The sequence below is a fragment of the Sturnira hondurensis genome, unplaced genomic scaffold (assembly GCF_014824575.4).
Source record: "Sturnira hondurensis isolate 20B ecotype Veracruz unplaced genomic scaffold, ASM1482457v3 Scaffold0022215, whole genome shotgun sequence".
Classification (NCBI taxonomy): Eukaryota; Metazoa; Chordata; class Mammalia; order Chiroptera; family Phyllostomidae; genus Sturnira; species Sturnira hondurensis.
In genome coordinates this window covers 717,618-854,909 of record NW_028094846.1, presented here as the reverse complement: position 1 = coordinate 854,909, position 137,292 = coordinate 717,618, and the positions used below count along the sequence as shown (strand labels likewise).

Genomic DNA, 137,292 nt, shown 5'->3' with positions numbered 1-137,292 from the left:
CCATTCCAGATCCGCCCCTTGGCACCTCCAGACCCTCCACCTGCCCTCTCCTAGCAGATGACCCAGGGTGACCTCGACCCTCACAGACCCAGGGAGCACCCGCAGGCGAACCAGCGAGTCTCCAAGCCGAGGTGCCCGGCTCTGTGACCAGAGGGAGCCGCATGGCGGCAAGCACGCAGAACACACACTGTGTGCATTTTTTGCTTCGTTCCCAGAGCTGGCACGGGGTGGAGGAAAAAGAGTCTACAGGCTCTTTCCGGCTGTCACCCCTGCCTTCACAACGTCTCTGCAGGTCATCATCACATCCACAAGCAGACAGTGCGCACGAGCACGTGTTCCCTGGGCAGCACCCACCCCCGGCCCCCTCGGAGGACACAGACGGGCGGCTCGGCCCTCGGGCCAGGACTGATGCCAACGGAATAATGAGACACAACCGAAAAGCACACGGGGAAACATGCTCCGTAAAACCGTTTACTTCCCACTCAGCAGGACCCATGGAGCAGCCGGGGAGGCAGCGTGGCCGCACCTGCACGTCCTGGCGGTTTTCACAGCACCGCCCGCTGGGATCCCGGTGCCCTCTAGGGAGAGAACAGTGGACGGGCGTGTGTGTTGTCGTGCAAGGGGCCCCGGGACAGGAGAGCTCGGCTGCCGGACACACCGAGGGCACAACCCAGGTCCTGCAGCTTTACTACAGTGGGACTCCTGTGAGCGCACGCTGGTGACTTCACGTCGCAGCCCAGTCTCTTGGCTTTGAAGCGCACAGGGGTCACCTGTGTGACAGGCGTGGAAAGACTGGGCACATGGGTGCTTCACGGGCAGTGGATTTGAGAGAAGGACGAGACTTCCTGCCACTCGTGAACCGCTCAGGGGGTCGCAGTGCGCCTCCATTTATAAAACATCGCAATAAGAAAAACGTGTACAAAACAGCATCATAAAGAACACAACTGAGGAGTCTTCAAGTATTTCGTGTGCCTCGGAAAGTTCCAGACGGTAGTTGCAGCAGTCCACACCCTGGTCGGCCCTCCTCCCTCATTCTCTTCTCGGAGCCCGGAACGCGGCCCGTCAGCCCAGTGTGTGGGATGTGCCAACAGGCGCAGTGCGTGGGCGCCACTCAGAACAGCGAGGACAGTGACTCCCGGGGCTCTCGGGTGGCAGAGGGTGTCCCGTAGACAAGGCCACCGTCCCCACGGGCAGTGTGGGCCTAGGCTGCATCCTAGGGCCCACGGGACACAAACACACCACCGGGAAGCCAGCAGCCTCGTCGGACGGCTGCGTTCCCGGGGACACACAGAGTGGCAGCCCCCCCTCGGTCAGCAGAGGCAGCAGGTGAAGGGGAGACCAGGCCCTTGTGTCCCGAGCTCTCCCTGGGCCCACGAGCCTGTGTTCCTCACGCCGTCCAGCCCCTCGTCCACCCAGCTGCTGGCCACCATGCCTCAGGTGGACAGGGGGACCAGAGTGACCACAGCCCGGGACAGCCCTGCAAGTCAAGGACAAGACTCTCTATGACCTTTGCTCTTTGGAATACAGCTCAGCGGGGTGGCAGTCACAGTTGAATCAGGTATGACACCCCCTGGAGGTTGGCAGCAGGCCTGCAGGTGAGCCAGCAGGAGCGGGCCCAGCGCTGACACTGCCCCAGGAGGGAGACCGGACACCAGGGGTGCAGGCAAGTGTGCGTGCACGGGGGCTGAGTGCCTGGGGCCTCTCTGTCCATTCCTGGCGGGGGGGGGGGGGGGGGCCCGNCTGCCTTGGGGGGGGGGGGGGTGCACGTGGATTCACGTGCACACACACACGGGAACACGCTACTGATCCGCCTCACCTAAATACCAGTTCCCAGAAGGTCCTAACCAACGTTACCCATGCGCCTGTGGGTGTCACGTGACATGGACCCACCGACTGACCCAGCTGAGGCCGCGCTGCTGGGCAGACAGCGGCCAACAATCTCTAAAAGCCCAGGCCTATCCACGGCACCCTAAAAAAACGGGGGGCGGGGCAGGGCGTCAGACTGGAATGAGGGGCTGGCCCAATGGATGCGGAAACACAGACACAAAATCTAGCGAGTGACACGGGGCAGGCAGCGTGGAACTAGGCTACGGTGCAGACACACGCCTGCCGCCCGCAGACCGAAGCCGGCCTCCAGGTCCCTGGCACAAGTCTCGGCCTTTCGGCCCTCGGCCGCCCAGTGGGACTAGGCGCACTGGGGCACCAGGGAAGGACAGTCTGCTGTGCGCTTGGCCCCTTTCTGCTTCCCGGACCCGCAGGCGGAAGGGCGGGCCAGCTCCAGGTAGAAGCGGGACTTGAGGAAGCGGCGGTAGGAGTCCTTCTCCATCAGATGGAAGATCCTCCGCTGGGCCTCGTCGAAGCAGGCGGCCGTGGGCGCCCGCACGTTCCGGCTGGTCTCCTCCCGGGTGCAGGCGTCCAGGTTGACCTGAGGGGCGGGGGGCCAGGCAGGTGAGACGCCGCCCCCCGGGGAGCACAGGCCCCCGTGTGGGCTCGGGCGCCTCTGCTGCTGTTTCCCACAGACGGGGGACTCCTCAGAGGACCCACCCAGGTCGTCTGGGCAAGCGAGCTTTTTCCTGGGCTGACTCTCGGGGGTGTCAGGGTTAGAGTGGGTGGGTCCCCTGCACTATCTTTCTCTTTGACCCAGTGACACCCTCCAGGCCCCGAAACCTCGCCATGGCCCCACGTCTGTGCCTGGAGGACCCACCTCCTTGGTGGCCTGGACCGAGATGAACTCCTCGTAGATCTCCTTGGCCTTGGGACCCAGTTCGGAGGGTGACGCGATCCTCTTGTACTCCTCGCAGCTGACCCAGAAGTCGATGTTCTCCTCGCTGTACTCGGACTGCAGGAAGGCCCTGAACGCCGCCAGCCCGCCTGACACAGAGGAGACGGGCGGCCGTCACCACGAGGGGGCCCTGCCCTGTGTCTCGGACACACCCCTGGGGCTGGAGGGAACAGGGCAGGGCGCACCCCCTCACCCTTCTTTTGTGGGGTCAGCTGGGGGGAGGTGCCCGTAACCTATGTCTATATGTGCTGGGTCCAGCAGGTTTGGGGGGACGGGAAACTGAGGTTGATTCTGCCAGGAATCTCAACGTGGAAGTTTTTCCTCTGCCCTTCCCCCTCCCCCGTTTCTGCATGAGCCTCCCATCGTAGAGGGACAGAGCTCAGTGGCCGGTCACAGGTCCGACAGGCTGACCCTCAGGTCTGCTGTGAGGCAGCACGAGTCCTATGCACCTGAACCCCATCCCGGGGGCATGTGGGGGTGGGGGCGGACTTACATTCATGGCTAATCAGGTTTTCCAGAGACTCGGCCCACTTTTTGACTTCCTCTTGGCTCACCCTGAAGGAAACGAACAATGTGAATGCCATGGTCCAATGCCAGGGGAATAAAGTAAAGATCTCAAGTACGACCCAGAGACCTCGTTCTCTGCCGTTAGGACCAGGCCCGGCCCTGACTCGGGTGCCCCTCCCCCGCGTGCTCGGTCATTTCACTGGGCTTTCGGACCCCTTGCCCCAGCCCCCCAGCCCTCACCTCTGGCAGACGACCAGCCGGTCCCTCCTGCCGTGCGAAGAGCCCTGTTCGCAGGAGCCCGGCTTCTGCAGGAGCGCCCCGAGCCGGTGCTTCACATCCTTTGCGCTGCACAGAAAAGGGGGGACACAGAGTCAGGACCACCGGCTCTCACTGGAGACGCCCCGGCTGCTGCGGGTGCAGCTCTCCCAGGGCAGCAGGGCCCCTTTCCTGGCTGGGCCACCAGCCACCCCGCAGCCTCTCCTGTGAACCTGTCACTGTCACCAGCATCACATGGTTGGGGGAGGGGATCTCCAGCAGAAGCTCAAGGAACCTGGCTGACCTTGGAGCAACCCTTGGACTGAGGGCAGCAGGCGCTGAGGCAGGGCCCCTTCCTGGGACGCCACCTCCTGGACAGTGGTCGCTACTGCCACTCTGGTGGCTAGGTGCCGCCCCCGGGGGCATAGGGATCCCAGCCTCGTGGGAGGTGGGCCAGCGACCTGGGCCAGGTGTGTGGCCGCCACAGAGGGCCGGACAGTGAGGAGTGGAGCCCGCAGCCCGAGCTCCCCTCGTGCCACCGGCCCGTAGGGACATTTACACCCGCAGCACCGGACGGGAGAAGCAGAGTCCTCACCTCGGCTCTGACTGGGGGATGGGACCTAGACACCAGGACCCTTGCTTAAGCCCCTCACCCGCGTCCACCGCTCCTTCACTCGGATCCCCTTCCTTAACGAAGGCCCCCCCCCCCCCCCCGTCGCTTCAGAAGAGAAGCGGCCATTTACACAAAGTGAACCACCAGGCGTCCCTCCCAGAGAGACGACAAGCCCCGGTTTGGGGATGGCCGCGCTGTGATGGTGGCCTGCGTCCCCCAGAAAGCATGGGCTTCCACCTGTCGGGCTGCCCCCCAGACTAGGGCCCTTGCCTCCCCTGCGCCCCCTCCTGGTCGGGGCCGCAAGCTGCTCCTCGCCCACAGGAGCCGTCACCCTGAAGGGTGCAGTGACTGAGCCAGGGGGCGGTGCTGTGGGCTGTGCTCTGTCAGAACAGAAACCGGCTCCCACCTCCGTGCACTGGCCGCCCAGCCACAGTGGGTGCTGCTCAACACAGCGCCACCGCACGCACAGACCCCTGTCCTCGTGAAACCACCCGCCCTCGAGGAGAAAGACCCCAGGGGCCCCCATGAGGGCCAGGACGCCTGGGTGGGCTCATCGCTCTGCACCCCCCCCCCCACAATGTGAGCTTCAGTCACAGACGTGGGATGGAAGGGGCTGGACCAGGTGCTTGCGGCTCCCCAGGTGGGACAGAGGCCAGCAGCGCTCCCCATGGCGTGGGGTCACCCCCAGGCTGGCTTCGGGTGGGCAGAGCTCCGGGGTTTTGTCCGCCTGCCCAGCTGCTCACTGAGCACAGCCCCTCCCCACGCCTGTGTCCTGCACAATGGATTTTCCGTGAGAGTCGACCGGGACGTGCGGGGCTCATTCTGCCAGGCCCTCCGAGGGCTTCGTGTCAGAGCCACCAGGCGAGAGGGTTGGCAGGGCCATTCTTCCTGCTCCCCAGTGACCTGGGGCATGAGCCACGCGTCCCGGGAATGCCCCAGACGGCGCTTCCTGGGAAATTCCCAACTTGGAACCTAAGGTGGTCTCTCTCTGCAGGGTTTTTAAATGGAGACGCAGCCCAGGACCAAATGGTGTGTTCGGGTAAGACCTCCCACAGAGCCCTTAGCCGACTGATGTGTGAGGAGCACTGCTTCCAACCGCCACCCGCACAAGACACCCCGAGACCTGGCGGAGGGGCGGAGGGGTGGGGGACCAGTTCTGCAGTCACATGTGACTGTGACATCGGCCCAGAAGAACACAGACCACAACCGACACAGCTCCACCCAGGAGCATAGCGCCCTTCTGGGGGGTCGGGGCAGAGCTCCCACCGTCTGGGTGTCTCCCTGAACGAGACTTCGTATCTACAGACCGAGAGCCCTGAATGTGAGCCTTGTACCCCAGTGACACCCCCACGGCGCCGGTCCCAGCCGCGATGCGACAGACCGCCGTGTCCCATGCAAACCCTTGCCTCTCTGCCAACTGGGGGCCGTCTTGGCCAGAGGAGGGTCACACAGTGCTCAAAGCCAAGGTCAGTCACAGCCACTCCACAGTGGCCAAGCTGGGGGAGCTCTCACGTCCTTGTCACAGCCGCACGGGGGACTGGAGCCCCAAGGCACTGGGTGGGACGCAGGCTCGGTTCAAGGTCACCTTACCTCCTCAGGCAGGAAGCCGGCAGCCCAGCCAGGCCCTTGCACATCTTTGCAGCGGGGGTGCAAGTCCACGGGGAGGAAGAAGGAGGCAGCGGAGCTGGTGGCCTGCTCTGGCCTCTTCTGCTCTGAGATGCTGTCGAGACTGCGGCTTCGTCCCAGCCGGCAGGTCCCTTTTAAAGCCCAGCCGGCACTGCTGGGCAGCCAATCAGCAGCGCCCGCCCGACAACCCCCCTCCGGTGGCTGCAGCCTCCGCAGAGATGGGGGGGGCGGGACGGGGCATGCACAGTGTGTGGCAGACACTCGGAAAACAATTTCCTCCACGTCCCTACAGTCCTGCGAGGCTTCGGGTTTCTAGAAAAGGGGAAAGGGCTCACGGTGCTGCACACTGTGGGGTCTGCTCACTGTTCTGTATAAACTGTGTCGTGAGTTTCCCGGGGATGCCGGCTTAGCTGGGGGGGCTCCCCCCCTCCTTGCTTCTTTCTGATTAGAGACAGAGGGTCACAGGGCCACAGCTCTCACCCCCACTGTTCCCAGGCCAGCACCTGCAGACAGGGCCCTTCGGGGTCAAGGTCATGGCCACACGTGGCCGGGAGGGGCCGCTGGAGCGCAGGCCCGGGAGGACGTTTCTGGAACTCACTCAGGGCAGACTTGGCGCAGCCGTGACACCCTCTCTGCCTCATGCAAAGAGCCTCAGCCCCCACAGCCCCCGGGACGGGGCGGGGAAATGCGTGGAGACAGATGCCCGTTCTTATTTGCAAAAGGACTCGCATCCTATCATGTCTCACGGCTCCTAAGTCCCCAGATGGGATACCAAAAGATAGAGAGAGAGAGAGACAGGCAGCTTGCTCTGCGTACTGGTCATCCGGCTTCAGGGGGAACGGAAGACGGTTGGACCCTGCAGGTGCTCCGAGCACCTGGACGACGACACCGTGTGACGCGCTGATTACTTCAAAGACCCGGCAGGTGTCCCAACACCCGCCGCTCAGGGGCCCCCAGCACAGTGCAGGTGGCCAAGCCTGTGCAGCTGAGCCGGGGGTGGGGGGAGGCCGTGTGTCCATCCCATCCCAGCAGCTTTCGTTTGGAAAGTGGACAGGCACCCAGGCAGGTGTGGCTCAGGGGTCGGGGGTATCGTCCCACAAACTGGAATGTCCCGTGTTGGGTTCTCAGTCGGGGCACATGCCTGGGTTTCGGGTTCGATCCCCAGTCAGGGTGCATGTGGGAGGCAACCAGTTGAAGTTTTTCTCTCCCTTCCCCTCTCTCTAAAAAGCCCGTAAACATATCCTCAGGTGAGGGCTTTTTAAAACAGGAGCAAAGACATCGAGCAGTTAGGTAAAGAAGGCAGAAAATGGAAGGCACCTGAGGATACAGAAGGCGCAGGGGTAAGACTCCTCCCCCACATCCGATACCTGAGCACCTGGCACGGGCTGCCTCACCCAGCCACGCGAGGAGACGGCCGAGGCCACGATCGCCGGAAGAGGCATCTACACTGTCACTGCGAGGCACACGCCTGTCTCCTGTGCACCAGGGGACGCACGCCAGTCTCTGGTGGCAGCGTAGCAAGGACAACGAGGGCGCAGTGCAGAGTGACAGACACCGTCAAGCCAAGGGGCGGGAGAGCTAGGGAGAGGAGCCCCGGAAACCGCATCTCACCCCCCGGAGGCCCCACAGGGAAGAGCTGGACGAGAGAAACCATGCCGATCGCGGGCTATTGCAGCGGTCCGTGTGGATGGTGGCTGTGGGGCAAATACCCCTGCTGAGACTGTACGGGGGCCGAGCGCCCCCCGCGTGAGTGCTGAACCCACAGAGGCTGCACCGGGGGTGCCCCGCCGGGGCCCACAGGGCCACACCCGAGGGACGCGAGCAGCCTGTGGTAGGTAAACGTGCCGTTCCCCGCCCTCGCTCAGCAAGGACAAAAGAGAATGTGGCTCCAGCCCTGAGGGGACCGGATGCAAGGAAATCAGCTGCTGCGGCCAGACTGGGCTCTCCTGCCAGGGTCCCGAGGGCACCGGTCTCTGCTGGGCAGGGTGCGGGAGGCTCGGCCACCGGCGGCATCCTTGCCGTCTCCGACGACGACTTCCTCTCGGGCCAGGGGCCGCCCTCCCCGCCGACCGTCCGCTACAGGAGCCTGTTGTCAGGGTCGGTCCCCAACTATGGATTGTCCAGGTTAAGGAGCAAACAGGTCGACGGGAGAGCGCAGAGCACCAGGGGAGTGGGAGGGGCCTTCCCAGCACGTCTCACCTGGGCACAGGTGGCCAAGGTTGCGGGAACTGGCTGCAAATCAGAGCACAGCCCTGCCCCGACACTAGATTGCACAGGTGACAGTCACGCTGAATGAGCAGAGTGGGGGATGGGACCTTTCCCAAGAAGGAAACACCAGAATACCCTGCCCCCAAAGATTCCGTCTCTCACAAGCAGACCTCAGTCGGAAGCTCACAGTGACATCTGACCAGAGTGCCTGTCACTGAGCTAGTGGGACAGACGGCAGTGTCACACATGCCCCGAACTTCGCAGTGGGGCAGACTCAGAACCTCGGGCTGGCTGCCCTGTGCGTGGCCAGGGGTCCTGCCTGCAGCCGCCTGTGGGTAACCGGGGTCACGGCCGCCAGTGAGTGGCAGGGCTCGGGAGGGTTTGCTGAACGCGTGCCGTGAGGATGGTGAGATGTGACGTGTGCCCAAGTCACCGGGAAGACTGGGCCACTCAGGACAGACAACTACTGCGAAGGGGAGACGGGGCCAGTGTTTACATCAAGCCGCACCATCATCACTATTTACCTCTTTAAAACCGACCCTGGGAGCCCGGGCTGGCGTGGTACAGTGGGTTGGAGTATCATCCCGTAACACGAAGGTTGCAGGTTTGATTCCCAGTCAGGGCGCGGACCCAGGTTGCAGGTTCAGTCCTCGGTCTGGGCGCAGGGGGGAGGCAGCCAATCCATGCTTCTCTCTCCCATCGATGTTTCTCACTCTAAAGCAACAGAGTCGGATGAGGACTAAAAAAATCAGCCATGGACGTCCACGTGCCCTCAGATGTAAACACGAACACTGGTGTCCAGGCTGCTGAGCCCCTGACGCCGACCTGAGTGCAGTGCCCACTCAGTGCCTCGGTCACGGCTTGGCCCCCACCCACATCCTCGCCACTCTGTGGAAGAAGGCAGGGACACGATGGGGGACAGGAAGGAGACGCCAGGGGTGCATGGTCTGCGTGGCCAGGTGGGGGGTTTTCTCCCCTCCCCGAGGAGAGAGAGGCCCAGAGAAGAAGTGGGCAGATGGACAGATGGCTGAGCGGTGTGTCTCTCCAGAGCAAGGTCCACAGGTCACCACTCACAGCGGCTCTGGGCTCCTGAAAGCAAAGCACGTGGCTTGTTTTTAACAGGTTGTGAAAATAGCCCGAACAGGGAAAGGGCCACAGCAGAGCCTGCAGGGTCCCAGGGGCTGGGGGACCTGCTACCTGGTCCTCACAGAGAAGCCTGCAGGCGCAGGGCGGCCGTGATGGGGAACGGTATTAGATCAGAGAAATAGGTTGGAGGTAAAGTGAATAAAAAGTTTCCATCAGTTGGATTTAGAAGGGAAAAAAAGTCCAGAATGTAACCTGCGTTTCCCCCGGGGGCGTCAGGATGACGGAGGTGCCATTTCCCGGCAGGGGTGGGGAGGAAGGACTCGGGGAGCCCATGAGCCCGTACAGAGCCAAGGAACTAACTGCTCACTCTCACGAAAGCCAGCGCCGCGGCTGGGACATGGAGACTTCTCCACGTCCTTCAAGGCACCTTCCAGTCCCATCAGAGGGAGATTATAAAGGCGGAGCTAAACCTGGTTTGGGATGAAACAGATGGGGGTTACAGGAGAGGAGCGGGGTGCTGTGGGGGTGCAGAGGAGGAGACAGGCCATGCCGACGCCACAGATGAGGAGGGGTGTCACTGCAGAGGTGCGTGTCCAGAGGTGTCTCTGCTCGGGGCAGAAGAGCCCTGTCGCTCGGACGCGAGAGGAATGACGGAGCTGGACGAGGAAGGGGGCAGGCGGCACCTGCCCGCCCCCGTGCTCTGCTGCACTGCTGAGGCTGTGTTCAGCTCCTAGGAGGAAAACTCAAGTTCTCCGGGGGGACGTTCGCGTCAGAAACCTCTTTCTGAGAACCTTCCGGAGCAGGATCTGAAGTCCGAGCCCCATCTCCAGGCTCTGCCCCTGCCCAGGGACCCCACTGCACCCACATACGAGAACCGATGCGGCCGCCGAGCCAGCTGATGGTAGGCGCACCCTTGCCCGCTCCCCCCCCCTCGGCAAGGGTCTAATGTGCTTTGGGAGACTTCTGGTCCCAGACAAGTCCCGGGCTGAGGTGCCTTCAGGCTCCGTTTCGGGTAATTGGGAAATGAGGTCATGATGGCAGGCCCCTGTGTTTCTGTCCCGTTCTGAGGGAGAATCGCAGCGTGAGGACAGGGAAGTCAGCGTTGCCGGCCGCAGAGATCAGTCCAGAGATGGGTTATCGGGGGGGGGGGGGCAAAGGGGGGAGCGCTGTGGGGACTCGCGTGGGCCTCCTTTCCAACCCTGGTGCCGCCTGAGTCTTGCGTTGAGTCCTCCCCAAGCGGGGGGTGGAAACTGTCACTTCTGCTCAGGCCTGGGAGGAAAGCCCCCGTGCACACTCCCGCTCCCATCCCCCATTCCTCTCGGCTCCCTGGACCCCTGCCCTGTCTCGTCCCCAGGCACGGCCTCCCTCCCACGGGACAGGCGTCTGTGGGCAGCCAGTGCATTCCGGCCCTGTTGGACCCATGGAGGCAGAGGCCGCTGGGCACCAAGGCCAGGGGTGGTGGCCTCGGGGGACCTGTTTTCTCAGTTCCCAGGTTGTCTCATGTTTCCACTGGGAACCCTGTCTTGTTCTTTCCGGGTGGAGAGAGCGGAGATGACTGCGCCGGTGAAGATCCTTGACAAGGAAGCTCATTACTGTGCGATTCGTCATCCGAGAAAGCCACCTGGGGTCTTTGTATCCCACAGGGAACTGGGCTTTGCAGGTCAGAAGACCCCCGGCTCACGGACGGGGAAGGGAGTGAGCGGCCCCTGCAAGAAGCCCATGCCCGTCACCCTCCAGATCGGGAGGCCCCCTCCCACGTCCTTGCTGCCCAGCACCTGCCTCCCACCCACCTGGTCCCAGGCAGCCCCTGGGGGTGGGGGTGGGGGGTAAGCAATAGTCAGCCTGTTGTTGTTCACATAAGAAAAACACACTTTAGAATTATCGGAGATAATGTTAGTGAGTCATTACCAGTAAGAAATTCTGGTTCTGACTCCAACCCCAGTCCTCCAATAGCCCCCCAAACCTCTGCCTCCGAGCAGCCAGGCTGGGGACTCGCACAGGGATGGCTGTGGCCCCGTGGCCTCCGCCACCCGTTGGCCATGCTTCCCCGGGACCGAGCGGGAAGGGCTCTTGGCAGGTGGAAGTGACGCGGCTCGAGCTCCGTCGATGGGCCCAGCGGGCAATTTCATCCACTCGAGGATGCCAAACAACATTCCCGCAGCAGGTTGCCGTGGCAACACTCCGCTCCTCTGACTGGCTTCAAATAAAAATATCTCAAGGGCAGAGTAATTAGGTAAGTAGAGCAGCCTGGCGGCGAGCCGTCATTCCCGGTGATTACCGCACCGTGGCCTCTTGGGCACACAGGGCCTGCCAGACACAGCGACTCCCCCGTGGGGACCAGCATCCGTGCAGGGCTGTGCGTGTGTGTTGTGTGTGCGTTGTGTGGGGTGTGTACTGTGTGTTGTGTGCGGTGTGTGTGGTATGTGTGCTGTGTGGCGTGTGGCATGTGTGTGGTGTGTGGCATGTGTGTGTGGCGTGTGTGCTGTGTGTGCTGTGTGTGGCATGTGTGGTGTGTGGAGCATATGGTGTGTGTTGTGTGCTGTATGGCGTGTGTGGTGCGTGGCATGTGTGGTGTGTGGCATGTGTGGTATGTGGTATGTGGTGTGTGGTGTGTGTGCTGTGTGTGGCATGTGTGCTGTGTGTGGTGTGTGCCGTGTGCTGTGTGTGCTGTGTGTGCTGTGTGTGGTATGTGGCATGTGTGCTATGTGTGGTATGTGTGCGGTGTGGCATGTGTGCGGTGTGTGGCATGTGTGTGTGGTGTGTGCGGTNGTGGAAGTGACGCGGCTCGAGCTCCGTCGATGGGCCCGGCGGGCGATTTCATCCACTCGAGGATGCCAAACAACATTCCCGCAGCAGGTTGCCGTGGCAACACTCCGCTCCTCTGACTGGCTTCAAATAAAAATATCTCAAGGGCAGAGTAATTAGGTAAGTAGAGCAGCCTGGCGGCGAGCCGTCATTCCCGGTGATTACCGCACCGTGGCCTCTTGGGCACACAGGGCCTGCCAGACACTGTGACTCCCCCGTGGGGACCAGCATCCGTGCAGGGCTGTGCGTGTGTGTTGTGTGTGCGTTGTGTGGGGTGTGTACTGTGTGTTGTGTGCGGTGTGTGTGGTATGTGTGGTGTGTGGCATGTGTGGTGTGTGGCATGTGTGTGGTGTGTGGCATGTGTGTGTGGCGTGTGTGCTGTGTGTGGCATGTGTGGTGTGTGGAGCATATGGTGTGTGTTGTGTGCTGTATGGCGTGTGTGGTGTGTGTGCTATGTGGCATGTGTGGTGTGTGGCATGTGTGGTGTGTGTGCATGGTGTGTGGCATGTGTGGTATGTGGTATGTGGTGTGTGTGCTGTGTGTGGCATGTGTGTTGTGTGCTGTGTGTGCTGTGTGCCGTGTGCTGTGTGCCGTGTGGCGTGTGTGGTGTGTGCTGTGTATGGTGTGTGTGCTGTGTATGGTGTGTGTGCTGTGTGTGCTGTGTGCCGTGTGCTGTGTGTGGCATGTGTGGTGTGTGTTGTGTATGGTGTGTGTGCTGTGTGTGCTGTGTGTGGCTCTCTGAGGAGCACCGGCCCCGAAACCCTGTCAGCCAGCGGCACCTGCTGACAGGTGAAGCTGTGGGACCGCAAGGCCCACTCGGCCCCCACGCGCCTGGGAACAGCCCACGCCTCCATCTCCTCACAGTGAAGCTCCTGAGTGTCTCAGGCGGCTGGTTCATCCCTCTGACTCAGATCCTCCCTCCCCCTCGAACCTCTTCTCCTGTTTCCAAAGCCTGGCCTCCCTCCGGCCTCCCCCACCCCTCCGAGAACCACTCATTCACGGGGGAGACGGGCTTTCCTTCCGTGGCACCCCCTCCCAGCGCCACGGAAACGGTCAAAGGAACTGAGGATTCTCACGGATGAGCCCCCACAGGCCCGGCCTGGTGTTGTCCAGCACTTCGGATGTTTTCTCCGGTGGCGCCTCGTCCCCTGATAAACCCAGATGACAGATGAAGGAATGAAGACAAAACCCAGCCTCACTGAGACATGGCTGGGCCACCCTGTCCTGGGCTCTCCAGGCCCAGCTGCCTCTGTCGGAGCCTCACGGAGCCAGGAGGGGGCTCCCACTCGGCCTGCCCCTCGCTCTGCGGCCACTGCCTCCACCCACGTGGACGAGCTCCCCTCTGCCAGGGTGGTTGTTGCCCCACCCCCCGGACATGGGACAGGGTCTGGAGCCATGCAGGTGTCCCTCAGGTCAGGGGCTGGGGGGACTCTGCTGGTACATCTGCTCGTCACCCCGCCCCTCCCACAAACAGCCACAACCTGGGATTGCCTCGTCTGGCTACAGATGCGCCGAGGCCGAGGGCCCTGATTGAGAGAGACCTTCTGGTTGCCCGAGTTGGTAAAGTTGTGTATGGAAGCAACCAGAGGAGTCCTTTCTTTTAAGTCAGGCCATACAGGGGGGTTGTAAATAAATGTATAAACCCATATTTTAAAATATCCTCCCTCATTGTTTTGCTCTGAAAAATATAGTAGTTTGCATTAAAATGGTGTGGGCTCTTCGTTGTTATTTTGAAATGTTTTTAAAAGCTTTTTGTTTTAATTTCTAAAATGATACCTATAAATCTATATTCTCTTCATGAAACAAAAGCCCTTGGTTGTTCTCTGATTATTTTTAAGAGTGTGAAGGGGTCCTGAGACCAAGTGCCCTTGGCCGCAGTGGTGCCAACACCCACAGGGGTGCCAACACCCACAGCCAGGGCCACACTGGGAGGGGGACATTCCACGGGAACCGTGCAGGCCCGGGAGCCAGGCTGTGGGCCGGTGGCAGGCACGTGTGGTCTGGTCTGGCAAGGAGGCGATGGGGCCCGGTTGCAGGTGGCCACGTCCCCGCAGCCCATTGTCCCTGAGAGGAGGGACTCTGCCTCCGATCTGCACGTCCCCCTCCTCGTGCGCGATGTCTGGTTTCTGAGCTGCCACCTCGGTACCCAGTGGAAGGGGACCTGCCGCCGTGAGTGCTGAGTGATGCGTGCTGGCTTCGACGCTGAAGTTCTCTCCCCAAACTCGTTTCAAACTCTGGAAAGACCACACCATTACTCGTGGTGCTCTGCACTTGTTAGAATTCGTTCCGGCTGCGTAGTTAACGGCAGTGGCTTCGACAGGACGGCTGGCCGTCTTCTCACGCAGGGGGCTCTGGAGACGTGGTCCAGCACCGGGTCCCAGGCACACTGGTTTGCTGTGTTTCCGGCTCATGGCCTCCGGCTCGACACGGCCTCCGAGTCCCCAAGTGTGGCTTCAGCTCCGGCTGCCGAGGCTGAACTCCAGGCAGAAAGAAACAGGTGGACGGATGTGGGAAGGGCCGGGCCGGAAGAGCCCCTGACTTTGAGGACAGTCCCGGGGCTCCAGCAGGGGCTGAGCCCCTTTGCAGGAGCCTGGGGTGGACAAGGGCATGGTGCCACCCTGAGTAAAAATGAAACCCTGCCGGGCAGCACACAGGAGGGATGGGCGCTGGGTGGGCGGTGAGCAGTGGGCCTCGGGACGGGCGAGTCGCACTCACGGTCGCTGTGAGGAGTGGGCACTTGTAAAGGAAGCACAAGGGGGCAGGGGTGGCCCGGGGTGGCCCGCCCTCCCTGTGGCTGTTTCTCTCTTGGAAAGCGACCGAGAGGCGCCCCAGGTGCTTAGAACTAGAGGAGCGGGTGGCGGCCTCTCCAGGCCCAGGCCAGTCTCCGTGTGTTAGTTTTCAGCTGTGCGGGTGGAAACAGGGCAGGCTCCCCACATCCCAGAAGGTGCGTTCGGCAAGTTGCAAACAACAGGTCTGCTCTTCGCTGCCAGTGCCTCCGTCTGCTGGGCGGGACTGCGGCTCACAGCCTCTTTAAAACAAGAGGGGGCGCCGGCTGCCTGCCACCCGAGATGGCCGTCCTGTCTCCCCACCCACGAGGCCTGGAACCCAGCCACAGGGAGGGGAGGTCTGCGTTCTGAGGTGTGAGGCTTTCTCTTGGTCATTCACGCCCTAAAAATGGAAACGTGTGAATGTCTTTGAAGAGTTTCAAAGTTAAACACTCACGAAACAATGTCAGTGCGTATAATTAGCAGGACTGCAAGGAAAGAGGGACTCCCTTTCTGTGGAACGAGACAGCGCCTCTCACGGACTCTGGACAAGGAGGATGGGCAGAGGCCTGGGCGTCGCTGCCTTCCCCAGGAAAGCACGGGTGCACGCGGGGGCGTCAGACACCGCGGCGACGCCGTACCCCGTGTCTTCCGCGCGGTTTCCTGTTCAGCTTCGCTGCCAGCCATTCCAACTTGGCTGCGCATCCACCTTACGGCAGTTCCTGTGAACGTTTCTGCAGCCGAGAACAGCCGGCCCCTGGGAAAGTCTCAGGGTAACGACGGCGCAGAGGCCCCTTATCCTGCACCCTCGCGGGGGCTGCTGTCATGCCGCCAGCCTTTGGAAAGAGGCCCGAAGCAGGAGCCGTTGGCGGATGCAGTCACGTAACACAAGCCTCTCGCACCTCCTGCTCCACGAATTACCAGTCGAGTCCAGGTGCATGTGTAGTAACTGACCTCCAATTTCATACTAAAAAGCAATTTGCTAGAATGAGTCTCATCAAGGAACGAGAGAAATGAGACTGAGCTTTTGTCCGAGCCAACGGTGACTTTGTGTCTCTCGCGGAATTAATTCCTGGTCGCCGTGCAGCCTGCCCGGTTGGGGGGACACCGAGGAGTGTCCGTCGGCCTTTCCCAAATGGCCTCTATGCGAATGACTTCCCGCCCGGTGTGGGGCGGGCCCGGTCCTGCCCCGTTTTGTCTCCAACACTCGGGCTGTTTCACCCACGACCGACCGCGCACTCCCACCGCCTCCATCCCACAGCGGCTGAGCCGCCACCGGGACCATCGCGGGCACGTCTCACACCACTTCACGCCCTTCGTGGGAGAGAGCCTGGTGGGAGAAGCGAGTCTGACCTCTCGGCGCCGGGCCCTCCCTGCAGGCGGGGACCAGTCCGAGGCCGTGCCCCGTAGCCTTTCCAGCGTCATGCACCGGCGCGGCCCTCCCTCCACCCGCCCCGGTCCCCCAGTGTGCCCTGCCCGCAATTCCCGCTCGGTGGGTGGGGGTCTCCGGGGCAACAGAAGCAAAGCACAGTGTAGATGTACAGGTGTGGGAGTAACACAGGCACAGGCGTGGACCTCTCACACCCCCAGGGCCCGTTCGTTACAATGAAGGAACTGTGTCGACGTACATGCTAAGATCAAGATGGGTTCTCACGTCCCCAGCTCTAACCCCTGATGCCTTTGCCCTTGGCCGGGCCCCGGGGGAGGCTGCCCCAAACACCCGTTCACGGCCAGACCGCACGCCACGAGGCACCTGCCCCCCACCCCGGTCATCAACCCCGTGAAATCGTCTACCGTGTGCCCACAAAGGTTCGCTCTTCAGGCTGCCCCCCACCACACGTGCCTCCAGGGAGCAGGGGCCATGGGGCTTCCCGGACAGTGCCCGCTGTCCCAGAGCAGCTGCCCCGGGCTGGGAGCTGCACGGGGGCCTCGGCAGGTGGACCCGGGCTCTGCGCACTGTTTCTCAGGGGGGTCCTGAATCCCTTCTCGGCGACACCTGGCGTCTCTGAGCCTGGGGGGCCCTCAGCCACTCTGTGTCACTTCTCCCGCTCACAGCACCGCCACGGCCACCAAGGACGATGACCCACTTGTCAGTGGGCTGGTGGCACGGACTTCCAGGTGGCGGGGACCCACAGCTACCTCCCGCACCCTGGGCCTCCTGTCAGATCGACACACCGTTGGGACCCCACACTGCGCCAAGCGGCAGCAAGTCCCGGGGAGCCCCACAGCCCCCCCAAAGTTGCCTCGGCCCTGGTCTGTCAGCAGGCGCGGTGGCCCTGACTGCATGGGGAGGTGGGGGGAGAAGGCCGTGTTTGTGTCCCCAAGGGCAGAGGCGAGGGAGAATCAATCGATGGAGGTAGCCATTGGCTGTGCTCTCTGTGGCTTAGCAACCGGCCCGTGCACGCGAGGACAGGCAGTCCTGCGGGGACCGCGTGCCTCTGGGGGGTGGGGCTCCGGCGCACGGAGACGCGCAGCCGTGTGGGCACCGCTCGGGTGCGCACGATGAAATTTGGTTTTAATGGCTCCGTTTCTAGGAAGCACGTTCTTGTTTGGCAAAACAGCAGGGACCCAATTTGCTTCTCTGAAGCGAATTAACGAGCTGAAAGGATGTCTTCCTGCCGCAGAAGGAAGAGGAAAGGGACAAACAACAACCCCCCCACCCCCACCCCCGCCAAGGACAGGACAGATAGTCTTTAGCAAAGAGGTAAATAAAATGTTTATGCTGCAAGGAGGTGCAGGGACTAGACGGAATTCTGCAAAACCCAACAGCGCTGTTCCAGAACACAGCCCCTGGGTCTCCACACCAAATAAAATGTGTTTTTATTTCTCAGAGCAAACAGAGTGCAGGGCAGGCCCTGCACTGAAATGCCTTCCCCCCCCTCTTCCCACACTCCACTGTCACTTCCCCAGTTCCAATGCCACCTCCTCCAGGAAGTCCTCCTTAAATCTTCCCGGTACTACAAGGCACATGCTCCTCTTTGCCCCCATACAACGTGTGTGGCACTGGCTGCGCTTGGCCCCCGGGCCAGGGCCAGCATATTTATCAGTCTCTCGTGTATCACTAGGCAATTTTTACCTTCCTCATAGCTCCCACACAGTGTCTGGGACACAGTCAGGTGCTGAGCTAACTTGAATCAGGTTTATCCAAGGAAAAGAGGGGGATTTATGATATGAGGCTGATTATCGTGCAGAACCCCTTTGGGGCTAAAACGGGAAGAAATGTCTCGTCTCTTGGACATGACAGTGACTTTCTGTCATGCGGCCGCAAGGTTCCACCCGAGCGGTGCTGTCCTCCACCCGTCTCTCTCTAGCTCTCCCCAAGATCCGAGATGGCCTCGCACCCCGATGTCGGGAGGAGTAGCCCCCCAGCGGAGGCAGCGGAAGTCCTCGTGTGGCCCTCCACCCTCGCCAGCACCTGACGCACGGAGGGGGAACAATGGAGTGCGTTTCGATGACATTCAGATTGCTTTTGTCCTGACTGACCCCTGGAGGAACGAGGTTTCCATTTCTATCAAGTAACGACTGTCCCAACAGCTGCCAAGGCCCAGCCGGCGAGTGCGGAGAGACACACAGGGAGGGGCCAGGCCCGACTCTCCGCCCATCCCGGGGGCAGGCCAGGCGCCCGACCCCCCACAGCCTCAGCGTGTTCTGCCTGACCCCACAGAAGGGTTAAGGTGGCAGCCAAAATTTCCACTGCGTCTGGACCAGGAACACGGAGAGAGAATTTCGGGATCGGACTGATCGAGGGTCCATTTCCAACAAAGTGTGATTTGTTCCCGGCTTCCCTCGCCCTGCTCCTGGTGGGGCCGCCACCCCATGTTGCTAAAAGTGTTGATTTATTGATTTGTGGAACAATTATTTATCTATAGGCCTGTGGTCTTATCTACCAAATACTCTGCTTCTCTGTCAAGTGGCACCGCCACGCTGGCCTGCAGCTCAGCCCGCTGGAGCCTGGCCCGCACACCAAAGGGCCAGGGTCCGGTTTCTAGCCCTGCGGTCTGGGCCGCAGGTGGGCCACAGTGTCAGCTCCAAGAAGGGCTCTGCAGCCGTGAGTCACAGGTTTTCACATTCTCGTCATCAGCCTCCTGAAGGACACAGTCACCACGTTCTCCGGGCCACTTAACTTGCTAATGGATGGCAGCTGTTCGTGACCTAGTTTTCTGAGTACCACGAACTCCATGAGGCTGCAGGGGGTGGGGAATGGGAGAAGGCGAGGTGGGGCTGGGCCTGTGCACTGTGCCCAGGGGGCTACCAATGACAGGAAGGACCGGGCCCAGGGGAGCCCTAGGGACGCCGGGCTTTGCTCTGGCTTCCGAGGCAGAGGTCACCCGGCTTCCATCCTCCTGCCCGGACCCTTGTTAGGAGGCAGGCAGTTAACCACGGACCCCAAAGAGAGGGTGACAGAGAAATTGCTGCCATTGGCCCTGGCTGGTGTGGCTCAGTGGTTGAGCGCCAGCCTGTGAACCAAAGGATCGCCGGTTCAATTGCCATTCAGGGCACATGCCTGGGGCGCATGTCAGGTCCCCAACAGAAGGCGTGTGAGAGGCAACTCACATTCATGTTTCTCTCCCTCTCTCTCTCCCTTCCTCCCCCCTCTCTAGAACTAAATAAATAAAATATTTTAAAGAAAGAAATTGCTTCCATTGAAGATGTGGGGGGGTGGGCACCTGGCTCCTCATGGACACAGTCGAACTTGAACCTGGATGAGCTGTCAGCAAGCCCAGAGATGGGGTCCCCTGCACCCGTCAGGGCCCCCAAGCCACAGTCACCTCTGACAACCAGTTCCTCGAAAACTTACATGCCACGGGGCATTTGATCCAGGTCCCCCAGGCCCCCCGAGTCCAGGAGCTCTGAGCCACACACACCCCCACACCCTTCCTGTCAGTGGGGTCAGCTTCTGCTGCGAGACGTGGCGTCCAGCTGAGTGAGGGGAAGACATCCAGTCAGAGGCAAAGGGCAGGGTGACGGCAGCAGGGACAGACAGGGTGGCCTGGCACCCTCACCCACATGTCGCCTCCATCTCAGCTGCTGGCCCTGTGCCACAGTCGGGGCAGGGCTCCTGTGAGGGCACCTGGCAGGGTCTGCCCTCACCTCCCCATGGCCGGAGGGTCGAGGGGAAGGAGAAACCAGCCAGGTCACTCAGCGGCCCTGGCAGAGCCCTCAGACCCAGCTGGGAGTGACCACAGCACCTGCCTCCCAGGTTCCCTCCCACCAGGATCGCCAGGGGGCAGGGGAAGGGCAGGGACCCCCTCCAGCTGCAAAGAGTGGGAATCAGGCAGCTGGGCATTCGGAAAGTGGCGGAACAGAGCAGACTCCCGTGTCCTAGCGACAGACACACATCAGCGGCTTCGTCGAGTGCTCGCCATGCGGCCGAGCCCCTCAGAGGCTGCTCCCATGCCGCCCTCCCCTCCGCCCCTCAGCGTGGGTGCTGTGGAGCTGCATGGGTAGGGGGAGGCGTGCGCAGCACTCCCGCGTGTGCAGTGGGAAGGCCCCTTGCTTTCAGGCCCTGCTCCGGCGGGCAGGAAGGCAGGCGGGCCCCAGCCCCCGAGAGGGAAACTATCAATCTGACTGTGCAGTGAGAGATGTGTGTTTTCAGAAAACTCTGGCTTTATGTGGCCTGAACTAGAAAATGGCATTTTGACCCACTGCCCCCATATTCTAGAAAATTCCACACTGGCAGGGGGTGAGAGTGGAGGAGGAATGAGAGATAGGACAGCCTTCCGCCTCGCTCTCCTGCTGAGCAGGGGGAAGCTGATCGCCTCTGAGTTGCCATGGGAACGGAGAGAGGAGTTCCTGGAAGCGGAGTCAGTGCCAGCTGCCTCCCCTGTCACCGTCAGCGGTGTTAGCAAATGGGTGTCACCAGGCCCCAGTGGGCCACCTGCTAGGAGGGCAACTTTGCATTGCTGAGCTGATTCACTGCAGGGCAATTTTTCCATCGTTTCTGGGCCTGAAATCTCTCCGCCCTCCTGTAGGAGGCACTGCTGGGAGGGGGTCCGGATGTGCACTCTCAGCCAACACAAACCTCAGGGTCCCAGCCAGTGTCAGGGTGGGGGGATGGGGTACAGCGTGGCTCTATAGGATGGACAGACAGCCAACAAACACGGCAGACTCCATGAGCCCCTTCACCCCGTGAGACATGCATGTGTCTCGGGAGAGCTGGCGTCGACTGAGATGGTGTCAGCCCTGCCCACTAAGGAGCCCAGAGAATCGGGACCACAAAGCTGATACATGGGCCCGGCATCCGCGGATCCTGGGCTGTGCGGCCTGGCGGGTGGTGGGAGATGCGGAGCCCCGGGCCCGGCCCGACCGTTGGAACCAGCGCCCACTTTCTAACAGGATCCCAGGGAGCCCGCACACTGGAGTTGGAGAAGCACAGGTACGAGCCCCCCCTACCTTCGCAGACTGAGAGGACAAGGGATGCCCCCGCCCCCCGCCCCCAGGCATCGGGAAGCCTCAGCAGGCCCTGTGTCTCCCAAGGCACCGGGAGGGGGCACTGTCACACATTGCTCACCCTGCAGGCGACCACCAAAGAACAGAAGATTATCTCCCAAGTTTTCTGTGGACTGAACACATGCCCCGCAATTCTGTACAGTGAAGCCCTGGGCGCCCTCTCCCCACCGCCCCTCCCCCGCCTCCGCCTCCGCCTCCCCTCCCCCTCACAGCACACGGCCTTCGTTGGAAACCGGCGTGTGGCCGGCGAGGGATCTCATCTGGACGAGATCCCTGCGGAGCTACGTGGGTCCCTGACCCAACAGGACGACTGCGTGGGAGATGGAGGCAGAGGCGGGGGCCAGGCCCCTCCAGGTTGAGCCCAAGGCACCCCCAAGTCTGTTCGCAGACACTAGGAGCTGGGGGGAGAGGCTGGAGCCAACTTCCTCAGGAGGGACCACTGCTGACCTTGACCTCAGATCTGTGCCTCCATGACCAGGAGACTGTCAACCCTGGTTGTTTAAGCCACTGGGTTTGGGGCCCCTCATCCCCGAAGCCGAAGAAACTGACACAGGCCCACAACTTAGTGACCGCGGAACAGCACCTACCTGGGGAAGAGTGGGCACCACGGCCCGGGCTCTGGCGCAGCGCCCCGGCTGCCTGGGGACAGAGCCCAGGTCTGTCCCTGGAAAAGCTACAGAGTCACAGAACTTGGCTCGACATGGGGCTCCTCCGCTTCCTCAACTGTGATGCAGGTGTAAATAGTCCCTCTTCGTCGGGCAACAGAATAGCTCTGGGCACAGGGCCTGGCCGGTGACGACACCCGACGTGTGGGAGACAGGTCTTTATAAATGACAAAGCCTCTCCTCGTCACCTCACCGTCCCCCAGACCCACAAGGGGGAGTGCTGGAGGCACCACAGGGTGGGTTTGGGATGGGGGGGCGGAGATCTGGGCCGGAATCCCAGCCCCACCCCCTCCTGGCTCTGAGGCATGGTGGGTGTTCCCCACCCTCCTCCCAACCTGCTCCCCAGATTTCAAGTGAAGACGCGTGCAGAGGTGGATGGGCAGCGTCTGGCTTACGCTGGGCCGTGCACCGATTGCCGACACCATTCCATGGTCAGGGCCTAAGAAGCTTCGTGTTTTTCCACTGCGCCCCCCTGAGATGGTAGGTGGCGAACATCACAACCGCAAAAGGTGTCACAGTCTGGGACCAGTGCCCCACGGGAGAGAAGGACAAGAGGCAGCCCGGGCGGCGGTGGAGCCCGGAGTGGAGTGAGGAGGGTGGAGGGAGTCCCTGGGGATCCACGAGCCCTCAGGGCCTCAGGGGCCCCCTGCACCCTGGTGTTCAGGTCCTGCCTTACGCTCAGTTCTTTCTATAACAAACCAGATCCTCGCGGTGCACAGTTCACTTCAAATTTGTGACACGCTCCCCTCAGCCTTTCATTCCCTTTCCCCAGTGGGTGGCAGACAGTAGCCGATAGCCGTCCAGTCCACGGTCTGGCAACCTCCCCCCACAAACGCCCTGGGCTCTGCTCAGGGCCTCGGTCCCCACAAATGTCCTGGTCACACCCAGCCTCCTGGGCCAGGCTGGCTCAGCCCCCACAGTCCAGATTTTCCCACATCCTGTACTTAATTACTCAACACTTTGTAAGCTTTCCAAGGCTTTTTTTTAATTGTAAGCTTTCCAAGGCTTTTTTTAAATCCTCACCCAAGGATATATTTATTTACTGGATATATTTACTGATTTGAGAGAGTGAGAGAGAGAGAGAGAAAGAGAAACATGGATGTTAGAAAGAAACACCAGTCCGTTGCCTTCCATATGCACCCCAACCAGGGATCGAACCTGCAACCTTAGAATATGCCCTGACCGGGAATTGAACCCACAGACTTCCAGTGCATCGAGACAATGCTCCAACCAACTGAGCCACCCAGCCACGGTTCCTAGTACCTTCGTGTTGCGGGTCTGAAGTACCTAGTCTGCTGTTAACAAAAGCAGAAATCTCATTTTTCCACTTTTTAAAAATATTGCCTCTCTTTTCTTAATGATTAGATGGTTTCTTTGTAAATGAAGTATTTCAGTCAACCATCACATCTGCTACAGAAATATCCTCTCCATTTTTGGTTTCACTTTTAAGATTATTTGAGGCATTTCTTCTTGCCAAACAGATTTTTTTTGAAGTTCCTTATGTAATCAAATGTATCCAACTTTTTTTGTGTGGGGATTTTGGCTTTTCCCTCTTGCTTAAAGCTGTGCTCATTCCGAGACTATCAGGACATCAACCAACGCTTTCCTGTGGAAGTTTTGCTATTTTTAGTGTTTAAATCTCCAAACCATCTGTGATGCCAGTTTCATTTTTCACAGGAAGGATAAGGGGAACTTAAGCACAAAATTCCTGAAATATTTTGCATTTCATTAACTCAGACAGTTCCAGACATCCTTTCTCCCTCATAATCTGCTGTTTTCTAATTAAATAGTGAATTCACCTCTTACAGTAGAGAATGTGGAACAAAAAATATATAAGGAAGAAAACAAACAACAAATGCAAAATCGACAATAAGCCCAGCAGCCAGGGACTATCTCTGTTGGCATTTCAGTTTATTTATTTTAGGCACAGCTGTAGTTTTTATAAAATTGGGATTGTGCATCTCAATAGATTTGACTCCTGATTTTTTAGTTTAATATTGAAGTGTTAGACTTTGCTTGATATCATTACAGGTGTAGAGGGTCTTCAAAACCATGATATTGAAGGGCTGCATTATATTGTACTGTGTTATATATAGTCTATGTTACATTATTCGTGTGTTATATTATATTGTATTTTAATATTTTATATTGTGTTATATTATATTTTGCTATATGCTATCATATATTTTATATCATATATATTCTTATATTTATATATTATTTTATATTTATATCTTTATATGTTATAATAGTATAGTTTATTACAGTATATTATACTATACGAGATTGTATTATATTGTATTTTTATATATTTTATATTGCATTATATTATACTATATTAGATTGTATTATATTTTATATTATATATATTTTTAAAGATTTTATTTATTTATCTTTAGACAGGAAGGGAAGGAGAGGGGGAGAGAAATATCAATGTATGGTTGCCTCTTCCTGGGACACACAATGTATCGTGTGCCCCCTGCCAGGAACTGGCCTGCAACCCAGGCATGTGCCCTGACTGGGAATCGAACTATGATCTTCTGGTTCGCAGGCCTGAGCTCAATCCACTGAGCTACACCAGCCAGGTTATATGTTATATTTTATATCTTTATAGATTATGTTCTATCATATTGTATTATCATGTTATATTATTGTATGTTATATCATTATATCACATTGTATCACTATATTTATTATATCACACTATACTATACTATATTGACCCCCACAGTTTGGGAATGGGTCCATGAAAGGTAAATTATGGAGCCAGCCGCTCGCCCGCGGTAAAGTGTTTTCCAACGACCCTTCTGATCAGCAAGGCCAGTTCCCCCTTTGGCCGCCGAGTGGGAGTGGGCGTAGCCCCCCGCGGGGCAACCCCTCTTTGTCCCTCCAGCCTGGAAGGGACACGGCCCTTTCCAGCCTCACCTCCCGCCACCTTCCCTGGAGGGGCGCCCCAGCACCAGGTAACCAAGGACCTGGAGGCCTCAGGTCCCCATCTGCTCCAGTCCCAGGAAAACACAGAATTTCTCCCCAGATTCCCCTCTGCACCAGCGAGCCCAGGCCCCAAAGCAGGACGCGCCTGTCCCGACCCCTCGCCCAGCGGCCTGGCCCAGAGCGGTTCCCTCCCGAAGCCCGGCCCTCTCGAGTCGACGGAGCAGCGGGCCCCGGGCAGGTGCAGGGGTTTCCAAACCTGGCCACCGGGCTGCTGCCGGGCACAACCCAGGACAGCCTGTGACTCAGCATTTCACTGCTGACAACCAGTCGCAGCCAGTGGGTCTACACCAGGAAATAGTGAACTCTCGGTTCAAAACATCATAAAGTGAATTAACTGCCCGAGCATGCTCGCATTTCCGTCAATGCCCGGCACTCCAAGAGCCCCACGCGCCCCACTCAAACCAAGGAGGCACCCGCCGCTGACCTGTCTCGAGGGAGGAGGCCGCCGACTGGGGACCCCGTCTTGGCTCTTGGGCCTCTCTCCTCCCGGCTTCCTTTCTCCGCCCCACGGACCGCGCTCGCCAGAGGACGGACAGCAGGTGCTGGCGATGAGGGCGAATTTCCTGCTGGGCTTCTGGGTATTTAAATGGACTCGGGGCAGGTGTCCCGGAGAGGAAGGGATGGAAGGGCGGGGGAGGCGGAGGAGCTGGGTTCTCTCCGGGATGCTGGCTGTGATGTTACTGTCCAGCCCGTCCTGGCTCCAAGGGAGACTGAGGGAGAGACACAGGGTTTCCTTTCTCTGATAGGAACATGGTGGCTGCCCTGGCCGGGCAGTTCAGTGGGTTGGAGCATTGCCCCCGATCCACCAGGGTTGCAGGTTCAATCCCCGGTCAGGACACGTACAAGTCCATGAATGCTTGACTAAGTGGAACGACAAATCAGTGTTTCTCTCTGTCTGTCTGTCTGTCTGTCTCTCTCTCTAAAACCCATCAGTTAAAAAACAGTGTGGGCAGAGACCGGGGTGAGGTAGGAAACACCAGCACTGGACTCTGGAGCAGTTCCGGCCCCGAGCTCCGAAAGCAGACAGTCCCCTCTTCTGGAACATGACATCAGTCCTTGTGTGCCAAGGCCGAACTGTCCTCGACTCTTCACCCCAGCGCCTGCCTCTCAGGACACCTCGTTCCCACCGCAATTTGGGGCACCTCCCCTGCCCTCAGGCCGCACCCTCACCCTGCCCACCTCCCCCACCCCCACCCCCATCTGTGAAATCAGACTTCTGCCTGTTGCCAGGTGCTCCCCGTGAAGCTGGGCTGCGGGACGAGGGGACGATGGCACGTGGCACAGGACGTGGGGGCTGAATGGAGCTCACAGGCAAAAGCCGCCCAGGCAGCAAAGGCCCTGCCGCGGGGCCGGCGCGGTGAGGAGGACACAGAAGAAGACACGCCACAGGGCCTTTCCTCTCCTTTTCCACACTCGGTCTCGGCGAAGGGCACCCGTTCCCCAATCTGTTCCGCACACAGAGCGCTGTCCCCACCCTTTGTGAACTTTGTCCCCTCCACCATCGGAGGTGAGCAAACACCTTTGTGTACAAGTGTGGAGGCCACGTGACTTCACTCGTTGAGATAAAAGTCACATTTGCCGTGTTGGTTCCACGACAGACACGTCATCTCTACACGAAAAGGCCCGGTGTGTGGGGAGGCGGCCGGGTGCTGCGCTGGGGTGAGCCCGACCCGGCCCCACGTGGCACAGAACCTCGGTCCTCCCACCTGGGGAGGCTGCACGTCTGTCACTTAACCAGCCCACACCGACCTTGGAGAATCCCCCGTTTTTCCCCCCAATTACCACCGCTGGAGACCAAGACGGCAGGTGCCGCCAGGGCTCCTCCTGGCTCACACCCCCACACCACCCTCCAGGTCGGTGCTGCCTCAGAAGCCCAAGCCACCCAGGTCACGACAGAGTCACCACCTGAGTCCCTGCCTGGGCCCCCTGCCTCCCCGGTCCCATCTCCTCCTGCCCACACGCCCGGCTGTTGGGCGGGGCCCGCGCTCTGGTCCCAAAGCAAACAATTAGGGAAGCATTAAGGTGTCTAATGGGCAGAGCGACGTGAAGCAGACGGAGCCCAGACCCGGCCACTCTGCAGAGCTGTGCTGCCGATGGCAGCCAGGGCCTGTGTGTGACCGCCCATCGAAACTTAAGTGGCCATTAAGAGGGCTCATCTGATTAAAAACAGCGGTAATTAAGCACGGAGCCGGAAAACCTGCCTGCGTCTGGGGCTTGGAGAAAGCGGAGAGCGTTTGCCGTGGTCGGTAAACCGGGCTGAAGAGCATATTAAGTGGCCCCTGTCCCCTATCAGGAGATGCGCCCCCCACACGCGCCCGGATAGTGTCCCCACGGCCTGGCCACTGCTCCCCAGGACAGGGACAGTGGCAACCCTGAGTGTCCCCATGGTGGGGCAGGAGCAGAGAGGAAAACCTGGGGAAACACAGCATGTCCCCCGTGGGCCCCTGGCTGACCGGGGTAGCTGAGCTAAGAACAGAGGTTCATGAACTTACTTTTTCTGCGTTTCAAAATGAAAATGGAACCGACCTGCAAGGAGGAGGCAAAGTTCAGGAGACGGGTCGCAGAGAGGTCGCGTGGCTGCTGCAAGCGGGGCCAGGCTTCACGGCGACCCTGCGTCCCCTCCCTGAGGACAGTCGGGGGGTCCACAGGCCCAGCCTTGCCCTGGGGGATCAGACAATGACATCCCCAACCCGAACACGACAGCCCAGCCCCTAACAGCACAGTGCCTGTGAGACACCCACTCTGGGCCCTGTGACGTTGAAGAGAGACTACAGCCCGCATCCCCACCCCACGAAGAGCTCAGACCCCCCAGCGTCAGCCTGTCTGACCCCTCAGCCCCCGGCCCCACCCAGGGACCACCCACCGCAAACCCTCCGGGAGAGGAGCCCCGTCGCACTTCCCAGAGACACGGTGAAGGCACCTCGTGTCAGGAAAACGAGCGTTTTCTCAGTGCAGACGGGTCATCGTCGGCCATGGGCCAGCACCCTGGGTATTGGGACACCGTCAGGTGCCCTCGCTGGACAGTCGTCTCCGCTGCAGGGGATAAGGCGGGGGGGAGGGCAGGGAATTCAGTTCAAGTTTTGAATGTGGTGTTTTCTCTTCACTGGGCGTGGGTGTCTCTACCTGCCTCACGGACAGAGGACACATAGGACGTGATGACCGATCCCCTTGCAAACCCACCCGGCGCGGACAGGGCATAGGAACAGATGTTGTTGCAAGGAGGGTTCGTGCGTCACCTTCTGCCGGCACCAGGGCAGCACAGGAGAAGGGCCCCTCCTGAGGTCCTCAAAGCACAGTCCCACATCAAGAGCCCCAGGGACATGTGGGGACACACACATCCAGGCCTCACGCCAAAGCTGCCGCCTCGGAAACTCGGGGGAGACCAGCGGCCCGTGTAGGTGAGCCCTGCAGGTGACTCAGATTCCAGAGTGCCCAAGGAAGGGTGACGTCCAGGCCTGTCCCCACCCCCAGGGACATTCGGGGCTCTGGGCTGTGAGCAGGATTGCGTAAGCTCCCTCGGGTTCCCACTCGCGGCACAGCGGGAACCCCGAGCGAACAGTCCAGAGTGGGGCCCCCGACCCGTCTCTGACTGGCCCCGGCCCAGCCGAGCAGCGACTTCGACCTGGCAGAACGGACTCCAGAGGCGTCCCCTGCCTTTCCGGAAGTCAGTACGAACTTTTGACAGACAGGCCGCCCCTGCGGGACAAGGGTGGGGGAGGGGCTTCCCTGTGGTCTCACATTGAATGACACCTTCCCACCCACAGAGTCCAAGCGACCCTGTGCTCAAACGCAAAATCCATTTGACCTTGAATTTGCTACTCCTTTCTGAAAAAATAATAATAATAAAAAGCATGCTTCATCAGGCCACGTAAATGTCAATGAGTATTAATTAAACAGCCCTTACTTTAAAAAGCGTTGCTTCGGAGCAGCAAGGACGTGTACAGTAACCCTCTCACTAATATCTAACTCCCCTCCCGCCAACTCTACCTCCTTCCTGTTTCCGAACCAAAAACACCCTCCAGGTGATTTCACCTGCAGCCCGGACATGGCCCTGGGCAGCTCATTTCTGGGCTGCACCTGTAACGGCAACCTGGGTTCCACTCCTCAAGGAAGGAACTCACGGCTGTGTCAGGGCGGCAGAAAGGTGGGACATCCTGAGACACGCTGGGCTAGGGGATGGGGACGCAGGGACGGGCCTCCGCGCAGCCAAGGAGGGTGTGGAGGCCGAGTACCTGGTCTGGGCGCGTGGCAGGAAGGACACTCCCGACCAAGGAAGACAGGGTGAGACAGGGCGGGAAAGGAGGCAGCAGCCAGCGGGCACACGGGCCGACCACGGCCAGCGTTACATGTGACATTACAGAAAATGTAACAGCAGCCCCAGCTGGTGTCGCTCAGCGGATTGAGCACCCGCCGCCCGAGCACCACAGGGTGGCCAATTCGATTCCCAGTCAAGGCCCAGGCCTGGGTTGCGGGCCAGATCCCCAGTAGGGGGCACACGAGAGGCAACCACACAGTGATGTTTCACTCCCTCCCTCTTTTCCACCTTTCCGCTGTATCTTAAAGCAAATAAAGAAAATATTTAAAAAAGAAAACGTAACCATGAAGGGACACAGTAACAGGCGTCAACATGGAAACACTGTGACAGCTGAGGTGCTGACAACAGTGTCCGCACCCTGGCCGGCTCCTCCCGGGCCAGGAGCCCCCAGAGAGCCCAGGTGCAGAGCCCAGGACCCGGCAGGGGAGGCCCTGCTCAGAACAGGCAGGTTAGAAGAACCAATAGCTGTCCACGTTTATTTCTGGTTTTACTCCGTTTTTCTGCATTGGCGACCACCCGCCATGGATCACGCTTGGTGAGAAACGAGTCTGTCACGGCTGCCGAGTGCTGAGTGGCAGTGAGGGCACCGTGGGTAAAATTCCAGGCTGTGGGCCACACAGTCCGGGATCCTGCCCCCCACCCAGGGGCTCCGGGAAGGTGTGTTCATCCACCGGCACCCCGGACCCCCGGAAACGGAGGCAGCAGGTGTAAGGGCTGGGTGGTCTCTAGACTGCGTCTCGCTCTAAAGCCAGCGTGGCTTCCCCCAGCAGCCCGTCCCTAATGTCCACGTCAGAGATGCCTGCGTGTCAGACTCCAGGCCACAGCTTCCCGGGGCTGCTGACTGCCCAGGCTTTCTCAAGGGCAAAGGGCAAAGAAGCCACAGGGGTGTTCAGTTTCGGCTGTGGCCTTTGTGCCCAGGGGTCAGAGGCAGGGTCGGGGGTCAGAAAAGGGCCCTGGACACGTGGAGAGAGCAGCACAGACAGTCCCTTCAACCTCCCTCTTTGCCTCCCGAGGGCCTGGCCGCCTGGCTACGTGCTGCCCTGCACCCAGCAGAGGTAAGGAGGCCCGGGGGCCGCCATCTGGCTCGGAGGGCCCATTAGAGCTGTACCAGGCAGCCGCCGGCTCAGGCTTGAAGTCACACACTTAGCAAGCACATGTTGGGACCCGCCCCCCCCCTTGGGGACACAGAGAGGAGAAAGCAGGGACGTGAGCAATAGCACAGGCAGCTGCCAGCACTCTGGCTCCGGGCCCCGACCCTGCGCCCTGTCCACACGTCCACACGGCTTTCTCCCAGGGACACGGCCGGAAACGCAGCCCACTTAAGGCAGGGACAGAGGAGGGACACTAGGATGTCACGCAGAAAGCCATCTGCACTGGTAACTGTCACCTCAGCAGACAGCCCAGCCTGAGACGGGGGGGGGGCTTCCAGGAGTCCTGGGGGGCAGCTGCGGAGAAACACAGTCCTCACTGCTGCCCAGCCCTGCACCCGCCAGCCCGCGGCGGGGGGCATGGCCACAAAGGGCGAGGCCCCACTCGGCTCCCGCGGTTCCTGCCCAAATGATCCCCCTTCCCCGGCATGGGCTGCCATGCCCTGGATCAGGCCAGCCGAGTGGCACACAGGGGGTTACGGTGAGAGACGTCCCGAGAAGCCCTGCGCATCCCGCCCCTCGCATGACCGAGGTCGGCCACACACGCAAGGGGCTCCTGTGAAGACCCCTGGGCTGTGCTCCCAGGACAGCAGGTCTGTGACCCACCTCCCAGGAGGCCACTCTGAGGGCTGGGCCTCCTCAGCAGCTGCTCCACACCCCGTCCCCTCGTCTCCTGTCCTGTAATCTGCGGGCGAGGGGACAGCAGCGTCCACACAGCTGTCCTCAGAATGAAATGGTCGGTGTGGGTGTGAAACAGGGTGGATGTGAGTCACAGCTCAGGGGGGCGCCGACCCCTCCTCCCGCAACTCGGGGGGCTACGCTGCCCTCCAGGGGCGAGGCTCTGGCCTCTGGGCTTCCCGGGGCTGGAGGCTGACTTCGGCTGTCCGGGCTCTGGCACCAAGGCCCGGCACCGGCAGGCCTTCAAAAATCCGTGCGTTGGATTAACCCGGATGGGAAATGAACCTGCTACCTTGATGGGTGGTCATTCCGCCGGGCGTGTGGCCAAGGCGCTTGTTCATGCTAATAAGAAGTTTCTCTAAACTCCATCTCATGTATTCTGGGTCTCNTCGGGGGGCTACGCTGCCCTCCAGGGGCGAGGCTCTGGCCTCTGGGCTTCCCGGGGCTGGAGGCTGACTTCGGCTGTCCGGGCTCTGGCACCAAGGCCCGGCACCGGCAGGCCTTCAAAAATCCGTGCGTTGGATTAACCCGGATGGGAAACGAACCTGCTACCTTGATGGGTGGTCATTCCGCCGGGCGTGTGGCCAAGGCGCTTGTTCATGCTAATAAGAAGTTTCTCTAAACTCCATCTCATGTGTTCCGGGTCTCATGGCTCAGGAGTCTCGCTCCCAGAGCAGAAAGACTTAACCAGAGAAGAGGCCACTGGAGATGGGAGCCCAGCGTGGTCCTCGCCAGAGAGACGCTGGACTGGTCTCACCCTGGAGGGAGAACTCCGGACGCAGAGAAAAGTCCAGAAAAGAGAATAAACAACTGGGAGATGCGTCTGGAAAAGTGGGGAGCCCCTCAAAGTAACAGAAAAATAAGGAGTGAAGGCGGTCAGTGCGGAGCAAACCAGTGTGGAGGGGAGGACAGCTCTGTATTCACATCCGTGCTTATAGCTCCATCGATGTACAAACTAAGGCCGAAACTATGGAGGCTGGGTCCGCACCCTCGACGGCTGGGACGGCGAGGCCAGGTGTCAGGCAGGTCTCCGGGCCGGAGGTGACATCCCACATTCAAATGAGCAGGGAGCACCTGCTGTCGGTCATGAGGGGACTGAGGGACATCGTCCCAGCAGATGGTTTGCCCTGCAGTCTGTTCCCACCTGTCCCTCAGGTGACTAGGAAGTGGAAACAAGCCTGACAAGAGGGAGCGGACGGCCGAGACAGCAACATGAGGTGACAAACGTCCAGCAGTTTCAAAAGACCGCAACCTCCCTCGAAAATCTCACAACGGCAGCATCTCAGCTCACGTCTGCTGGGGGCATTTTTTTTTTCTTCAAGCCTTTCGCTCTGTTACCTTATTTTGTGAATTCCACCACAAAAAGGTTTTGGAGGTTCAGAATAACCCATTGGCGTGAGCTTGTAGGATTTCTTTTGAATTGCCAGAAATGTCTTTATTCCACCTGAACGTGAAAGAGAGAGAATGATGTCATGCGGCAGTTTTATCCCTTAAAAACATTTCCTTACTTGTACCGTTAAAAAAAATAGCCTCTGCTTACATGGCAGTAGAAAAAAAGAAAAGGAAAAAAATAGCAAGGAGAAGGAAAGGGAAAGAAAAAAGGAAGAAAAGAAAAGAGAAGAGAAGAGAAAGAAAAGAGAAAAGAAAAAAAGGAAAGAAAAGAAAACCCAGTTCCACAGAACAGGCCTGGGGACTCCAGGCCCAGCCAGAACTGGACGTAAGAGGCAGGGGCCTTGGAGGGGCGCTGCCCGAGGCCCCACTTCCCGGGGCCAGGCCCTCTGGGTGGCCCCGCCCAGGCCCAGCGCGGTGCGCGGTTTAGGAGCGCCACCCGGTGTCACACGCAGGAACTACACGTCGCCCCCGCCGGAAGCACGGAACGGGAAGAGCCCAACTGAACGCGGAGGAGACCGAGTCCCAGGCCTGTGCGAATTCCGCTGCCCACGCCGCGTCTTTGCAACACAAGTGCCACGGTTCTGCGTCGGTGGTTCCAGAAACCGTCTGAAGCAAAACAGAATCAGGCGATGGATGCCGCATCGTCACTGCTGTCCTTCCGGGGCTTCTGGTGACAGTGTGTCCGCCTTGACCACGCAGGGGGGGTCTGAAGAGCCTGGTGGTTCAGAGTGAACACCCCTCACCCGCTAAGTCACTGTCCTTAATCCTCGTCTCCCACCCGAGTCCCCGACCCTCTTTGTGTGACAACCGCCACCTCAGGTGTCAGTGAATCCCCGCGAGCTTTGCTGAACTATAGTCAGAGCTCTGGTCCTGGAGGAGGGGCGCTGCTGTCCAAAGGGGGGCCGAGGCAGACATGCAGGAGCTTCAGAGCAGGGTGCCTCTCCTCCCCTAAAATGCCCCCTAAAATGCCCCCTCCGCTGCCCGAGGACTGGGTTTCTTCCAGTGACCGGCTGGACGACCCTGTGCCTTCCTTGTAGACACCGNAAGGAAAGAAAAGAAAACCCAGTTCCACAGAACAGGCCTGGGGACTCCAGGCCCAGCCAGAACTGGACGTAAGAGGCAGGGGCCTTGGAGGGGCGCTGCCCGAGGCCCCACTTCCCGGGGCCAGGCCCTCTGGGTGGCCCCGCCCAGGCCCAGCGCGGTGCGCGGTTTAGGAGCGCCACCCGGTGTCACACGCAGGAACTCCACGTCGCCCCTGCCAGAAGCACGGGAACGGGAAGAGCCCAACTGAACGCAGAGGAGACCGAGTCCCAGGCCTGTGCGAATTCCGCCGCCCACGCCGCGTCTTTGCAACACAAGTGCCACGGTTCTGCGTCGGTGGTTCCAGAAACCGTCTGAAGCAAAACGGAATCAGGCGATGGATGCCGCATCGTCACTGCTGTCCTTCCGGGGCTTCTGGTGACAGTGTGTCCGCCTTGACCACGCAGGGGGCGTCTGAAGAGCCTGGTGGTTCAGAGTGAACACCCCTCACCCGCTAAGTCACTGTCCTTAATCCTCGTCTCCCACCCGGTCCCCGACCCTCTTTGTGTGACAACCGCCACCTCAGGTGTCAGTGAATCCCCGCGAGCTTTGCTGAACTATAGTCAGAGCTCTGGTCCTGGAGGAGGGGTGCTGCTATCCAAAGGGGGGCCGAGGCAGACATGCAGGCGCTTCAGAGCAGGGCGCCTCTCCTCCCCTAAAATGCCCCCTAAAATGCCCCCTCCGCTGCCCGAGGACTGGGTTTCTTCCAGTGACCAGCTGGACGACCCTGTGCCTTCCTTGTAGACACCGACACACAAGAAAGTCTCTAACCCCACCTGCTGAGAGCCCCCCTGACCCTGCTGCGTGGAGAGCGGGTCTGATTTCTTCTGTCCCTGGTTTTAACTACCGATGGCCCCGCGTTGGTGGAGAGGTGTCTGCCGACTCCGGACCAAGCGGCCCTCAGGTCCAGGTCACGCTGTCCGGTCATCGTTCGCCTGAACACCTGACCAATGGTTCTGTTCCACGGCTCGGCTACAGCGTGTTGTAAAGAGGGGAGCACACTGAACTCTGGGGTCTCCCCATCTTCCTGCGTCTCCCCACTTGATTTCACGCCTTTCACGTAAGAATGGGGGGGTGTTACAATAGATTAATAACAGGAGATGTTACAATAGATGAATAGGATAATGGCCATTAAAATTGTGTATCTCCCCATAATGACTATAATAAACATTAAGATAACAGCCATTTTTAAAGAATATTCAAGCTACCTATTTGTTAAAAATGGAAATAAAAATCAGGTCACATGACCTAACGGAATGGGCTGAACCGTGGCCCCGAATGAGTCCTAACCCCAGCACCTATGGCGTGACCTTGTCTAGAAATACGGCCTTTGCCGATGTGACCCGTTTAAGGTGAGGTCACGCCGCATGAGAGGGGCTGTGAGCCAACGGATGTCCTTGTAAGGCCAGGAGAAGGGCAGGGACAGGACTGATTTGGCCCCAAGCCGAGGGGCATCTGAGCCCCCAGAAGCTGGGACAGGGGCGGCCGGTTCCACCCGGAGGCTGAGGGGCCAGCATGGCCCTGACCACACCTGACTCCAGCCTTCCAGCCTTCAGAATTGGGAGAGTACAGTTCTATGGTGTTAAAATCTCTGGTTTGTGGGGCCCTGTTTTGGTGGCCCGGGGACTCTCAGAGTGGGGCAGGGGCGTTCGGTGTGCAGGGGTGGGGGCCGAATCCCAGAGCGGCCCCTGATATGGGGGGGTGCTCTCCCCTGATAAGGGTGCCGCAGCTGTCCCCCGGCGCTGGGAGACGCAGGGGGAAACCCCACTCTCCGACACGGCCCACTTCCCGGCACTTGCCATGCCCTTGGTTGCCGAGGCTACTGGGTTTCGGAAGCCCGACATCTCAGAACCTGTTCACTTCAAGATAAAACACGGGGAGGCAGGACCGGAAGCTTGGCGATAAGCGGGGAAGGAGCCAGGTTCAGGGGGAGTGTGAACGGGGAGTGGGGGGAGGGCACCGACCCGCACCCCCCTGAGCGCCCCCACAAACACGGGGATCCCCCAGCCTGAGCCCCCACGAGAAATGCCCATAGGAGCGCCGCATTCTCTTAGAAACACACCCCTTCTTCCAGGTTGACGAGAGCAGCCCTGAAGAGCTCTCGGTTACTAACTGACCAGGAAAATTAAAAGCCTGAGTTACGCAAGTGCTCAGGGAGGTGTGCTTAACCCTCACCCATTCGGCAAACATTTACTGGGTGCCTAGCAGGAGCCCGGCACCGAGCTGCATTCGGAGAAGCCAACGTGGATTTTTGAAGAAAAAAAAATCCCTTCTCTCAAGGCGTTTGCACTCCATGGGACAATCAGGCACCTGCCTCGCTCAAGGGCACGGAGGGTTTCAGACAGCCCTGGAAGAGCGGTGGGCACTGAGGGACGTGGGAATGACAGTGACGTCAGCAGCAACGACACACCCAAGTCCCTCTGCAGAGACAAGTCTCTCTGCCCCTCCTCTCAGGACGTCCCCGACCCCCCCAGGGGGTCCCCACGGCAGGGAGGGTGGGGGGCAGGGGAGGGCAGAGCAGGGCAGGTGGGGAGTGGACAGTAGGATGGGTAACCCGGGCAATTTCAAGACAAGGCCAGGGGCAGATTTTGTTTTCTTACCCTCATCTGAGGACATTTCTTCATGGCCTTAGAGAGGAAGGTGGAGAGAGACACTGATCAGCTGCCTCTCATTCGCACGCAACCGGGAATAGAACCCGCAACCCTTTGGTCTAGAGGACGATGCTCCAACCAACTGAGCCACCCCGGCCAGGGTGAGGGGCCAGCTCCTGAACATTATCAGGGGAGCTCCACCCTCAGACCCAGCTGTTCATAGACTGGTGTCTGCCGGACAAACAGGGCACCTGGATTTCTCTAAGAGGGTGCCTGCCCGTGTGGGCTCCTGCTTTGTTTCTAATTGAACCTAAAGAAATTCATATTAGTGCCCTGGCTGTTGTGGCTCAGTGGATTGAGCACCAGCCTGGGAACCCAAGGGTTGCTGGTTCGATTCCCAGTCAGGGCACATGCCTGGGTTGTGGGCCAGGTCCCCAGGAGGGGGTGCACTAGAGTCAACCACACATTGATGTTTCACTCCCTCTCTTTCTCCCTCCCGTCCCCTCTCTCTCAAAATAAACAAATAAAACCTTTAAAAAAACAAATATGGCTTTTTAAAAAATTCACATTAGCCCTGAGTGAGTCCCACCGTGCAGGACGAGACAGAGCTATACAAGAACACCCCGCCGTCCCCGCCGTCCCCGCCGTCCCACACCACGGGGCGAACGTCAGCGACTCCGAGCTCCCAGTCTCTGCAGGATCCGCCAGACCAAGGCGCCTCCTAGAATAACTAAACTCCTCTTCTTCTTCCAAAGCAGCGACACCCGGGAGCTTTGGGGGACACGTGGCCACGCAGAAAAACAGCACACTGCCCTCTGAATAGGTCCAAGTCGATGCATCGTGAGCAGAAGTACCTTTCGGCAGCTTCTGGAACCTTCCTATAGGGCAAGGAGAGCGTCTACATGCTGCCACAGGGGTGAGGTGGCCTGGTGCTGTTCAGATGCCCACATCCTGCCTGCTTTTTAAAACTATGTGTTATTGATTATGCCATTACAGTTGTCCCGTTTTCCCCCTGCACACCCCTCCTACCCACCTTCCCCCCCTTTAGTTCATGTCCGTGTGTCACAAGTTTTTTAGCTTCTACATTTCCCACACTACCCTTGCCCTCCCCCTGTCTGTTTTCTCCCCACCATCTATGTGACTTATTCTCTGTACCTTTCCCCCCTCTCTCCCCCTCCCACTCCCCTGTTGCTAACCCTCCATGTGATCTCCATGTCTGTGGTTCTGTTCCCGTTCTAGTTGTTTGCTTAGTTTGCTTTTGATTTAGGTGTGGCTGTTAATAACTTTGAGTTTGCTGTCTTTTTACTGTTCACATTTTTTATCTTTTTCTTAGATGAATCCCTTTAAGATTTCATATAATAAGGCTTTGGTGATAATGAATTCCTTTAACTTGACCTTATCTGAGAAGCACTTTATCTGCCCTTCCATTCTAAATGAAAGTTTTGCTGGATAAAGCAATCTTGGCTGTAGGTCTTTGGATTTCATGACTTGGAATACTTCTTTCCAGCCCCTTCTCACCTGTAAGGTCTCTTTTGAGAAATCAGCTGACAGTCTGATGGAACTCCTTTGTAGGTGACTGTCTCCTTTTGTCTTGCTGCTTTTAATATTCTCTCCTTATCTTCAATCTTGGGTAACACAATTAGATGTGCCTTGGTGTGTTCCTCCTTGGGCCCACCTTCTTTGGGATTCTCTGAGCTTCCTGGATTTCCTGGCAGTCTATTTCCTTTGCCAGATTGGGGAAGTTCTCCTTTATTATTTGTCCAAATAACTTTTCCACATGTTGCTCTTCCTCTGCCCCTTCTGGTACCCCTATAAATCAGATGTTGGAATGTTTAAAGATTTCCTGGAGGTTCCCAAGCCTCTCCTTATTTTTTGAATTGTTGTTTCTTCATTCTTTTCTGTTTGGTTGTTTCTTTCTTCTTTCTGGTCCACTCCATTGATTTGAGTCCCAGTTTTCTTCCCATCACTATTGGTTTCCTGTGCATTTCCCTTCATTTTGCTTAGTGTAGCCTCCATTTTTTTAATCTAATTTGAGACCAAATTCAACCAATTCTATGAGCATCCTGATCACCAGTGCTTTGAACTATGCATCTGATAGGTTGGCTATCTCTTGGTCACTTAGTTGTATTATTTCTGGAGCTTTGATCTGTTCCTCTGCTTCAGCCATTTTTTTTGTCTTGTTGCACCTGTTATATATGAGGGGCAGAGCCTTAGGTGTTCACCGGGGTGGAGCAACCCACGTCGCTGGGTTGTGACGCTGTATGTGGGGATGGGATTTGAGAGAGAACAATGACACTTGCTCCACTCCCTGCCGGATTTCAGTCACTTCTCCAGCTTCCACAAGCAAACTGGGCCCTTCTGGTGCTGATTCCCGGGTGGGTGGGCTTGTGTACATTCTAGGACCCTGTGGGTCTCTCCAACGAACTCTCCTGTGAGGCTGGGGGTTTCTCCCGCTGCTGCCTCAACCCCCACAGGTGTTTTCAATCGGTGCTTTTAGGCTTTATTTCCCGGTGCTGGGGCCCTGGGCTGCGCCGTCTATCTTGCTGCCTGTTTTCACCTGGTTTATCAGTCTGGATGAATGGTTGTCATAGTTCCATACAGTTCAATTTTCTGTCCATTCTCGTTGTTTTTTTGTTTCTAAATTTTTGTTGTCCTTAATTTTGGTTGTGCAAGGAGGGGCAGTGTGCCTACCCACACCTCCCCCTGGGCCGGAAGTCCCCGCCTGCTTCTTAAACGTGTCTCCTAATTACGGATCGGGGTGGATCAGCGTTTTCCACGTGGTGCGGGATGTCCACCTTTGCTTAGTTATTTCAATTCTCACCTCTTTATCTCGGGTCTGGGTTTGGGAAGCAACATTAAAACATCTGGGTGAGCTCAGCCACCGTCGCGGAACTGAGGAATTTCAGAGGATTTCACTGTTTGCATTCCCATACGTTTGTATAGGCGTTTCGGGGTCCAGCGGCCAGTCTGGCGATTCCTGACTTTTAGCACAACCACTCGGGCACTTGCATACGTAATTACTGCTACGTTTCGATGGAGACTCCCATCTTACTTTGTTCTTTTTGCCCTATCTTTCGCTCTCTTTAATCCTGTTCGTACTTACCCGAGGGATGGCCACGTGGACCTCACCTGATGGAGGGAGCATGTTGACTGATGTCTTCACCCCTCTCTTGGGCAGGAACGGAGCCCCGGGTCACTCGGCCACTCGGCTCGGCCGCCTGCAGCCGCCTCTGCGTCTGGTGCCCCAGGCGCAGGGGGGCCGCTGGCCTCCCTCAGACGCCCCCACGGTCTGCCGTCTCTTCGCTTCCGTTCCAGCCCGCCTCTGGGAACGTTTCCTTCCACCTCAAGTACATCCTACAGAGCTTTATTCAGTGAAGAACAAACTCTGCCTTCCGATGACTTGTCTGAAAATGCCCTCATTGTCCTGTGTATCAAATTTTAGGTCAAACACTTAGTTTCTTTCAAGGCACTAAAGACAGTCTGCTATCTCCTCCTGGTTTACGTTATTTCTGTGGAAAAGTCAGCTGAATGCATGACCGTCACTCCTGGGAATATGATACGTTTCCCTCAATTTGGTTGTCCCAGAAGAATGGGAACTACTCATTACAGAAAATTTAAAGCATTTCCAAAGTCAGGAAGACTCCGCTAATAAGCCCCTTGGTGCCCAGATCCTGGCCACCGTCACTTTGTCGGACAGCCCTTCGCGCTGGAATTCTGTCTTGCTTCGCGGGACGATTTCAGAGCAGACACGAGCTTCCCTCGGTGTAGACATCCGGCCGGGTCTCTGACCCACAGGGATTTGATGAGCGAAGCGCCGCGTCGTGATCGCGACCGGCAAAATTAGCAAGAACGTGTACAGGGCTTCGAACACCCGTGCTCGGCTCCCATGCGCCCCGCCCCCCGTCCCAAAGGCGCCTCCCACAGCGGTGTGCGGACGCAGGTCTGGAGGAGCCCACCCTCCACTTCGGTGGCTTCCTCCCCAGACTGCAAGGGGCGCATTATCCATGTCACCTCCTCGCTCTTGATTTGCCAGAGAAACCAGACTCCAATAGAGAGACCGCTCTCCGGTCTGGCGTTCTCTGGCTCTCCTGCGATTTCTTCAGGATGCTGGACGTGGAGCGTGAGACATCAGATTTGATGAGATTCAGGTGCAGTTTGTTCCAAAGTCTTCGTGACCCTGGGGTGTTTGGTCTTCCTTCTCTCAGTGACTTGGACACAGAGCAGGGGCTTGGGCCGTGTCCCTGGGGCCACCGTGAGTCCCTCCCTGGGCTGAGGGCGGCGGCCAAGACCCATGACTTCCTCAGAGGCTGGAATAAAGGCTTCCCTCCATCATCTCTCTGCATTCCGCCCCCTGAGGGTGTCATCGGGGCTGATTCGATACATTTCCGGCCTCCATTTCTGGTTGTGCTGCAGGCCAGTCTGCACTGAGGGTCCGAGCTCACGCACATTTGGCCCCTGCCTCACTGGAGTGCAAGGGATGGAGCGAAGGAGAGTGGCCTGCTCCGTCTTTGTCCCATCTCTCGCCCTGGATGGGGTGGAGGTGGGTGGGCACTGTCTCTTCCCCTCCCAATATGCACCCCTCTGAGTCCGGGGACTGGCAGGGACAGACACGGCAGCGTCCTTCCTCAGGACAACATTCTGGCTGGCCCAGATCCGTGAGCCTGCTGTCCTCTGCTCACAAGACCCGTGGCTGTCAGGGGGACATTCACCTGCCATCAGCCACCTCCGGGCCTGCCGGTGGTTTCGTGTTTGCGTGTTTGCTCGGGTGAAGCATGACCTTATGTGACCTAGAGTCTCCCAACGGCTTCTGCTCCCTCCTGTGACCCGCCCCCTTCACTTGGCCCTGGAGTCCCTGCGGTCCCACTGCCACTTTCTTCCCAGGGCCACCACGCTCGGGCCATTTCTGCACACTGCCTGTCAGCGTCCTCTCAAGGTGGCCTGGAGTAACAGGTTCCCTGGACGTCCTTTGCTGCCCTTGGCTCCAGTGGCCACCAAGGTTGGAGCGGGGACACGCTGGGTCCTGTCAAGGTCTCAGACGACGCCGAGGAGCCTGCTCAGTCTGGTGACCCTGCAGGGAGCCACCAGGGTGGCAGCACTGAGATTCTGGGGGAGGGGATCCAGTCACAGGAAGGAGGGGAGGGACGGCCCTGTCTCCCCGCAGGGGTCTCCTGGTAAAGCCCATCGGCTGGGGTGACAGCGGGTAACAGGCCGGGCTGGCTTCTGCCCAGGAAGCTCTGGGGACACTACCAAACCCTGTGGGACATCAGCACTACTTGTTCTCCACAGTCTGGGTGGCCTGGACCACTGCAGCTTGTCCCCTAGGGGACAGAGTCTCCCTTCGCCTGTGGTCGCAGCTTAGGAAACCTGAATGGTTCTCAGGGAAACCCAGGAAGCGCAGCTGGAAGGCCTGGAAGGCCAGCCGGTCACCCGTGAGCCACTGGCCCAGATCAGCAGACCCCTCCTGCCCCCCACCCTACGGAGACGTGCCCGGTCTGAGGGTCTGAGGGCAGCAAGGACACGGTGCCCTCTTTGGGCCTGAGCTGGCTGCTGGGAAGTAGGGTGGGGGAGGGGAGGGGAATGGCGAAGCGGAGGAAAAGGGGGGTGAGGGCTCAGACTCTCCTGCTTCCTTTCACTCTCTGCTCCCATGGACACGGTGTGGGGGGGCAGTCCTGGAGGGCGGGCACCTCCCAGAAGAGCCACTGGGGGCCTGGGACGGGCCTGCCCTGGGAGCCCGCATTCCTGAGCGGGGAGGGGTGTGGGGCGCTTTTCCGTGCAGCCCACACTCCGCGGCAGCAGCACCAGCCCAGGGCAGACTGGAGGAAACGGCTCCTTCCCCCAGGCCCCCAAGGCACCGCGGCCTCCTGGTGGCAAACTCTGGGCTTGCAGGTAAGCGCAACTCAGCAGTCCCGTCCAAGCTCAGAGGGCAAAGCAAGGGGCTTTGATAGAAACTCTCCTTCCCCACCCCCACAGCACAGGGCTCATGGTACTGTGAGGGGCCCGGCGTGGGGGAAGCATCCCTGCCTGTTAGTGCTGCAGAGCTCGGTGAGAAGTCGCCCGGGCTCGTCCTCGGGGTGGAGAGGGCGGCAGTTCTGGGAAGACAGCCGAGCTCTGGCCCAGGAGCCGTGTTCTGTCCCAGAGGGGCCCCCAGGGCCGCCCAGATGCCCCCTGTTCTGGAGGTCTGTGCTCTGTGACCCTTCACACTTTCTGAAAGATCAACTTTCCAACTGGCTCCCGTTACCAACCTGAAGACTCCCTGAGAGTCGGAGCACCACCCTGTCACTGGGACCCTCTGTCCTCAGAAGAGCCGGCACGGGGCTGGGGCTGGAGGGCCCACCTGTCTGCTGTCACTGATTTACTGGCAAAGAGACGGAGGGTCCAGGGAGCAACTTACACTCCACCCTCCCGGGTCCCCTGGAAACGCATTTCTCTCCAGAGCAGAGTCCCCCCAGGTCGGAGTGGAGTCAGAAATACACAGAGTCCACACCCTGACATCAGAGGAAAGCTGGGGTCATCTCCCAGCTGTGCTGTGTCAGGGCCTCCGTGGTGCCCAGGAGCACCTGGTCCGCCCCCGTCTGCAGGCCGTGAGGCCATGGAGGGGCACATGGCCCGGGAACGGCTGCACAGGCACCTGGATTTGGAGAGGAGACACGCCAAGCAGGCTGAGGCCAGGCTGCACCAGCACCTGCAGAGACTGGAGCGCACCTGCCTGTACCACCTGCGGCTGCTGAGCTGGGAGCAGAGGCAGCTTCACAGAGAGCGGGAGAGGCTGCAGCAACGTGAGCACCCAGGGCCCGGGGGGCGGGGCAGGGAGGGGCAGGGCCAGGCCCTGGAACCCTGCAGCCCACCCCCCACCCCCCAGCTGCCCCTCCTGCAGTGGCCACACCCCAGTCTGCCCACTGGCTCTCTCACTAAACCCTTCATTGCCTACCGTCTTGCTTTATTTTTCTTCTACTTTTCCTTTCGCTGCACCTGGGCTGAGTGGGCTCCGCCTCTTTTTTATGCCTGGTCAACAGCCACTCACTAGGCGACCGTTAGCTCGAAGTGACCACAGGGAGGGACATGGACTCGGAGCCCCCGGCATCAGCGGCACAAGCGTGGTGTAGACAGGCGGCCTGGGGCAGGCCGAGCGTGGGACTCGTGAGGACTCTTGTCCCCCCACCCTCCCTTCCCCGCTCACACCTGTGATTATTTCGTTTTGAAAACACAGTGCTGGACAAACAGAACGTCCAAACAAAGCCTCCTCGGCCAGCCCATTCAGACCTCTGATCAGGGATTTCCAGATACTGGTTGACATGCTTGGGTAAACACGGCCCAGTCAAGTTTCTGCTGGTGTCCCGTCACCGCTGTGACTTGGCGACCTGCCCACTGGCTCAGCGAGCCAGCTCCTGGCTCCTCTTCCTCCTCCTCCGTCTCGGGTTTAGGGCTGGGACACCCAGGTTCCACGGGCTGGGGCTTAAACCCCAGGACTCGCAGTGTGGGCTCTGGGGACAGAGACCCAAGACCGAGGTGTGGACAGGCTGCTCTCCCGAGGCCAAGAGAGGACGTCTGTCCAGGCCCCTGTCTTCAGCCTGTAGACATGCCCCCGTACTGCCTTCTCTCTGCATGCGTCTCTCTCTAAACACCCCTTTCCTTGGAGACACCAGTCACATCAGGCTAGGGACACCCCAGTGACCTCATCCTAACTTAGTCACCTCTGTAGAGGCCCTGTCTCCAGAAAATGTCACATTCAGAGCCCCAGGAGTTAGGACCCAAATGTATGACAAGGAGCAGGAGCACAAGTCAACCTGTAACACTCAACCCACCCCAAGCAGACATCAGGAGCAAGTGCCCCGCCTCCTTCAGGAACGGGTTCCAGCAGAGACCAGGGGACGCTGCCGTGTGCCCAGCACAGGGAGAAAGGCGCGGGGCCCCACGGGCCTCAGGGCGCAGGTGAGAGGCCCCTACCCGCTGCCCCTGCCCACTGTCCCTGCCCACCGTTCCCTCCCTGAGGAAACGCTGCCCCTCCTCCAGCACGGAGACCGCCCCCACTGTTCCCTCCACCAGCCCCAGCTCACACCACATGAAGGGGCCGTGGGTCAATAACTCGAAAATTCAAACTACGGCACCTTCGTCGGTTGTCAGAGAACTTGCTTCTTTCCGCCTCCCTTCCCAGAGCACCGGCAACCACCAACCCCAAGCGAGGAACACACAAAAATGGGTCCCAGGAGCCCCCTTCCCGTCACACTGGTCCCAAGGACCTGCCGTCACCGTCCCAGACCAGCGCAGCCTCGGACGTCACAGAAGAGAAGCCTGCGGACCGAGCTGCGTGCACTGAGCCCACACACCCAGACCTCGGGGCCAGCCCCGCAGAAGACCTCGGAGGGGTCTGCGATGAGGAGGCCAGGTCTGGAGACGCCACCCTGCAGCCGGACCACAGCACCGGGAAACCCATGTCCCCGAGGGCCACGGGGTGCGAGGGAAACCCTGACAGTGAGCCCTCAGCATCCTCCCTCCCCCAGCTGTTTGCCAGGGCCGCCCATGCCCGGTACCTGCGGCACCGGGTGCCCCCCGAGTCTGAGAGGGTGCTCAGTCTCCCGGAGATATTTGGGCACGGGGACCCTGCGACCCAGGGCAGGGCGGTCTCTCAGTCACCTCCTCTGTGACCATCCGGTGCCATTCACAGTCCCCAGAGGGACGTGTCCTCTGTCTCCATCTCGTTTCGATCCCTGATTCTCCCTCTCACTGAACCCACAACACCAGCGAGGCTTCTGAGGGCAAGTGAGGCCACTGCCTGTGCTGGTTGCTAACGCCAAAAATGTGAGTCTGCAGGACAGCCACCCAGTTTCTGAGACTCGAGGTGCCACCTGCTGGCCACACGGGAGGCCCTTGTTCCTGGTCGCAGCCGGGGCTAGAACAGGGACTCCCTGGGAACCAGAGGGGGTCGGGGGCTCGCTGACCACCACCGGCTCTCGGCCTTCCCTTTCAAGCGGCACCTGCTGGTTTTCTCGCCCCCACCTCCAGCCGGCTCACACCCAACCTGCAGCCTCACCGTGAAACGTGGAGGAGAAATGTGCTCCCTCCAACATTCCCTTCCAAGAAGCAAAGCACCAGGGCGCCACACCGGCCACGGGCACGCACTCACTGACAGTGACCAGCTGCGCCTCCTTGGGCCTCCCCCTCACACCCCGCTGTCTCCATCACGACCCCCCGGGGCTGAGTTCTCCACTCTGCCCCAGTCTTTCTCCTGCAGCCAAGCCGGAGGCCAGGGCCCGGGCCACAATGGCAGTGGGAGCGTGGCTGTTGCCTGGGTCTCTGCGCCGGACAAAACTGATCCAGGTCCACCTCGGTCTGTGGCCCGAGACAAACACGCCTTCCGTGCTCCTCCCCGCACAGTGCTCCTGTCCCCAGGCACCTGGGGGACCCAGACCTGCCACACGTCCACCTGCAGTTGGTCGCCTGTTCCGAGTCCAATCACATTTCACGTGTCACCACAAGATCAGGTGCTCACTCAGTTTCCTGCCAGCAGTGTCTGGGCCACCCACCACGTTCGACGCACCAGCCTCGGGCAGAAGCCGCAGGGTCACCGTGCTCAGAGATGCCTTCTCCCCTCACTCACAGATGTCACGGCACCCAGCGCTCCCCCCAGGGACAGAGGGAGCTGAGGGGCTCTGCCCTGCACAGACCAGGGAGTGGGTGTCTGCATGTCACTGCTCCCCAGCCCCACCCACCTTTGGGCCTCGCTTCCCGTCACCCAGAGTGCCCAGCCCTCGTGTTCCCATGCAGAACGTTGAGCTTTGTTGAAAACACCTTTAGTGACAAAAAGAAAAATCGTATTTCAAAATACATAGCAATTCTATTTCTATATGATTTTTCATTTTTATTGACTCATCCAAAACTTCATTCACTTTATTCTATCCCAGGTATGGGTTATGTTTGGGGTCAAAACACCTTAATTAAGCATTTTAGCATGTTTGTCTTCACGTCACGGAAGTGGAGTCTGGGCCAACCTCTGACCATGGCCGCCACCAGCAGCAATTCGGCCGGAAAACTTTACAGAGACAATGTGAACAAATCGTGGGCAAGTTCACGTCCAGTGAGACGTGAGCGTGAAGCCCCAGCAGCTGGGTGGCTCAGCTGGTGGGAGCGTCACCTTATGCACCAAAAGGTTGCGGGTTCAGTTCCGGTCGGCAACCACTCAGTGTTTGTCTCTGCCCCCCACCCCCTCCCATCTCTGTAAAACCAATGACAAAAGTCTCCCTGGGCAAACATTAGAAAGACGGAAACCAGGTGGTCAGCAATGAGCCAGTGCACAGTGCGGGGTCGGGCCACCTCAGCTGCCATGTCAGCCGGACTCTTTTCAAAACAGGGAGGAAGCCCCGGAAGTGGCCCAAACGTGCCCGTCCCTGAGTTCCCGGGCCTGAGTGCATGGGCACCTGCAGGGGGGCCAGGGCCCTGAACCCCAGGATTGTTAAAGGCAGCAGCAAGAATGAAGTGAAAGACCTGAGAAAGTGCCCCCAGGAAACACTCAGCGTGGCCGTGACCCTCCCTCGGGAGCAGGGGGACCGGCGGGCCCGCGTCTCGGCCACTGGAGGCCACTCCATGTCCCGGGCACGTGTGGGCTCCGGCCGGCAGGACACGCACCACAGACAGAGGAGGTGAATGCGGGGAACTCCCAGGGTGTGATGGGACACCACACGGGAAACCAGCGCAGCAACCTGTCACCCGAGGAAGCTCCTCACGAGTGCACAGGCGCCCGGGGCCTCAGAGGGAAGGGAGGCCGCGGGAGGCCCCCGCTCACCCCCGACGACACTGCCCGCACGCCAGGGAGGACGGAGGTGGGCGTGTCCCGTGGCCGCCCGCCCCCGCTAGTCCGGGCTCTGGACGGTGGCCCGAACGTGCCGCTCCAGCTCCAGCAGGTGCCGGTACAACTGTTCCGCCGTGTCCTCGTCAAGGTCCATCTGGAAGAGAATCAGAGACGAGGATGGCCGGACAGGGACACGGCAGGACAGCCGCTGCGGACAAGGGAGGTGCTCAGTGTGGGGGGAATGGAGAAGCGGCAGCAGGGAAGGGCCCCACACTCGCCAAGCCCACAGACGCCCCACTGGACGGGGAGCCCCAGGTCTGCCAGCCCCCGACTCCCACGACGGTCACGGAAGACACCGACCGACTCGGACGTGAGGAAGGACAAAGGAGGACACTCCGAAGGGTCCCTTGCTGTCTAACTTCCACGGGCGCCTAGCACCCGCACGCACACCATCCCCAGACACCCAGGACACCCCAGAGAGCAAGGGGCACCCCCTCACTCCTCCTGCCAGACTGCGCGCAGAGCCAGGAAAAGGGGGGCAGCAGAGCGGTGACAGGCACTGGGCGGCTGACGCCTGTGGAGCTGCTCAGACAAAGCCCGGCCGCCACCCCGCCCGCCCCGCTGCTGAGGACGCAGGTCACACTCCAGCCGACACGCTGTCTGCAAATGACGCGACAACCCCTCCCAGGTCCACACAGAGTCTGAGCTTCCAACAGAGGCTCTCTCCGCAGAGCTGGGAACCGGATGAAACCGGCGCACGTTTTGGAAACGGCGGCCACACTCGTCCGCTCACCGAGGGGCAGGTTCAGCAGGCCCCAGCCAGCCCAGGACGGAGGGCCGGCCTGCGTTCACCCAAGGCCGAAACACCACCTCCATGCAGCTCCACAAATTGCTGCTGAAATACCTCAGTTTGCGGATCTCAGCCCCACCTCCCCTGAATGAACAGGCCACTCTCCCGAGACTGACAAGTAGGACATTAGGACAAACCGAGGGTCCCGAAGGTCCCTGAGCTACCAGTGTCCCCGAGGAGGGTTCGGGGTGTTACCACGTCTTACATAAACGGTGAAGAAGGAAGTCACAGAGTCCAGGACAACCTGCGAATTCCAGGGCAGACCGTGGACACACACGTCCTCGCAGTGGACGTGCAGCCTGCGGGGAACCCGGCCGTGCCCACCGGCCGGGGGAGCAGGACAGGTCGAGACCCTCACGCCTGCTCGCTGCCCACACTCTCTGGAACCCCGTCCAGGGCCTCATGCCCCATGGAACAGGCTCCGGGAAACCTGCAGGGCAGCCGGTGATTTCAGGGGCAGGTGCCATGGGAAGCAGGGAGCGCCCGGTCTCCCACCCCGCTGACGGGCAGACAGGGCCCCAAGCTGAGACCAGATGAGCCAACAGCGCCTCCCACAGGAAGCCGGTGAAAGGGCGGCTGGAATACACCGCACTCACGGCAGACACAGCAGTCTGTGTGGTCCAGGTGAGTCTCCTCACCCCCTAGCGGCCCCTCTGGGTTCGATTTCTGCTCGGAAGTCGGTGCGGTCTGCAACTGGCAGCGCCGGCCCCCACCCCCGCAGGACGCCCATCCCTCGGAGCCAACAGCTGTCTGCCCTGGGTGGGCCGCACTAGGAGGGAGCCAACACCGCTCCGAGGCCCTTTCCGTCTCATCCAGCGTGCAGCCTGTGCTGGGAAGGGGGCAGAGTCCACCCCCCAAGAGCTGACATTCAGATAGGGCCCCCGCGGAAGGAACACGCACGGCCCAGAGTGAGCTGCCAGCAACGCCCCTCATGGAGGCACTGACGACCCTGCCTGAAGGGTCACGGAGACCAAGACACAAGCTGAGACCTGAAGGGCAAGCAGGAGAAACCAATGAGCTGAAAGAGGCAGGTAAGGGCCACGCTGGGGCACAGAGGACGTGCCAAGGCCCGGCCAGAAAGGGGACCGACCAGTGCAGTGCTGGCAGATGGCAGGCCCGGGAAGGGAGCCAGGAGGCCTCAGATGGGGCATCAGAGCAGGGGCAGCCACGCGGTGGGGCAAACAGTTCACCTTCTGGGTCGTTACGTAATTGCTCCCGAAGCCGGTCGTGGCGCTCAGGTACTTGGTCAGAGGGTTGAGGGACTCCGGCTTCTGGTGGAAGAGCCACACCTGCGAGGAGAGGGAAGGCAGCCCTGGCTTCTGTCCCGCCCACGGCCCCCGAGGCTGCCGGGGCCTCGGGGCTGGCGCCTGGCTCCAGACACACCAGAAATCCCCGAGGCCGGCTAGTTTCCACAGACAAGAAGAGACTACGTGGGAAAAGGTGCACCCACGGGGTCGCAGCCAGGAACCCGAGAGGCGGGGTGTGAGCAGAATTCAGCCCATGTGGGTGCAGTGCTCACACCCACCACCATTCCCGAAATTACCGCAGGGTCGCGCACCTGCTACATTTCCAGCATGACACTGGGGTCCGGCTGCCCGTCCTAACAAACCCAGCCCACCCTCTCGCCCCGGTCAAGCCTCTCCGGCCCCAGTGCCCCCCATTTCCGAGCACCCCGAGAGCACTCACCGCCCACCACAGTGCTCCTAAGGGAGACCCTGTCTTCTATGCCCCACACCTCTGGGCTCGAGTCCCTGTCTGACACACAGGGGGCCATGACGTCCCTCCCGAAGGGACCGCTCACTGACGTCCCCGACAGTTCGGCAAACACGTGGAGGACTGAGGTGAATCTGAAAGCGCTGGCTTCTACCGTCCACCCGCGTCCCAGCCACTGCGTCTATCTCAGCCCGTTTACCGAGGCTGGAGCGGCCGGCAGACGCCCTCATTAATTCACCCTCGTCAGTGCTTCCCTGTTCTCTTAATTCAGCCACGACCAAAGGATCTACTGTGTATGCATTCTATGGCACTCGGTCCTCAAGGATCCCAACGAGCAGAAAAGTCCGGAAGGAGCTCCATCCTGCCTTCTGGCTTCAGGACAGAGGAGCGGCTGGACCCGACGTGGACAGCCCTGGGCGCGGCTGCCGCTGCTCCTGCCCCACAGGTGCGCCCCCACCCCCGGGGAAGCCCCCCGACCGCCCGGCCACCCCGCACTCTCCTGCCCTGAGGGACCCATGGCAGGCACCACCCTGCAAGTCCCGCCCTGCACAGAGCCTCTGCCACTCCCGAGCCCGAGCAGCCGAGACTGCCCACACAGCATGTTCTCGTCCTTCCTGTCGAGACAGAGAACGCTCCCGGGGGGCCGACAGTTTGCATCAGGAACACCCGGACGAGCCACGGACCGGCGACGTACCAGGGCCTCGGCTCCGTTGTGCGGTGTCAGGGTGAACGCGTTTGCGAAGAAGCGCATCTGGGAAAGAGAAGACAGAGTCACCCCCGTGCGGTGGTTTGGGACAAGGTCGCGACAGCCCGCCTCTCTTGAACGTTCAAAAACACAGCCTGAGTTTCCCCTCATCGAACATAAGGAAGTCTGAAAAAGAAGTACCACTTCACCCCCATCACTCCGAGTCAGCCCCTTGCAACACAAAGGCCCATTTCTCTTTCTCCACAGCTGGCGTGACGGAGGGACACGCTTTCTGAGCCCCACAAGGAAGCACATTTCCTAGTGTGCCGAGGGCACGCCGTCCCGACAAAGGCACTGAAACCACGGAGCAGTGCAGGCACGCAGCTCCACAGTCACGAGACACACACTCGTCCCGACCTGGGGGCTTTAAATGCACGGGACCCCAAGGTGCACTCGGGGTACCCAGGTCCCCATCGTGTGGCCCAGGTCTCCCACAGCTGCAGCCCTGGGACCCTTGGGGCCTAGGGACCATGGTCCCGCATGGAGAAGGAGACATGTAGGGGGGACTCTGCGGGGTCAGCTGGGGGGGCCGAGGTTATCTAGGTGACTTCAGACCTCAAGTGCCATGGGATTCTGCCACATCCAGGTTCAGTTTCTTAAATCATTTCCTAACCTTCAAATACACCTTTCTGGTCCCAAATAGAACTGCTTCCAGACACGGAGGAAGGCCGTGCCGGGCAGGCGTGCACTCACCAGCCATATGACGGGCATCAGCAGGGTCCACACGAAAGGCGGCAGGATCCCGTAGGTCAGGTTGGTCAGCATGGTCCCCGGGCACACCACGCTGGAGAAGAGGCCCTGGAGCAGGGACGGGGGCACATTGAGTACTGGGGGGCGGGGGGGGGGGGTAGCACAGGGCAGCTGCACGCTGGGCGACGAGGGACACACCCAAATGAGCCAGACAGGGGGAAGGAGGGACCTCCGCCTGGGCCGGACCCTTCACTCGTCCTGTGACCTCTGGGTACAGGACAACCTCTGCAAATATCCGTGTCCTCGGGCCCAGCCTGCCGTGACGGGAAAGGTGCCACACTCTCAGGGACAGCGTGTGGCCTGGGAAACGCTGCACGGGTGCTGTCACTGCCTCTCTGCTGGGGACGGACACTGTGGCTCTTGCAGACGACAGGCTGGTGAATGAGCCCCAAACGCCTCAGGTCTGAGGCTTGTTTTCCTGGCCCTGCGACATTCGTGCACATCGACCACCAGTGTCCCTCGAGTCCCTCCCTGTCCTCCCAGAGACCCCGCCCAAGAGACCACACTGTGCCTTCGAAGGCACCCGCGGCGGCCCAGGACCAGCAGGGGCCTCACCTGCCCGTTGCCGTGCCGGTTCAGGGCCACGCTCAGAAGGTCCACCGCGTACTTGGAGGAGCTGTAGGGCTCCCGGCCCCGGCTGTGCTGGACGTCCTCCAGGCTGAAGTTGGACTTCTGGGCGCTGCGGGACGACGTCCAGATGAGCCGGGACGGGCTGTCCCCGGGCCCAAGGAGCGGCTCCAGCTCCCGAACCTGAGTGAGGGAAAGAAGGACAAAAGCTGTACCACAGTCCCCTGGGGTGGGGCGGGGGGACACAGCCAACATTCTGAAACCACTGTAGTGTCTCCTGGAACGCAGCAGACCGGTCCCCAGGAGAGGGACATCCCGGGAAAATGAGAGGAGGCTCAGCCTCATGTTCACCTCGGTTGAGAGGCCGATGGTTACATGTGGAGATCTGTGCACATGTGTCCACACTCAGGCCTGCGCACTCAGAGGCATCCGTGCGCTGCTGGCCGAATGTGCCACCCCAACAACAAGGGACACGGGACCCAGATGGCCTCCGAGGACGGCCGGCTCTAGGCCGAGGGCGGGAAACACACAGAGTGAGCTCGAAGCTCCTTATGGCATCAGGAGGGACGTGCTCCCGACAAACCAAAAACCCACCATGACAGGGGCGGGGGGGGGGCACGTCCCAGAGAGCCAGGCCCCGCGGAACCAACCTGAGTGAGAAAAGCGGCAGAAACTACACACCCAGGGGTCCGCGTGGGCACCCACCATCCCCCCTACGCCACAATCCAGAGGGCGAAGAAAGAGGACTGTCACGAGGTACAGGAAACAGCAGATACCAACACCTAGTTTTAAAACTCTGAACACCTAGTCTTGAATGGCCAGACAGGAATCCGACCCGTGCTGACTTCGTACTTTAATTAACTTTTGACTGAAAAACTAGTACGACTTAAAAAATAATAATAAAGGGCCCTGGCTGGTGTAGCTCAGTGGATTGAGTGCGGGCCTGCGACTCAGACGATCGCGGTTCAATTCCCAGTCAGGGCACATGCTTGGGTTGCAGGCTGGTTCCCTGCAGGCCAACTCCCAGCAGGGGATGCACGAAAGGCAACCATACATTGATGTTTCTCTCCCTCTCTCCTTCCCTTCCCCTCTAAAGATAAATAAATAAAATCTTAAAAAAAAAAGAATGAGACAAAATTAAAAAAAATAATAATAATAATAATAAAGGACATGATGAAAGGTGAGCCTCCCACTCATCCCCGAGGCCCTGGCACCCAGATCAAAGACAGTGGTGTCCCCAATCTGCACACTCCACGACACACTCTATACGTGCACGTGTACTGTGTGGACACGTGTCTTTGTCATTTGCACAACCGAGGTCCCACTGGGTAGACGGCACCCGGCCACCATGATGGTAAAATCCAGCAGGCTGTCCTGCCCAAGTGCAAAGTATTGACCTCGTTTCTTTCCACGGTGTCTTAGTATCCCACTGTTCACATATACCTTACTTTATCACAAATACAGGCTACTCCTCAAAGAGGCGGTCCCATTTCCAGGGAACACGGGTCCACTATGAAGAACAGTCAGGGTGAGTCTGTGCCAAGACTCGGACTGTGTGCAGCAAGCCCAGCGTTGGGGGGAAAGCGAGGCCACTGGACACGGCTGGGTGTGACTTAACCTAGACAGTGACGCAGCCCCATGATGTGGACCCGAGGCTGGAGCTCAGAGTGAGCAAATGCAGTGCCCGTCTCTGCTCCCTTTCACACCCGTGCCCAGGACGGCGGCTCACAGGTGCAGCGCTCGGGAATTCAGGGGTCAGAACGGTGGCTGGGTAAAGGCTGGCCGGCCACCCTCCCACCTGAGGCCACACCCAGCTCCGAGACCAGCGGGGGACCGTCTGTGCGCCCGGGGCATCATCTCTGAAGGCCTCTGAGTGTTCATTCTCCTTTCCCTCTGCTCTCCAGAGCCAACGTCAAAAGAAAAAGCACATCGCGACAGGCTATGGCAGGGAACCAGGGTTTTCAGAGTAAGCGTCCTACCTAAATACTTAAAGATCAAACACCCGCAACACACTATACCCCCAGCACTGAGTGTCAGCCGGTTGGCACTTTACCAGGAGAAAGTGGCCGAAGACGTTGGTGGCAAAGACCTCCTGGAGCCCGTCGGCAGTGACCTTGTCCTCCTGGGTCAGCAGCCCCTCAGCTGTGGAGAACACGTGAATCACGTTTCTGAAACAGAAGAGATAGCGTGACTCTCAGCTCCCGCCACTGGAGACCCTGAAGAGACCCCCCCCCCACTGCTGTCCCTGCCCCAAACCCCACGTCCAGATCCTGGGCGACTCTGTCAAATATGGCACAAGGACACTTCCTTCGCCCCGGAAGTACTCACACACCACAGGTCATGCTGCCATCAGGAGCCCGAGCCTCTGAGAACCTGCTGCAACCTGCTCCACTCCTTTGCAAATCAGCTTATATAAGTCAACATCTCTGGGGACAACAGTTACACCGAGGAGGGTCCTCCCCAGACAAACCAATGCCTGCTGCACCTCCTGGCCCCCCGCTGAGTCATCTGGATGCCTATGGTTCGTACTGGGCGTTCTCGGAGCGGGAACACTATTAATAGTGTGTGCTGTGGACCAGTGGAGGAGCTCAATGCCAGTGAGGGACTGAGTGTTTACTGGGAACTAAAGCCAAAGAACCTCTGTGTGTGAACACACACTCTAGGTCACGGGACAAGACTGCTTCCTCCCAGCGGGTTGGGGTCAAACATTTTAGAAGCCACCACACTGTACTGAGAAACTCCAGGAACACAGTGAGTGTTCAGAGCTTCCCCAGCTGCTGGTCAGAGCACCTGCCAGGGAGGCGCCCTCCTGGGGACCAGAGTCCGGAGGCCCCTGCCTGATCCTGAGGGGCTCCGCTCCCAGACATTGTGGGGCCCAGCACAACACGAAACCATGCCGCGTGACTGTCCCCTCAAGAGACGATGCTTTTACTCATTCGGTCTACTCTTCTCGATGCCTCCTCTGCCCCCCAACTTAACATGCCCAGGGCAAAACAAGGGGAAGAGTACACACCTTCCTCGCCAGCAGGGTGTCTGGACAATGGGACTTACCTTGAAAAGAGGCTGGAGAAAAGCGCTTTGACGTTGAGGTGGGGGCTGGGCATGATCCCGGCGTTCAGGTACACGCAGTCTAACCTGGGAAACCTGCAGGTGAGACACCAGGCAGGAGCATCAGCCCTGGGGGTGTCCCTCCCTGACGGTGGCTTCCAATGGCTACAATGTGGGGTCACATGTTCCCGAGTCTGTATCAACCACCACTCCCCAAATCTGGACGACGACACCCACGTCCAGGACAGCTGTTTGGAGAATTCACTGAGCACAACGCCTCGCTAACAGGACGGCCTGGGGCCAGTCAACTCACTGATTACTTTGGCGCTTCCTTCTCCCCCGAAGCCTCACTGCCTTAAATTGGGGCTAAATCACTAAATATCCTACCAGATACTAACATACTCATTTGTGATAACTAAATGTCTCCCCTGAAGAACTGGGGAGGAGACCTGGGTTCTGGGACCAGCACTGCAGTATAAAGCCCTGTGACCCTCCTGGGCACATTACTCTCATTTCTGTGTCAGGCTCTCATGTCAGCACCTGCCTGACCTACCTGGTGATCCGAGGAGGAAAGAGGTAGAAAATGCACTCAGGTGTCAAAGGAGTCACACTCAGGGTGCACTCCTGTATCAATCTTCATTAAATTATCAGTGTCACGAGGACAATGAACGGACTTCCTAAGCATCACTTCTTACGCCCAGGCGTTCCTTTCCAGGACTTCCTGCCCTTTCTCTTTCTGTCAGTGGCTACGCTGCACAACCCCACGTGAGAAAGCCCGTCAATGAGAGGCCCACCTGTGCCTGAGCTCCCTGGCGGCCCGCAGCACCGAGCGCAGGTCGGAGACGTCCACCTGCACGGTGCTCACCTGGGCGGAGGGCCGGGCGGCCACCAGCGCAGCGCGGAGGGCCTCGGCGCGGCCGGGGTTCCTGCATGCCAAGCACAGGTGCAGCTCGTCTTCCTCCTGCAGCAGCCGCTGGCAGAGCGCTCGGCCGACGCCGCTGGGGTTCAGACATTGGAAACTGCCTTAACCCGCGGTGCCCCTCCGGCCTGTCTCGCTGGGTCAGAGCCCAGGCGGCAGGAGGGAAAGCGGGACCAGGCACCGCGGACCCGCCCCCGGTCCCGCCGCCGCGACCGCGCACCAGGCCTCACCTGCTCGCCCCGGTGACCAGCACCACCTTCCGCATCGCCGCACCCAGACGCCCGACCGCCGACAGGACGAGCGGGGCTCTCGGAGGAAGAACCCAGACCCCGCCTCCCACTCCCGTTGCCCAATCAGAGCCCAGCGATGCGCTCACGGCTGTGACTAGAGAACGCTCTCCAATCAGATCCTGGTCGGCCCCCGGTACCCCGCCCGCAGCCCAATCAAGGGCGGACGATACGGCCTGCCACACCCCCGCCACGTCCACCAATCGAGTTACACGTCGCGCTCTGCGCAACAGTCGAGGTGGGGTGAGATAGGCCGAGGGGAGGGGCCAGCTCCCAGCCAATCGGCGCTTTCCCGCTTCCGCCACGCAGGTGTGCGGGCCCCGCCCGCCAGGTGGCGGAGACGGTGGGAGCGCGCTCCCGGGCGCGCGCTCCCGGGCGCGCGCAGGCCTGGGCTCTGGCCGCTCTGACGGGGACTTGTGCTGCGGAGCCTCCTGTATCACAGGGAAGGTTCGTGTCTGGGAGCTGAAGTTTGGAGACTGTCGCTCCTCTTTACCTGCGCCACTTCACAACCACCTCTGCCCCCAGATCTCTAAAACGCCGTCTTTGGAACATTGACTTTACGAGGAATTTTATGTAGAATCAAACATGGAAGAATGCTAGTTTTCAACACTTGGGCGGTGGGACGGAATCCAAGGCTGCCAGAACTTCACAGGACCCGGCGGGTGGTTACTGTAGCCTCCTCCGGCTGTTCCGGGGCATTGTCTGCGCTCTCTTATCTGTCTCGGCCACCCCTGGGGGGGAAAATGTGTTCACCTTGTTCAAGACAGTGAAAGTCCTGTGTGGACATAGTCCACCGTCTTGTAGGTCAGAAGCGTGTGGTTTGGGCGTTTCATCCTCATCTCTGCTACAGAGTCTGGCTTCTTCTGGGTGTTCATAGCTTTTTGTGTGCCTGGGCAGTTGAGACAAAGCGTGTGTGAATTTGGAAGGGATTTCCGTGTATCGGACAAGACAACTTTGTGACAACACTAAAGATTCCCCAATTATTTCTGGGCCGGCCCCCCCAGGACTGAACCAGTGCAGCAGCAGAGAATCCGTCTCTGGTAGGTTTGGGCCTCCAGACACCCGGCTGCTTTTCTTACAGCAAAGTCAGCTAACAGGTGAGAGGCCTGGGGTGAAGCCCTCCTGCTGGATCCCCCCACGAACAGGGGTGGCACTCTGCACACACATGGGCTCCACCCCCGTGCCCCTTCGCCTCCCCGAAAAGGATGCAAGGCCCACGGGGAAGGGGTGACAAAGCCCAGAACCCATACCATCTGCACAGAAAGGGACCGTTCATTCATTAGTAGCATATTTCTTTAATCATTGTTATTTACAATGTATCATCTGACAGACGTACAGAGAATAAATAAAGAAAATATACAATTGGTATCTCGTGGCTTTTTTTTCTAATACAGAGAATTCTTACATATTCTATTTTGGAATGACTAGGATAGTTTTAAGCAGAAATGGAGTCGGTTTGCTCTCTGCCCCTTGACCCAACACCTCGCCCTCCACAGTCTGCAGAGCAGGCCCAGCCCCTCCCCCAAGAAACCAAGTTTCCCCTTGAAGGGATCGGTTGCCTCACCCCACTGGGCTCTCCCTGGTGGTCTCTGCTCACCCGCCCTCCACCTGCAGCTGCGCATTTGGGGAAGTGCAGGCCACCTCTGGGCTCCTCCTGCCCCTTTGGAGGTTTGGGGAGTTGTAGACCAGGCGTGTGCGGGAGAAACTCCGAGGTTTGTTTTCAATGGGCTGAGTTTGGGGCCAGCGTGTGGTGCCCGCTCTGGACAGGGTGTCTTGTAGAGAACAACCTTGAAATGCTGTCTCAAGCCCTCAAAGGTTGACTTCCCCATCAGGAAACAGACAGGTGGTAAGCCCCATGGCCTTTCCCTGCTTTTCCGGTTTGAACACAGACTCTACACCACAGCAGGGCAGGTGTCCCTAACTCACCCCCAGCATGTGGTGTGAGTTACAATTCCCACTTCTAGATTTTTGTTCAAAAAACAGCCCTCCACAGACATGGATGGAACGACCACGCAGGACGCAGTGGTGACCAAGTTGCAGTCTGTGACCCACAAACGGAGCAGTTAGGACACCACCAGCCAGGAGCATCGGAATTGGAAGCCCCGCACCCCCGAGGTCGCCGTGGGTGTGCCTTTCATTTGGTCCACTGCGGCTGGTGCTCCGTTTCGGGACAGATACCTAGGCGCATGAAACCTCTCTGCTGTTCTGAAAATGGCTTATCACACATCAGAGACCACACCGTGGTTCTCGATTCCTTCCTCAAGCTGCCCTGGGGCCAGAACTCAGTGCCACCTACGTCTTGACCAATCACTGGACCAAGTCCTCTCTGCCACAATTACAAGCCCTCATCACTGTGGGAACAGCGGGAGCCACCCAGATTTCCCTCCATGCCTGGTTCTCCAGCCACAGACAGGTCTTCCTATCCCGAGTCGTTCAAGTTGTTCTGGGTTGTTCCAGATGCTACACAGACAAATGAAGTCAGCAGACGTGGACACCGGCTAGGCTGGATACCGCTCACTGATAAAGGAACTGGCCAACTTGGTACTTTCTCTTTCGGGTTTTGGACAAGTGGACCCAGGTGGTGTCTGTCTCACTATGAACCAGCTACGGAACAAGGGGTTAATCGCCCCCCGCCCCCAGAAACTAAATAAGGACGTGTGAACAACTGTTGAGCTCTTAACCCTCCTGAGGTTTAGTTCCTGGTGCCGGAGCAAGGTCAGGTCTCTGGCTTTGGAAGCGCACGGTGGTTATGGAAGATGTCAGCCGTGGTGTCAGGGTGGGCCGTGCTGCACTGCTTTCGCAGCTTCTTGGAAGTCCTCGAGTCTTTCAAAACAACAAGTTTTGGGAAGGGGACGCAAGAGCAGTCACCCGCCAAAAGACGCGGTCCCTGCAGCAGAGCACGCAGAAGGCCCAAGATCCCATCGCCGTGAACCGTACCCGCCTCTCTCCACCCCCGGTTCCGGGACACTTGCCACGTGGAACTGGCATCCGTGTGTTTCTATGACAATGTTGCATTTCAGTTCAGAAGGCTCTCCCAGCATACGCCAGGGTCTGAAACTTCCAGACACGTTCTGGTGCGTGCCACAGGCGCGGCCAGAGGTCAGAGGTCACAGACCTTACTGAAGGACCGAGATGGCAAGACTAGAAATTCAACTTAGGATCCCAGACTTACTAGCCCTATTTGGGGAGCGAGCTACTCCTTAACTGTCCTTTTCTCCTTCTTCTTCTTCTTCCTCCTCCTCCTTCTCCTCCTCCTCTTCTTCTTTTTTGTAGTCTTGAGCGAAACAGACACTATTCTATTTCAGAGTATTTCCTTGGATTGTCTTCCTCTCCTTTCCTCTTTCAGACTTTTTCTCTGTTCTCCTTTCACTCAAAACACATGGCTGAGCCTCTTTCCTGCGGGGAGCCTGGGTGGGGCGACAACCTCACGCAGCTCCCAACAGCACCCAGCCCCCACCTCTGCTCGGGCGTCAAACCAGACTGAGTCAGCCTCACTCGAACCTATCGCCTGCCTGTTTCCATGCCCTTCCGGGCTCAGCAGGGACCCCATTCACAGATGCAAGAGCCGGGACACCAGGCCTGGCGAACCTCTGTCAAACCCCGCTCCCAGGCCTGCTGGGGCAGCCTGGGAGAACCAGACCCAGAGTGGGCCAGGCCGACCGCTTCGCAGCTGGGGGACACAGGCACTCAGGCCCCTGGTCACCTGCTTCCTCTGAATGCAACGTCCTCCCTGCTGGGTGTTCCCAGGCCTCACACCCACGGGGAACTTTCTCTTTCTCAAACCTCGAGAGGCTCCTCCCTTCGGCTCCCTACGCCGCCCCCGACGTCTCATTTCTCACCAGTACAGTCTCCAGCACCCAGCATTTCTTCCTCCCCAACACAGCCACCTCATCTTCCACACTTACTTTTCCTGCCCTGTCTCAGCCCTGCTTCCAGCGTGGCATCGCGACCGACCGCGCTCCCGCAGCCCGCCTGCCTTCCGTTCAGCCACATGCGCGCTCCTTCCCTCATCTGCCACCCCCACCCACACCCTGGGCTCTGTCACAGCCTCGGGCACCTGCCAGCGATCCTGCCCCTGCGCTGAAGCCACGTCCCCCTTGGGGCCTCCCCAGGCCCGGCAGATTCTGAGCACAAGACCCTGGGCCGGTGCCAGGTCGGGCTGAGCTCTCTGCCTATCGACCAGCCTGCATACACTATCAACCTGACCCCAGAACCACAATCTGACATAAAACATTCCACATTCTCTCACCTTCTTTTCTAACTCATTTCTACTTTCCTTCCTCTAACTTAGATCCGACTGATTTTTAAATTCTCCACACGAGGCCTTTGCCAGGCACATGCTAGTTGGTTCCCTGGGGTCTGTGCTGTGAACTCTGTGCGAATGGCCAGGCTGCAGTGCACCCCCTGTCGGCCACACAGAGGTGGGACCTTCCTCATCTCAGAAAGGGTAACGGTCCGTGACAACACGCTCCAGCCGGCCGCCCCAAACCGGTGACCCATCGGACGCAAGCCCAGGAAAATCCAGACACACAGACTTCACTTGAAATCTGACTATACTCCTGTGAGATCATGAGATGCGGTGTGTTGAGGCCGAATGCTTAAAAAAAAAACAAGTGGGGGGATGTTAGACAAAGGGAGGGGGAAGGGACCACTTCCCTGGCCACCCGAGGAGTCCCGGCCCCCGCGGCAGCTCTGCAGGAGGGCTGCCTGTGACTCAGTGTGTGAGCCCCGGTGTGGTGCCTGCCCAGTCACCCCTCATTCTGGGCGGGTCTGTGAGCGAGCGCTTCCAGGGAAGATTAGCATTTGGGCCTGGGCCGGTGGGGGGCCTCACTTTAATGGACAAACAGGGGACACAGCCACTCCCTCTGGCCTGACACTGAGTCTGAGTGGACACCTCAGTCTCTGGGGGAGGAAGGGGACCCGCAAAGGGACCCCAGGCTGTGAGGCTTCTGCATCTGCTGAGGCCAGGAGCAAGGTGAGAGGGTTCCCTTCCCCGCTTCCCACCGAATCTGAGGGTGCGTGGCTCAGCCCCCGTTCTGACCAGGCTCTGATGGGACCATGCGTCTGTCCCCGTGAACTCTGGACACAGGGTCTCCCCCTTCCTCTCCCCCAGTCACAGCATCTCCACGGCCCCGCCCCCGGAGCTGTCGCGGTGGGCCGCATCTCTGCCGCCCCCGACCTGTGCCAAACGCCACCCTGCACCATCTCACACCACTCCTCGGTGCTTCAGAGCCCCTGTCTGTCTGTCTGTCTGTCTTCTCTGGTTCCTCAGCCTAGATCTGAGCCTCCTGAAGGACAAAGGCCCCCCGCGTCCAAGGCAGCCCGTTCGTCCTGGGAGCTCCCTGCACAGTGGGGGCATCAGCGACCCCTCAGCTGCCGCTGCTGGTCCAAGGTCAACCCTTCGGAACACCCACAGCCAACCTGCTCCCCGTCGTCCATGCCTGAGAACTTGAACCCTGGCCCTCGAGGACCCTGGGGGATTCATTCCTTCAAAGAGCCGGCTGCCTTAGAGAAGATCAGCCACAAGGCCTGAGACGGAGCCACCAAAATGCCAGTTCTTACGGATCCAAAAGCAGACTTCCCCTAAGACACACACGCAGGAGTGTCTGAACGAGAGGAAAGGGGGTAGCGCACCTGTCACCGGTCCTTGGGCCTTTTCCCCTGTGTCCACTGTACTGGAGAGTCCTCCCACGCATGAGGTGTGAGTCTTGCTTTGCAAACGACATCCCCTTCACACCACGGGCAGCGAACACTCTTGCCTGCGCAGTCCTCTGGGTTTCTGGGCGCGTCCACCACCCCCCCACCCCCGCCCACGAAGGGACAAAGCGCCCATGCCGGGGAGCGGGGTTCCTCACGCGGCCATCAGCTGGCAGGACAGAGAGGCACAGAGGGCGGGACGGTCCCAAAGCTGCCGGGCGACACGAAACCGTCCGTGACTGGTCCCTGGAACCACCTCCGAGTCAACACTCTGGCCGAGTGTTCCCCCCAGACCTAACCTCAGGCTTCCAAAGAGATTGGCGTTCTTCAAGTTTGTCTTGCTGAAACTATTTCTTTAAAGGCAACGTGGAAAAAAATAGTGTAGAATCTGCACATTTATAAACACGAGCATATTGAACCTTCATAAATTACCTAAACCATCTATCTAGCCCTCTGACCCAGCAGTTTGGTGTATCAGTGGAGATTTCTTTACTGGATTCTATCTGCCCTAGGCTTTTTTTTCTTTTTTAGTTCTTTAATGTAAAAAACAAATATATATGGGCCAGGGGTGGAGAGTGGGGGTGCAGTGGCAGGACCCGAGGACAAAGAGAGCGCGCACTCCGGCCTGGCGGCCCGGCAGGCAGGGCTGAGCGCTGGGTGGCGCCAGGCGGCGCGGAGGCCTCACTGGTCGCCCTGCTGGAGGAGCAGCAGGTGGATCTCCTGGAAGGAGGGCCGGTGCCTGGTGTCCCTCCTCCAGCAGCTCAGCATCAGCTTGTACACGGGGTCCGGGCAGATGGCGGGCTGGGGCAGGTACACCTTTGGAAACGGGAAGAAACACAAAGAGAGAACGCTGAGGACAGAGGGAGAAGGAAGAGTTGCCGCATCCCCATTTCATCTGCTGGCGTCCCACAGTCTGGAACGGAGGTCTGTGTGGTGTCCCTTCTCCCCTGTGACAGAGTCACAGAAGTCTGAACCCCTCAGCCCGTCCCCGGACCTGGGTTGGTCCGCTGCTCTGCAGCATGGTCCCAGTCACCGAGCAAAAGGACATCACGGCTGGAAACAAAAGGGTCAGTGCCCTATCTCTTTAGACCATGAGTCTTCGGGAAACGCTTCACACTTTGTCAGGAGAAATTGAAAACACCCACGCTGAGTACGTGTCTCCATCAGGGAAGTGATCGCCCTGGACGCCAGGCCCTCACGATGGAATTCAGAGCATTCGGGCTCTGCCTCGGCTACGACCCCACGCAGGAAATGCCTGCCGGAGTTCAGGTCACTGAAGGCGTCTTCCGCATCACATCTGCTACCGTCCATGAGCCGGTGACGTCAGCCAGGCCGCTGGAGGACAACTTAGGTCCCACGCGTGTGGCCTGTGACCGCAGCACCTGTTGTGCAGGTAGCCGTGGGGAGAAATCGCTGCCCCACACTCGGAGGCCAGCCTTTCACAATGTGATCACCAAAACTCTAATAATAAAAGTTAAAGCCATCAACTATAAATTATAAACGTACCTCCAATATTTATACAGTAATATCTAATAAAATGTAATACTATGACATGATAAACTATACTTATAATAAATTATGTTCCATAAGTTCATGGGTTAAATTTAATAAGTTTTTACTGAAGCTGTAACTTACAGTTAGCAGCGAGCCACTCCCTGGGCTCACGGTGGTGGCGTGTGGCTTTGGCCACGACTTTGGCCAAATATTGGGCTTCACTACTCAGCCATCTGGTGGTCGCTCAGAATGTATTTGGTTCACCACCAGTATTTAATGAAGGTGAAGATGGCGCACCCTTTTTACACTAAATATTTTTAAACGGGTGAAAAAGATTAAACCCCAGAGAATCTGCATCGCGAGTGACAAAGGACACCACGCAGGTGGCCCGCCTCCCAGCCCAGGCCTGTCCTGCCTCGCCAGGGCCTGCCTTGCTCCCTCCTTGCAGAGCGCCCAGGCCCACGCCGTGCACCCAACGGCCCTCACCTGCCGGCCCTGGTCTCGGAAGAACTCCCCGGTGTTCTCGATGACCTGCTCGTCCGACAGCTGGGAGTAGGGCTGCTCCTGGCAAAAGGTGAATGTCTCCCACAGGGTCACCCCGAAGGCCCACACGTCGCTCGCCGTGGTGAACTTGCCCTGTTTCGATGAGGACCAGACGGGAAAGCGGAACAGGTTGGATTTTCACGGCCGGGTGTCATCCCCGCCCCCACTGAGGGCGAGATCACCGGGTGACCCATCACGACCTGCGTGGAGGGGCTGAGAGGACGGTGGGAAGCTAACACCTCCTCCAGTCTGTGCTCCGGGCTGCCTGGGGCACAGTCGTCAGCCACCGGACCCCTGATCAGCTACACAGGGTCGGGAGAAATGGCTCCAGCAGAGACACGCGTGGAAAATGCCTCTTTCCCACCCGTGGTCCAGAAGACCAAGAGGTGAATAAAAATCTTACAGCGAAGAACAATGAACTTAAAATAAAAAGTAAATGGTAATAGTCATCCAAATAAAATACAGAGATGAGCGTAAATGATGAATCGGGAGCATGGTTAGAAAGTTAGCACAGAAGGGTAACATTTCTTTTAAGTAATTTTTAAACATACCTTAAACTAATTAAGACCCCTCAGTAGGTGGAAAGGAGAGAAAGAAAAAAAAACTACACTCACTCTCTAATCGCAATGGGTGTATTTTTAACCCTTTCATGCACATTTTCTACCATGAGCGTATTACATTTGCAGGCAGAAATGGGTGAGTGTTAAAAATGATAATCGGCTCTCAAAGAGGACGACCCCAAGTCAACGCCGACCCCGGAAGCCTGCGGTTCACCTTGGCTGTGCAGGCCGCCCCGGACTCACCGCCGCGGACTCGCAGCCCCAGACCCGCCGTGTGCCCCGGGCCCAGCCCACGCAGCTCACCAGCAAGATGCTCTCCCAGGACATCCAGCGGATGGGCAGCACCGCACGGCCCTGGATGCGGTAATAGTCCCCGCTGTACAGGTTGCGGCTCATCCCGAAGTCGGCGATCTTGATGGTGTAGTTCTTGCCCACCAGGCAGTTCCGTGTGGCCAGGTCTCGGTGGACAAAGTTAAGGGAGGAAAGGTACTTCATGCCCGACGCGATTTGAGTCGCCATAAACTTCAGGTTGGCGTAACTGAGGAAACACGAAGGGGGGAAAGTCGCCGACGGGCGGAGGAAGCCCTGACCAGGGCCTGTCCCCCAGTGCGTTCCAGGGCCGAGGCCGCCACCTCCCTCTCCGCTGGGAGACTCTGCTTCCCCTAGGCAGCCCGCCTTGTGGAGCTCGGCCGAGATGTGGGGCTCATGGCTCCCGCCTGCTGTGAACCCAGGGTGTCGGGGACACCAGCTCCTCACCTGACCGTGGGCACCTCGCCGGGGGCGGAGCCGGGGGGCTCGTGGCGGGAGAGGAACTGGTTGAGGTCCCCGTTCTCCATGTACTCGGTGATCATGCACAGGGGGTCGTCGGCGATGCACACGGCCAGCAGGCGGATGATGTTGGCGTCCTTGAGCCGCGACATGATCTTGATCTCCTTAAGAAAGTCATTCCTTTGGAGGGCACACACACGGACAAGCCCAGAGCGGCCAGAGTCAGGGCCCAGAGAGGGCAGCGGGTGCAGCCAGGCTTTGCCCACCCCTGCCCGCAGCCTGGCTCCCTCAGGCAACCTCGGAGAGGACGGAGCACTGCCCCCGCCAACCCTCGGGGCTGTCTGACCCCACACGCCCACCCTGTGAGCTCTCTGAAAACAAGGCCTGTGATGGGGGCACATTTGCATCCTGGGCCCAAAGCCACACCCGCCACGCGGAAAGGGGTTCATGTCAGCTGGACAAGGGGTGCGCCGCCCAGCACAGCTCTGGGAAGGGACTCGCTCTTCACTGCAAAGGAGCCCCCAGCGCCCTGGCGGGTTTACCCCGTAAAAAGCCCCTGGGCCGCTCCATCGATAAAGCAAAGAAGCTTTTTATAAAGTGAATCGTCGCCCTCAGGCTCGTCCGCTAACCCTGCACTTTCTCTCGTTTTTCTGAACAAGGAAGCGCCAGCCGTCAGTCAGTCCCAACGTGCCAGGTTCACAGTGGCAATCTGAGGACTCTTCAAAGTGAGTGCCCACTCGGCCAGGACGAACCACTGTGTGGGTGTTTGGCGACAGCCACCGCGAGTCACACAGTGGCCACACAACTCCCCGTAGCAACCCTCCGGGTCTCGAGACCACTAGCCCAGGTTCCCCGGATGACAGGGGCAGGTCCGCGGAGTGTCTGGCGGTTCTCTAGGACCCTGGGAGTCGAGCTCTGCCAGTGGAACCCCCAAACCGTATGGTGCACATCAACCGCAAACGGGGGTGTCCACGGCTGGAGAGGGGCCAGAGCCCCGGCCATCCACCAAGGCTCGTCGGGCGTGGATGCAGGAGCAGGGACGCCGTCCCCACCAAATCGAACAGCAGACAGAAGGGTGTCCTGTCTGGGGGGCGTTGCAGCGTCTCTGGTCAAGTGCCGAGATTAATATTAGGGAGAAACTCTCTGTCTCCCTACGGGACCCTCAGGTGTTACCTGCCATTCGGGCTAGCCCCCTCAAGCCTGGAGTTCTGGGGTGAAATCCCGGCCCCCTCTCCTTCCAGTCCCTGGCCTCTCCTCTTCACCCCACCCCCTGCCGTTGGAGAGACTCCGAGAAGCCCTGTCAGCAAGTTGGTCGGGACAGCAGGGCTGAGAAACCTCACTCCGAGAGTCTCAGTGGGACGAAGCGGCCAACGCAGGTGGGGAATCGAGCGTGTCCCCAGAGACGGGCCTCGTCTGGGGCTCGTCCAACAGCTTCCAGCCGCGCCTCTGGGTGAGGAAGCTCACCACCACAGGCGAGGAAAGACCCTAAGACAGCGGCGTGGCAGGACTGCGCCCCATGGAGGGGAGGGTCCCAGGCTGGGACACAGCTGACGGACCACACATCCTCTGTTTGAGTCCCTGGGCACGTCTCCCAGGGGAGCTGGCTTCTCACCTCGAGGGCTGGACAGAGAGGGAAGGAGCAGGGAAGAGAGAAAAGGACGAGAGAGTGAAGAGGGAGGAGAGAGGAGAGCGCAGAAGTGGAGCAGGAGCCCGTGTGCGACCGGCAGGCGGGGACACTCGGGCCAGGCAGACGGACAGTCAGGGGTGAGCAGGTCACGCGTCCGGTGGGGAATGTGCGTCTGTGTCTGGTGGGGATGGAAGTGGAGGGTCTGGGGGACCCAGGTGAGGACGCCAGTCTCGCAGGAGGGGAAGCGTAACCATGGAAACGTGAGACAGCTCACAGGCCTGCCCCTCGCCAACAGAAAGGGAAAGGCCAGACGCCAGAGCACAGACCTGGCGTTCTTGTTGGCGTCAGCCCGGAGCATCTTCACGGCCACCAGCACTGGCGGGCCAGCGCTGGCACCAGGGGCGAAGCCTTCGTCTCCCAGCTTCTCCGTGGCCTCCACTTCGCAGAGGTGGACCTGGACAAGAGGCAGGACTCAGCATCCCCGCCACCGTGCCTCCAAAGGGGTCACAGCGCTCTCCAGGGGCCCCCGGGTGGGCACCCGACCTTACACTCAGCCAGACCTGCAGGGGCCCCTCGAGAGTCCGTGGGACGTGCCTGCGACTCAGATAACTGGCGGAAACGCTGTGGTGGGTGACGGAACACTGAACGTGTGAACAGACACGTGTGTGACACAGCTCGGCTCACGAGTACATGGGGCTCAGTATAAATGCCGGGAGCTTTCTGAATCGTGCGATTTCCTCTCTAAGACAACCCCTGAGCATGGGGTCAGCACGGCCAGCCTGCATCTCTAGCCCAGGGACAATCGGGGACACACGCCGTACCTCCTGCCACACCAAACCTACGCACATCCCCCGACCATCGGGGACGTGGTCCGGATGACCAAACATCACAGCTGGAGAGCAGAGAGGGAGCGGGGGGGGGGGGGGNAGAGCAGAGAGGGAGCGGGGGGCTTTCAACGCACCTCCAGTCCCTGCGGGGATGGGCTCTCCGGGGCTCGGGGCCGAGGGAGGGGCAGGCACACCAGGCACAACCTGACTCCGAGGCGGCTCCGCGGAGGGCGCCTCCCAGTCTCAGCCAGAGATTCGGTCCCGAGAGGCTGCCTCTGGGACCCAACGCCGGGGCAAGCTTAGTTTTGATCATTTCACACAAAACTCTCATTAAAGAGGAAAGAACCAAAGTGGCCGTCAGCAGCGGGTGTCCCTGGGGAGTTTGTGAAGGACGATCCCATCTCATGGGGCCCCGCCCTCTGGGACCCCTTATACAACATTTGAAAATACTCAGTGTTTTTCAGGATATCTGGTAAGTCCTGTAACGGGCCTGCTGTGAAAACGCCTACCTAGCAGTCAGGAGACCTGGGAAACCGCCGGAATTCGGCAAAGATGAGGTGGACCCAGCGCCGTGTTCTCATGGGGAACGTGGCCGGGGGTGGGGGGCACGTCCACGTTGGAAGGGACACTGGTTCGGCCCCGGCCTCGGAGCAGCCAAGGCCCGGAGTCGGAGCCCACTCACCTCCCCAAACTGGCCCTCCCCCAGCTTCTCCTTGAAGGTCAGCAGCTTCCTGGGGAACTCGGCCACCGCCACGTCCTTCCCGGAGAGCAGGTCCATGGTGAGTGCCGGCACAGAGTAGGTGTTGCCCCCTGTCACTCCCTGGAGGTTCACGATGTCGGCCTCCGCGTAGTGGGGCACCCCGTCCGGCCCGCTGGGCTGGACCGGCTTCACCAGGCCGCTGCAGCCTGGAAGACAAGGTTGGGGTCAGTCCAGGCGGCTGGGGGGTCTCTACATGGAGGGCACCCTGAGGGACCGGAAGGGGGCCAGGCATGTGTCCCTGGGGCCCCCACACATGGTTCACCCGTGGGGCTTCTCAGAGGCTCCCCTCGTGGCCTTCAATGGACAGGCCATGAGTCTGGCCCTCATTCTCTCTCAGGCCACAGGGGCACTGTCCCTGGGTGACCCTGTGGGGAAGCCAAGCAGGAAGGTCCAGGCTCCGAAAGGCAGGACTATTAAAGGCTAATGATGTCACAGCAGGTTTCTTTCACTGTGAGACACTATCGCTGACTTAATGATCCAGTTTAGGTCTTTAAAATTTTTCTGACTGGCCCTGGCTGGTATGGCTCAGTGGATTGAGCACACCGGCCTGAGAACCAAAGGGTCACTGGTTCAATTCCCAGTCAGGGCACATGCCTGAGTTGTGGGCCAGGTCCCTAGTAGGAGGAACATGAGAGGCAGCCACACATGGATGTTTCCCTCTCTCCTTCCCTTCCCCTCTCTCTAAAAATAAAATCTTTAAAATTTTTTCTGATTAAATTTATATGATCTAGTTGGAGACACTCCCTAACTTAAGGGGAAAAGAGGATGGAAAATATAAGGGGGATGTTTTAGATTTCAGAAAATAGGGCAAGTCCGCCAGCCTAGAAAACCATGGCGTTTACTGCCTTGTTCCCGCCGTCTGTGGGACCTGAGACCAGCGTTCCCCTTCCTCTCTTTCCTCGAAGGACCAAGGACCGACCCCCCCCCCAAGAGCCACCACTGCCCCAGGTGGTCTGTCTCCTCAACACTGCGTCCCCGTGGGTGCCCCTGTGGCCGACCTCACGGAGAGCCGAGCCTGAGCAACGCCCCCAGCATCTCTCCTGATGTCAGCCACAGATCCACACCGGTTTTTCAAGAAACACGGGGAAGGCAGCCGACCAGCCCTGTTTCACCCAGCAAAGCCGAGAAACAGTCACTCTCGTAATAAAATCTGGTGTGATTCCCATTCGCTTCCGCCAAAGAGAAGGCAGCTCCGGGCGGGTCACAGAGATCCCAGGAGAGGGCAGGCTGGGGCCCAAGGGGTTTTTCCTCCAGGGGAACCTCCAGCTCTGTGTGTCCCCGAGCTGGGCAAGGCCCTGGTGGGGGCACTTCCCCCTGTGTGAAAGGGGGCGGTTGCACTGCTGGAGGCCCCTTGGGGGGGGCCCTTGCTTCCCCGCCGGAGGTGGGGCTCCCTGACAACTTCTGCTCCCTGCCCACTTCTGCTCAGAGATGGAAAAGGAGGGGGGCTTGTCCCCACTACCCCAGGACCCCTGGGCCCCGCCCACGCCGGGCCGCACCTGGCTCCTCCTCCCCCGGCGTGAACTCCGGGAGTTTGCGGATGAGCCGGGAGGGCTCCTGGTAGTCGGGGCGCAGGGGGAAGATGCGGTCGTAGGTGGAGCTGGACCCTTGCTCCTCGCTGGGCGACGAGGACCGGTTGTTGTTGAACATGCTGGACTCGCTGGGCAAGGACAGGCTGACGGTCATCTCGTCATCCAGCATCCGCCGGGACGCCTGCGGGGGAGGGGAAGCGAAGCGAAGCGGGGGCTGGCTGCCTGAAGGGGACCCTGCGTCCCCTCGGCGTCTGGCTCCCCATCTCCAGACGCATGGCAAGCGCGCGCCCGCCCGCTGCGGGGAGGGGAGCCCGGTGACCCAGGATGGCCCCTCACTCCTTCAGGGCAGGTGCTACCGACTTCTGTGCTGCCGGCCTCCCTGAAGCTCCCGTCGTTCTCCCGACGCTGTAAGAACCTACCTGCGAGATCGCGGAGCCCAGCCGCAGACTGGTGGGCGTTGCGTCCGAGAGTGGACGCGGCTGCGGGCCCTGCACCGCACAGATGGGCCGTAAACTGAGTTCAGATGCCCGTTAACTCACCGAAAGCGCTGTAACTCGGCAAATCGCCGGTTCCCCTTGTCACCCGGGACCCCACGTTTTTAGGAACCAAAACTAAAATGGCTACAGAGAGGCAAAGGGATCCCGAGGAGGGTTACACCTGACACGGGAATAGAACAGCCAATCGTCATCCTACCTAAGGTGACCTGTCTGCTCCTTCCAAAATATGCCAGGACCTGGATATGTGCGGCCCTTTGGTTCGACGCCGCACGCGGCGGGGATCCATGAGGAACTCGGACGCCTGCTTCGTCCCCCAGACTGGCAGGCCTGTCCACTTGCAGAGAAGTCCCCAGTACCCAGCTGGAGCCCGAACACTGCGGGCTCCATACGTGGGGGGGCAGTCTCTCAGAGAAACCACGCCGCGTGCACCATCAGAGTGGCCTGCGAGCAATGCAGCGGCCTCAGCGATAATGAGCAACGTTTCCCAGAGTGGAGGTGTGAATTGAAACGGCCCCCCAAGAATTCCCTCTCAGAGAGACGCGTCCTGCGTCGTTCCAGGGCCTCTTGCGTCATCTTGCTCAGGATGCACGGAGCAGAAGGGGGTCTTTGAAGGACAAAGTCTGGCCGTTGGGGGCAGAGTTTTTCTCCCCTTCTCCCCTTTGTCCCTGGAGAGTCTCCAAGCCACACTCCCCTCCCAGCCCGGGAAGGCAGCCCGGTCCTTTTGGAAGAAAATCCAAGGAGTGTGGCCAGCGGTGGGTCAGGGAGAAGCAGGTGTGGAGGGGAGGGCACAGAACCCCGCCCCAAACCCCCGTCCTGCAGGCCACTGGGTGAGGGCTCCCTGCAGCCTCGAGCTGTCTGGGGACCCCCATCTGCCCACACTGGTTGGGCCACCGCCCAGGCTCCCCTGGCCCTGGACCTCCGAGGCCCGGTGCCCAGCGTTTCCCCAAGGGGTGCGCTCCCTGTGGGCATTTCCCTCCAGCCTCCCAGTGTTCGTGGATCAGAAGCTTTCGTGCGAGGAAGGCGGTTTTGACCGATGATGGAAGCCCGTGTGGGAAGCAAGGAGACCCTCTGTTCTGGGAAATACCGCTGCCTTAAAAAACCTTAAAATGAACTGAATCGCCCCAGAATCGCAGGCTGTGCTCCAGGGCCCTTTGTCTCCCGGTCCCCACTCAAGCCCCGTGCTACTGTCCTGCGTCTGGAGTCCTCAGGAGACCAGTCCATCCTCAGTGGCCCTGTTCCTTCTCTGGTCCCCTGCACGTGGGCCTGGTCCCCGAAAGCCCCTTCCCCACATGACATCGGTCAGGCCCTACCCGCCCCCTGTTCCCTCCCTCACAGCCCAGGACTCCCCTGACCACTCAGACTCCACGTCCACGTGAGCTCAGAGACCAGGGAGCCGGCCACGGCCAAGCACAGAAACATTAACCCCCAGAAGCCCCCAGGAGTGCGGGACACTTAGCCATAGTGTCCAGGAGATCATTACCTGGCCCAAGGAACTGAGAAAGTCACAGATGTCCCACCTTGGGTGAAACATGTATATTTTGAAAGAAAAGAAGTGAACATATTTCAAGACTGACAACTGAGCCCTGGCTGGTGTGGCTCAGTGGACTGAGCACCAGCCTGCAAACCAAAGGGTTGCTGGTTTGATTCCCAGTCAGGGCACATGCCTGGGTTGTGGGCCAGGTCCCCAGGAGGGGGCGTGTGAGAGGCAGCGACACAAGGATGTTTCTCTCCCTCTCTCTCTCCCTCTTTCTAAAAATAAATAAATAAGATCTTAAAAAAAAAAAAAAGACTGACAACTGGGAGGAGCCCAGAAGTCAGGGCATGAGTCGTAGGACATGGAACCTGTCAGGTGAACTCGCCAGAAAGATGCCCAACGGCAGCTGCGCCCAGCTCCCCACCCTCGCCGAGGTTCCACAAACACAACACACCCAGAAGTTTCTGTGGACGTTAGGTGGTAGACAAATGGAATAAAAACTACTCAGATAATTTGAGAAACCCTCTGAGGAGCGACGTGGAGGGGTGGACAACCGTAACTTTCAGTGCAGACTGAAATAGGAACACAGTTGTGAGGGACTTGGCTGGGACGTTCTCTAAACCCACACACTCTGAGAAAGCAAACAAACAGCAAAGAAGCGAAGGAACAGTATTGTTGGAGTTTGTCGGTGTGGGCTGTCCCTCAGAATCACTTGTTAATTTTTTTATGTAAAGGACACACGTCTGCTCTGTCCCAGTGGCTGGGTTGGCTGGAGCATTGTCTCATACAGCGAAAGGTTGTGGGTTCGACTCCCGGTCAAGTCATGAGCTCAGGTTGTGGGTTCGATTCCTTGGTCCGGGTGCATACGGGAGGCAACCGATTGATGTTTCTCTCCCACATCATGTTCCTCTCCCTCTCTCTCTCCCTCTCAAATCAATACTATCCTTAGGTGAGGATAAAAAATGCACCTGCCGCACCCTGCCCCCAACTCAGGGGATCAGAGTCTCCGAGGGCAACGCCCGGGCCGAGACCTCACACACTGGGAGGGGAACCTCTGGGGAGATTCCGTGGTCTTCGCTCTGAAAACGAGACCATGGACGTGCTCGCGCCTCTCTGGCTGCCACAGCTACGCGCCCCTCGGTCCCCACGCTTCCCGGCAGCCCGGGTGAGCGCCGCCATTCCCAGGCCGCCCTCCCCGTCTGGGCGGCCGCGGCCCGGCACAGCCTCACCTTCTCCAGCATCTTCTGCCAGAACTGCCTCCAGAGGATGATGACGATGATGGCCAGGAGGATGAAGATGATGGCCACCAGGCAGCCGATGAGGATTCGGGTGCTGCTGTCATCGGCCTTCAGCATGGGGTCTGTGACCAGGGACACGGAGACAGGGCAGATGAGCCTCTGGTGGAGCCAGGGGGAGCCTGGGGACCGGACCAGGGGCAGGCGGCAGAACCTGGCCCTTCAGGACACTCTCTCCAGCGGCCACGCTACCCGCCCTGGGTTCGGCACCCACAGCAACGCCCCGCCGCCACGGGCCCAGCAGCTCCTCCTGCGGCTCCTCCTCCTCCTGTGTCAGATCCACCAATGGGCGGGTTTTCCATTCTTCCCAACACTGTGTTTCTCTGTCACCGAGGCCTGCGACTACAGGCCACTAATCACACCGCGTGAGCACCGCTGCGTCTCTGAGACGGGACAAGGTGGCTGAGCGGCCTCTCTGGAGACGCGGGGTCTCGGATTCCCAGAGGGCTGCTCCTGCGGCCAGGGGGTGTCAGGACCCACAGATACACAATCGTCCGCCACCAGAGAGCCTGGCATTTCGCTTCCCGGAGCCCCACCCGTGCAGGGACCCCCTCAACCCATGAGGCCCAGGCGGACTGTCCCGTTCCCTGCCTCGGCTCCCCGCTCCCCAAACTCACATGGAGCAATGGGAACAACCGGGGTCCCTTCGGCTGGGTTGCGAAGTCAGTGACCCAGCCACACAGAGAGTGTGTGGGCGCCCTTCACTTTGGGGGTGAGCCGTCTGCGTTCCCAGGGCCCCTCCTCATCCCCCAGTACCGGGCCTCCTGCACAGACTCCTGCACAGCCCCGCCCCTCTCCAGAAGCTCCTCCCACCTGCTTCTCCAAGGAGGACGCCCACCTACCGTAGGTGGGCGGGGCTGAGGGTGCGGTGGGCGGGGCTCCGGAGCTGTTGTACATGGCGGCATCTGTGAGAGACACGGGACGTCAGGGCTGCAGGCGGGACCTGGAGGCCTCAGGTTATGGGAGGCAGGTCGTGACCCCGCGCACGGTGAACTCAATTCCATGGGCTGTCACCTGCCTTTCTTAAAAACGACCTCATGTACCTTACTGAACAAAAGTATCACCATTCTCCTAGGCAGTAAGGGCAACTTCTGTAAAATTCTGTTTAAATTACTGTATACTAGATGCCACGGCCCAGGGAAGTTTAAGGAACGGCGATGGGGAGGTTTGGGGTCACACGTTACCATAACGGTTGCAGAAGAGGTAGGACCCAAAGTCGGCAAAACGGACAGAGCGCTCAGCCGGGGAGTGGGCCTGGGGCGGGGGCGCCAGACACTCTCGGACTAATCGAGCAAACTTTTCCCTAATGAAACAATTGATTGTTTTCCCCAACCCTGAAACAGAATTTTTTTGAAAAGCACCTAGCCCAGAGTAGGAAAAACCCTCCACAAAAATAAATGCGGGACAGACCGAAACAGCCGTAGCTACGCCATCCCGTGGGCACGGCCTCGCCACCGGCCGAACCGGACGCAGTGTTTCACAAAGGGCTGTTCCCGATGAAAAGAGACGTTCAGGAACCTACGTAAGGCAACTCCCCGAGAGGGCCCTGCTTGGATCCCTGTTGGGGACGGAGCGTGGACGGGCCACGAGGGACGTGAGGGTGTCACCGTATCCATGAGTGACTGGGTTAGACGTCCCCACGGCATCGCCCATGCAAAGACGAGGCTGTTTTCTCAGAGTGCCCGACCATTCTTAGGCAGGCAGGCAGGCGGGCGATGTCTTCAATTCGCCTCAAAATACGGCAGCAAAACGGAGACCGGAGCAAACGGGCGTGGCCCACACAAGACCTGCAGGCCCACTGTCCCTCCCGACTTTGTGCGTCTTTAGGGATTTTCATTTAAATGTTGCGGCCGTGGCCAGGCGGCCTTGGCCAGGCGGCCTTCTCCTCACATGGCTTCATTCACAGGACGTCCCTAACACGTCGCACTGTCCTGTCCCCATCCTTCGTCCTCCAGCTCTTTTCCACGAAGGAGCGAGACCCTCGGGCACGCCCTGTCCCCTCCGGCCCTCCCCGTGCCCCAGTCCGCCCCCTGGGCACCCGCCCGCACCGGACTGGAAGGTGACCTCGCTGAACATCATCCAGGTGTCGGCGAAGTGGTACTGGCACTTGACGGCGCTGGCCATGCGGTGCTGCAGCGGCACGGTGACAAAGCGGGCGCTGGGGTTGGCGTCGTCCAGCACGAGCGGGAAGGAGACGGCCTGCGGCTCCCACTCGCTGGCGTCCGAGCGGAAGTAGCACTGCACCTCCTTGAAGATCTTCACGCCTTTCTCGAACATGTTGTTGCAATGCACCTGGGAGGGGAGGGGACGCAGGGGCCTGTGGGCGCGGGGACTCCCCGGACAGGGAGCGGTCTCCGAGTCCCCGGGACGACCACCGCCTGGCCGGCTCTCCTGCAAGGGTCCAAGAAGAGTCTTCTTGCCCCCCCCCCCCGCCCCGTTCCTGCCACACGCCTGCCCCTCCTTGTGCCTGAGGCAGCAGAGACGTTTGTAACCGTGAAGGCTAGCGTAGGCAAGACGGCCATGGCAATCGCGTCATCGCAAACACTCGTCACACTGGCGTATGTGACGTGCCAGGGACAGAGGTCAGAGAGCAGGGTCCCCTCCTAGGAGGAGCCTGAGACCCAGTAAGAGCACTGACACCCAACGCAGACAAATGATGACAGGCAAGAACTGGGGGACAGCCCTGGCTGGTGTGGCTCAGTGGATTGAGCAACAGCCTGAGAACCGAAGAGTCGCCAGTTCGAGTCCCAGTCAGGGCACACGCCTGGGTTGCGGGCCAGGTCCCCAGTAGGGGGCGCATGAGGGGCAACCACACACTGATGTCTCTCTCCCTCTCTTTCTCCTTCCCTTCCCCTCTCTCTAAACAGAAATAATTAAAATCTTTAAAAATAAATGAACTTGGAGACAGAAGAGCAGGAATCTCCTCGTAAGACCTCGCTGCTGTGGGTGGGCAGAGGTTGGAAATGCAAAGCCCCACCCTTTCCCGGAGGTCAGCCTGCTGGGAGCCCCCTCCCTGGAAGGGACCGCCAGCACTCTCCCGGGACGGCCAACAGTTTAAAACCATATTTTACAGCCGCGCCATTAAAAGGCGAGACCAATTGCTGGCCCTGAGTTCAGTTTTCTCTCCTGATTGTGGAAGGAGGCACCCAGAATACGTTCTGTCATTCTGTCATGGGCCTGAACGTACTCTGGGTCCTGCAGACTGGGCCGAAGAGGTGCTCGGGGGCTGGAACCCTAGATTGCGAGGGGCGGTGGCCTCGGTCGACTGCCTCGGTGGCCAAGGAGGAGGTGGCCAGACCGGTGGGGTCAGGGGCCTGTCCTGCAGCCCCACCCCCCATGTGCCGCCGCGCTGGCCCGCTCACCTTCATGGTGGTGAAGTTCCTGACACGGTCGAACTCGAACACGATCTCCACGTAGCCGTGCGTGGCGCTCTCGTTCCTCCAGCCCACGTAGTCGTAGCCTGGCCACACGTGGTACTCGTGGGTCTGCGTGAAGTCGTCCAAGCCTGACACCCCGTCCGTCAGCTGGCCCAGCCCCTCGGTCATGCTGCTCGGCCAGGGCCAGAGGGAAAGGGAGAGAGGAGCCCGCGGTGAAGGGCCTGTCCAGGGAAGGGCTCTCCCTGCACCGGGCCCCGGGCTTTGGAGAAGCAGGTCACGGCGGGGGTGGGAGGGTCATGAAGAACCCCGGACCCCAGGGCCCGGCACAGAGCTCGCCCCTGGCTTATCACGAGACCTTTTCTGACAAAGCCACAAGCACGTCATTCCCTACCATCACCGTGTCACACTCGAGCACACCCTAGGACGTGTTAGGTGACGTGTTCAAATGAGAACCACACGCTGTCTCACCCACATTGTGACCCGAGGAACCACACTCAGCAGCCCTACTCCTGCCAGACCCCGCGTTTCACGGGCCGTCCTGCGTCCGTGGGCAATCATGTTTCCTAGAGAGGAATGTTCCAGAATGCCTGACTCTGATCACCTCTTCCCTGGCCAAACGTTTCAGCAACATTCAATGGTTGCCTACGCCGTCTGTAATCCGCCACCCCGACCCCTCCTGAAAGATGACTCAGCGTGATCCAATCAACAAGGGAGGGAGGGAGGGAGGGAGCGCACGCAGCCGCCCAGTCTCCGGGCTGCTGGGAAGCTGTCCCCACGGCCTTTGACTGGGCGTCGTCCTCACTCAGTGAGTTGTCCCAGCCCCTTCCACCCCACACCTCCCACACGCAACCCGACGTCAAACCGTGGGGCGAGAGACCAGCACCCCTTGCACCCAGCTGGTGAACAGGGGAGGGGCTAAAAAGTGCAGATCGGCAGCCACGGAATCATGTCAGGCCTTGGAACTCCAGGCCCAAGAGTCGGGAATACGGCCACAGCTCTGCCTGGGCCCCGTGGGCACTGGCCTTGCACTGGGACCCCTTCGTAAATCGCAGAAGCGTCTGATCGCTCTGCTGTGCCCCTGAAACGGATGCAAACTAACACTGGAACTGGGCTGTCACTGACAAGTGCGTTAAAACCCTGCCAAACTGAAACGCCCGTTTAGGTTTAATTTCCATCCGGCTTGTAGACCAGGAGAGTCGCTGAGAAACATGCCCAAGTGACAACACAGCCACTGCTGTCCGAGCGAATGGCCCTCCTCGCTCCCAGCCCCAGAGTCACCTCACAGCCAGGGGCTCCATCCTCCGCCCCCTCCTGGGCCCTGACATCAGAGCAGGACACAGGCTGCCTCACTAGGCCTCCCACCTACCACTCTGGTTCACCACACTGCACCGCTTGCCCTCAAACTTCAACGGTGAGTCTCTCATCGCACGCTGTTCTCTGCGCCTCAAATGCCCTTAGAGCACCCCCCTCCCGGGCCATCCCTGCCACCACCCTTCGGGCTGTGGGTGTGGCCCCTCCCCCTCACAAGCACTTTTCTCCTGTTTGACTACGTGAGCCTCACGATGAGTAGCAGGCGCCTTGGCAACACCAGCCAGGGGCTTACCCCACACTGGGCTCCCTTCCCCACTGCACCCATCACAGTGATGGCTGACGAGCAAAGACTGATCTGGTCTGAACCGGACTGGACTCAGGCCTCCTCTGATGTCCTCGGGGCCTAGAGACTAGGCAGGCCAGGCTGGCCCGAGTGCGGATGAGCCGTCACCAGGCAGATGGGAGGAAGTGACCGGAAACAGGAGGACAGAGGTCTGCGCCCCCCACGTTGGCCCGCGAGGCACTGGGCCTCCTCACTCCTGAGTCACCAGCCCCTGGGCTCTGGTCTGGGCCTCGCTGGGGTCTGACCTCGGTGCCAGGCCTCACCTCTGTGGGTCGAGACTGAGCTAAGTGACGTAAGGGTGCTGCAGTGGGTGGGTGAACGGCCAGGCCTGGGGACAGGTGGGCCCGGGCATTATCCAACCCCAGCACCTGTGGGGCCTGAACAGGCCGCTGTCGTGGGTGCACCCAGGCCCGTCCCATGGGCCAGTTTCTGCTGCAGTCAGGCCACTTCCACCCTCGCTCCCTGCACTGCCCCCCACTCTGGGGGTCGGCCCGCCCTGGAAGCGCACCCTGTCACACTCAGGCTCATGGGTCTGCGTCCACGCAGTTTCTAAGGCATTTACAGTGAGGGGGTCGGCCTTCCTGAACGTGTGGCCTATCCCATCTGCTACACTGGCCACTTGGGCTCCCACGGCCCTTTGTCTCCGCAGGTCAGCCATTACTGGGTCCAATCACATGCCCTGGGTCAGGGGCAAAGCCTATGGCTGCCCACTCAGAGCCACCCTGGGGAGGGGCTTAGTGGGGTTCATGGTCTCCCCACCTTTGCTTTGTCCTCCCAGACTGGGTTCTGCATTCCTGCAAGTGAAGAATGTGAATTCCAGTTCATCTAAACGGGCTCCTGACGCCCAGGTGAAAATGAACGCCGGTTGACGACCGACTGATTGATCATTGATCCCAAGGATTCCCTTCTGGGGGCCATCTCCCCATTCTGACAGCCGACTGCCCCCCGCGTTCACCTGTAGCCCACGGCTCCATCGTAGACGGAATCGTTCAGGTAGATGACGGAGCCCCCCGGGAGCACCAGCTGCTGTCCAGCAGGGGCGCTGTAGGACACCAGGCCGTCTGCGGGGGGAGACACGGCGGTCAGCCCCTGCCAGGGGGGCCCCGAGGCACCAAGGTCTCCATCTGCGCTGCACGTGCCCCGGGCCCCCATGTGGGTGAGGGAGCCCAGAGGAACTGTCCCCGTGTCGGTCGGTCAGCGGGGCGACAGGGACACCGCCACTGTAGGGGTGGGCCACACCCCGGGCGGGCCGAGCAAAGTCCCCTTCTCCCCTTGACCACAGAGGGAGAGCAGAGCTGCCGGCCCTGCCTCCCTGGGGGTGGGGGGCCCAACGCCCGCTCCCAGACACCCACCCAGCCAGACGCAGCCGTACAACTCCACCCTCATGCACACGTTCATCGCGTGGTCGGTGACCGGGACGAAGCGGACAAATCTGGCCACAATGGGCGGCTCCAGGTCCTTCAGGAAAATGTCGTAGGGGTTACTGTTTCCGTCCAGCACCTGAGGAGAGGGCAGAGGAGAGCCCTGGGGCGGCTGTCACCCCGACAGACCCGTGCCTTGCGGTTCGAGGAGAGAATCATCCACTCAGCTTGGCCGGCAGCCTAGAGGCTCCGCTCTGACCCCCACGCCCCTCGCCAGGTCCCCTGGTCACTCGAGGACCCACAGCCGCGTAGACAGCCCGTGATGTTCTCCTGCAGCCACGCGGGGCCCGGGCGCCCCGCCGCCTACCTGTCTCCCGTGCCGGTTCCTCCAGGAGACCCAGCGGCTGCCGTCCCGGCTGTAGTTGATCCTGTACATCGGGGCGAACTCGATGCCGTGGCCCCCGGCGTGGCGGCCCTGGGTCCCCACCAGCGTGATGAAGTGCAGGCTGCGCAGGTCGACCTGCAGAAACTCCTTGAGGTCGTCCGGCTCCACCGGGACCTCCGGGCACCAGGCCCCGTCCCCTTCTTCCGAGTCCAGCCTGCGGCACAGGAGGCACCGTGTGTGAGGCCCCAGGTGTGACCCCAGCCCTCGGCAAGCTTTGCCCGTCCTGGGAGGCGACGTCGGGAGTCCAGTCCGGGCAGACGCCTTGGGCTCTCCCCAGCGGTCAGACTGCCGTCACCGCAGCCTCGTGTGGCTGGGCCCCTCTCCGTGGGCCCCAAGAACCCAGAAGGCAGATGCCACCGGGAGCTGGAGGCCTTTGGGTCACACAGGGCCCCAGCTCCATCCTGACGCGGGGCTCAGTGGAGGTCCCATGCTGTGCAGTCCTCCCCACAGCCGTGNAGGGGGCACCGTGTGTGAGGCCCCAGGTGTGACCCCAGCCCTCGGCAAGCTTTGCCCGTCCTGGGAGGGGACGTCGGGAGTCCAGTCCGGGCAGACGCCTTGGGCTCTCCCCAGCGGTCAGACTGCCGTCACCGCAGCCTCGTGTGGCTGGGCCCCTCTCCGTGGGCCCCAAGAACCCAGAAGGCAGCTGCCACCGGGAGCTGGAGGCCTTTGGGTCACACAGGGCCCCAGCTCCATCCTGACGTGGGGCTCAGTGGAGGTCCCATGCTGTGCAGTCCTCCCCACAGCCGTGCACCGGCCCCTCCCGCGTGTCTCAGCGTGACAACGCTGGCTGGCCACTCGCTGCCTGGGAGTCGAGTCCCAGGCGTGGGAGGGGCAGACGCCAGGGTCTCCTGTGTGGGCACGGCCACCAGGCTGAGCAGAAGCCCGTGGTAGGCAGGAGGGACGCGGGTGTGTCCAGCTGCTGGGGAGCAGGCTCATCGTGAAATTGGCATCAGGCTCAGGGGGGGACCCTGTGACCGCGTCCCCTCTTCCCTGCAATGTGCCTTCCCTCACAGGTGTCACCTGCCCCTCGGTGTCCCTTTCCAGCCCCACCCCACTCCTGTCCTGGACACCCTATATGGAATTTAGGGGGGCTGCTTCTCCTGTGGGTGACGCCCAGGGAGCAGAAGTCAATGCTGTGCCCCCAAAGGATCAGATCACAGGAGGGGGTTGGGCCCCCGCGGGCACAGGGGCGAAGGTTTGGGCGAAGGAGTTTCTCTCCCTATAGGAGTCCTGGCGTTGGAGCCCAGGCATGAGCCACATGCCACACTGGGGGCCCTTGATCAAAGGGAGGCCTAGGGGGGGACCCCACTGCACATCCCATGGTGTGTGAGGCTTCACAGAGAAGGGGACCAGGGCGAGGACGGGTCTCTAACCCCAACGTCCTACCTAGTCTTCCCCTTCCCCCAGCATCACCGCCAAGCCCCTCCCTACAGCATCTCCCAATGAGGACAGAATGGAAGTCCCCGAGAATCACTGAGCCCCCGCTGTACGGTGGCTCTGGCCACTGAGCTCTGGATGTCACCAGAACTGAAGCCGCAGCTGAGCCCGGAACCCTCTCCCTGAAAATACCCGGTGTGGCGACATGGGACAGGCCCGTGAAGCCTTCCCCGTCCCCTCCAGCTCCTGCCAAGCACCAGCCTTTGCCCACCCCCCGCCAGGACCCCAGTTCCTGGGGATGCCCCTCACCTTCCGTATCGGGCAGCGGTGGATTCCGACCACTGGCTGGACGCGGTGATGTCCTCATCCGGAATGTGGCCGCCCGACATGCCCAGGGGATAGCGGCACACAGCTGGACCAGGAGAAACCAGAGACGGGGGTCTTCACTCATCCTCCCAGAGACCCCGGGGGGAAGGGGGCTGGTTAGTGGATGCGGGAAAGGCGGCCCCCCAAAGCCCCTGTGACCCCAGCTGCCGCACGGTGACTCTCGGCCTCTTTCTCCTCCCGGGTCGGCCTCCACACTGGTTACCATTCGGTCGTCCACACCTTGACCCTGGGCCGGGCTGCCATTCGGCCCAGACTCAGACGAGTACCACCCACTGGGTGACCTTTCCTTTCCTTTGGGAAAGCCCCAGGGCCCGCCCTGCCCCTTTGTCAGCGGGTGGGCGAGCTCCAACAGTTTATCCACCGACCCCGGCCCCCAGGGGTCCAGAGCATTCCTCTCTCCAGGGAGCCGACTTCAGGAAACCAGGGCGAAAATCCAGCAGATGCTCCTGGGAGGGGGCTGAGTGCACAGCGTTGCCCCATCAGCACTCAGCTTGGGGCCCAGAACCCTCAGAGATGGGCCTCCCCACCCCCTGAGGGGGGGGGCACAGGGGCCGGGCTTCCTCTGCTGGGTAAGCCGAAAGACAAAGAAGGAACGGACAGTGTGTGTGTGAAATCGCGGGTTTCAATGTCGTGACTGCCAGGCAGCCCAGGGCAGTGGCCCCCGAGAGACAGGAGACCAAGGCGGTGAGCCCCACGGTGGCACCAGTGTCCGGCCGTGACCGTGGCTGCTGCACGGAGGGGGGACAGTGCAGGCAGGGGCCAGAGGGAGCATTTCTGAGGGGAGGGGACGAGAGGGGAGCCTGCAGAGGACAAGGGGAGGGGAGACCCTAGCACACAGCGTGGTCACTCCATACCCACGAGGTTCCCAGCTACGCTCCCATTTCAGATCAACAAAACCCATTTTTCACATGAACAGGCCCCATGCCGTTGAACAAACAGTCACTCTGGAAGAAGGGAAACAGAACCCAGAGGGGGAAACTGGCCGACCGAAACGGAGGCAGGGCTGACAGAGTAGGTGGAACCAGAAAACTCGACCAGCCGTAATGGCGCTGCCGTGGTCAAACCTTGAGGGGAGCTGGGTGATTTAGGGGGGGTGCGGATCGGATCTCTGGCGGTGCGAGATCGAACACGCTGGCTGGGACCAAAGGCAGAGGCGCCTTGAAGCCAAGATCCACGAACCTGAAAACATCCATGGAAACCAGCCAAAGTGAAACAAGACAGCAAAGCAGCCAGTCAGCCGACAGAAAGACAGAACCTCGCTAAGACACGGAGCGCGTCAGCCCTCCCGGTCGGCATGTCGACCGGGAAAGAGAAGAGGGGAAGACAGAACACTGCTTGAATAGAATCTGGGGGAAATGTTTTCAAATTCAACGCACATTCTACACCCAAGACGCCGAGTGACGCCAAGCCCAAGAATCATGGAGAAGACGGTGCCACAGCGCATGACGGCCCCACTGCTTAAAGGAGAGAAACTTCCAGAAGGAGCTGGAGAAAGGGGCCGTGTTTTGCACGGAGACACGGGTGTTTCTGTTGATCGCAGAAACACAGTAGAGATCACACAGTAGAGACGGGCGAGTGGCGAGTTAAACAACGAAAATACATTGCAGGGTTTGCGACATAGACGAAGGTACAGTGTAGAGCTAAACGGGAAGAGGCTTGACGGCGAAGAACCGCAGTCTCCCTTTCCGTGTGGTGCCCTGAGAACGCTCGACGACTGACCAAGGGACTCTCGTGACCGAAGCCCAAACGAGCTTGAGAGAGCAGGTCCTCAAGGCTGACGAGCCCCTGGGCTTTGGAGCCCCCCCAAAGACCCAGGGCTTGGGACGGCAGGTCCCAGTGAGCTGGGCTCCTTTGGGCCCAGGCAAGTGACCAGCTGGCGCTGGATGGCCTTTCATCATGGTGGGGCATTGGGACCAGGACAGGCCATGGCCCAGGGCCACCCACATGGCACTTGTCAGCAGCACCAAGCGGCTGTCCCATGGAATGTGCCAGTTTTGGGTCAGCTCCTCGGTGGAAGGGAGCCCAGCCAATGGTGCCAAGTGGGCCCAGGTCCTAAATGCCAGATGCCCGCTGCCCCCCCACCCACACACACACACACTCACCCCATTGTTTCGCAGACGCTTCCCCACCCGGGCCTGTCTGGGAGCCCATCAGGGCCCGGCCAGAAGTGTGACAGGTGGGCCTCACAGCAGAGCGGGGCTCCTGATTCTCTGCTATGAGCGGTGCTGGTGGCTTCCCCACCACTTCCGCCGCCCGTCATCTCCTGGACGGAGCCCTCTTCCAGTTTCTCAGAGTGGAAAAGTACCAGAGCCCACAGCGGCTCTTGCCCGGCAGCAGGGCCATGCCCCCGCACTAGCGGAGCTTCCGGCAGGCCCGCAGGCAGCAGGAGGCCCGGGAGGAGCAGCCGCCCCAGAACCTCAGTTGCACCGTGCAGTTCACATCGGGCCGTGCGCCCCAGGCCACAGCTCCCCATCAGTGGGCGCCCCACATGCCGCTTCCAGGAAACCACTCGAAACACGCCAGGCCTGAGCCCTGGGGGCTGCCACCGCCCGCTTGGCACAGGGAGGACAGGACCAAGCGGCACAGGGACCAAGGCCTGTGCTCCACAGGAGCACCTGCCACGGGGAGACCTCAGAGCCAAGACGGACCTCCAGGAGTCCAGCCGCTGCGATGGCCCAGAGAGGGGATGGCTCCGCCGACTCAGGGGACCCGGCCTGGGATGCAGGTGTCCGATCCCTCGTCCCTCTTCTTCCTCCCCAGGTGACCACAGCCCAGTTCTCCCAAACCCAGAAAGGACAGGGCGACCCAGTTAATGCAGCTGAACGTGGGCTGACCTCCACAGGAGCCGCCCCGCAGGCTGCGCCAGGCCGGTCCCTGCTCAGGTGCGTGTCTCCATCTGCATATCCCACTGGGGGCCAAGGCGGACTGTTTGGTTTCTGCCCGGTGCCAGGAGGCTGCTTCACCAAGACCTCTCTGGCCCAATTGAAATACCCCTTAGAAGCTGCCCACTGGGACGGCCATTTTCCTAGAAGACCCCAAACTTTCCAGAAACTGTTCCTGCCAAGCTCCAGGGAGGGTCCCCAAGCTGAGCTGCATTTCAGGGCCCTGAGGGAAGGGACGCAGGGTCAAGGAAGGCGTCACAGCAAAACAGTGCGTTGCTCCCCCACGAGGGGGTCAGGCTCCACAGTGAGCAGCAGGGAGTGGAGGAGCGGACAGAACGCTGCAGGAATCGTGGGTGCCGGACACTCGGTCCTGCCACTCCTGGTGACAGGACTCCGAGACAGGTCACAACACCCCTGAGCCTCCGGTTGCTCGTCCTCCGTCGGCGAGGCTGCAGAGGCGCGGCTTGGCCCAGACCAGGGGTGTCCAGCTCTGCCTTGTTTGACCCATAGCTCAGCTCGGCCTCCGCAGGGCGTCTCCCGCCGTGTTCACGCTGCTGCCGCCACTGGCACCCGGCAACCAGCTGGGCGAGAGGTGGGGCGAGAAGCTCTGGGCGTGCCCCGCAGGTGCCATTTGCCTGGTGGAGCCTGCGTCCACCCCTGGCCCCAAAGTGACCGTCGGCTGAAGCAGCCATAGAGGAAGGAGCATCGGGTCCCGGTGCCCCCATCTCCACTCTGAGCTCCTCGGCTCTCACGGCCTCGGCACCGGTCGGTGCCTCAGGAGACCACCGGGGGGTTTCGCCTGGTTCTTCCGTTTCTTCTCAGGAGGCAGCAGCTTCTCCACCCACTGCTCAGGGACAAACCCTCACTTGTACCTTGGGGGCAGACCTGTTAACTGATTGTTTTCCTTTTGCACTGACTGCTAGGAAGCTCAGAGCCCAGTCGAGGCGGTCACCAGCCAACCCCGGAGAGCCAGATGCAGCGTTTGCATATTAACCTGAAATAAGCCCGGCTCGTTGGAGTCCCTGTTTTCCATCCTCTTGATTCAGCTTGCTTTCTTGCTTTCTTTCTTTCTTTCTTTCTTTCTTTCTTTCCTTCTTTCTTTCCTTCTTTCTTTCTTTCCTTCTTTCTTTCTTTCTTTCTTTCTTTCTTTCTTTCTTTCTTTCTTTCTTTCTTTCTTTCCCTTTCCTTCTTTCTTTCCCTTTCCTTCTTTCTTTCTTTCTTTCCCTTTCCTTCTTTCCTTCTTTCCTTCTTTCTTTCTTTCTTTCTTTCCTTCTTTCTTTCCTTCTTTCTTTCTTTCCTTCTTTCTTTCTTTCTTTCTTTCTTTCTTTCTTTCTTTCTTTCTTTCCTTCTTTCTTTCCCTTTCCTTCTTTCTTTCCTTCTTTCTTTCTTTCTCCCATCCAAATACTAACCAGGCCCGACCTTGCTTAGCTTCTGAGATGAGATGAGATCAGGCGCGTTCAGGGTGGTGTGGCCTAGACATACTCTTCCTTTTTTTCTTCCTTCCTTTCTTTTTTTTCTTTCTCTCTTACTTATTCAACTTTGGAAGCCAACTCCAATCTTTTTTCAGAATGTGTCAGAGTAAAACTAATTGCAAGGTGAAGAATCTTGACCTTTGCTAAGTGTGGTGGCTCTCAGCAGTGAACGTGTATACTAACGCACAATTCCTCAGGCCGTTCCTGTAAAGAAGCACCATTATGGCCACTAACCCGTGGCGCTGGAGGCTTCAGTAGGTAACCTCCTGAGGGCCATCGGACTCTGGGTGGCTTTAGAAGGAGCGGAGGCGGTGTCTGCGAGAAATGGCCCCACGTCAGGGACTGAGCTGGGCCGCCTCTCCCACAGGGAACTGAATCCTTCATCTACATCGAGGGCGTCCGGCCTTTTGGCGTCTCTGGGCTGCTCTGGAAGAAGGAAGGTTGTCTAGGACTACCCGTTAAGCACAGTGTGACACGTACTTGCAAAAACATCTCCTCAGGTTTTAACTAAATTTACCATGTTCTGTTGAGCCGCATTGACAGCGATCCTGGGCTGCATGTGGCCCGTGGGCCGTGGATTAGACACCCCCAGAACCCACCAAAAACAAACAAACAAAATAAAACCACAGCTTTCCTGCGTGTGTCTGCCCCGCCCCCGTAGCTGGAGCCCCTCCTGTGCCGGTTAGGCCGTGGCTAGAGTCCGTGGCGCTCATTCACAGGAGACAGGGCTCGGCCTCCCGCCTTCCGCCTCCAGCGTCCGGCAGACTGGACGTGAGTGTCCCTAAAACTCCCTTCCCATGTCAGGTGCCCATGGCCACGCAGGGAGACTCCAGGCTCTGGGGGTGGGGCTCAGCCGCGCAGCCCAGGCGACTTCCGTCTGTCTGTCCATCCGTCACCTCCTGGCTCGCTCACTCTGTGCTTCTCACCCCTGCTGTTTAAAGGGACAAGAGTCTTACCGGCTCCTTCTCAGCCTCCTGTCACCTGTGTGAGCTCACATCCCATGCGGCCTCATTCAGACCCTTCTCTGCAGGAGAATCTGCCACTTGCTTGCTGAGAGAAGCAAGTGCGGTTTTGTACGTTGGTCACATGTCCCCAAGGTCGTCACCACAGCACCCAAGACAGTGGGCACGGTCATAAGTGTCTGGGAAGCGGGGGGGAAGTCACCGGTTTTTAAACAACTTGTCACCTCTGACTCAAGGTCAACTACCCCCCCCCCACACAGGGTCTCATTGTTCGAATGCCTGAACTTTACTGTGTGCACATTGAACCACCGAAAACATTCTGGGAGGCCAGTCTGGCCACATCCATGCTCTTCCGAGGCCTGCGGGTCAGACCGAGAGCTAAGTCCATAGTCAGGCTGTTCTCCCCAGAAAAACACGCCGTTGCAGAGTCGCTCAGTCCAGGCTCAGGGCCCTGCATCCCCCTGGGTTGGGACGGCCCAGTGCAGGGTTGGTAGAAACCCCTGCTCCCCAGAGGTAACTCACGTCTGTCTCGGAGACCTCAGGGACCACAGCGGTCGCTAACGAGCTATTTTTTTCTTTCCTCCTCTGTCAGCTACTTGACAGAAGCCATTGTCACATGGTGTTAGGGTTACTTTAACTTTGTTCTCTCCCAAAAATAACAAACCCCAACTGTGGTGTTTGCTGGTAGCTTTCCGAAGCCTACCGACCCCCTGGTCTCATCTGGTCCCTGTGAATCGAGGGCAATGTGTCCTGCCTGTTTCCCAAGGGAGCAAAGGGGGACCCACAGAGCCACCTAAAGCCTCCAAGCTGGAGAGCAACAGAGCTGGAACCAGCGTGGACACCCCTCGCCTCCGCTGCCTCGGTGGGGCCAGCGAGCCCCGTGGCTTCACGCTGCTGTCACCGCAGACGTGAGACCTCAGGGCCAAGAGCAGCCGAACTGGCAGGAGTCTGGAGGGCGGCCGAGGGAGTGTGCTGCCCGTCCGAGTCCGAGGACGCCCCGGGCCCCGGGTTTGCTGGCCTGTGACCACAAACGAAACCTGCCTCCCGTGACAGGGCCCAGAACCAATGCCCGGAAAAACTCTCGCATTTCAGTACGATGACAGTGAACTGTCAGAAAAAGAAAGAAAGAAAACAATACCGTTAACAAATGTATCAAAAACAATGAAGAGGCCTAGAGGTAAGCTGAGCCGAGGAGATATGAGACCCATATATTGAAAACCACACAACATTGACGAACGCCATTGGGGAAGACACCAATATGCGGCAAGACGTCCCGGGCTCTTACAGCGGAAGAATCAGCCTCGCTTAAACATCCCTTCTACCCAAAGCAGCCTTAGATTCGAGGCAGTCCCTGTCAAAGCTCCAATGGCATTTTTCAAATAGAACAAATGATCCCAACGTTTGTAGGGAATCACAAAAAAACCCTCCACACAGCCAAAGCAATCTTGAGAAAGAGGAACAAAGCTGGAGGTGGCCTCCTTCCTGACTTAAGACGACGTCACATGTCTACAGTCCTCGAAACAGTGGGGGGCTGGCATAGAAATAGACATAGACATCAGTGGAATACAGTCACCCCGGAAATCAACCCATGAAAATACGTGATCGATTATTCATGACAAAAGAGCCCAGAATGTGAAATGGGGGAAGGACAGCTGGTTCAGTGAGTGGTGTTGAGAAATGAACAGCCACACGCCAAAGAGGGAAGCCGGGCCTCCACGTTGCCCCACACACCAAAGTCGACTCAGAACGGATTAAAGGCTTGGCCAGAAGATCAGAAACCATACAGCTCTTTGAAGAAAACAGGAGCAGTCGGCACCTTGATGTAGGCCTTGGGGGTGGGTTTTCAACTTTGACACCAAAAGCAACAGCAAAGAAGGGAAAAACAGCAACCGAATACGCATCTGCGTGGCCAAGGAAACCGTCAGCGGAATGCAAAGACAGCCTCCTGGGCGGGAGAAGACATTTGCAAATCCTCCACCTACAAGGGGTTAATATCCATTAATATCCCAAATATACGGAGAACTCATACAACTCAATAGCAAAAAAGGGGGTGAATCCGATTAAACATGGGCAGAGGACCTAAATAGACATTTGTCCAAAGAACACACACGGACGGCCAACAGGTGCATGAAAAGACGCTCAACATTCAACACTTCTCATCACCAGGGAAATGCAAACGGAAAGCACGATGAGGTATCACCGCACGCCTGTTAGAATGGCTACCGCCACCAAAAAGACAAGAAGTAGTAAGTACTGGTGAGGATGCGGAGAAAGGGAGCCCTCGTGCGCCGCTGGGGGGATTGCTATTGGGGTAACCACTGCGGAAAACAGTATGGAGGGTCCTCGAAAAATTAAGAAAGAGCTACCGTATGACCCGTCAATCCCACTGGTGGGAATATACCTGTAGAAAAAGAAAACGCTTTCTCAAAACGTCACCTGCTCCCCTCTGCTCACTGACACACGATTCACAGTGGCCGGGCTCTGGAAACCTGCTGAGTGCCTAACAATAGCCGTGGGGTAGAAAGCGGTGTATGCGTGCAATGGAGTATTACTCGGCCCTAAAAAAGAATGGGGTCTTACCCTTTGCAACAACGTGGACGGCCCCAGAGGGTGTTAGGCTAAGTGAAACACGTCAGAGAAAGACAAACACCATGTGGTCTTTCTCATGTGTGAAATCTGAAAAAAAAACCCCACAAAAACAAACAAACAAAAAACCCACACACCAAGCTCTTACAAATGGAAAATGTGCTGACGACTACCAGAGCCAGGAAGTGGAAGACGGGAGAAATGGCAGAAGGGGTATGCATTTCCTGAAAAATTTTAAAATTAAATAAAATAAAGAATCTCAGTTAAAAACAAAAAGACAGAACCCGCGTCCCCGGAGGAAGGACACGGAGCAGCAGAATCCTGCTGTCGCAGGTGAAGACGAAGCTGTCGAGGAGAAAGCCCTGCTCACGGCCTGAGGATCCCAAAATCCAGTGGGTCCGGGGCAGCTCGCCTGTGCCTGGTGATGCCCCCCACCCCCAGAGGGCTGCCCACGCTTTCATTTTCCACCCAGGCCTCTGGGCCTTCCTCGCCTCAGCTCAGGGGCCGTCCTTCCTCTGCTCGTCTGACCCGGCGAAGCCTTTGCTGCCAGCTCACCCTCACACCTCCCGTCTCTCACCAGCAGGGCCCCGGAGGCGGCCTGGTGGGGGGGACACCTGAGCTTTCGGGCTGGCTCCGTGGGAAGCCAGGTGCACGGAGGCCAGAGGCGCGCTGCCCAGGGTGGCGGCAGCCCAGCTCTGCCCCGGAACCAGGTTGGGGGATTTGAGGAAGCCACCCGAGGGCCTCGGCTCCTCCGCCGTGGAGCTGGCACAACGGACAGCCCGCCTGACACGGTCACCGTGAGGGTTACATGGGCCGATGCCCCTTCGACCGCTTCCAGGGACAGACCGAGGGCCACTGGAGGTCAGCTGCTGCTGTCCTCGAAGGTCGAGTTCTCCTCTTCCCTGTTTGGCACAGGCCAGGGGCTGCGGGGCGACAGAGTCTCCGTCGTCCCCAGAGAGAGATCCTTTTACTGGCAGGAAGGAGGCCGGAGGCGGCCCGCAGGGCGGGCTCACCAAACAAACACACAGGCAAGAAGGGGCCAACCTGGGCAGCTCCAGCCTGGCTCACGCAGGAGACATTCAACCCTCCAGGTCTCTCCCTCCCCGGGGCCCGCGCAGGCCCTGTCGAATCTACACACCCATCACACCCATGCACACAAACGTTTCGTGTTCCTAGAAAGACAGGTGCACACTGAACTGTGTTTCTTCTGCCCTGGACGGAAGAGCCACTGTGTTTAGCCAGCCCAGCCCCAGCTTGGGGGCAGCGGCAGTGGCTGCTGACCCAGGAGGCTAGAATGGTCTGGTTGACGGCTGAAGCCCCCCCATGGCGCGCCGTCTCCACGGCTGTGCCCAGCAGCCGGCACACCCCCCTACCCCCATGCACACAGAGTGACTGCTCCCCCAGCTGCAGGGACAGGACGAAGGACCACAGCAGGCGTGCCAGGGCAGCAGGGGTGGCAAGCAGGCCTCACAGCGGCCGGAGCAGGTGGAGGGAAGGGTGAGAGAGCCCGCTAGCTCGTCCAGGGAAACTGCCAAGCGCCATCTTCCTTAAAGCGACATGATCTTCAAGTTTACGGCGTTCTGGCCACATCTCGTCTTGACTAGAAAGGGAGTGGAAGTGGAGTTTGTGGGAGGGGACAGGATGGTGGGGATTTTCACAAATGATTCCCTGCTACGTGGAGGGAACAACGAACCCCGCCCTCAGGAATCGCAATCCCAAAGGGGCCTTGACTCCCATGGCCGGTGGAGGGGCAGAGGACCCCTGGGAGGACTCGGTGGCAGTGGGGGGAGAAGGTCACAGGCAGCACACGACCCCAGAGCCCCACTGTGGGGGCTGCCAGAGGGACCGAGCCGGCACCTCTGCAGGAGAGGGGTGTGGGCGTGACGACAGGAGGTTCGGTTCTAAGGGGCCCAGCCTGGGAGTGACCCAAAGTCCCACCCACAGCACACCGCACGAATGAAGTGTACCCAGAGTAACGCCACAGGACAACGTGAACCATCGCAAAGAAAACATCCAGTGAAACAAGCCAGACATGAAGGGGAACTTTCACATTGTAGGATTCCATTTACCCGAGTTGCAAAGCCAGCCACACAGGGCAAGGGCGCCGTGGGGGGAGGGGGTGCGGGCTGGGAGCACTGTGTCCCCGTCCGGGTGCCACCCAGCTGGTGTGCTGTCTGCAAATCCATCATATGGAACACGCATGTGCCACGTACGCTTTTCTACATTTGCACTTGGCACGGAGCGCAGAGGCAACCACGTCCCTCCCCATCCCCAAGTGGCTTCCGGCCACACTGTCCCTGAGACAGGCTGTGGAAACCCCAGTGGACGAGACTCTGGCATGGCTGTGAACGCTGCGTCACGCTCCTGCTCCTGCTCCGGCTGCGGAGCGACCTTCACACATACACGCACACACGCGCACACACACACACCAGCGGGCATCACAGCCCTGCACCCGGCCGTCTGCACTGGCCATCTCCCACACCAGGGGTGTGGCTGGGCTGATGGGAGCCCCGGAAGCAGTCCCTCCATGACCCACCTTTGTACAGGTGGTCAAGCAGCATCGCCGTGATAACGGACAGGCAATTCTGTTGTCTGAGTCAATTTCAATTTAAAAATGCGTGTAATAAAAGTATGCAGGGGGAGGGGTGGTGGGAGGAGACAATCCCTCCCAACGCATTATTCTGGAGCCTGCTGCTCCCCGTGGGAAGGAGAACCTGCCTGAGACCCCGCAAGGCCAGGGCCCCCAGGGCAGCCCGAGACACACACAGGGAGCCACCTAAGGGCGCCTGGAGAACCAGCCTGCAGGGTTCCCCGAGGCACCTGGAAATCCGCCCTGTTGGTTCTCAAAGGTGCAGAAGAAATGGGTCCTTCCCCCACCTCTGTTTTCTTTTCTTTTTTAAGATTGTATTTATTTGTTCAGACAGAGGGAAGGGAGGAAGAAAGAGAGGGAGAGAAATGTCATTGTGTGGTTGCCTCTCACACGCCCCTTACTGGGGACCTGGCCCACAACCCAGGCATGCGCCCTGACTGGGAATTGAACCAGCGACCCCTTGGTTCCCAGGACGGTGCTCAGTCTACTGAGCCCCACCAGCCAGGGCTCCACCCCCACTTCCACAGGTTTCCTCACACCCTGCCTGTGGGACCCTGGAGCCCCTCCCAGGGTTCAGTGAGCACAGACAGCAACCCTCCACCGTGACGCCCTGGCCGAGCCATCCTCTGGATTGGGGGGCGCGGGGGCTTCCTGTTGGAATCAGGCTGGGTGGGCAGCGCACAGCGGCCGGCGGCCTCTTACCTGGGTTGACCTGAGCTTCGGCAGGACTCCAGAGAAGCAGCAGCAGGACGGGCACCAGGGGCATCCTGGGGAGCGGGGTCATCTCCGGGGCAGCGACCGACCTGGAGCCTACAGCCCGCCAGGGCCGCGGGGAGCCAGAGAGAGAAGGAGAGGCCGTGAGTGAGGCGAGGCCACGCCACGAGACCGCCGCGCGCCTGGTCACCCCGGGTTCCCAGGGCCTGTTTCTGTGCCTAGGACTTTGATCACAGCCCCGAGAGCTGAAGGCACTGTCGGCTGTCACAGCGCCGGGGGTCCCACAGGCCCACGGGACTGGACTGAGCCAGACTCCAGGCAGGCGCGGTGTCGCCGAGGAGTTACCCAAACTGGGCAGTGAGATGGCCAAACTCACACCTGTAACATTCGCATCATTCTGATGTGGGTTCCAGCATCAGACTGAAGGAGACGCTCAGGAAACGATCTTAACGCGTTTGCCTTTCCTAAGGGGCAAGGCCGGCAGCATCCTGCCTCACGCGTGGTGAGCGGCCCCCCGAGTGTTCATCTTCCCCAGAACGGCCGCAGGGCGGTGGGTCGGAGCCAGGCATCGGTGAAATCTCACACCTACTCAACAGAGGCAGGTGCGGGTGGAGACGTGTGCAGATTCTGGTAGATGCGTGTGTGCATAGCAAGTGTACACGCCTGGGCTGCCTCACTGCGTCAGCCGCGCAGGTCGAAAGCAGTGACACCCCAAGAGCAACGAGCAGACCCAACGTCCAGACCTCATGCCCGGCACCCGTGCCAGCGAGAGCAGGGGGATTCCTGGGCGACACGGCCCAATCTCGCACGGGGGTGAGATGCACGGGAGGGGCCTGGAGACCCCTCCAGGGTCAGAAGTGGAGGCGGCACACGCACACACTCCCAGACACCTCACAGGGATGTGTCCAAGGGACCCTGAACCCAGGAGAGATTCCCAGCAGCCAAGGCTGGGGCAATCTGAGCAAAAATAAATCAATGAAGCGGTCCTAGATTGCAACTCAAGGTGTGAACTGGACATCCACCCGTCCATGCTGACTCAAAGGACTGAATCAACCAATGAGGATGAAGAGACAAACTCCCCATGAAGAGAATTCTAGTAATTTCCACAGACACTCTCCCTGCCCTCCCCAAACATGGCGGCACCCAGCATCTCTTCCGAGCACAGGGGAGGGGTGTGGGTTCGTGGCGTCCCCACAGATGGGGCAACACCAGGCCTCCTTGTGCCGGTCACTGTGGCAGCAGGGTGCCAATGAGTCCCCACACTCACGCCCAGGGAAGGACGTGTGGGGCAAACCTCGGAGACAGCAGGTCGGGCTGTGGGCGAGCACCAGCCCGTCACCCGCTCAGCGGTCACTCAGCCCTCCCAGCTGCCTGAGGAGGTCCAGCCGCTCTCTCAGGCACCGTGCTTGTGGGCTGCTGGCCCTGACCTGAGTCGCTGATTTCTGCAGGGACCACCCTGATGGGCCTGTGATGAGGCCAGAAAGGAGGAGCCTGCCCTCGAGGCCAGCAGCCCACAGCCCTGCCCAAGCCCGGGCAGGCCTTCCCGCCCACAGGTGGGCCTGGGGTGCTGGGTGGGCAGGGGCCACCAGGTGATGGGCCGGGGCAGTGCTGGAGCAGGGACCCTGGGCATGGAGGGTGTGGCTCCGCAGCACCTGGGCTGGCACACCTGGGAGACCAGGCCCTGGCTGGGACGGGGACGGGGGCCCCACAGGCTTTGGGGTCCCATGGTCACTTCGGGGGTCACTGAACACTCGGCTTTCCTTTCTGCTGAGTCATTTCCATCTCCGAGTCGAGAGCAGGGAAGAGCCCCCGGGGAACCTTTCCCAGTCAGCAAACAAGCAGGCGGATGCGCTGGGTTTGGCAGGAGATGGCCCCAAACACACACACACACACACACACACACACACACACGCGTGTGCGCGCACACCCACAGCCCTNCAGGTGATGGGCCGGGGCAGTGCTGGAGCAGGGACCCTGGGCATGGAGGGTGTGGCTCCGCAGCACCTGGGCTGGCACACCTGGGAGACCAGGCCCTGGCTGGGACGGGGACGGGGGCCCCACAGGCTTTTCGGGGGTCACTGAACACTCGGCTTTCCTTTCTGCTGAGTCATTTCCATCTCCGAGTCGAGAGGAGGGAAGAGCCCCCGGGGAACCTTTCCCAGTCAGCAAACAAGCAGGCGGATGCGCTGGGTTTGGCAGGAGACTGCCCCAAACACACACACACACACACACACACACACACGCACACGTGTGCGCGCACACCCACAGCCCTGCCCGACAGACTCTCGTTTTCTCGTGATTCTCAAGCTCTGCTGAGGTCTCCTCCCTCCCAGCTCCCCCGGGGAGTCCCCATCTGTTCGTCCGTCCATCTGTCCATGTTGAAGCCGGGTGTGCCCCATGACCCGGGTGACCCCGCTGCCCTACTCCAACCTCAGTCGGAGGAGCCCAGCATCCGGCTCTGTCTCTCCCTTTCCAGTTGTAAAACGCAGACAGGGGGGGCACGTCCGGGGTGGGGGGAGGCCGAGGACTCCCCTGTCCAGAGAGAGGACAGGACCCTGGGAGAAGTCACTGTCATGGACACAGGTCACCAGACGCATGCCCTCCAACAAGGCAGGTGGGCCCCAGGGCGGGCGGCACAAGAGGGCATCCCATCTCCAGTCCTCGTGGGACAGGTGGGACCAGGGGCAGGACACCCAGTAACAGCCAGAGCTTTCCCAGTGCAGAGCGATTCGAGCGATTCGAGCCAAGACCCTGGACAGGTCACCTCGGCAGCTGGAGCCCGGCTGTCTGGGCTCCCGGGCGCTCGGAGCACAGACCATCAGGACAACGCCCCTCTCTCCACTCAGGACTCAAAACCGCAGCCCGGCCTGTGACTCCGGTTGCAGGTTCACCCCTGGCCCAGGGCACGTGTGGGAGGCAAGCAACAGATGTGACTCTGTCTGTCTCAAATCAATACACAGGGTTTAAAAAATACTGATAAAATACAGTAAAAAGAAACATAAAATGGTGACTACAGAGTTAGGTAGGGGTGAGACTTCCTGTGGGTGGGGGTGCAGGGGGGTGGCGAGCAGCTTGGGGACCCACTCCGCCCTGGCTCTCATGCTGCCGGCCCTGGCTCCAAAATGCCCAGCTCAGCACATGGGACGACGCCGGTCCCGGGGGCCAGCCTCCTCCTTCGGCCCCTCAGCCAGCTCACACGGTGACAGAGGACCGAGAGCCCAGCTCTTGGCTATTTCAAATGTCACAGACACAGGCCACAGAGGAGAAAGAAGCCACAGCGCCCCCTGCAGGGCCCTCGGCCCGTGTCTGGAATGAACGCCACCAGGGCCATGCTGTTGGGAGCCCGCGGGAGGAGAGCCGGGGTCACTCTGGGACAGAGGCCCAGCCAGAGAAGGGACCCAGCCGAGCGTGGCGGGCGCCAAGTCTCAGGCCGCAGAAACCACGGCCTACCCCCCTCCCCCACTCGGGCTGGGCAGGAGAGTCCAGCCAAAGGTCTCCTCGGAAGGAGGCCAGCTGCCCGGGCCTGGGGAGCCCTGTGGGGCCCAGCTGCAAGCATCCCTCAGACGACATGGAGCTGTGGGTGCCCGGAGTGGGGCTGGACATCCCCAGGCCACAGGCACGTCTCCAGGGGACCTCCCGCCGCCACTGGAAGCCATCTCTCCGCTGTCCGGCTCACCCTACAGGGTGCCCGGCCCCTCGCCCTTGGAGCACATCTCCTGCCCTCAAACACAGGCCTGCCTCTCAGGAGGGTCAGGGCTTCACAAACTCATTAACCAGCAGCCACGGGCAGCTCATCCCCGAGCAGTGCACCAGCCAGGTGGAGAAAAGGAAAAGACCTACATGTGTGTGCACACCGGCACGCACAATGCACGTCTGCACACAGACTATCGCTCAGAAACGCCACCCTGGGTCTCCTTCTCCACCAGCTGAGAGGCACCATGGAAACAGCCTCTGTCCAGGTGATGGTGTGACCTTGGACCACCCAAATCCCGGCCCCGAGACCGGCCCCCTGCAGAGCATACGGAGGACGCGCCGTCACGCCCTGCCCGTCCAGGACCGAGAGCAGCAGCCGTGTGCCTGGCTGCCGCGTCCTCCGCAGAGAATGGCCATGACCGAGTGAGCGAGCAAGAAGCGTGCGGCTGACGGTCTGGGTGCTGAATTCATACTGTGAGCTGCTCGTTAGCCACGTACACCTGCAGAGACAATTATTGACAGACCTCGAGGAGGGCTTGTGCACAGGTCGTCTGAGTGAGCCCAGTTAGGCGGACTGTGGCCACACCCTGGGAGTGACGGTCCAGCCACACGCCAGCATCCTCACACCCCCAACCTGCAAGGGAGGCATCACCCGTTAGAGCAGCTTCTATGCCTAATCTTCCTCAGAAACCTGCGAGTTCAGCACAGGACCCACCATGCAGGGACGGGGAGGTGCGTCCAGAACCCACGAAGAGCCTGGATGGGGCAGGAGCCAGCCCGGTGCGGCCCCTGGAGGCTGGCAGGAAGCCTCTCGGCCTGGCGAGGCCACAGAGACGAGGACACACTCGCCCGAGGCCACGGAGACGGGACACACACGCCCGGCGAGATGAGCTCCCGTTGGATGTGGACCACAGTTTCCTCCGAAAGTCGCCTTCCCCTCCCCGTGTTCACGGGCGCACACCCTGCCCGACGGTCCCGGAAGAGAGGGTCGAAGGAGGGCCTAGACAGCCCCCGCGAGGTCCTCCCACCGTGGAAAACCCCGAGGCGTCCAGTTGAAAACTCCTCATCCCATGAGTCACACGGAGCGATTCCAGGCTTGGGAAGCCCCAACCCCGTCGTTCCTCCTTGTCTGCTGAACACCCCAGGACAGGGCTCTGGGAATGGAGCACGTCCCTAAGAGGCCATGGCTTGCGGGACAAGCCAGCAAGGGCAGTTCTTGGGGGCCGACTCCCTCCTAATAGGCAGGAGCTTCCCTGGGAGCTGGGAGCTGGGAGCTGGGATTGGCAAGGTGCCAATGAGCGCCCCCTCCTGGACACGCACCCCGCAGCGCTGGCCTCTGGTCTGCTGTGCCCCTGCCAGACTCCCCCCCTGCCCAGTTTCAACCTTGCCCAGCAAAGCGTCCTGGCGACCGTTCTCAAGCTCATGGACACGAAGATGAACCGCAATTGTCAGTCTCCAACGAATGAGGAGGTTCTGCTCTGCCCTAGACAGGCTTCACTCAGCTGCGGCCTTTATGGTCGGTCAGTGCGGCACAGGCACAGACGGCCCCGGGTGACAAATGGGCCGCCCTGCAATTCTGTCCAATGCCACAGCTGCCCCCCGCCCCACAAGCAGGCCAGCTCAGGGGGTCAGCCCCAGGCTGCGTTGTGCAGTGTGGGCTCAGCTCTCAAGTTACATCACTCTCGTGCCTCAGTTTCCTCATCTGGAGACAGGATTCTAAGGGCAGCTGTGCCCCGCAGGACCAGTGTGGACACAGGAGAGGTCACTCAGAGGCGCGGTTGGCCTCGAGCAGGCGCTTCTGTTACTGTTGTTCTTGGTTGTAAATGACGGGACCGGTCTCATTTCATGGGGATGGTGTTCTGACCGCCCCAAGGACATGGCCAGCACTCACACACATCAAATTACCGGGACAGTGCCACCCTCTGGCAGCAAAGCAGGCCCTGCCCCCTCGGCTCACGCAGAGGCAGTGCCCGAGCCTGTGCGGTTGACGGGGGCCAGCCCCTGCTGGGACCTGCTTCCCCCCGTCTGTCCCCCGCTGCCCTCCCTGCTCACAACCGGGGGCCCTGCAGCATCTGACTGTGGCCTGAGCCAGGCCACCTGCCAGGGGCCACTGAGGTCCAGCTGGGAACTGCTCTGGGCTCACCCAGGAGAATCAGTTCCTGGTGCTTCATAAAAACTGCCTCTGACGGCAGCCCGTCTGAGAGACACCCGCTGATCCATAAGACCAGCCCGAGGCTCCCGTGAGGTTCAGCAACAGAGAAGCAGAGGGGGGGTTGCTTCTAAATGCTGTGGTTCCCCCATGGGTGGGACCCACTGAGTGGGGTGAGGCTCCTCCAGGGGAGGGGACAGGGCTCCGAGGGGTCCAGTGGGGGTGGCCTCAGCAGGAGATTCGGAGCAGCCAGGCCAGGGCCTTGGGTACAGAAATCAGGGTGCACAGGAAAGTCCAGGCAACTGCAGGCTGTGGGTGGGTGGGTGTGTGGGTGGGAGGAGTGGGCTGCTCCAAGGTAGGGGTTCAGCCCCAGCCCAGAGAGAGGGTGAGGCTGTCAGCTGCATTTCCGGCTGGGACCGGTGAGGGGCCAATCCCGCCCCTGCCCACCAGAGGGGCCTCCTTCAGCGCCTCTTTCCAAACCCGTCTTGCTGCGGCCAAGGCCCTGGGATGAAGGCCAGGGGCTCGGCTTGGCCAGGAGCCGGTGAAACAGGACACCCACCCGAGGGAAGGAGTCACCGCCAAACACACACGCCCTCGGCCAAGCAGGCCAAGCCCAGGGGCCAGAGAGGGGCCGGGGAAGGGGGCCAGCTGTTTCCTCCCCGACTGTCCAGGAGCCCAGTTCCCCAGAAAGGAGGGACTCTGCCCTGAGCCCGCCCGTGCGCCCACGGCCCAGCGGTCCTCTGTGAGCCCTGGCTGCTCGGCGAAGGCTTTCGTGCTCGGTGGGAGAAGTCCCGGCCTCCCTGCAGGTTGACGCCCACTCTCTGGTGGAGCTTGTCCCTCTACCCCGAGCCAGGCGGGCGGCCCCAGCGAGGGCAATCCCCAGGGACAGACGGCCTACAGTCCCACACGAGCAGCCCCAGAACAAGCTGGTTGGTGAACTTTTGCTGTGGATGAAGCAGAGCCAGCGGCTGGGAGCCTTGCACGTTCCAGGCACAGAAAAGGGCTTCGCAGCTCGGCACTCCCGCCAGCCTGCTGTGCAACCCAGGCCAAGTCACTCGCCCTCTCTGAGCCTCAAGTGTCAGCGAGGTGGTGGGGCTGCGATGGCACTGGTGCCACCCGGGAGCACCTGGCATTAGTGAGTGTTCCACATGGGGCAGCTGTGTGTGTCTGAAGCGCAAACATCTTCAGTTCTCCAAATAATCCTATAAGACAATTTTTTATAGATTTTATTTTATTTATTCTTAAAGAGGGGAAGGGAGGGAGAGAAACATCAGTGTGCCTCTCCCCTACTGGGGACATGGCCCACAGCCCAGGCATGTGCCCTGACTGGGAATCGAACTGGCAACCCTTTGGCTCCCAGGCCAGCGCTCAGTCCACTGAGCCACACCAGCCAGGACTAAGACCATTTTTCAAAAATCCCCTCACTCTGAGAGGATTTGGCCCCGTGTCCCATCCCCAGGCCCAGCAGGTGTCACTTGTCACTGGGAGCAGCCACTTCCTCTTCCTCTCATCTCCCCACCGCCTCCTCTCACCAAAAGCTCCCGTTTCCACGTGGAGGGGCCGTGGTAAGTCAGGGAAGACGCCCACCTGGCTGGCCAAAACCCCAACGAATTCAACAAAAGTTAACTTGACTCGTTTTCTGGGGACAGAGTCCCAGTGTTAGAAATCGGCCAGCCAGCGGTGCCGTGCCCCCGTGAGCCGGGGCGGGGGTTCGAGTCCCTGTGTGTTCCAGGCCGGTTCGAGCTCTGTGGATCGACGTGTGACGGACGGAGGACTGGGCGAGACGAAGTAAACGAGGGAATTTGAAAGGCAACACTCGGGTGTGCGAGGCTCTGCGGAACACGGGATGAGCGTAATGACCTAGCACACCGCTCCGGCCCGGCTCTGTGAGCCGGCGAGTTCCGCTGGACGGTGACGTGGTCCTATCGGTCACAACAGAAGCAGGCGTGGGCTCCTGGACGCACATCCATCACCCACAGCCCTTACCCAGCTTCCAAACCCGGCAAGCGGCCGGGAGCACTGGGCACAGGCGGAGACCGGGACCTGCCACCCGTGTCTGGACCTTCGGCGGGAGATTCGGAAGACAAAGGCGGTTCCAGGGTAGAAGCAGTGAAGGGCGGGCGTGGGGTGCTCTGGGGGCCCCAGTGGGGACTTCCCAGAACAACCAAATCGGCTCCCAGGCCCCGGCGTGCGAAGATGGCAGGTGAGATGGGAAGGGAGGCTGTGGGGGAGCACCCCCAGGTAGCTGGGCCCAGCGACCTGAGCCAGCTCCGAGGGGCCGGAGGAAAGGGATCCAGGAGTGACGGGAGTGTGAGATGGGATGCGAGCACGGCCTGTGTGGCAGTCAGAGGGCAGAGGGAAGCAGACGCCCTGCCTGGTCCCGGCTCAGGGCGAGTGGGGAGCCCTTGGGACCACTCAGCGTGGGTAAGGCAGGCCCAGCCCAGGAGCAGCGGCCCAAATCGCCGCCCCAGGGGGGTGAGAAGAGCTGGGCGATGAGGAGACTGTGGACTATGGAGTACGGGAGCGAATGGCTGTGCGATTTGGGCTCAGTACGAAGGGGAGGAGGACAGAGCTGAGAGGAAGCCGGCCTGTCCTCCGGGGCGACTGGCCCTGGTGCGGCACCACGGTGTCGGCCATCCATGCACACAGGAGACACCTGTGGACTTAGCATGTCATTGTGGACACGGCTACCTGGCAAATGGGTCACTGTTCGTCGCTGGCTGGTCGCCACTGCCACCCGAGCCGCAGCCCCAGCCCACGGGGCAACCTCACCCCAGCCCAGGGACGCCAGCACCCTGTCCCCCACCTGAGTGAGCAGCCCGGAGTCACAGCCAAGAGAGGGCGCCGCTCAGGTGGAAGGCGGCGAGGGGCCCAGGGCTGGGTCTCCGCCCGCAGCGGCAGCACTTTGCCAAGGCGCCGACCCCCGGGCGGGAGTTGGAGGCCAGTGCCCCAGCCAGCACCCGCAGGGGCAGGGAGCAGGGTGGGCACTGAGGACACGCTTGGGTCACCGTCCATCCACCTGTTGGCTTTCCCCAGCCGGTGTGCCAGCGGCCACAGTGGGCGGCGCAGGGACAACCGTGGCCCCTGATGCACAGGGGTGGCCCTGCTCCGGAGTCACGGCCGCGTGTCCCCGCCCAGCAGGTCCGTGCCCCACGCGCTGAGTCTCCACACACAGAACTCGAGTCAGGACACTGGCAGCTTCTACGCAGTCGGCGTGGCCTGCGGTGAGACGCTCAGACGCGAGAGCCAGCGCCGCCCAAGCTCAGACCTCGGCTGAACCACCCGTCCGCTGCGGGTGGGACGTCGCCCCGCTGAGCCTCCAGCCCTGCGGTGGGAAAACGCCACAGCGACCCCTCAGGGGGTCCGGGCAAAGCTCCCGCACCCCCTCCCCCGGGGCGGGGCAGGCACCGAGGTGGTGAGGGCAGACGCAGAGGAAGCCCAGACACTGGGCCACGGCCACGGCCACGGCTGGTGCTCACAGAGCAACATGTGGGTCCCATGCCTGTCACTCTGACCCCAGCTCGGTTCCCAAAGGTCAGTGCCACTTGGAACACTCCCCAAAGCCAAGGGCACTTCCCCGGCCCATCCCGACCCTCTCTGGCCTGACGCTGCTGTCTCCATGTCAATCTCCATCGGGTTTTCCGGAGCAGGCGCCCTGGCCTCGTGTCAGCTGGGAGCTCGGAGGGGAGGAGCCCAGTGTTGGAACACCAGGCGCCCACCAGAATGTCCCCCCGCCCCTCCCACTTGGCCTCCATACCCTGGGCGCTCATCACTCGTGTGGGTCCAGCACTGAGGAGGTCAGGGGCTCAGGACTGAGCTCTCCTGTGCCCGGCCCCGTGTCTCTGGCCAACAGGTGTCCCTGCCCCCACACACAGGTGCAAGAGGCAGGGTGTCAGTCCAGTGACACAGCCAGGCAGACCGGAACCCAAGGCTGCCGCTCCTCCACCAGTGCCACTCCCCTCAGACGGCTGGGCAAGCGCCCCGAAAAGTCACGCCCTCCCCACAGTGCACAGAACCAAATCAGTAAAACGAAACGGAAAACGAACCCAAACAGGGCAGCGCTGCTCGTCCCCCTCAGCCAAGCCTGGGCGTGCAAGGCGGGCACTCCTCCCCATGTGGAGTTGGCCAGGTCACTTGCCCCAAAACCACCGAGGGCAGGGGAAGCAGGCCAGGTGGCGGGGGCCAGGCTGGGGCCAGGCTGGGGCCAGGGCTTGAGACGGTCCCAGCCGAGAGCAGCCCTGCGGCGTCCACGGCCAGCTGCTGCCCCTGCCCCCAAGGACACGAGTCCCTGCAGGTGAGGCCACCGCAGCACAGAGTGGCTGGCGACCTGCCCACCGCCACCCAACAGGGAAGGGGCAGAGCCAGGCTTCAGGGACAGCTGCCCCACCGCGCGGGCCCCTCCCACCCTCCTGCTTGGCGGGCACACGGGGCGCACTCGCTCCCGACCCTCCTCTAGCGTCATCGCACGAGGGACCAGTCGCCCGAGGAAGAGGAGACGCGGAATTCGTGTCACTTGTCACTTCACAGAGACGCACAGGGGTGCCGACCGGCCCGTGAGGCACCTTCAGGGGCCACGCATGACCCCGGTCAAGGCGGCCAGCTGCGCCGTCCACGGGCACGGTCGTGCAAAGGCCCCGGGCGTGCAAAGGCCCCGGTGAAGTCCTGCCCTCGGTGTCCTGCACGTCTGTCACTCATCCCTGCACCCCGTGGGCCCCGGAGGAGCCCAGCTGCGCTCCCTGAAGCCCCCTCATCTGCAAACAGACGGTGTTCCTGCGCATCCGGGTGACACACCCCGCCTGAGGGTGCGGGGACGGCCGACTGCGTCCCCACCCCAAGGGCCTGCCGAGCTCTGGCCCCAGCCCTGTGCCCCCAGAGTTCACACACACACCCCCACTGCCATCAGAAAGGGTCTGTCCTCGCCTGGCTTGTTCCTGGTGCTGATGCCCACCCGGCTTTAAGCCCACCACCGTGGGTTCCGGAAAGAGCTGCAAAGACGAACGAGCAAGATTTCTACCCTTGAGCGGCTCGGCCTCTTGTGCTGGGAAGGAGACAGGGAAGGAGCAGAACATTCCAGGCAGAGTCAGTGTGGGCGCTGCCCTGCACCCCCGCTGGGCCCCTCCTGTGAGGCTGAGTCACAGGACCGGCAGCCCCCCACCCCCCGAGGTCCCACGCACCCTAGGTGTTCCGGTGAAGCCTCAGTTTCCCCAGGCGGCCTCCGGTGAGGGTCAGGTGTGGGTCAGGTGTGGACTTGATGGGAGCGGGGGGAGGCGGTCGAGGCAGAAGTTATCCCTGAGCTGAAGGTCCGCGTGGGGTCGGGGAGGGGCTCAGGCGGGACAAGGTGCGTACGTGTGGGGACTCGACGCCGGGAAGAGCAGCTGGGATTTGATCCAGGAAGTCGCTGCCACGGGAGCAGGGTTTGGACCTGCGGTCCATGGGGGTGGCAGTGGCGGGGGGTGGGGGGCACACCTGGGCCAGAGTGGAGCTCAGAGCGCGGCGCAGGAGTGGCGTGACCGGTGGAAAGGACCGAGCTGGGAGCCCGACAGGCCTTCCTTGGGGGGATGCCCCTCAGGACCCCAGGGAAGGAGGGGGCAGCCCAGGCACCCACCAACTCTCTCTGAAAACAACAAAACCCCTTTACGACATCGGCCCCCTTTAAAAATTACGCGCCTTCTTCTACCGCCCCTTCGGCTGCAGAAGGAGCCCAGGCGTCGCTATGAGCCTCCAACTGTGCGAAGAACCCAGGGGTCTCTGGAAATCAAACGTGGCTCCCGCTTTGGCCCGTCTCCATTCGCCTGTTCTTCTGTGTGTTTTAACGTAACGGAGTTAATACCTTTACATAACTTTGCGACTTCCAGTTTCAGTTCATATAAAGCCGGAAGCACCTTCCTGTACTATCTAAAGTCCTCAGAAATTGTCACATTAAAAAGGATGACAATTCGCCCTGGTTGGCGTAGCTCAGTGGATTGAACATGGGCCTGCGAACCAAAGGATCACGGTTCGATTCCCAGTCAGGGTTGCAGTCCAGTTCCCAGCAGGGGACTCTTGAGAGGCAACCACACATTGATATCTCTCTCCCTCCCTCCTTCCCTTCCCCTCTAAAGATAAATGAATAAAATCTTTAAAAAAGAAAGGATGACAATCTGCATCTTTAACCAGCCCCCTGCCCGCCCCCGTGCCCGCCATTGGGATCGTTTCTGTTCTGTACCCAAGGCCACATCTTGGTGCAGAAATTGTGTCCCTTTTGGGCCCTTCCCTTGGGGCAGAGCCATGACAGTGAACTTGTCCATGAAACAGTGAGGGCGCTGCCAAAGGCCACTCCTCGCTGAATCGGTTTACAATCCCGGGGGGTTATTATTTCTATGAAATCACGAGTGTTTCTAGGGAATGCAAGGAGTCTCTCTGGTTTAATAGCTTTTCTTTAATTATAAGAATATTTCCTCTTTGCAGAAGAGACAATTCTCCATAAAATTAGCCTCTGGGGGAAGAGACCCCTTTGCGTGAAGTTCCCAGTGGGCTCTCCCTGCCCCCCAGCCACCCACCTCTCAGACCCTCAGGTGCAGTCAGTCCCGCCATTTGCTGAGGGTGTTCCACCACCTGTTTCCCGGCAAAGGGTGAAGGCTGGGTCCCCACCCAGAGGCGCCGTCCCCCGTGCAGGGCTTGGGAAGGCCGGTTGTGCAACAGGAAGATTAATGGTGTTCTCTCGGCCCCTGGGCCGAGCGTGTCTCATTCTCCACCCAGCCGTGATTGCTGGCCACGCCCACAGAGCCCCAGGAGGCTGTCGGACCCTCCCTGCGCGAGGGGGCCTCTCAGGATGAGGTCCCTGGGCCAGGCTGCCCACCCGCTTACCTCCCCCTGCCCGTCTCAGCCTCCACACCTCTGCTCCAGCCACTGCAGCAGGTGTTTGCCACCTGCCCGGGGACATCAGCCAAACATCTGCAAGGGACCACTAGCATTTCTCATGCACTCTGCGTGGGTGAGCGCTAAGCCCACTGGTGCTCAGCCCGGTGTATCTGGTTCCGGTCTCCCACACACACTCACTGGGACCCCTGGCCCTGCAGGGTCAGCCTGGGGGCTGTTTGTCTCAGCTACCATCTGCACCCGTGCCATAGGCTGTGGCCATGCAGATGCGAGGCCCCCCTCCCGCCTTCCCACTCCGCAGCCCCACTGTCCCATGTCCCCAACCGGGCTTCCCATCTTCTCCCAGATCTAACACTTTTTATAGAACGTCCCACGTCCCGGGTTCTCACAACACGTAGGAACTGGACTACGGGGCCTTTTGCAGCGTCATCGAAGGCTCTCCCCTACCCCCCACCTCAGCAGGGCAGGGGGTCCCCGCCCGATGCAGCCGGGAACCCCTCCTGGGGTCTCTCAGGAGGAGAGGAAGGTGAGGGAGAGCCCGGGGTGGAGGGCGGGACACCCCCCTTTGTCTGCTCTGCCCGCCCGGAGAGCCCTCTGGGTCCATGCTAGCCTGAAGCCCCTAGAACCGCAGCAAAGGGTCCGCAAAGCCCACAGGTGGCCGCGCGGGCCCAGGTCACCTGGAAGAAGGAAAAGGACCGGATGCTCCTCCGTCACCCGTCTCTCCCAGGCCTGGAGGTCAGGCGGTGCGCCTCCATCCCCGGGGACCACGGCGCCGCTCCCCCTTCACACGTCCCCCCACGTACCCCAGCTGAGGCCTCGGCCGGCAGCCTGGCTCTGTGCACCTGCACCTCCCAGCTGGAAGCCGTGACCGAGGCCGCAGGTGAGACTGTCCCAGGGACTCGGGCAAAGGACGAGAGGCCTCGCCAGCTGAGCCTGGCGGCCCCACGGGGCAACCACCGCTGCTGGGCTGAGGCTGCAGCTCAGGGGTCCCAGATGCCCCCACGCAGCCTTTGCCGTGGGCTCTTCCCACCCTTGGGGAAAGTCGCATGCAGTTTGAGTGATTGGAGGAAGGAGTCCACGTGATGCGATCGGATGTTTCTTCCGAAGGAAGGGACGTGTGCGGGGCCTGGGACAGCCCCAGGGGCCTAGATGCCATCGCCCGACTCCCCCGGGCCAGGGCCTTCCCTGACCCCGTGGGGGTCAGATTCACGGCTCCGCTGCTCCACGGCAGATGGGGACGCAGCGGTGGCCAGGGCTGGACATCACAGAGACTTCCTATCCTGGAAGGCAGCGATTTTTAGCCTTTGTCACCTCAGGGCACACACACCAATCACTGAAATTCTGCGGCACACCAATAAACGCACTTGTGCCGATCTGACAAAAGCAGAGGTCAAGCCTTGGCTCATTCAGAGCAGTCGGCGATCACCGTGTGGCTGCGGTCACGTTTTATCCAACAGTCTGAGGGACAGCGGTCCGTGCCCCTGACCAAACGGTCAGATGTCGCCTGGGCGCATGACCACAGCTTTCAGAAACACTCAGAGTGAATCTCACAAGCCGGAGACCAGCTGACGTTCTGCCGTGAAGGCGCGGACAGAAAGTGTTTTTGGCTTTGTTGGTCAGGGGTCTCTGTGGTGACTTGTCCCCGGGCCAGGGTCACACAAGAGAAACCATGGTGACATGGAATGAAGCTAGGTCCTCGTCCACCTCTGTTTACTCAGCAGGTGGCCGCCGGGCCTGGGTGGAGTCAGAGGCAGCCCCTCGCTCTGAGCGGGACACTCTGCCAGGAAGGAGCAAGGGCCGGCGACACCCTTGGGGGACCTGGCTGCTTTGGTCGCAGGAACTGCCAAGGACCGGAAGTCTCGCTGTCACCTCTGTGACCTCGGTTAGCATGGAAACCTGCCCCGAGTGTGCTCCCCATGAACACATGCGTCCCGCCACGCCAGTTCTGTGACCAATTCTGAGGTCTGAGGCCCAGACGGCTGTACCGCCAATGGGCTCTGGGGTGACCTGGGTGCTGTGGGTGGATGGTCCTTCCACTGGGAAAGGCTGTCCTGCAGGAAGCCAGGGCTGTGTGGACACAGGGCGGCAGGTTCTCCGTCCCCGGACAGAACAGTGCATGTGACGGGGGCAAAGAACCGGGCGGGCTTAGACCTGGGCGACCAGGCCACACGATCCTTCCCATTAATTCCCCGGGATGTTGCATGGATGTCACACACGTCCTGACAACACTGTGCGCGTCCTGCAGGGAGACCCCAGCCCCCTCCATCCAAGGCGGGAGCGGAGCCTTGGCCCGGGAAGCAGGGGCTTTGAGGGGCCACACTCTCAGGAGGAAACTGGGTGGATGCTGTCAGCCAGAGCCGCTCAGTGTCTGTCCCTCAGCCCCAGGAGAACTAGCCGGCGCCCGATGTTGGCCCGGGAGACTCTGGCGGCCGTGAGGGCAGAGCAGCTGTGGTCATGTCTTTGGGCCACTGGGGACACTGGGGACATCGAGGCAAAACGAGAGATGGGGAACTGAGAAAACAGTAGCTCCCAGAGTCTCACACATGAGGCAGTGGCCCTGAGCGTCCCCCCAGTGGTCCGATGCTGTGGGACCCTCGATCTGGGCTAGAGCGGCACCCTCACCCCACAAGATGGGCGTCGGAAATGAGCATCTCCCGGGTTCCCCATCCTTCCTCTGAGAGGCACCATGCGGATGCTGTGCCCCAACACAGTGTCCAGCTGTCCCGGCCCAGCCAATGGCCAGCGCCCCCTCCCACCCCCCAACTTCCCGTCCCATAGGATCCTTCCTGGTTCGCTGCTTGGCTCCTCCGAGGGTGCCAGACCCACCGCTCTCCTTAGAGAAACCCCCGCCCGGCCTCCCAGGTGGGGCCCACGTTGGGGTCATCTCTGGTTCACATGTGGCCCTGTCGGGTCATCTCCCGAGTCCCTCGAATGTCATGGGCGCAAAATGCACAGCTACCGTTTCCACAGCTGGAAATGCTGCCCCCCGTCCTCGGACCCCAGGACAAACGAGAGCACACTGACCCCATCAGGCTGCCCGCTTGTGTTGTCTACGATCCCAGAGCCCCGCCCACAGACACATCCAAGCTGACCTGAGACCCACGCACCCTATGTCCCCGGACACCTGGCCCTGCCTCGTCACAGTCGCTCGGCACAGCTAAATTCCCAACCGCCCCATCGTTCCCCGAGTTTGTGACCCGTCCTGAGACCTCAGACATTGCAGGCCACTCCAGTCCCAGTCCCCACGCCCCTCCCTCCCCGCCACACACCCTGGAAATGTCCTCTGGGACACACGGACCAGACATCCCATCCCAGAGACAGGAGAAACGGATGAGGACAAGGGGCGGAGGCAGCTCCCAGCTCCTGAAGGAAAATCCAGCTATGGCTGCAAACACAGGCTTTTTCTTCAAAGGAGGTTTACACTGCACAGCCTACTCCTCATGTCCCTTCGGTGACATGAGGGCTGCCGGGGACAGACGGAGAGGGGAAGGGGTGAGTGACAGGCAGAAAGGAGGGGGGGAAGACACAGAAGGAAAACAGAGAGACTTGGAGCAAGGCAGGGCCAGAGGGGAGCCGGGACCCTGCGTCTCACCTCCTGACAGCATCCCCTGGCCGCTTGTTCAGACATCTTCGAGGGGACACGGGGACGGCTCCAGTCTGTTGGAAGCACTCGGTGGTGTGAGCCCTGAGCCAGAGCCCCCAGGCCCAAACAGACAACAGAGCAGAACCGGGCCTTCGCTGCCAAAGGTTCTGAGTCTCGGCAAAGACACGGAGCCCTGAGACGCAGGCGACAGACCACGCGCATGGATGGAGCCCCGTGTCCCAGTGTGAGTTTATAATTCGCCTCAGTCTCCTCGTGCTCAGAGGGGACTAAGCCTGGACCGGAGACCAGAGGCCCCAGAAGCATCTTCCAAAGCGCCCCTTCCAGGCCGACGCCACGGCTGAGGGGCAGGGGCGTCTGATGAGCCAGGCAGCCGAGGCTAATCATAGCATTGAGCCTTGGACCGGGCGGTAATAATTTCTGAAACGATCACTTCAGATTAAGTGGCGGGGAGGGAGGACCACAATGACAGCGTCTGGAGGTGAGCAGTGTGGTTCAGATAAGTCACGTCTGAGGAAGCCCGTGTGACGGAGAGACCTGCAGTGAGTCCTCTGGTCAGTGGTGCCGGGTGGCTCTGCACTGCTCGTTCGGAAATGCACATCACGGAGGTGGCTGAAGACCCCTTAGGCCTCCGGTGTGAGGAGATTGTTGGAGGGGGGGCAAACACCACCTTTGTCTGGGGAGTGACGCTCCAGGGGTCCGTCCCCAGCAGAGGCGCACACACCGAGCCCCTCGCTGCAGAAAATGTGTGGCGGCCCAGCGAGGCCGAGAAGGAAGAGGGAGACGTCTGTCCTGCTCAGAAGGAGGCCCGGCCTCTCCAGCACGTCTGCCCCTCGGCGACCCAGGCGTCCAGCCGCAGGGGAATTCGCGGCCCCACCCTGACCTCGGTCTCCAACTCTGAGTTGTCCTGGGCAAACCGGTCCTGTGTGCTGCCCTCAGCTGGCACCGCTCGCTCCCTGCTCCTGCCCCCTCCCATTAGCAGCAACGGCAGCTTCTCGGGGTCCTTCCAGGCCCTCCCTACAGCCAACGGCGTGTCGGAGCTCACCCACCGCCCGGTCAGAACCCGGCCCCTCCGCTTCCAGACGGGTCTCAGACAGCAGCCTTCTCAGTCGGGGGAACTTATCTGCATCTCCCCGCAATTTTCCTTCCTCGCTGCTTTCAGGTGAGGGACATTTTCAAACTGCACGAGGCCCAGAGCACCCCCAACGTGAGAGAGCACCCCCATGTGGACGATCATGCCGCGGTCCCAGCCGGCTGCCCACCCAGGCCGAGTCCTCACTATTGACGGAGTCACGGTCAGTCTGTCACCATTGGTCACAGCAGCCTGAGGCCAGGCCTTGCCCCCCTTTGCCTCGCCTCCCGCCTGGCCAGTTCCATCTCCTGCTACACCCCGAGGGCCACTCACCCCGACCCTCCCTTCCCTCAGGGGCACCAAGCCCACACTTGCTCATGTGTCCCTCGGCCACCCCTGGAACCCTCCACCGGGACACACGCGGGCAGGACAGATTGCACTCGTCTGCTTGGGCCCGTAGGGAGCACTTAGTCTTGCCCACCGCACAGGACGCAGAGAGGAGGGAGGGACATGTCACATCCACTAAACCCATTCACACCGTTCTAGTCCTGTTCATCTCAGTTTTAGGAAAGGGAAGCCATGGATGTCCCCAGGCCGGCCCGGGGAGCCCACGAGTGTTTGTGCTCCTTCGCACAGACAGGGCCGCGCCCTCTGCCCTGACTGGCCCCCCGGTGCCTGGACGGCGTCTGTCATAGGATGCCCACACCTGCCTCTCTGGGTTCACGGGGGTCTGGCCGGAGGCGTGTCCTTCCCCAGACCACGCACCCTGCCAACCTGTGTTTGTCCCTCCGTCCGCCCCTCTGTCTGCTCCTTGAAGGGCTCGGCAAACACTCAGTGAGCAAGCCCCCGAGAGGAAGGGGGAGCACAGCGCCACCCGGGTCCTCGCGGCCCCCAAAATGCACGCAGAGGACCACCCACCCATGCTCACCCATGGAAGGTGGTCAGAAAACGAAGACGCCCAGTCACTGCCCACGGAAGGGCTCGTTCGTGGTCTGGGGGCGGCTATCAAACCACCACCCACGTGCAGAGAAAGGTGCTCATGGGTGGAGGGGGAGCTGGGCCGGTTCCTCACGAAAGGAGATCCGTTTAATATCGTCTCAATAACCAAAGCCCCCGAGAAATAGGTGCCCAGATGGTGCAGGTTTTGGAGGAAGAGCAGGTGAGAGACTCCAGCTGAGTCCGGCGGCTCCCCTCTCACTGGCGTGTGTGACCCTCATTCACCTGGGACTGGCAGGGCACCCGCTTCCCTGTGGCCTCGTGCTGACCCACCCGGGTGACCGCAGCTCGAGCACCTGGGGCTGAGGAAATCCAGGACCGTGGGCTGCAACGGCTGACACCCCCACAGAGACCCTTCCCAGGGCCCACGCCCTGCACTCACAGCCCCTCACGCACACATGGGGCTTCGCTGTGAGAAGCCCCACGGCCCCCAGGCACCTCGGTGCAAAGCGGCCCCGCGAACCTTTCATCCGGAAAAACTTGGAGGGAGAAACTGGGACACCGACCCTGAATCAGCCTTGTCCTGGGCAGCACAGGCCCCTGCAGGGCACACGGGGACAACGCAGTGACCCACGTTCAGGGAGGGGTCCAGGCCAAGCAGGCCACCAGCTTCAGCAGAAAGCTGTCCATGCGGAGGTATGGCTTCTGTTCCAGGAGGTGGCCCCCTGCAACAGCCGGGGTGCTCAGGCCCCTTGGAGCCCGCAGACGTGGCTGTGGCCAGCGTCCTTAAGCCAAAGCACCAACAGGCACGGCCACCATTCTGGTCACACACAGGGACCAGGGTGCACACAGGGTCGGCGCCGTGCCAGCCGTCGGAGGGGGGGTCAGGCCGTGAGCCCGGTCTTCTGACCGGTCCTGGGCTCCTCACGCCACACGGGCATTCGTGGAGCGCCCAGAGACTGGCCCTCGGAGATGCCGCCCCCGGCCTCCCCACACCCCGGGCTCCCGGTGACCTCAGGGAGATCCCACGAGGCTCCCAGGCGAATGAGGCTCTAGCCCCAACCCACCCTGCCCCACCCCGTGTGGGGTCGGCGAGCCCTATCACAGCTTGGGGACTCAGAGCACGGGGGTGCACCCTCGTCACAGAGAGAACACGCTTCCGGAGCTGAGTAAGGTGAGGGGCGGTGATGAGGCTATGGCCGCAACAGACGGTCCTCGCCGCCGGCGGACACCGGAAATGGGCCCCCACCCCCGTGTGCCAGCCGCGTCTCCGTTTCAACAACGAGATGCCAGCCATCTCGACGGGCGCAGGGCGAGAGCCAGGTGCACCTGAGCGTCTAGGTCACCGGCTGCGTTTCTCTGAGCAGTGGGTCCCTTGCTCTGAGCCCTGGGGCTGATGCCCATGGGACGGCAGGCACAGCCACCCCACACCCGGGGCCCTGGGCGGGCGAGCCCTCGGGTGTCCTCTGGCTCGTCTCCACCCCCAGCCAAAAGTGCCCCTGGACACCAGTGCCCAGCTCCCCGCTCACTGACGGCCACCGTCCTGTGCTGGCCGCTAAGGCCCTGTACGACCCTGGCCACGGAGGGCGCTCAGTGGGGAGTCCAGAGACCCTCGCTCAGGTCAGCTCATCGCAGCCCCCGTGAAGCGAGGCCCGGAGAGGCCCCGGCTCTCTGTCCGTCCTTCCTCCCGTCTTCCTGGGGAGGGTGCTGAAGCCCGGCCATCAGCAAAATGGTGCTGAGGCCCCGCGGGGCTGGCAGCGTGAACTCCCGCCCGAAATGGCTGGCCTGACGGTTTCCGCCGCTCGGGGGAAAAACACTCCTTCCCCTTGGATGGGACTCTTGAGCAGTCTCCAGCACTTCGAGGTCCCGGCGGCAAACAGCCCCGAGTCCCACTAACAAAGGGGACAGCAGCCCAGGCCATCGAGGCGGGAGGGCCAGGCCGTTCGCGGGGTTTCCCACCAGCGTCCACTCAGGCCCCATCAGACCAAGCCTCCGCCGAGGCCGCCCCTCTCTGGACAAGTCAGCACTCCGTGCACACGAAAGCCCCCAAGGACGGCCTCTCCCGAACTGGGCCCCCTCCGAGGCCCGAAGCTGCCGCTTCCCACCCAACGCCTCTGCCCGGTCCAGCTCTGTGTCTCTCGGCCTGGCTCCTCGGACCCCAGATCGGCAGGCTGCCGCTGGGACGGGCAGCCGCTGCGGGTCCCCCGATTCTGCCCGTTTTCTGGCCCTTAGCTCTTTTTAAGCCTCCCTCCAGACCCTAAATCCAGTCCCCCACAAAGGCGGGACCTTGATTTCTGGAGTCCACGGTCCCCGGCGGCTTGGGCCTCCTTTGTCCACTTTTCCTAACAGGCCAGGAGAGGCACCGAGAGCGCTTTCGCTTTCGGAAAACGAAAGAAAGACAGAAACTCGCCTCACTCACATTCATCCAGGAGCGCACGGCTGCAGGAAGGAGAAAGCAGAGCGGCTGCTGTCCGCGGCGTCCCCCCGGCCCCGCAGCGGGGCTTGGGTGTGGAAGGCCCCTTTTCCCGCCCTGCCCGCGCGGGAGCCGGTGGCAGGCACACATCCACGGGCTGATGCAAGACGCCTTTGCGAGAACCTCACATTCTGAGGTTTCCTGGGGAGGCGCCAGGCTCCCAGCACACAGCACACAGCACATTTGGTTTCAATTAGGAGGGGCTGGGAGCAGGGGCAGAGGCACCAATCAGAGCCGTCCCCTGTTTGGAGCCTCGTTCTGCTGACCCACGGGACCCAGGGCAGAGCTGTGATTTACAGCAAAACCCATTCATAGAAGAAAAAATTTGCTCGGCCAGGGAACAGTCCGAAAGACCCCGGTCTCCTCCGCCCTGTCCCCAAGCCCCCTCCCTGGAAGATAGGCACCGGCGCGGCCACCCCGCCTCATCTTCTCCCTCAGCGGGAGCTCCGGCTTGGGGCTCTCTCTCGGGCCGAAGCTTCCAGGACAGCTGGGTCACATACACAGAACTGATCTCCCGTGTTTGACCCGTGAAAGCCTGGAGCTGGGCCCTCCCCACCCAGAGACCCAGCTCTGTCCCATCCCTCTCCCCCCCCCACCAGAAACATGGGGGCCATCATAGGCTCCAGGGTCCCTGTTTTCCCACTCAATTCCCTGTTGGTCGCTGCCTTGGAGGGTCTGTTGCCGTCCCAGGTTCAGGCCACCAAGTGAAAACACGAGCCTTTACGAGGACTTTCTAAATTGTTTTCAAAACGTGTTTTTTTTCCTCCTGTCTGTGGCCTCGGCCAGAGATGGTGCGGAAGGGGAGGCAGGCCATGGGAGGAAGCCAAGGGGAGGCTCGGCCTGCAAATGACAGCTTATGGTCCTGTCGGTCCGCCCAGGCTGGTGGCCTCCGCCCTCCAGAGCCTGGCTGGTTCCAGGCAGCCCCAGAGGCCCAGTGGGTGCAGGGCAGGCAGAGGCCCAAAGTCAGGAGATGGGGGGGTAACAGGGAGACCTAACACCTTCCAGAGACAGGCTTTCTCAGACACCCCCACCCCCAGGCCCTGCCCGAGGCCACCCCATCCCTGCCCACTGGCACCTGGACGGCCGCCTGGGGTCGCACAGCCCCCAAGGTGAGCAAGGGTGGGGGCAATAGGCAGGGACCAGGGAGCGACTGCCCCACTCGACTTGGGAGCAGCAGCTGCTTCCTAGAGGAACAGGGCCAGGCTGCTGGGCCAAGTCCCCCGGGGGCCCTCTGGTCCCTCGGAAACCGGCCACGTGTGTCTGTGAGCCACAGGTGGGGGGTGCGAGGACTCCGGCTGCCCCTGCGCAGGCGACAGGCAGAAAACGAGACCTCGGAGGAGAAACTGGAACCGGGGCTGCCTCAGGAAGAGGGGAGACGGCACAGACAGGACCCACGGGAATGGCCATTCGAATGGCCGGGAGGATCTGGAGACAGGCACCAGGCAGCTGGCCCACCTCAGCGAGGGAGCTCGCCTCGCACGGCGCCACTCGGTGGTGGACGTGGTCCTGCAGTGGTGGCGGGCGACACCTCACAAGGGAACAGGGCTCAGCCTTAGAAACAGGAAAGCGCTGCCTCTGCGGCAACGTGGAGTGGCCGGCAGGTGGCGCGTTCGGGGAAACAGGCCAGACAGGGACAGACAAATGCAGGGTGAGCTCGTGGGCACGCGCACACTCAAAACAAGGAAGAAAACTCCTGGACAAAGCGATCAGACCACGGTTAGTTACCAGGGGCTGAGGCGGGGGCGGGGGAGTGGAGTGGGAGGAAGGGGGTCGAAGGGCACCAACTACAGTTTTAAGACAAATGAGCTCCAGTTCGTGATCTCCAGATTCGGTGACCACAGGTGTGTTCTCACCAGTACAGGACGCACTGGGCCAGGAAACAGGTGGGTCCTGGAAGCTCTCATCACAGCGAGGAGACTCACTTATTTCTTATTGTTTCCCCTTCCCTCCCTCCCTTCCTTCTTTTCTTTCTGTGTCTATATGAGAAGGTGCATGTTAGGTGAACCTGCCGTAATCATTCCACAATGTATGTGAATGAAACCATCACTGAAATTTATACAGCAACGGATCACGATTATTTCTCAACAAAACTAGGAAAAAGTAAATTCTAAAAAGCAACAGTCCTGGAACTCTTCCCCAGTCCCGGGCCTGTTGTGCTTGACCTGTCCGAGTTATGACTGACAATGCACCCGTAGGCCTGAGATTTCGGATTTGGAGAGGCTGCCCGTCACCCATGGAAACCGTCGTCGAGTGGACGCTAATGAGGAATGGGCTGCTGTGCGCGCAGTCCCTGTCTGCAAAGATCTGTGTCCCGGTCCGTGTGTGTGGACTACTCAGATCTGCTTCAGCCGGTGATGTTGAATCCAAACCAGACGCACGGACGGCTGGCCAACCAAGGGGACTCCTGGGGACAGAAGACCCAAGTGCCACCGAGCTGAGTCAGAGGGAAGGAGTAGCGCTAAGAAAAACACCAGGCCACTCAGCACACCAACCTTGAGGGGTCCAACCTTGAGCCCTCAGGAGGAGGGGCCCTGAAAAAGAACAAAGGAAACCTGAACGTTCGCCTGAGCCAACTTAGGGGTGTTCACGGCTGTGGGGGGGACGAGAGTCGAGCGTCCGCAGGAGCAGGCCCTGGCAGGGGCAGTGGGTGCTCCCCACCAGGGGGAGCTGGGAGGAACCGAGGGTACTCAGGAAGTCACCGGAGCCTCGCTGAACCCCGTGACGGAGTCTGGGGCACGGCTGGAATTCCTGCAGGCATGCGAGCAGATGTGGGGAGACCAGCCCCGGCTTTGCCTGGGAAATGCGAGTGATGCCACTGGGGTGATTTATGCCCTGTGGGAGGCGGTGCAGCCCCGTGGGGGGGGGGGTGCCTCCTGTGGAAAATGAACGATGTCCCCGGACATGACTGGAGACAGGGCCTGTCCCCCTGGAACAGCTTCGATCTCAGAGCTGTGCGGGGTTGGGGGCTGGCTCCCCGGGGTCGGGCCCAGGTTGGAGCGAACACCTCTTTGAAGTGTGTTCCCTTCTGGTTTTTGTTGCTGTTGTTTCGGTTAATCCCCATAAACAACACACGCTCTGTGCCCCGCACCCCTGACGGCAGCTGGGATGGGCTGTCGTGAAGAATGAGGGGCTCATGAAGGCAACGTCTGCCTCAGAACCACGGGGAAAGCGGCAACAAGCTCAATACAAAAAAGAAGTCGATTATGGAAACGTGAGCCTATCATCAGCATTTCTGTGGCACACTTGGAAACAAATAAGGAAACACACCTGGAAGAGCACTTTTATTTGGCCTGCCGACTGAAAATGGCTATTTTCATTATGCTCTCAGTCAAGGGTCGATCTGTAAATACTGGGTGGGGCCATGCTTTGAACAGCCTTTTCCTGTGCATCTTCTGAGTGCTGAAGCAGGCAGGCTGCACCGGGCGCGGGGGCTGGGGGCGGCGTTCATGCCCACGGAGACAGGGCCCCACTCCTGCCCCCCAGGAACGCACAGCAGCGTCCGGGGCCACCTGCACCGCTCGTTGCCTCCAGGCACGCACCCCGACCTGGGGCCCAGCCCGCAGCCTCTCGGTCCACGGAGGACACTCTACCCGCCAGGGAGCCTCACAGATCCTGTTGAGAAAACGGGGTGGACGGCAGCAAAAGTGGCTGCTGTTGAAACAGAACGAAAAATAGGCTCAACACATCATTTAGGCCTCGGCGCAAACAAATTGATAACATCACATGCTCTTTAAAAAAAAGGAGAAACACCAGACCCTCAAAATCCTTATTCCACAGAAGACACCCCCCGCCCCCGTAATCCCCATCAGCGGGAAGCGCACCGACGAGTCTCCCGCAGGCGTGCTGTTTAGAGCACTTCCTTGCTCCAGACACTGGCTTCCTGTGCTTTCCGTCAATAAACACTGTGTAAAGTACCTTTATAAACACTGTGTAAAGTACCTCTACAAAGCCCCACGTCCCCACGCAGGGGGGACACGGAGGACCCTTTCAGACACGGAGGACCCTTACAGATGATCTGTGGCCCACATTCTAAAAACCATGTTGTTCTCACTCTCTTTTTCGCTAAAACACGCAAAAAGCCCACCTGGAAGGGCAGGGCTTGCCTGGCCTGGGCAATGCAGGAGGGACCCCCCTGAGCTCCAAGTGCCCTTGGGATTCGGGCATGGAAGACCCAGCACCCCAGCAGACACCTCCATCGAGGACCTGCCCGGTGCCCACCCTCCATCCTGCCAGCCCTGCCGTGACCAAATGCCTGCGTGGAGGACCATTCGTCTCCAGGCAAGACCCCGGCCCAGAGTCAGACTTCTGAGTGAGAAGCCGGAGTCTGCGCTTCCCACAGTGCTGGCCCGGGATTTCCACCTTTTCTCAAGTTTCCTGTACGTCTCCTCTTTTCCCAGAGGAGTGACGTTCTCAAGGTACAAGTGACACTCCAGAGACAAAAAGAGAAGTTTATTTTGCTGCCCAGTTGTTCTCTTTAGAAAGTTTACTTTTGATAAGACAAAGCAAACGTTTGGTGCCGGAGAAACCTTTCTGCGTGGGCAGTGCACGTGACCACGCAGCGCGGCGAGGGCCGGACACCTCCAGTCCTGCAGAGCCATGCCGTGCACCCTGACCGTCTCCAAGCCGACATTTTCCTGGGCTTGGAGCACACTGTCTAATTGGAAAATATAAATAAGACCTTCAATGAGTGGAGAATCATGAAAATGCTTTCTCAAGTCCAGCCACGTGGACGCAGGCGAACGTGGGGCAGCTGCTTGAGTGGGACAGCCGGGAACGGCGCTGGGGGTCCCAGAGGGTCCTGGGGGCCGGCGGCGGGGGAGGCAGCCCCTCAGAGCCCGTTCTTCACCAGCTCGTGGACACCGTGCTCGTCAATGACCAGAGGGGCGTGGAGCTCCCTGTCGGCCACAAGATTCTCCAGTCCCTGAGGGGCGACAGCGAAACAGGGTCAGGGGGCTAGTGCCCAGTGGTCCCGTGATGTGGGATTCGTGACTCAAAGGCAAGAGCTGGGCTGAGGTGCAGGATTTAAGCCCATAAAGACCATCAGGGGAACGTCTAGAACTGGGCTTTGTGACCTGTTCACAACCACCCGAACCAATCAGCAAAAAGGGGAATTACCCGCTGACAACATCATCTCTCCAGTCAGAGGGAGGGTGCTCCTTCTCCACGTGACCACCCCACGTGTGCTGGCCCTCCCAGCCCGATGGCTGTTGGACACCAGGCCCCACCCTCTCGGGCCCGGGGAGGCTCGCTGCCGGCAGAAGGGTGGGGACCCTAACAGGGGTGAGCGCAGTCAGTCGTGGGGGCACAGAACAGACCCCTGCCTTCCAGCGCGCAGGTGAGCAGCCTGCAGCACAAGGCGGACGTGAGGTTGCTGAGAAGCCTGCCCACCTCAGCTCACAGGCCAAAGAAATGAATGGGAGGGTCCCTGTCGGACCGGCACCCTCAGGGGCGGAGCCAACACCAGGATGGGGACTCTGGAGGCAAAGGCCTAAGAGCAGAGGCAGCCAGGCGGCTCCGCCCAGGGGACTGTGCAGGACAGAGTCCCTGCAGCACACTGGCCTCTCTGCCGGCAGCGTGACTGGAACGTGAAACTGGGCCAGAGTCTGCTCCTTAAAAGTGGGAAAAGCAAAGAAACTCACTTCTCCCGCGTAGGAGACGAGTGGAGAGATTTCGCACTGGATGGGGACATCGCTGGCGTCCTTCAGGCTGTGGGGAAACCAGGTGCGTTAGAGACCGTCCCCACGTCCTCTGCCAGAGTGACAGGGCAGGTGCACTTCCCTCAGAGAGGCTGCCCACGGCAACATTCTGCTAAGAAGCAGCCCCGCCAACCACTGGGTCCCCTGGAGTCAAGGTGACGTTAAATGGCCAAGGTCAGAGGAGCATCTGGGACGTGCGCCCCGTCCGCCAGTGCCTGGCTGAGGCGGAACACGCCCCTCCCCTGACGTCCCCCTCCATGTCTCCCTCTCATCGCAGCCACTGGCCCAGGTGACGAAGCAAGGACTGTGCTGACCGAACACCATGCCCCAGGTTGGTCACCCGGTGCTGTGGTCCCTCATGCCTCCCTTCAGCCCTGCACATGGCCCAGAGACTCAGGCACAGGGGTCAGCTGAGATGCGAACGCTGAGGTCCCTCGTACGGCGGCCACTCGCCACCACGTGGGGTCACCCAAACTCCTCAAAACTGTAAAAGTCCATTGTGACTTTAAAACTCAGCTCTGCCATGTAATGGCCACATTTCCAGTGCCCTGTGGTCATGCACCCTGACAACTGGACACGCAGACAGCATCCCCGACGCAGCTCCCGCCAGGGCCCTGGGGGCAGTGAGGGCGGGCTGCAGTGCGCACAGGCAGGCCCGGTCAGGGTCCACGCTGACAGCCACCTGTGGCCTCAGCCTCCGAACCACCTGATGCAACAGCCAACCGATAGCACGTCAAACGCCCCTGAAGTCCTGAGACCTCCAAGCTCTTTGCCGTTTCAGGGGTCTCAGCAACAGGACACAAAGTCCCCAGGAACAGTCTCCCTCACTTGTGCCACAGCCCCTGTCACCATGGGCTGTGTCCCCACACTATTGTGTGGCCTGAAGCCACGGCACAGGCAACAGACCAGAGGGCCCCAGGGGGCAGCCACCTGGGCCCAGCAGAGCCACCAGCCACGTTCCAGCGCTTGGCCCAGCCACAGTGGATGCCGCCGGCCTCTCCCCACTCGGGCCAGGCCACTTGCATGCTCTCAGGCCTGTGCCAGCTCATCCCCCACCAGGGCCCTGCGACGGTGCTGGGCCACCTGTCCTCCGAGACGCAGCCTGCGCCCAGCCTTCCCAACTGCCACTTCCCTGCAGTGGCCTCGTTCACTCGTTCACCTGTAGTGAGGCTCCAGAGACACCTGTGCCACCGCTGCCTCCCGGGGCCGCCACTGCGTGTGCCCCATGCGGAGCACGGAGCACACAGACATGCACCTCCATGTGTGCATACCCGGCCCCTCCCAGCGGGCTGCAAGAAATAGCGTGTGCTCTGGTGTGAGCCCACAGCACCTGCGGGTCTAGAGGCAGCTGGGGTCAGAGCCAGAGAGCTTTAAAGGCAGTGGCAGCTCTCCAGACCAGGTCAGGCCCCATCTGCACGTCCAGAGCCAGGGGGGCTCAGAGCCACGTGCACCAAATGGCAGAGTGAGGCCCCAGCACCCGAAGCCCTGGGGCACTTGGGGTGCCGGGACCAGAGGGGGCTCTAACCCGAGGAACTCGCAGCTGTTCTGAACACAACCACCCTCTGCCCAGAGACGGGAGAAACTGAGGAAGTCCACTTGAACGAGCAAAGCCGGTGCCCTGAAGAGGGATGACAGGAGCCTGTCACAAAACAAAGATCCCAGGAGAGAGCCATGGGACCAAGGACGCTGACACCAAGCCTTCGTTCCAAGCGAATGCTGGTTAGCAGGTGAAGACAAATGATGTCCCTTTGCAGGAACCCCGCCCCCTGCCTCCTTCCTCCCATTCCCAGGAGCTCAGCTGCCCCCTCCACCGCTCACGCTGTCATCTCCTCTCTAGGGGCTCTGGGGGGTTCAGCAGGAGCCACGTGACCTCGTTTGGGGACAATGGTTTCAGTTTAATCATTCCACAAACAGCTAAAATAAAGTGAACGGAGAGGAAAGTACCAGCTAAAACCACTTGAGCGAGGTCTAACTGCGGATAACTTCTTGTATCTTACACAGCTGGAGGTGGTTTCCCAGTGGGTGGGTAAGAAATTGCCGCTTTTCAGGTTGAAAGCTGTGGTTCAACGAGAGGAAAGTTTAGGGCCCAAATTTATTTCTTACATCACAAAAGAGACTCGCTTCCAAATGCTGCAGGGACGGAAAGCGAAGGGCTGGGCCCCCAGCTGCCCTGCGTGAGCGGGAGTGGGCACTGGCGGCTCCAAGAGGAAGTCAGACTGTGAGCCCGTCCAGTGAGTCAGGGCCATGTCCCAGAGACGCTGACCGACGCGGGCACTGCCTCCGCAGGGAACAGGTGACTGGCTCGGGCAGGAGAGAGCGTGGGCGAGACCGACGCCAGCGCTCCCCTCATACGGAGAAACGGCCATCTGGCCCCTCTGCCCTGGACGTGCTCCCCAGTTGCCCCCAAAACGTCAAACTCAGCCTGAACCTCGTCACTGTGGATGTGGCACAAGCACAGGCCGCCGTCCCCTGAGCTCTGAAGGCAATGCCTTTCCTGACTGGCGCCCAGCGGACAGAAGACATGTGGTGCCACAGCTAAAAGTGATCTGCTCTGAAAACAGAAAGACGCGGGCTTAGGAGCAGGACAGTGAGTGATGGGCACGACACAGAGACCAAAACGGGCCAGCAGAGCAGTAGTGAGTCGAAGAGCGGCCGTCTGCTGCGTCCCCCGCAGACTGAGCCTCCCCGGCCAGGGAGACACACCACACAGTGTCTCCCCAGGTGGTGCCCACGCGGAGTGGGTGCTCCCAGCCTGCGCCCTGCTCTGGGTCCTGCCACTCCTGCACGTGTGTCCCCGAGCGCCCAGACACCCTGGGTGGGTCTTGGTGAGGCATGCCACCCACGCCCAGCATGCGCTGCAGTTCGAGTTAGTGTCACCCAGGCAGATGCCTGCCACCGAGGGAGCAGCACAGCCCCCGGAGCCCCCCGCCACAGCCCCGGAGAGGCAGAGCCAGCCACGCCACCGTTAGTGAGGGAAGCACAGCCCGTCACCATGCGCCACAGGCAGGCTGGTGTATTTACTTGTCACTGGCGTCGGCTGTGCCGGCCTCCGGCTGTCGGCTCGCAGCAGCGCTGGGTGGGAATAAAGAAGCGTTAACGGGAAGGGGGCAATCAAACGTGACAGTGAAGGGGAATCGCAGAGTGCACACGACGGAGAGGCAGCGTTCACGGTGAACGATAAACCTGGCGAAGGAGATGGAGGGGCTGAGACGCACACCTGATGGCCAAGGCGGGGCCCGAGGGCGCCTGGGCAGCACGGAGCAGCTGGCGGGCGAGGCCGGGCCGTGGCCCTGGCGTGCGCCCCGCGCCGCTCCCACCTGCGGAACCTGGGCCCGGACGAGCCCGGCCGCTCAGTGCTGCTGTGCCGGACGCACCGTCCAGGGAACACAAACCTCGGGGCAGAATGCTCCCGAGTGACGACTCAGCGGGGCTCTAGGTGCCAGTGAGGGTCATGTCCTGAGACACACGACTGAGCTTAGAGGGCTGCACCTCAGATCTGAGAGGCAGAGGCACCTTCTCGGTTTAACTTCCCAAGTCCCGGAACGTTTAGAAAGGTTGGGCACCAGGGATGGGAAGGGGCGTGTCCTCCCCTCCTGGCACCTCCCTCAGTGACCTGAGGGCGCACGCCCACATGAGACACAGACACTGTGTCTCGCAGGTCCGTGGGAGTGGTGGGACGATCAGGGCGCCCCACAGCCAGCCTTGCCAGGAGCCCACAGAGGTGTGAGTGAAACCACCGCCCCCGCCTCTGGCACAGCCGCTGCGGCCAGCCTGGCCCGCGGGGCGCACCAGGGGGCTGCGCTCGCCCATCCTCCGGTGGGGCCCCTTCACAGCATGGCAGGCACGGCCTGAAGACACGAGGGACTCAGGAAGGACTCCTCTCTCAGAGGGCGAAGCTGTCGTGAGTGCACCTCGGGCAGCACCCGCGGGACCCTGCCTTTGCCAGGGACGGGGACCACCAGAGAGCAGGTGGGAGGGCGGGAGGGTGGGGCGGGCAGCGGCGGCCTACCGGGGAATTGCAGGCAGGCGGGAGCCGTTCTCGTCGACGAAGTGGCCCCCGGCGCTGAGGACCCAGCAGTGGTGCAGGGATAAGAGGGCGTGCCGCGCGGTGGTCGGGGTGTCCTTGCCGTCCTGGCTGTCCGCGTTCTTTAGCGGAGAGAACTCGTCCTCCCGAAGAACCTCGTACACCACGAACCGCCTGTGTGGACCAGACATTGACTCCCGGCTGAGGCGGAGCTCTGCGCGCGGCAGCCCCGAGGTCAGGCCCAACTGCAGGCGGAAGCGGAGGAAGTAAATCTCGCCTCCACAGCCAGCAGAGACCCCCCCCCCCGCCCTGGTGGGTCGGGGGACGAGGAACCTCAGTGCAGAAGGGCCCGGAGTGTCCGCTCCAGACAACCAGAGGGACAGAGCGTGTCCGGCAGCAGGCCCACCACCGGCCGCCCCGTCTCCCGTGTTTTCACGCTGGTCAGCTCAGAGGCTCCCACTGCAGACCAGGTGTGGCCTCTGGTGGAGACGCCCGCTCTCAGGGGGCGAGGAGCCCTCCACCAGGGGCCACCCTCTGCCCAGCCTGTGGTCTCAGCCAAAATAGTGACGTGAACCATCTGGCAGGAGAGTGGGCAACGGGAAGGTGCTGTACGAGCACCCTCAGGGGGCACCTCACCCACCCACGGGCCAGTGGCTCACACGAGCTGGGACTCGTCCCAACCCCTTGCCCACCATCAGGCCCCAAGAACGGCGTCCTGCCGAGGACAGTGCGAGGCAGGTCCCAGGCATGCGTTTCATCCGACTGGCCACACAAACCTACTTGGCAAACTGGAAGATGTCGAAGACAAACTTTTCCATCTTGATCCCATTCGGCTTGTCGGGCCTGACGGGCCGGCCCTGGGGGTCCACACAGGGGACCTTCTTCTGAGCCACGTGGTGCTGCAGCCGAGGCTCGTGCACACTGCACAGGGCAGAGGACAGTGCTGTGCGAATGCCGAGCACCACGAGCTGGCCGCCACACTCAGGGGCCCCACTCAGCCGCCGGGTCTGAGGCCACGACGTGAGAGCCGTGTGCCACCCACCAGCCACCCACCAGCCACCCCCAGGTTTCACACTCTCTTTGCTGAGCTTTCCCAGGAGTCCTCCAGGTTCGGGGTGGGGGCTGAGCGTCAGCAGTTGCTGCGGCTGAGTTAACGAGGAGCGGGCAGCACCATGGGCAGGGAAGCGGCGTGGCCCTGGAGGTGATGCTCTGAGCGGAGTGACGCAGCTGTGACTCCAAGGGCCCGGAGCCATCCAGTGCGAAATCGGGCAGCAGAGTGCCCTCCGCCCTGGCACCTCAGGACACACAGCTCCCACCCGGACCTCAGGGCGGACCACCACGCCTCCACCCCGGCTACAGGCTCTGCTCTCCCCACTCCATCGCACTGGCCCCTGGGGGCGCGTCGGGGACCAGCTCGCTTCAAGTGCTGGAGCAGTCTCTCATCACACAGGCACCCCTCGTCCACCTCTGGGAATTCCAGCCCAGGAGCCTGAGGACATCTGCACCTTTGAGTGTCCAGTTGTGGGAGAGACGAGGTCATTTTCAGCCCACGCTACCCCAGGATCTGGCTGGTGGGGGCCGGGGGGAGGAGAAAGGGCGACACTGCGCCCTCAGCTCGTGCCCGGGAGCAGGCTCCTCGCCCGCTGAGGAGGAGCGGTGTGAGGGCACTGGCACAGGTGAAGGGGCCCCTCGGGACCAGGACGGGCTCTGCAGGCGTGGACTTGGGGCACCCCCCACTCTCATGCTGCCCGGTTTCTGACCAACAACGAATGAGAACCCCCAAAGCCTGCCCCTGTACCTGACAACGTCCCTCAGGAACGGCACAGTGAAGAAGTGGTTGGCGATGTTCCCCGCGCTGAACAGCAGCCGTCCGTCCGGGCCCCGCTGCTGCGCCGTGGCCAGCGAGATCTCGCTGTACTCCACCACCTGGTACACGCCGTCCACACGGCACACCACGCCCACCGGCTCCGTCGGGTTGGTCTTCTCCACCACCTGGCCCGGACAGACAGTGGGCTGCTGGCCATCGACCCCTCTCAAAGGCCCCACTGGCCACTGCGCTCACACTGTCTCTACGGCGTCAAGTTGGGAGCGATCTTTAGCTTTGGATAGTCACCAGCCCCTTCTTTGAAAGACCCTTACAGCCAGGAATAAGGTTTAACGCCTACCACACCAGGGGGCGGAGTGCCCGCCGGACCCAGAGCCCAGAGGAGGCACTGGCCCGGGAACAGCTGCACGTGGGCAGCCTGCCCCCACGTAGCTCCACGCCCACCGTCCACTTTGCCCTCAGCCATACTCGGCCACTCTGAGAATAAGCAGAGCCCAGCTTCCCTGGGAGGCGCGAGACCAAGCAAGCGCGGTGTTCTGCCCTCAATGGCATGGCGCCGACCACCACTCGAAAGTGGCGCTTCCTCCGGGCTCACTCTCCGGGGCTCCACCAGGCGGGGGGGTGCAGCGGGCAGGTCCCCAGGCCCTTCGCGAACTTGAGACGGAAAGGCCCCCCAACTCATCGGCTTCCCACGCTCCCCGAGTTTGTGTGGGGAGGGGCTACACTTTCAAAACCGTCTGCAAGCCGTGACCTGACCATCGGGCTGGGGGGAAGCCGAGGGGAAGGTGTGCCCCGAAATCAGAGGGAAGTGTAAGAACGTTCAATGCTCTGACCCACCCCCCGACCGCACCCCCAGACTGTCCGGGAGAAGCTGTGGGGGGGGCTGACGTGGGACTCAGACCGCGCGCTCTCCCACAGAGGAACAGCAACAAAAGCGTCTGAAGGTGCTGCCTCGTCTGTCTGTCCAGGTGACGGCTCAGCGTGCCCTGAGCACTTTGCAAGGTCTGTCTCCCGCTGGAAAAGTCTGTCCTAAGTACAGACGGAATCGCAGCAACTCGGTCACAGCTCTTCTCCAGCCACTGACTCCTCTAAGTGCACACAGCCCGCCAAGACCGCCGGTCGGAACGGCGAGTGTTCACACGGTGCATTCCCGTGCACACACGGACTGTGTCCACCGTCTGACCTCATCCCGTCTGTCTGTCATTCGGTTCCGGCGCCAGCACCACACGGCACTCCTGGGTTTTACTGGAGTGTCACAGACCCCCTCCAGCCTTCTTCTCTCCTTACTCCCATCCCTTTCCACCATTTTCCGGGCCATCTTTACATGTTTACTGTAAATCTTATAATCACTCTGTCCCCAGATTCCCCAGAATGGCCTCATTCGGACTTTGATCAGGATGGTGGTGTACTTTAACTCAGACAGAATGACACCTTGACTGATGTGCAGGAAGGTAACCTTTATATCAACACCTCAAGGCTTTCCCAAGTGTCCCAAAGGCGCTCTGTGTTTCCCGTCTACCTGGTCCCAGGACATGCGACACGGCTTCCCTGCCGCCTGTCTCCTGCAGCACTGTCTCCACAGCAACAGGGACGCTGAGCAGGGCAGAGCCAGGGGCAGGGCTGTGCCGCACGGCCGGACAGACCCCCCAGCTCAGTGTCAGCTCGCGGTCACCCAACAGTTCTTCCACTCAGCCACCCTTCCCCCTGACCTGCCTCCGACCGTCCTGCTCACGGGACATTTGTGGAACGCCCTGTCACCCGCCTCCCTTGATATCCAAGCCTGCCACCTGCACCGCCTGCACCACCGCACCTACGACTCCAGGGACCTGCCCCAGCACCATCAGTACCAACGGGTCCGTCACTGGCCTGGAGCTATGACAGGCAAGTGCACAGTGTTCCTTCTTAAGTCAAACTCTGCCTATTTAAGAAAAGGAGTGTGTGTGTCCGGGGGGAGGGTGGCTGAGTGCTTTGGGGAGATGAAAGGGCCTAAGATATTCCAGTCACCCCAGTGACTCCAGCTGGACTCCCCCACACAGGGGCCGACAGAGAAGGACCACGGGCCGCCCCAAGATGACCAAGGCCTTACTCACCTTCGCCCCGCAGTCGGCTCCCTTCTGGAGGCAGAATCCGATGAACCGCGGGTCCGCCACCCGCACCAGGATGTTGTCCACACAGTAGACGTGCACAGCCACCACGCCCCTTCGCTCCATGTCCTCCACCACGTGCTGCGCTGCCAGCGCCCGGTACAGGCCACCATTCCCGTCTGCAGGCGGAACAGCCCCTTAGCAGCACAGCCGAGCCCCCCTTGAAGGCCCCCCCGAAGGCAGAGTCCTGGGGCTAGGGAAGCGGGGCCCCCGCAGGAAAGATGCAGTGTCGTCACACTGCGTGACCTCAAAGGGGGTGCTGCACGGCCACCCAGAGAAGGACACTGTTCAGGAAGGACAAGTCCGCCCCGAAGAGCGCCGTCTCCTTTTGAACCTGCCCCGTTCATAACGCAGCCTGTGACAGGCGGTGCAGAACCACGTACGGGCCGGTGACAGCCCCGTGACAGGTTGGGTTTACTAACGCTCACACAACTCGATGGGCTCTGTGTGCACAGCCCAGCCCACGCCGTGCGCCTCACGCGTTTTGTGCCAGATCACAGGCTTGACCCGGAGTGATGCTCAGCCCGGGGAAAGCCTCTGCTCTTCCCGTCCCCTCTGGCTGCCGCCTCGCGCACCCGCGCCACCAGCAACCTGAGCCACAGCTTAAACGGTGACACGACACCAGACACCACAAATAGACCTAAGAACGGCGATTCCTGCACGGATTAAAGCGAGTCGAGTAGAAGAGGATGAACCGAGAGCACCACGGCTTATTTCCTGCCGGCCATCCCCTCCACCTTTTCCTCCACGTGCGGGCCCACACGGTTCCCTCCCCGGGCACCGCACCCGGGGGCCGTGCGGCCTGGGCCCACGCGGAGCAGCGGCACAGAGGGCGCCCTGTGAGCTTCTGGCTCCCGCGCTCCACCTGCCGGAGCTGCCCCTTCCCGGTCCTGCACCATCTCCAAACAGCGCATCCAACCCCCCATGAGGAGTGACACGGTGGACGAACTCGGACTCAGCCTGTCCTGTCCGGAACGGCAGGAGATACGGCACCGAGGGCACCGCCAGGCCGAGCACGGGCGCAGAGCCTGAGGCGGGCTGCGAAGGTGCCCACCTGGGGCAGCGCCCACAGAGGGTAAAAGCACACCGCTGCCCCCTCGGGCATGACACCTTCAAAAAAACACTGCCAAACTGCAAAAAAATATACATATATTTCAATGTTAATTTTTAACATCCAAACAACCATATTAAAAAGAAAATAAAAATTGAACCATTTGACTACTACCATTTCTAGTCACCACTACATAAGAAGGTCACCAACCTGGAGCCATAGAGACCTTGTACTTCTCTTCCAAAATAATTTTCCCATCAAAACTCATGGCCGGCAGCATCCCCTGCTGGAAAAAGATGACGTCCTCCTTCTTCAGGCCAAAGTACTTGTGCCTGGCGAAGAACTCCCTGGTGGACTCCATCGTTCTGCCGCTGGTCATTATGTACCTGGCGAGAGAAAAATGCACCTCGTACACAGCCCTGCTGTCCCCTTCCCACCTGAAGGGCCGCTGCAAGGGGCCCTCTCCCGCCCCCTCGTGCATCCGATGACTCTGTGTGACAGCGACAAACACCCCGCAACAGACAGCCTCCAGCCAGCTCTAGAGAGTTCGACTATTCCAGAACTCCGGGCGAGGTGGACTGGTCACTAAAAACCCCACTCTAACTAAAGAGAGACAAAAGGTAACTGCAATGCATTCTGGTGAGCTCTTTGGTTCTTCTTGTTACAATTTGGAAATGGAACCTGGGTTCTGTTTACCTTTCTTCAAAGTCACAAAACTAACTGCACTCTGTGCTGCAGGGAACCCCAGGTGGCACGGGGGCAGCGCTCCTGTCTGCAAGCAGCACCAGAAGCAGGTGCTCGGTGGCGTCTGCCGAGCAGCTCAGGGAGGAAGCGGGCGAACCCACCCCGTTTCCCACCCCGGCAGCTGTCTGTCTCTTCAGTGAAGTGCCCTGGGCACTTTAGGTGGTCTGCATGCAAACAACCTGGGCACAACTCACAAGGTGACAAAAGGCGCCCATAGAAACAGGATGCGAGCGCTGTGAGGGGAGAAGGAAAGCCACAGGACTGAGGGGGGCCTGGGCTAGGAGTCCAGTGTTGGCTGCTCAGAACACTGATGTCCCTCAATGTCCCCAGAGGGAAGGAGTCGAAACAGGAGTTCGCAGGTGGGCCAGCTTGTATGGGAAGCACTGGGCCCCCTGGGAGAGTCACTGGAAGGTGTCAGGGCTGCAGAAGCAGCCCTGACCAGAGCAACTTTCCTGGGGGCTGAAGACACGCAGCTGCCTCTTCCTGGGCTACTTGCTGACTTGGATCCAGGTGGGACAGAGAAGCCAGCAGAGCCCTGGCTGGTCACGTGGGCTAAGTGACAAAGATTAGGGACCTCAGGAATCAGATACCCACAGCTGACTGCCCGCCCCTCTGGGCACACTAACTTCTTGGGGGGAGAGATTAAAGAACTCAATCAAAGCCTTGTACAAAGCAGAGCAGAATTCCTAAAATTGCTGCCCTCGCCTGAAGCTAAAGAGAGGCACCCTGGCAGGGTGGGCCCTGAAGACACACGGGCAGCAGCCACAGCCCACTCTGGCCCCTGGGCAGAGGGGCCAGGGGCTGTCAACTGGGTGGGGAGGGGTTGGGAGGGCTGCATGGGCTGGTACTGAAGATCGAGTCCCCAGACAGAGAGAACCCACTGAAGATAAGGCCACGCTGTGGCGGTGTGATGCTGCAGGTCCTGAGGGTGAGGACAGCAAACAGAACACTGGGACTCGGGACGGCAGGGACTGCTGACCCCCAGTGCTGGGAACAGCAGAGCAAAGTCTTCCCATTTCACAGATTCGGGTTTTCAGCCAGACACTCCACACAGACCACCAACCAGCACAGGGTTTCCAGAGTGAGAGCGCCCGCCAGGACACACAGGGACCCTGGTCAGGGCCGGCACTGGAGGAGCATGGGTGCTGCTCCAGTGGGGACGAGGTCCCCATGTCACCCTCACATGCCCTGCCTCTGGCCTGGGAAGCTGCAACTCCCAAGTCAGCAGTGGGGACAGGGACCGAGTCTGCTGTGGGGGGTGCGCCCCCACCCGTGGGCCCCGGGCATCTCACCAAGGAATGGTGCACTGGCGGCCACAGTGCTTCTCTGCCAGCTGCTGAAGCTTCAGGATGCGCTCTGCCTGGATCTGGAACAGGGTCTTGTGGGACGGCAAGCCCACGTCGTACATCCCCTTGGGGTAGGCCACTCCGAGCCGGGTCCCCTGCCCCCCAGCCAGAAGGAGGACAGCCACTTTGCTCTGGGAGATCTGGGAAAGCCCTGGGGAAGGAAACACTGGGGTCAGCCGAGCCCCAGGGGCAGCCTCCAGGACACCCTCCGGCGAACTGAGAGGGGCCACACGCAGTCCTGGGGACTCCCTTGTTGATAAAAATGCTTGTGTGAGGGAGACATGCATATGCGCAACCCAACCATACACCAATAACACACTTTACTGAACCAGCAATTTTCTTCCTGGTGACGTTGAAAGACAAAGACCAAGGCTCAGGAGTGTTAATTGGGTATAAATGTACTTAACCCGCATGCCAGTTAGGAAACTACGAACTTCCCCTACTCCAAACCTGCAGAAATATGGAAAAACCAGAAAAACACATCACTAGATCACCATTCCATTCCTCCCTTGCTAGACACAAGAGTTAGAAGGCTTCTTCCAGAGGAGACCTCGAACGGACTAGATCAGAGATCAGGAAAGAACCCGAGGCCGGGGCACAGGGAGTCCCGCCCAAGCTGGGCCCCACCGCCCCTCCCTGGAGTCCCGGACATGCTTCCTGGCACCGTCTCCAGGAACCAGAGTTCACAGTGACATGTCACAACTCCAACACTTCCTGGGTAACTTCTACCTCAGATGAGTTCCTCCCCCCACACACCTTGACGCAGACACCTGCCTGGCTGGGCAGGAGGCTACCAGACCCCTCTGCAAGTGTGGGACCCGGACCAGGTGTGGGGAACACAGGCGCTCACCCAGGAAGCACAGGCCTCGTCTGTTGCTTTAACCAGGGCCAACACGGACATTATAGATGAACTCTTTCCCAAACGTGTCCAGTGCACTGTACGCACGTTGGGTGAACAGACTGATTAAGGAAACTCTGAAGCGCTGCAGTTACTGGGGATCACTGTGTGTTTCATTGGCATAAAAGTGACGTGTGAGCAGTCCTGAGAACATGTCCTGAGGCTTGGAGACGCTGCTGAACTCTGCGAGGCCTGCACGCCACGAAGCTGGAGGTCTGCCTTAAACGCCACAGCGGAGAGAAGGACAGAAGTAGCACATGGCTGACGGTCATTTAACCGCAGCAAGGCAGAAGCAGGAGGTCACCACACCGTTTTTCTCTCCAAATATCTGTCCCAAAACATGCCTGAAACGTGTCATGGTGACAATGACCAAAGCAGGCTACAAAACTATACACGAACCACAACCCATGCGTGCGTGTGTGTGAGAAAACACCACCGAGCGGTCACCTCTGGCTTGTCTGGTTTCGCCCCTGTGACTGTCAGTAACTTCCACCTGCTCTGACGTGAGCACACGTGACCTTTAAATTAAGCCCGTTGAGAACATCCCTGCGCTGTCTCAGGGACGCTGAGAAGCCGTCCAGGGAACACTCCCTCCCAGAGGACCCCTCCCAGAGGACCCCTCCCCTTCGGCCACCGGGCTGCACGACCGAGAGCCACCCTGGAGTTAACTTTCCGAGCGGCCCCTGGGCAGAAGTGGCCGACCGTGAATACTAACCTGCTACTCCACTATAAAAGTGAAAGATTCTCTTGGGCTTAGTATAAACACGGTTATTTTTAAAAGAATGGGGGAGGGTTATCAAGCAAACCTATTTTCCCACTGAGTATCTTTCCTAAAATGACTTCTGGTCGAACCTTCTACTTCTCTCCCAAGAGCCCAGCTGGGTAAGACGGAGGTTCTTGGCTGCTCCTCCGTGGCCTGGACACTTAGAAGAATTAACTTAGAACAAAATCTCTCTTCTGCAAGGAGTGCCGTGGCCACCCGAGCATCCCCACCAACAGCTTTCCACGGCAGCAGCCCCCAGGCCCTTCAGAACCACTGCGCGGCACCACTCGCTGCCCCGTTCCCGGGGGTGAGACACCATCCTCCACCCAGCACCGGGGTCCCCCTGGAGCCTGTCCTTCTTGAAACGCGGCGTCATGACACTCACAGGGGCACCCTCTCCCCTCTGACTGCTCCTGCAGGGACCTCACTCTGCTGGGAGTGTGCACACGTGGGAGTGTGCACACGTGGGAGTGTGAGGCTGAGCAACAAGGACATGATGTCAGTGACAAAGTCTCCTTCTCCACACCCATGAGTAAACATTCTCCCTGGACATGAAGCCAAAAGGAACTTTGCTTTGGACCTTCTGATACTCGCTGGGGTGCACTGGTCCCCGTGTTTAACTTAAAGGAGAAGTCATAAATGCAGACCAGTTGTACAGAGACCAACAAAAGGCCGTAAAAGACTCGGGTTCTGGAGGTCTGAAGAGCCGCTCACGGCCCTGACATCCCAATGTCAGCACTGCAGCTGTCTATAAGGGCCGGCCTGACTCCACGCCCAGGGGGCTATGGAGTGTACTGGCAGCGGGGTCCTCGGGGGGGAACCCAAGGCCTGTGGGGCTTGGAGTTGGAGCACCGGGGGCGAAGGAGGTGGGACTGACGAGTCTTTGGGCAGCAGGGTCACAGCCCCAGGCCACCCCCCCGGGCCGCCCTCCTTGCCCAGGCTGTCTGGAAGCCAATCCCCCCGCTCAGTGGTGGGGCCTCCAGTAAGGAGGAGCTGGGCCATCACTACTGAGCCCCTCAGAGCCGCAAGGCCCTCCTTGAAGATCGTCCAACTGTTTTCGGTGCTCTTTTGTCTTCAACCCCGTTCAGTAAAATTCACACAAAGATCAGACTCACACAACAGGTCAAGTAGAACCGCTCCCGTGGTGGGAAGGGAGGGGGATGGAGACCCACCTGCTCAGACTCCGCTCCCCAGCCCACCTGAGATGGTGTCCGGGAGCGAAACCCCTGGGGCTCTTTGGAACACAGTTTGAAAGTCAGCCAGTCTCTAAGTCCAGACAAGGACACGGAGAGCTACACAGAAGGCCAGTGACAGTGGTCACCTCTGTCATTGTGAGGGAGGGCAGGGAGTGCCCGAGAATGGGATGCAGTCGAAAAACAGCCATGGTGGGGCACACACACAGACCATGAGGTGCCACCCCCACTGCCACTGCCCCTGAGAAAAGTGACCATCAGGGCCAGGCGGCAGGGGTCGCAAACACCACAGAGCTGATGAGCCGGCGGTAGCTTCTCTGTGGTATTCCTGCCATGTTGACATTACTTCTGCAGTAAAGTCACATTTTTTAAGAGGAAGGACCAGCATCAGTCCAACCACACACTTGGGACACGGGTCCAGAGCTGACAGGGAGCACACGCGAGACTCAAGGGGCTGCACGCCCACTCAGACTGTTACCCCTGGGAACGAGGTCATGAGGAGCCGGCTCTCACCACCGCCCAGAGAGTGACACATGAGCAATGCCGTCGTTCTCGAAAGCATGACTTAGTGCCAGTCACGGGGCAGGTTCCTGACCCCCTTCAGAAGAAAAAGCACTGGGCAACTCAGCAAATACACCAACCATCTGACAACAGAAACCCGGCTCCAAGTGGCGTGTGATGTGCAGTCCGCAGGACACGCCACGGGCTGCTCTGCAGGGGCTGGAGGAACCCTGGTGCCAATGTGCAACACTCGCCGCAGGTGGGACGGAAGCTGCACAGCACCCACCTGGCACCTGGGACCTGGGCCCAGCGGACTCAGCCGTGGGCCGGGCAGCGCACGGTGAAGCGTGGCATGGAGCAAGAGGCCCCCCAGGCAGAGCTGCAGGAGGCGGCCCCAGGGCGGGCCCCCCTCGGCAGCGTGAGCAGAAGCAGGAGAGGCCCCCCAGGGTCCCTAGGGGAGAAAAGCAGCCTGGGGAGGATGAGGGGGGGCGAGGACAGTACTTGCTGATCGAGCAGTCTGAACTCGTAATTTGTGCTTCGGGAAGGGATACCTAGAAGCACGGAAACTGAGGAGGGAAGGGACTAGAGGCCCACATCGGGCACAGGGACCAGCAGAGAACACGGGGACCAGCAATGGGAGGCACAGGTCTTAGCCAAACAACCGCCACTTTCTGATGGCCACCCGGCCGAGGCCGTGTGACGGTCCCAGTGCTGATTACACAGCTCGCTGGCTTTAGCGGCACAGCGTGTCTCACAACAGCCCAGAGCAAGCCATCCGCACGCCCATACCTTCACTTTCCCAGGCCTGGAGCTGGTCTCGATCCCGAGTTGTGCTGCCGAGCACCTCCCGTGGCACAGGCTCCATCCGCATGTCCACCTTCTCTAGCTGAGGGGACGGATGGAACCCTTCCATGGCCTTTTGGAAAAAGATGTTCAGCTCCTCAAAGTTCATGGCCTGGAGCTCTGCGTAGAGTTCCGCCCGCTGGGCCTCTTCCAACTCGTCCCAGAACTGTAGCAGGTGCTCCTGCCCAGCCTGGGACAACCTGAGCTTGAGTTCATTGACATTCATGATACCTGGGCACCCCGCTTTGTGAAGACAGGGGGTGAGTTCCGCACCTATGAACCTGCAAGAGAAAAGGATCGACGGAAGGTCAAAGCCCTACCTCAAAACCAAATGGGTTTTTCCTACTAAAAATGAGCACACATAAAAACCCGGAGGGTAAGATAGGAACATCGGCCTTCCCATCTCGAAACCTGTGAGATGTCAGAGCTGGGAGACAGCAGGCAGCATTACCTGCTGGGCACCGCACCAAGTCCGTCACCTACACGGTCTCCCTCAACCTCCGCAACACTGTGACGTGGGTCCTCTCACTGTCTCTGCTCTCGGTGGGCTGAGTGAGACGTGAGCACAGACTGCTTCCCGGGCTCACAGGCCACCACATGCAGTCAGCTCCCCTCTGCACACCTCCTCGGACCACTAAGCTACCCCAGAAGACCCCCAGACAGCCTCGTGTCCCCAGCGGCCTCCTTTCTTCTCGGGAGGGGAAGCCTCAGGCGCAGCAGCTGTAGGGCCCCAGGTGCTCAGCTGGAGGAAGACACGAAGGCTGACGCTGCCGTAGCTGGGGACCCAAGCCGGGGGTGACTGGGAAGGCAGCTGGGGAAACGGGCAGAGGGGCGGGGGGGGGCGGGGGGAGGGAGCCGGGTGGGGACTCAGAGCAGCCAGTGCGCAGGAGGCAGGTTTGGTGGGATCCCTCGCTGCCGTGGGGGGGAAGACGGTCAGGAAGGCCCAAGGGGAGCCAGCTGGCTGTCACGGAACCACCGGGAGGGCTGGGTCACAGACCCGGGGCAGGGTGAGACGACAAGCAGAGCTGACTCCAGGCAGGGTCCCTTGCACTAAGGTGGGGACGCACAAGACATGCAGACTCAGGGATGTATGAGCAGAGAGGGAGGGAGGCTCAGTCCTCACTGTGGGTCGAGGTCAGTCTGAGACGAGTGTTAGACATCCAAAGGGACGTGCTGACAAGACGCAAACTGCAGGCGTCTGCAATTCAGAGGTCACCGGCATGCAAGACCTGAGTCAAGGGCTCAGTGGGATTCCCAGGAGGGCAGTCAGCAGACAGAGCTGGGGGCCCGCTGAGACCTCTAAGACATTTCCATTGGCATATGTGGGTTTCCGGAGATAGGAGGCTGTTACTGAATTTTAACAGCACACTGTGTGCCCTGGCTGGTGTGGCTCAGCGGATTGAGCCCCCCCCCGCCTGCAAGCCAAAGGGTCTTGGTTCAATTCCCAGTCAGGGCACATGCCCAGGTTGTGGGCCACGTCCCCAGTAGGGGGAGCATGAGAGGCAACCACACGTTGATGTTTCTCTCCCTCTCTTTCTCCCTCCCTTCCCCTGTCTCTAAAAATAAATACTCTCTTTAAAAATTAAATAAAAATATACCATGTGGAAGGGGCAGCTGAGAGACACAGGTTCCTATGAAACAATTTTTTCCAAGCAATGGGGGAGACCTGAGAACAGGAGTTCCTGTATGGTCCCTCCCCATATGGCCCCACCAACGCCGTGCGAATGGTGCTGCCTCCCTCAGCACACCCTTGCCCGCGCAGGGGACGCTGCCCGACAGTCCACGGGCTGAGTGCTCAGGGGGCAGACACACAGCATTATTATCCCACTTGAAGCTCCAAGCTGACCTTTTCCTAAAAGACATTCGACACCCACCCCGCCCTCGCAGAGGCAACAACAACGCGTGTGTGACTCTCTCAGGCAGAGAAGCCGCAGCAGCGGCAGCGCCCTGGCCCCCGACTCCGGGAGCGGCGCTCCGAGCCCCGTGTCCAGCATCCCACGACCACAAACCCCGCATCAAACCCCGCGGCTCTGACCCGCCCGCCGAGGCCACGTTCCCGGAGCAGCACGTCCCGCCCCGCACGCGACAGTGCCACCCCTGTGACCCGAGGGCCCGGAGCCCACCCGCCCCCGAGCCCGCCTGCCCTCCGCCGTCCCCAGGGCGCCCGACGCCGCGAGCGGCGCGCGTGGGCTCCGGGCCGCTGTCAGGTCTCCCTGGCACCTCCGCCCCCGGGGCGCCGCCCTCGGAACCGCTGTCACTCCCCGGGACCCAGCCCGTCGGTGCGGGCCACCCCGCTCCCGGAGCCCCCGCTGGCCCAACTGCCGCCGTGCCCCGGCCCCGTCCACGTGCGACCGTCGCTGGCTCCACAGCCCGCCCCCGGCCCCCGGCCCGGCCGCCAATCCCCGCCCCACACCTTGTTCCCGCTCCCGCACGACCTCTCCGCGACAGCGTCCGCTGGGCTCCGCTCGGCGCCCGCGCCGTTGGCATATATACCGCGGTCCGGACGCGCGGCGCGCCGGGGGCCGGACCGGGGGCCGGGCCGGGGGCCGGGCCGAGGACCCGGCGGGGAGCGCCGCCCGCCAGCCCGCCCCTCAGGCGGCGGACAGCGGCCCCCGCAGAGCAGGAAGCGCGCGTGGACACGTCAGCGCCGCGAGCGCGGGGCGTGGCCAGAGCTCCGGGGGCGGGGCCTCGGCGCGGGGTGGGGGCCGCGTACGTCATTTATCCTCCGGGCCAATGCGGGCGGCGCCGGGTTTCCGTCAAGCGCAGCCCCGCCCATCTGCCCCAGCCCAGAACACCGCCCGCCGGGTGCCAGCGCGGCCGCTGCGCCCGCGGTGCCCGCGCGCCAGTTCCGAGGCGGGCCACGGCCCCAGGCGCATGTCCGGACGTCCGCTCGGCGGTTTCGAAAGACCCGAGTTTCTCAGCCAAGATTCCTGCCGGCGGGCCTCACCCTTGGACCGAGGGCTCCCTTCCTCCGGGTGCCCG

The 137,292-nt window shown here is 60.4% G+C and overlaps 5 protein-coding genes across 12 annotated transcripts; 1 reads left to right on the top strand and 4 right to left on the bottom strand.

Annotated features, from left to right (window-relative positions):
• Window positions 1-1,764: 1,764 nt before the first annotated feature.
• Window positions 1,765-5,983, bottom strand: RGS4 (regulator of G protein signaling 4). Of its 2 annotated transcripts, XM_037035200.1 has the most exons (5): window positions 5,748-5,981; window positions 3,530-3,634; window positions 3,276-3,337; window positions 2,705-2,871; window positions 2,087-2,425 (listed from the first exon to the last, which is right to left on the bottom strand). In XM_037035200.1, exons 1-5 carry the CDS (start codon window positions 5,789-5,791, stop codon window positions 2,186-2,188), a joined length of 618 nt encoding a protein of 205 aa, XP_036891095.1. In that variant the 5' UTR covers window positions 5,792-5,981; the 3' UTR covers window positions 2,087-2,185. The 2 variants fall into 2 exon arrangements, with proteins under 2 accessions (XP_036891097.1, XP_036891095.1); XM_037035202.1 differs by lacking the exon at window positions 2,705-2,871 and having other exon boundaries at window positions 1,765-2,425; window positions 5,748-5,983.
• Window positions 5,984-42,514: 36,531 nt separating this feature from the next.
• On the top strand, window positions 42,515-45,801 carry CCDC190 (coiled-coil domain containing 190). Of its 3 annotated transcripts, none has more exons than XM_037035197.1 (3): window positions 42,515-42,736; window positions 43,803-43,889; window positions 44,113-45,801. In XM_037035197.1, exons 1-3 carry the CDS (start codon window positions 42,550-42,552, stop codon window positions 44,667-44,669), a joined length of 831 nt encoding a protein of 276 aa, XP_036891092.1. In that variant the 5' UTR covers window positions 42,515-42,549; the 3' UTR covers window positions 44,670-45,801. The 3 variants fall into 3 exon arrangements, with proteins under 3 accessions (XP_036891092.1, XP_036891094.1, XP_036891093.1); XM_037035199.1 differs by having other exon boundaries at window positions 43,772-43,889; XM_037035198.1 differs by having other exon boundaries at window positions 43,769-43,889.
• On the bottom strand, window positions 45,796-55,661 carry HSD17B7 (hydroxysteroid 17-beta dehydrogenase 7). 2 transcript variants are annotated; one of them, XM_037035195.1, is made up of 9 exons: window positions 55,566-55,661; window positions 55,211-55,414; window positions 54,420-54,512; window positions 53,422-53,536; window positions 51,357-51,551; window positions 50,745-50,849; window positions 50,001-50,057; window positions 48,784-48,882; window positions 45,796-46,897 (listed from the first exon to the last, which is right to left on the bottom strand). In XM_037035195.1, the coding sequence occupies exons 1-9, from the start codon at window positions 55,598-55,600 to the stop codon at window positions 46,805-46,807; spliced, it is 996 nt and encodes a 331-aa protein (XP_036891090.1). In that variant the 5' UTR covers window positions 55,601-55,661; the 3' UTR covers window positions 45,796-46,804. The 2 variants fall into 2 exon arrangements, with proteins under 2 accessions (XP_036891090.1, XP_036891091.1); XM_037035196.1 differs by lacking the exon at window positions 55,566-55,661 and having other exon boundaries at window positions 55,282-55,296.
• A 3,224-nt stretch (window positions 55,662-58,885) lies between these two features.
• On the bottom strand, window positions 58,886-113,524 carry DDR2 (discoidin domain receptor tyrosine kinase 2). 2 transcript variants are annotated; one of them, XM_037035193.1, is made up of 17 exons: window positions 113,229-113,524; window positions 92,489-92,596; window positions 81,217-81,319; window positions 79,453-79,684; window positions 79,077-79,224; window positions 78,680-78,785; window positions 76,056-76,239; window positions 74,742-74,985; window positions 73,536-73,598; window positions 72,628-72,758; window positions 69,395-69,608; window positions 67,821-68,044; window positions 66,638-66,765; window positions 64,673-64,864; window positions 64,220-64,454; window positions 63,300-63,449; window positions 58,886-62,135 (listed from the first exon to the last, which is right to left on the bottom strand). In XM_037035193.1, exons 2-17 carry the CDS (start codon window positions 92,568-92,570, stop codon window positions 62,001-62,003), a joined length of 2,571 nt encoding a protein of 856 aa, XP_036891088.1. In that variant the 5' UTR covers window positions 92,571-92,596; window positions 113,229-113,524; the 3' UTR covers window positions 58,886-62,000. The 2 variants fall into 2 exon arrangements, with proteins under 2 accessions (XP_036891088.1, XP_036891089.1); XM_037035194.1 differs by lacking the exon at window positions 113,229-113,524 and adding an exon at window positions 113,096-113,200.
• Window positions 113,525-117,709: 4,185 nt separating this feature from the next.
• UAP1 (UDP-N-acetylglucosamine pyrophosphorylase 1) lies at window positions 117,710-136,901 on the bottom strand. Of its 3 annotated transcripts, none has more exons than XM_037034999.1 (11): window positions 136,724-136,901; window positions 134,257-134,591; window positions 130,059-130,263; window positions 128,233-128,408; window positions 126,918-127,090; window positions 124,801-124,994; window positions 123,783-123,923; window positions 122,988-123,176; window positions 122,000-122,050; window positions 118,922-118,988; window positions 117,710-118,203 (listed from the first exon to the last, which is right to left on the bottom strand). In XM_037034999.1, exons 1-11 carry the CDS (start codon window positions 136,795-136,797, stop codon window positions 118,111-118,113), a joined length of 1,698 nt encoding a protein of 565 aa, XP_036890894.1. In that variant the 5' UTR covers window positions 136,798-136,901; the 3' UTR covers window positions 117,710-118,110. The 3 variants fall into 3 exon arrangements, with proteins under 3 accessions (XP_036890894.1, XP_036890896.1, XP_036890895.1); XM_037035001.1 differs by having other exon boundaries at window positions 136,738-136,769; XM_037035000.1 differs by lacking the exon at window positions 122,000-122,050 and having other exon boundaries at window positions 136,724-136,900.
• Window positions 136,902-137,292: the final 391 nt, after the last annotated feature.

Bases quoted from the DNA above. Each gene is read 5' to 3' on its own strand.
- RGS4 (XM_037035200.1), bottom strand. From the start codon at position 5,791: ATGTGCAAGGGCCTGGCTGGGCTGCCGGCTTCCTGCCTGAGGAG. The intron at 3,635-5,747 runs GTAAGGTGACCT...TTTTCTGTGCAG, and splicing joins CCGGCTTCCTGCCTGAGGAG to CGCAAAGGATGTGAAGCACC. The intron at 3,338-3,529 runs GTGAGGGCTGGG...CGTTTCCTTCAG, and splicing joins CGGCTGGTCGTCTGCCAGAG to GGTGAGCCAAGAGGAAGTCA.
- CCDC190 (XM_037035197.1), top strand. From the start codon at position 42,550: ATGGAGGGGCACATGGCCCGGGAACGGCTGCACAGGCACCTGGATTTG. The intron at 42,737-43,802 runs GTGAGCACCCAG...CGCCTCCTTCAG, and splicing joins GCGGGAGAGGCTGCAGCAAC to GAACGGGTTCCAGCAGAGAC. The intron at 43,890-44,112 runs GTGAGAGGCCCC...CTCCCTTCCCAG, and splicing joins CCACGGGCCTCAGGGCGCAG to AGCACCGGCAACCACCAACC.
- HSD17B7 (XM_037035195.1), bottom strand. From the start codon at position 55,600: ATGCGGAAGGTGGTGCTGGTCACCGGGGCGAGCAG. The intron at 51,552-53,421 runs GTAAAGTGCCAA...TCCCTCACTCAG, and splicing joins TCTTCGGCCACTTTCTCCTG to GTTCGGGAGCTGGAGCCGCT. The intron at 46,898-48,783 runs GTGAACTGTTTG...ATTCTCTTCCAG, and splicing joins ATTACGTAACGACCCAGAAG to ATGGACCTTGACGAGGACAC.
- DDR2 (XM_037035193.1), bottom strand. From the start codon at position 92,570: ATGACCCCGCTCCCCAGGATGCCCCTGGTGCCCGTCCTGCTGCTGCTT. The intron at 78,786-79,076 runs GTGGGTGTCTGG...CTCCCCCCGCAG, and splicing joins GTACGGCTGCGTCTGGCTGG to ACGGCCTGGTGTCCTACAGC. The intron at 63,450-64,219 runs GTGAGCTGCGTG...TCATCGAAACAG, and splicing joins CCTGGGAGAGCATCTTGCTG to GGCAAGTTCACCACGGCGAG.
- UAP1 (XM_037034999.1), bottom strand. From the start codon at position 136,797: ATGCCAACGGCGCGGGCGCCGAGCGGAGCCCAGCGGACGCTGTCGCGG. The intron at 134,592-136,723 runs GTGTGGGGCGGG...TTTCTCTTGCAG, and splicing joins CGTGCGGGAGCGGGAACAAG to GTTCATAGGTGCGGAACTCA. The intron at 124,995-126,917 runs GTGAGTAAGGCC...TGTCCGGGCCAG, and splicing joins GAGCCGACTGCGGGGCGAAG to GTGGTGGAGAAGACCAACCC.